We start from the raw sequence: 144,179 nt of genomic DNA, 5'->3' as shown, positions 1-144,179 counted from the left end.
GACAGGACATTTTTCAGTGAAGCAATCTAGTCTCCAATGGTAGCCTTGCATTGTAAAGATTTCTGGCCATCCTTCTGAAAAGTTTCATTGGCCATTTTGCTTTATGGTAGGAATTACTGTTACCTTCATAATTTCCTGTTCCTTTTACAGATATTTCTGATCACAACACATTTTTCCCAAAAACACAGTGAATAATGACTGCATTACAAAAAAACAACAACTTGCCAGATTAGGAGAAGCTCAGTAACAGAGTTACAGGTAGAAGAGAGACCAACCTCAGCATCATTGTCCAGTAGTTCACCCAAGATACAAACAATACTATGAATACAGATAGAAACCTTTTTTGTCGATAAACAAAGTAATAAGGGAAAATGTTGGAGAAAATGAACTTGGGTCTAAGATTTGGATGTTGACATTGTACCTGGCCTGTGTTTCCTGTATCCATGGAATGGTGAAGGAACAAGAAATTCTTACCAGTTCGTCCATAACTGAGAGGATTGCCATCTATGCCAAACTCTTATTGAACATTTTGATCTTAACACTCAGGAACATTATTTACAAGGACATGATCTTATAAATCTTTGTTTTGGATTATGTCAAGATCCCTTTTATACAGAAGACAAGGTTGATGCTTGTTCTGACATTTTACTTTTTTAGATTTATCTAGTGACCTTACATTATCTGAAAGGACAATACAAAATACCCTAGAAATTATAGATCTAACTTGATAATGCTGTGAGTTATTTCCTTTCTCCAGGGTATATATTACCCAGACAAAGCAGAGGCCAGCACAGGTCTCCATTTACTGCAGTTTTAGGCAACCTTTTTAAGAAGGGGTCATTTGAGCAGCATGGTGAGTTGGAATTCAATTTAAGGGCAAGATCATAGCTTAGATATGTTGATGAGATTTTGTCAGAGTTTCTTTGCTTTCTTGCACACTTCCAGCATCTCAGTATATGATGTTGGACATTAAATTTATTGACATGATCAGGTTTTGAAGAGAGGAGGGCAGTTCTGGTTATTCTAGCTGCTGTTACTCATTTTCATTTCTTTTGATTTTCAGTGACTTGGTCATGATCCTTTGGATTTTCTGGGTGCTTCCTTCAAGAACTTAAACAGAGCTCCAGTTGGACCCACCACATCTCCTTAAACAAATACTATTCATAATTCTTGCTAGTCTGAACAACTTGCTTCAAATGTGAAATTATTTTTTTAACATTAATTTACCATGCTAGCAGATGAAAGGTCCTCCGGTGAATCTCTTCCCACCATTCTAGATACCACTGAGGTATACACAAAGTCCCTCTCAGAGTTTACAGAAAACACATAAAGGAAAATAGCATCCTCTGAGGGGCTAACTTTCATATCATTTACCTCATCCAGCTAGTCATACAGGATTTCATTAAAGCCAGTAGCAGAGGGGTAGATTCCTCCATGAGGCAATTCAGAGAAAAGGCTAATTTAAGGTCTTTGAGCTAACCTCTTCTCTCAGTATCAAAGGACCAGAAATATGAGTCAACTATTTCTGTTACTCACACTTGGATTATATGAATAAAGCCTTGGGTATTTTACCACTGCATCGGTTTTCCCCTATTTTGTTTTGTTCTGTTTTTTTTTATTTGTTTTCTATTGACTTGAAATCAGATTCTTGAATTCTGATAGATCAATCAAAAATTTAAAATATATTCTTTACAAAATTCTGGTTAGGCTTTCTGGATGCTACACTAATAAAAGCGGAGAGGCATCCTGCTAGCATATTATGATTTTTTTCCTACTGATATTCTTTTCCTGTATCCAGACTATATGGACAGCTATGTGATATGGAGACATTAAAAGAGAACTGGAGGAGAAGTGATAACAAAAAAGTGTTGTGGTTATCCTAAAATCTTAGTATGTGTAGAAGTTAGAGGAATTGTACACTATTTAATTTTTCATATAATTTATTTCATAAATCTCCCATAATTTCAGGTATCATAAAAAAATGGAAGCAAGAGGAATATAAAAAATAGAAATTATATTATAGATGTACTATGTAGTTATCATAAGGCAATCATTTATCTTTCAATGCCAAAGTGAAGTTTTCAGTATAAATGAGCCTAGAACAACCTCATTTGCTAAAGATTTAGGGGAAAAAAGGAAAGCCAAAATACTATTTATCTTTTTTTAAAGGACTGTGCCTTTATAAGTTGATCAAAGTATAACTGCCTCAGCTGGATTGCTAAAAAGTACCTCCATCCTTACAGTATTGTTCCTTTGTTTGAGAAACAGCAGAGCTCCTTTTATATTTCTGAAACTTTTCACTCCATCTTCTTAGCAGGTTTTGCCATGTCAAGAGCTGCAAAGAGGGAACATATACACTTGCTCTGGAGAACATGAAAAAATCAAAACCAACCCTAGAAAAGGATAGAGAGGAATGAATAAAAAGCATTAAGCACAAAATCTTCTTAAACAAGTGGGTAAACAAGCTCAGGGAATTAGCAAGCTTGACAACAGTGTTTGTTGTGCTGCTAGAACTAACCTGTAATGAATAACAATTATTAGTACCACCGAAGTGGTTCAGTTTCACAGAAAATTTTTCCAGCCTCCTGTCATTAATCTTACCTGGGTTTTTTACTAGCTATGTCACTTGCAGCTTGGGTAGGTAAATTCTTTAATACACAATCTGTCCGGGCAGCTCAGCGCTTGTTTCCCACAGCAGAACACACGGACGTGCATGCCGTATCTTGTGTGAGTTTGTTTAGAGAGAAATAGGGAGAAACTGTGAGCTGCAATCGCCCTAGAATGCAACCTCAGATTTTATATACTCCAAGGAAAGAATTTTCTAGCCATCACACATGTAACAGGGCTGCTCTGTCCAACACTTTTGTAGAAATATGAATATTCTCAGGTGACAGTATAAAAATTTGCCTTGAAGCATTATACAACAGCAATAACTGTTTACAATCACATATTTTATTTCTGTGTACCAAAATAATTCTATAAAGCCCAGTGTATATTATTCTGAAATTATTTCCATACTTCCTTTCACAAATTTCATAACCACTAAATACCTAATAAGTCTAAGCAAATAGGGTCTTTTTGTCTCTGAGGTGAAAGAGTTCTTCTTTTCACTTTGCAGGGAGTACTCAGCAGCTCAAAGGAAAGAGACCATTTCTCCCTGCAACCTCAAAGGAGAAGAGCAACATTCCTGATCAGTAGTGGTAATTAGGAAGATAAATTATCAGTTTCCTAAGCCTCAAGAAGAACAGGGGTGAGCACAGGGAGGGGTTCCAGTGGTGAGAAGAGGCGAGGTGTACAGTGCCAGGGGCTGCCCACTCTATATTCCCTTCAAGCTCAGTGAATAGTCCTGGATCATCCCACTCTAAACATGAGCTGTTAAAATGCATCTAATTAATTGCATCTTTAAGTGGCACCGATTAAAAAGGGAGTGTGACAAGTCTGGGACTTGTAGCAATACAAACAGCCTTGAGATTCATATGTGGTAGAGTTCTTTGTCTTCATCTCCCTGCCTCAGTTACAGGCACTGAGGGTCCCTGTACCTGCCTGTGACATGCAGCTGTCCCCAGCATGAGTCTGCGTATGCACAGTGTGCTCAAAGGGGTTATATTTTCTCCATTCATCTCTTATAACCTTGTGGGAACAACTGCAAGAACTCTAACACATATAATATAATTACTCGGAAAAATATTGATCTGCTTTCGCTATTAAGTTTGGAGGACTGCTGAACATAAAAAATAGCTACAGGAAAAAGGAATATACTTACTGAGGTGAAATCTTTTTAAAAATAGCTTAAAATCAAAAGACTCTTGTCAGAAGTTATATTTTTCTATATGTAAGAAAGAAAAAAAGAAAAAAAAAAAGAGGTCCAAAATTATACATTTAAAGATAAGTCACAAAAGAAATTACCATTTTTTTAATTTAAAAAAAAATAATTTAAAAATATTAAGAAGCAGAAAATTTATTATTTGGGTACCTTGCATGGTAGAGGAATACAAGTTATATCTTCTCCCAATATTTGTAGTGAAATGAGAAACCTGACCAAGTATTTATGTATAAGTTACCAGAGAACACATTGATAAAGATTAGCAACACAATGATAAAATAAAAATCACTATGGACATTTTACTTTGCACATGGGAAAAAAAAAGACAGAATTTCTATGTTCCTTTGACATTTACTTTAGTTCAAGACTGGAACAATTGTGTTTTATTTGCACAAGCATAGGCAGAAAGCACGTTTTACACTTGCTTTTGCAAGTGTTCTCACTGTCATGTTGCAGGCTTCACAATGCTTATTCTTTCAGGTTCTCTGCACCCAGCCAAGCAGGAAACATAAATATCTCCTCTAAATTCACAACCTATTATCAACAAAAGAAATCATTTAGGACACCTGGTTTTAAAAGGCCGGTGCAAAATATTTTCCCTAGGATAAGATATGCTGGTGCTTACTAAAAAGTCCAGAGCAGCTCTGCCTGAAAGCTGCCCATACTCAGTGGTGGTGGCTAATTTTGTCACATGCATTATTCTCTGTGAGCTACTACCAACTTATTGGGTTATGTCAATAGCTATTAAATTCTGCCACCAAACAGATTTTAAACAGGGTTTTCCTAGAACCAGATCCATTTGCAATTGGATAGGGAAGAATACCTGATGGATAGAAGTACTGTAGTTGTCATGACCAGTTAAGGCAAGGGTCAAGATCCTGACAGTAACTGTTCCTCAGGGCAGATATTTATATCTATCATAATAAATAAGTTTAAATGTCTAAGGCAGCAAGGCTTCAGGTTGCCTTAAGAAGAATCAGGATCTCTGCCGAGGTAAACAGGTGTGCATCATATCATCAATGTGAAGCCCCCAGGGGCTTCAAGGTTTCACAGTGGTTTTTCAGAGCATCATTATTAGCAATAAAGTAACTTCAGCAGATCTCAAATAGGACTGAAATGTCATTGTTCTAACACTGTGCAAAATTTTTAAAAAGGCACACTACACCCAGAAGCTCTTATGCCATAAATTGGTTAGAAATACAAGGGAGAGGTAGGTGGCAGAATTCCAGACCCTTGTCTGAAAGTACTGCAGTTTTCAATTAAAAAAAAAAAAAAAACACAATAAAACAAAATTCACTTGGTTCAGTGCCTGAGATTGCACAATAATTTACAGTAACCTTTTTTATTGGGTTTTGTTAAACTTTTTTCTCAAGATCCTACTGTAGCAACAACAAAACCCTAACTCTTTCGTATGCACCGACCAAATAGCCTTGAATAATATTGCTTTAACAGAATGAACTGGATTTGTAAACATTTTTAAATTTGTTCAGCAACACTTCCATGGAGGGAAGAACCTTTTTGAATGCATCATACTAGAAAATTTTTTCACTTCTAATGAATAATTTTCACAAGCATACATGATTCATAGGCACTTCTGCCCTGACACAAGGCTGTTAAATGATGGCAAACATGGCAGGAGAAAAGGAGTAATTCATCCTCACACACTCTTTGATTCCAGGTGAACGTGTTGAAGGAAGAGCAGCGGACCTAAAGTCTGGCATGGATGACCAATGTCAGCCTACAGAGATTCTGAAAATATAAATATATGTCAGAAAGATCATTAAATAACATTCTATTGCATTTAGATAGCAGATTTGAACTTCAAAGAAGTGAATGATATAATCCAGGACTTTGGAATGCAGTTTCAAGTTAAAAAAAAAAAAAAAGAGAGAGAGAGAGAAATGGATGCAGATTGCTGTGCCATTCATGTTTTCAACAGCAATTGGTAAGAATCTTCATTTGATCACAATGGTCTATGGGTAAAAAAACACACAAACTTTGTTTGCCATGTACCAAAGAAGGTTAATGTGAGAGGTAAGACTTTCCTCCAGGTTAAAAAATGATGAATTGGTTCAGAGTATCTGGTGCTAACCAACATCTCATCCTACTGTGAATATCTCCACACTTGAACGTTCCCATTAAAAATTCTTTACAGAAGTGATTTCCCTGCAGTCCAGGGCACCTCACTAAGACTCCAGTTATGTTTCCTATTACAACACCAAACAAGGTTCCCTCCATGCAGTGGAGAGTGGCAAGTGCTCCTAGAGAACAATTATTTTCTTCTCACATAGACCAACTTGGGATACAAATCATCTTCTGCAGGCATTTCTCCCCACTGCTGTGGAGGCAGATTGGATGAGCTGAGACTAATAGCAGAATAGAATCATAGAAGGGTTTTTGTACTAGATCTAGTTCATTTTCCTGTTCATGAACAGGGATGTCATTCACCAGACCAGCATCCAGAATATAAGTGGACAAATATTAAATTATTACTTATCAAAAAACAGACACAAAAAAATGCAATCTCCCCATGATGTTTCTCTAGGACAGTGTAAAGCTCTAAATTGACTATTAAACATTTACCCTTTGTTTCACTTTGGCAAATAATTATGGTATCTATCCATCCATACACTTCATTATCAGCTTTTTCTAGGAGTGGGTGGCAACATGGAAATCATCTGATGTGCAGAGTAATCCAGGATGCACCCTATGTCTCATCAAAGAATGCTGCATGAAATTATAAATTATATCACAGTACACTGTGAAGGAGTCTATCTGTATTTCTAAATGATCTCCTAATTTTTAAGATCCTGATAAGAAGTAACAGATACTGAATAGATACATGCAACTTAAAAAAAAAACCCACCAAAAAAAGCTGAAAACAACAAAGTACAAAAAACAAAACATGAGGAAAATAACTGTAGCAGCACAACATTAAGAAAAATCAGAGGTATCACCTATAGAAGGGCTCCTCTGACAAATCCATTATTCTGAGTATTGTGCATAGGCATTGTCTTACATATTTTTGGTTCAGATAACAAAACTATAGAGCTGTGACATTCATGGAATAAAGCCCCTACCCTACTTTCTCTCCCTCCACCCAGCCAAGGCAGATGCATAAACAAATAAGCTGTGCACATTCAGAGAGTGCCACTGAAGATGGCAGTCAGTTTTCTTTTCAACCTGAGTTATGCAGTGATGAAAATAACTGAACAAGCTCAGAAAGCTGGAGATAAAATGCTCAAAAATAAAGATTCAGTTCACACAGAAAAGCTACAATACTTCCAGATTTGCCATTTCAAGAGGAGTAAGATTTCCTTTCTTGTTTTGCCACAGTAAGACATTAGTGACATTTAGAAAAAAAATGATCGTTCCTGAACAGGGCAGTTATGTTACAATAGAGTTTACAACATTGAGATTTATTTTGGCTTGAGGCAACGTAAAGATTAAAGAGATGGTGCCGCTAAGACTACAAAGGCTCATAAAACACTAAGCCATTATCTTGACCTTAATATAGAACTTAGGATTCAAGACATCAGTAGTCATAATAATCTTACACTCATTTAAAATTCAGCTACAGTTTGTCACAGTGCCCTTTTAGTTTTGATCTAACCTACCCTGAACTTAAGCTGCACAAAGTATTTATTATTTCTTTATTATCTGCAAAATTCACAAGGTCAAAGGTGGGAAGCACCAAGTCTCTGAAAAATCCAAGAAGCAACTCTAGTATTTTCCAGGCTGTCCTCTTGTGCTGGCTTTTTATTGTAGAAGGTCAATTTACAACATAATAGAAAACAGTATTACTGCAATTTCAGGCTTGCCATGCAGGAATATATTTGCAGTGTGTTGAAGACTGAGACAAATTTTTATACCACAACCTTGCAGTCATTAATAAAGAAGATTGTGGTCTCTGTTTGTCAATATATGTTGTTCTCACAAAATATCAAATCAGCTTTCCCTGGAAGATGGAAGGAGAAAAATGAGTTTGCCTGCAGATGATCTTGGCTTAAATTCTTTTAGAAAACATGCTAGAAAACTGAAACTTTTGCACCTTCTCTTTGAAGGTCACCCTCGGTCTGGCAATTTTTAAATTGCAATGATTTGAATGCTCCAGTCAGAACCTTCAATTCACCTGTATTCCCACAAAAGTGAGGATTGTTTTATGTGGGGAAAAACTGCACAAGCAAAAGATAGGCCAGTCCTCTGAAAGCAGCAAAAAATAAAAAGAAAAAATAAATAGAAAAATAAGTGTGCAAAGTTTCAGTAAGATAAATATAATCAACAAAAGCATGGAACAGAAAAACTTACTGGCCCTCAGGCAACAACTTTGTTGGATGAAAGGGACGGGGATACATCAACCTGGAAAACCTGAGGCATCAGGTCCAACAAAAACTTACTGTTTTTTATTTTCTTCTGGCAGGAAGTGGAAGCACTAGCACATAGCTGAAATGTAGACCAGAAGGGGCAAGGAAAAAGACTGGATAACAACCCTCCTATTATGAGATTTGGGTTTTAACCATCATTATAGGAATTTTAAAAGTAATAGGAATTTTAAAAGAGGGATTTTGCTTTTTCAAAAGAACATATGAAATTATGAAACAGAATCCCAGCCACCATTAAGAGATACCCACATTTCTACCTTTAAGCTAATACCCACAAAACAGGAATAGGAGAGTTTGTAATGCAGGTTTCCCAGAAGCATTGTGCTGAGAAAAAGGAGGCTCCTGAATACAGTAGCACCCAGCATCTGATCCCTCTGGCTAGGATTTCCTGATAACAGCATTAATTTTCTCTGACTTTCCTCCTCATTGGTAGCATTATATTGGTTTGTGTGGCCTCAGAGTGTGGTTCCTCTCACAAGTTCTATCTTTATAGCATAAGGCAGTGGATCTTCAACTTTCATGTAACTTCTTCATTCTAAACCAAACCTTATCAAAATATAAACAGCGTATGCCTGTGGGAGCCAGAGACCTCTCCACAGCCACAGCTTCCACATGTAGGAGCAACAAGTCTCCCATGGGAGGAAACAGCCCTGAGAAACTGATCTGGAACATTTTATTCAGCTTCAAAAGCAACCAGCAAGCTTTCAGATGTAGGAGGATACAGTTCAGCCGGTTTTTTCAATGGATATGAGTTACGACAAAAGGTGTTTCTTCAATCAAGTGGTCAAGTCCAATTCTACCTCTTTCTGGTTTTCCTTTTTTATTTATGGAAAATTTTATTCTGCTCACTCCCTCTCCTACTCTATTTGCTGCAGTGCATGCTTACACACAGGAGTGAAAAATGGAAGTAATCAAAGGGTCATCAAAGGCTCAAAAACCTTAAGCTGTTGTTTTTAAGTTTTATTTATGCTTATTAAACTTTCTCAACTCATTTCATTATTCTTGTGCTTACCCACCCTGCCAAACACCTCTTTGGTGAATAATGAAATAATTCAAATAACAGAAAAACAGATATTCGATCAAATTTGTCTTGGCAGGCAAGCAAAAGGGGGAAATAGCAAAAAGAGGGAAATACCAGTTAATTATGAATAAAAAGAAGATCGTTTATTGATAGTGACCAAAACACTTTCCTATGTAATGACTTCTATTTCCTTCTAGGTGTTCCAAGTCTTCAGAAAACTACATGATGTATATGTATCAGGACATAAAATCCTGTTCTCTCTGTGCCTTTGAGTACCTGTAAGTCACTACAATTGATCACATTTTAAAGTCTTTGTCTTTAAATGGCCTATAAAGAACAAAGATGAAAAGTGTCAAAACTGCCATCAGTTAATATTCTTCACAAAGGAACGGGGGAAGACTCACTATGTCTGGTTATGAAGCTTTTAATAAAAGATGAATAGATGAATTTCAGTATCTTTTCACAGGTTATTAGCAGACTGGTATCTTGGAAAACATTCATTCATAGTGGCTTCACTGTTTCATGCAAACAGAAGTTTTAATAAAAATTAGTCTGTCTGGTCTTCTCCAAACGCCTTGCCATACTTGTAGTACCTAATTTTCCACCTTCACATCACAGTGCTGTGTCTTTTTTCCTGGCAGAAAAATGTGTTGTCTTAATACAGAGAGTGACAACATGTTTGAAGAGCCAGATTTTGGTTACTAAGAGGAGAAAGTTATTTTGTAAATCCACTGACTCCTCTCAGTTGAGAGCTGTGTCTCTTGACCTAGGGTATGCCTCTGACCCTAGGCTGCGCCCTGTTAATTTTATTTAGTCTAATGAGATTGCACACACCATTTTCATTCCATGGCAGTTGGATAGAACATGGGAGGGAGCATCAGGCTGTACAGCTTCAGCCTGAGAACACCTGATTAGACGGGTTACTTTACCTCTACTCAGAAGTACCTGGAAAAAAGAGCCATCACAGCTCTGGATTTTCCATTTTATCCCCTGAGACCCTGTCAGACACAGGGGACAATACAGATGGTTTCAGAGAGCTACCCAGCCTCAGCCCCTTGCAGGGTAAATCCTTTGTACCCTGCTGAAGGGAGCAGTGTTGCTGGCATCCTTCACACTCATCTGGTAATTCTGCTGGTCTCTAATTAAGAGCTCTGTCACCATTTACACAAACCACTGTTACAAGCAAACTGAGTAATATGTTGGAGGGAGATGTACACTCCTGTTTGGGTAGATCAGAGTAACAGAATTGCAGAATGGGTCAGGTTGGGAGGGACCGCAGCGAGCCATCTGGTCCAACCTCCCTGCTCAGGCAGGATCATCTCAGGGCACAAGCTGAGCCAGTGGAATCTTTTTTAAAATCAGACCCTTTATTTGTCTGTCTCAGTAGTGAAGTTACTGTAGAGCCTGAGAGACAAAAACTATTCTTTCTGTTCTCAGCAGCACTTTAAGCCCTGATTTTTCTCAATGCCCAAGTATGAGACAACTTTTGAGTATCATGTCTTCATCTAAGAAAGTTGTCTTTTAGTACATTGTATTAGGACTGGGGGAGAAAACACCATGAAACATACACAATCATGTTGAATTGATTATACTATCATAAACTGAAAAATATATTTTTGTCATTTTCCTACATTTTACTGATATAAAGATTGGGCTTTGTCAATACACATATCTCTATTCTCCAGTCTTTTGACCACTATTAAAATTACCTATGCAAAAACTTTAAGTTTTCACACATTAGCACTTTCGAAACATTATAGTCATTTTATAGGTTGAAATTCAGGTAAACAGATTAACTCTGAATTTTGGAGCATCCCAGCTGCACAAGACAAACATGACTTTTGCTTCAGCTGAAACAGTGGAAAACTGCCTGTGGTTTAGATCACAAGCAAACCTTTACCATGCAGAGTTTATAACAAATGCAAGGGCTGGAGATTCAAGAAAGTGCAGCTTTTCACTTGCAGTTAAAGGAGAATGGGTTTTTGCCTCCAAATGGTAGAAAGAGAGGGAAGATGACATGAGCAGCAACCTTCAAGCCACCTGTGCATGGTTTGTCAGTCTAGGATTATTATCTTGAGTTCATTATCACAAGGAGCTGAGTGGGATTTTAATGATCTTGCAAAATCTCTTAATTCCATCGTGACCATAAATATGAATTTGGTCCTGGGGTCCTTGCATTTACACAATCAGGTTTATGTCTCTTCCACTCCTCCAAGCACTGACATCTGGGAAGCAAAAGAAAAAAAGCTATTTATTTTAGAACGAGTTCTTACCCAGAGTGTATCACAAAATTTATATTTTTCTGTTCAGAAATTCTCTATCTCAAGATAAACTTTGCCAGTACTTCAGAAATTATGATACAGCTGCTCTGTGGTTATGGTCACTGAGGGAACAGAATAAAGCAATGCAGTTGTGTGTCAGCTCTGAACTGGAACATGTTAAACAAAGAGTTTTGGACTTTGAAATAATCCCAGAAAAAAGTGCCACATGCCATAAGAATCGTTTTTTTAAAAAAAGTACAAAAAGTGAAGGCCGACCAAACTAATCATTGCCAAATTCTCTGAAAATTCAGTCATCTAAGATATTATTAAAAGTAAAAATGTTTGTGTGACAGAGAAGATAAATCTTGGTGGACATTCTTCCTAGAAAGGACCACAGGGTTTATGCTGACATAATGTTTGTCTTTCATCCCACAGTAATATCGAAAGTATCTTCAAGAACACTGCAATTGCACTCATTTGCTCACATTCAAGATTTCTAGAGAATCAGCTTTGGACTTTTAAGCTTTTTCCATTCTAATGAATGGGGTGCTCATTCACTACATTTCACCATTTTACAAAACTCCAGAACACCATAATTCCTCTGAAGCTACGGTGTGTAAATTTTATACAACTGTGTAAATACAAGGAAGGATTATTCTGGAAGCAATCAATTAATTCTTCAAGTGTTCTAACTTCTAACTACACATCACCAACAAGGAACTGGAGGTGATTCTTAAATATCCAGGGAAGTGAAGGAAAACATGACCTGAGACCAAGGCTGGAACACAGACCTCCACAGCTGTTAGTGTCATGATTTGAACCTAAATGAGTAAGCAGTGAAAGTCCCGATTATCCATACACCTTACACCTGATGTTAAGAGGCAATTTTAGCCAGGAAAATCATGCAGGGTTTTTGAAAATCTGCTCACTGTAAAAATTCATGATCATTTGGATTTCAGGCTCAATATTTTTGTGTATTAATATATCTCATAAATATTGAGACACTTCACAACTCTCTAATCAAACACATTGAGTCTGCAAGTCCCACAACAAGAGTCTCATGCCATTCTCAATATGCAAGATTTCTCAAGGAATATTAATTAAAATGTATTAATTATGTGTATAAATAACACAACAATAAATGTCATTCTAAACATACTAGAACTTTGCAGTCCAGTTATAAGAATTGCTGTAATTTTACACTAATAACCAGCTTTCAAGAAACATTATTCAAAATGAATTGCAGCTCCTCCAGCATAGTTGGCAAAGTGAGAAATCAGGCCAGTGAAGTCATTCCTGAAACAGACTGCCTGCCCTCTGACAGAGGCAATTTATTTAAATAGTGTATAGAGTAGTGATATGAAATTTTGTAGTCTGCATTTAGAAGATCTCATGAGTCTTTTGGTCAGATATCTGGGAAGTCTTTGGAACCTGGAGGCCCAGGTAATAAATTCTCACATGTAAGAAATTCCTGCAGATTCCGTTTCTTTACCTTCAAAATGATCACAGGGTCCTTGTCACTCACCTTAGATCTCTGAATCTGGTAACACCTGAACCTACCTCAGACCTTGCTTCTTCTACCTCAGCTGCAACATTCTTGCTGTTATCTTTACAGAGACACTTTTCTTGGCTTCACTGATCTCCTTCTGCTCTGCTTAGGGAGGTTTAAATCACACAGTGGCAGCTACTCTTCACATTACTTTTTATGGTTCAGTCACTGGTTCCACATCTAAATGTGCTGCCAGTGACAGACTACTTGGCATGAAATCCTCTCTCTGATGGCTTTCTTAGAATAAAAGTGACTTGGGGACCATCCAAATCAAGGTCTGGTATGGTAAGTTCCTTCACCCTTCAGCACATCCAGGGATTTAGGCAATAGCAGAGCTAAAAGTTCTTTCTGGCATGGGCACTTGATCAGCACAAGAAACACAAACATTCTTTGTTTGTTGCCCAGGTCATCAGGTTGGCACTTTTCATCATTCAGCTAGCAATGACAGCATGAGTCACTGGCATGATGTTTCCCACATTTGCTTTCACAATGTTACTACTTAACTGGACATTTCAAAAGCAAGACTATACCTTGGGAATTGCTGCTTGCCTAGCACAGCCTGATGGAAATCTACAAAGTAAGACATCCACACTTAGAGATTTCAGCTAACTGGATCATCTTAAAGGGGAGCCAGGAATACTTTGTGGCTCTGATGAATTGATACTTTAGGATCTTCTTCTTCTTTTAGGAGCCAAAACTTTTTGGAATTAGCCCTTGAAAGAATCAGTTCTGACAATATTCACCCCCCTTCAGCCTATTCACTCAGTTACCTAAATTAGGAACCAATGCTTACTCTTTCTTGTTCATTCTCTTGAGGAACAAAGTAAGAAAATATTAAGTAAGCATTACTCACAAAAATATGACACTACTGGAAATGGTCTGAGAGCAAGTGCTGTTGTATAAACACTACAGTCATTTTAATGTCCCCTAAACAATAGCTGACATGAACAATAAGAATAAATGTTCCTATTGATTTCCTATCTGGTATTATTTTTCACTCCCAAGGTATATTATTCAAAATATATCAGCACAGATACTCTGTGAAGAAAGAAGCAATGAATCACATCAAAAATATTAGTCACTAATGGGAAAAGGATTTAACCTTATGAAACATGTTATCATGTTTTTCTTCATTCATTGCTTCAATATTTATAACTCAGTTGTCTCCAAAAATCAACTCATATATTTATTATTGGCATATTTCATCAAATATTAAACATTTCTTAGGCAGTTTAGACATCCATAAGTCCCTGCTTGAAATGAGTTAAAAGTTCTATTCAGTAACATAGATGTCCTCCTATACAACAGAGAATAGTTTTTCCATAAGCACCCAACGAATAATTGGATGTGTTAAGCAAGCAGCACATGACCTGCCTTTGACATGCAACTCACTCTGTGTGCACTCAGTTCCTGCTGAAGCTTCTCTTTTTGCTGTCCCCTGCTGCCCAGAGTGAACAGCAGTGGAGTTCCATAAGGGCAGAGAGGAGCAATGAATTCCTGAGGGGCTGTGGTCAGCACAGAAGTGGGACAGGACTACTGTAGGTCCAGTGATGCCTGGCATCATCCTGAGTGACAAGAAAAAATTGAAAGGAGGCCAAAATATGGCAAAATTTTAACCAATCTGTCCACGGAGTGAAGAAATAAATGTTAAAATGCAATAATCAAAGGCAGGTGTCCAGAATTCTGTTCCAAGATCCATTTTTAAGGCTACCAAAACAAAGTGCTGGAGTATCACAGATGACATACAATGCATCAAAGATTTACCATCTTCCCCTCCATCCTGAAATACATCATGCAACTCAGGAGGTTTCCCATTTCCTCTGGGAGCATATTGGTTGCTTTCCAGATCTGTAAGATTTTATGCTCCAAAATGTGAACAGCTGCTGTTCAGCTACAGTAACCCAGCACTCCACTATTCCATCTGTGCCATCTTCCACTTCCTTGAGAATTACCTTAGTACCAAACTAAATGGTGCATCCTAACCCCATGGTTCCCTTGTGCCCTTGGACAAGACCAATACAACAGGCAAAGTAAGGAAATTAATGTTTCATGTTTGAATGCTTTCCTATAATTAAAATGATTTTTGTACTTGAGGTCTAACTGCTGGTCATGATTTCTGCTCTGGATCTGTAGAGAATAGAATCACAGAATGCCTTGGGTTGGCAGGGACCTTTGAAGGTTATCTAGTCCAACTCCCTGCAATGAGCAGGGACATTTTCAACTAGATCATGTTTCTCAAAGCCTCATCCAACCTGAGCTTAGATATTCCCAGGGATGGGGCATCTGCAGTTTCTCTGGGCAATCTGGACCAGAGTTCCACCATTCTCACTGTAAAAATTTCCTTTCTTCTATCTAATCTGAATCTATCCTCTTTTAGTATAAAATTATTTGTCCTATGACAAAAGGCCCTACTGAAAATATTGTCCTCATCTTTCTTTCTTTGTCCTTTTCTTTCTGTAGGCCTCCTTTTATGTACTGGAAGGTTCCTCTAAACTCTCCACTTGTGCCATCTCTTTTCCAGACTGAACAACCCCAACTCTCTAGGCCTGTCTTCATGGGAGAGGTGCTCCAGACCTCTGATCATCTTCATGTCCATCTTCTACTCCTCCATCAGGTAATATGTTGTTGCATCCTGTGTTGATGGCCCCAGACCCAGATGCAATACTCTACACTCCAGTTCTCAGTGCAGTGAAAGAAATGGCCTTTAGCTTTAGCCATCTAATAATTAAAAGTACCATTTAAAAATACTTGTATCACATCACAAAGAAATTTGGGATATTCTATTCACAAATATAATTTTACTTTACAACTAAAACCACTATGAAATAATAAAACTAATACATTTATTATCTGATTACAAGTTTTTTTTATTTATTAGTATAATTTTAATAAAACTTTAAACAACTGTAAAAATTAAGCCTGATTAAATTAGCATGTCTTTCTTGGTACTAACATGTAAATTCCTGATCTAGAGAGGACAAACCCTGAACTACTTTACCAACAAATCCACTCTTTTCTGCCAAGCCTTAACACCAAGGATGGGCAATTAGATTAGCTGAGACTTGTGAGCTGCCTTTAAGTCTGTCTCTACTCTAAATAGCCAGTGACTCACATCTGAGCCTCCTATTTTCTAAAACCTTGATTTACATTTGAATAAAGGCGTTATTTTTGTCTGCTTACTTTCTACTAGCAGTTAAACTAGTTAAGTTTAGTTAAACTGTTATCTCTTCCTAGCTGCCTGTTCTCTACCCTTAAACTGTAATTATTATCATAACTCTTTCCCCTCCCAGGTCACTCCAGCCCCTCAGCCATGCAGCAGAGATGAGCAGATTTCAGTCTGATTTCAGCATCCAGGACCCCAAGATCCCCAAATGATGCAGTAGGTATCAAGACAAGCAGGTCTCTCTCATTGCCTGATAACCATAACACTGACATGTGCTCCTCCTCCTCCCAGCATCCAGCCCCAGAACTGTATTTCTGAGCACCTGGATGGGGCTCTGGTTAAAGCAGTGAGCGTGCACTTGAAACTAACAAAGCTGTGAGAAAGCCTTTCATTTCTAGTATGCATATATATGACATTCCTCTGCACTTAATAATTTTTTTAAAGCCTGGTTTCTGACAGATGGAAGTCCTAAGCAGCTACATCATTCTTTTTTTACATGCAAAAATCCTCTGTGGAGATAGATGAAGATTCATTCCTACTCCTGAAAAAAAAAAAAAAAAAAAGGCTTCTAAATAAAGAGTGGGAATGCATTGCTTACATTCAACCTTTTCCAAGTTTAATTTGTCTACTCATTATTTTGAGGATTTTCTCAAGCTCTTGATAAAGATATAGCACTTTTGTTTCCTACCACTTCATTTCCAGGAAGTATTACATGACTAGTGTGCAATAAACTGCTTCATTTCATAAAGCTTGAATTCCCAAAATCACCCCGGTGATTTAAGGTGCCTTGACTTTATATTTCCAAAAGAGAACAGCTGCAGGTGATTGGGGCTCCTTAATCTTAACAGCACCCATCTGCCATTTTCTCGTGTGTAGCAGAAGCCTGTCCACATCTACTGCTCCCCTGGGTGCTCATCGCTTTGTACATCTCTCCCAGGCTCTAGGTCAGGTACAGAAAACAGAGGATCACATTTGTATGTTGCTTTGTAAATGTTGACTCGGACACTTGTTCAGACACAGGCAGTGGGATTCAAGGCAGGGTAAACAATACAATTGAAGGAGTCTTTGTTTAAATCCATAAGCCATGCAGTCCGCACTCAGTTGAACAAAGTTCAGCTGAGCTTGTGTGAACTCAGCATGTATTAAGGACCCGTGTTTAAAAATAGTTGCTACGAGTAAATGACAGTAGATATCAATTTTATCAAAAAAAATATGATAGTCTGCCTGGAGGTAAAGCTGAAATGTTAATGAGATTTTAAAAATGCCTGCTTAAGGGAGGTAAGCTATTCTTTCACTTATTAGAACTTCTTTTGGCTTGAGTAAGTTTAGCAATAAAATTTCCTTTCATTTTTACTATCTACTTCTCCATGAGCTATATTATCTGCTTTCAAGCTTCATTGTTAAACTTGCACTGAAAGCAATTTAAAAACTCCTAAATCTCAATTTTTCCAGGCATAGTTGCTATGGTTACATATATGCCAATATATACCTGGGTAAAAGGAGGAAAAACTTCTGACTGTTGTCCTTTTAAAAGGAGAGCATTATGTTCCACAGATAAAAGCCTGAGTGAAGATCATTTCACCTTCTCTGCTTCAAGTCAGTGGAAGCAGAGCTGAGCTTCATGCCACCTTCTCTCAGTCTGCCATGGAGCTCTGAAGCAGTGTGAAGATTGACTACCCTGCCTCCAAAAGCAGCACAGGTACTCCTGCATGAGCCAAACCTGGCAGAGACACACAATTCCTGCACTCACCAGCTATATGGGATGGATGCCAAGCCTCAGAGTGGAGCTCTGCTTCCTCACATGGAGAAGTTCAACCATCATTCCCCCTTCTGCTCCTTATCACACTTTGACTGCACGATCTTCTGCTCTAAGGCATATGCACTCTGTCTCATCTTCAGCTCTGCTTTATTCTGCAAATAAGAAGGGGCTACTTCCCCTCCTCACCTCACACTTCGTTACCTTTGCAATTGAGATTTGTCTTATGGTTATTGACTCAGATAGGCTTCAGTTTTCAGAAACATCCAAGCCATGTAAAGCAAGCTCTTAGTCAGCCCCAGGGTCACCAGTGAAGAGCCAGGACCAGTCAGGTAAATCATAATTTGGAGCAAGCAAGAAAAAAAATCTAAAAGGGATTTGGTGGCATGTTTTACTTTGCAGCTATTGTAATTTGGCCCCAGTAGACATCTCATTCGCTCCTCCATGGTGAAATGGGAAAGAGAACCAGAAGAGCAAAAGGTACAAAACTCATGGGCTGAGATAGTTTAATAAGGAAAATAAAGAAGAGAAAAAAATATATGATGGGTGAAAAACCCAGTTGCTTACCACCAGCCAAGTCCAGACAGTCCCTGGACTACAACATCCCTGAAAACCTCTCGTAGCAATTTTATTGCTGAACACAATGTTGTAAGTTGTAATAATGTAAGTTGCTGTAATGTAACATTCCTCTGATTGGTTGGGGTCAGCTGTCACTTGACCAGCACCTTGTGTACCCCCAGCCTTCTCTCTGGTGGGATGAGAAGCAGAAAACTATGTGCAATAGTGCACCTAATAATCCTTGTTATTAACACCATTTTCAGCACAAAACCACAGCACAGCCCCATAAGAGCTACTCTATCCCAGCCCAAACCAGAACAACAGCATTTTTGCCATTTCCACATTCTTGAATATCACAGTACTTCAAGTCAGTTATCATTATTTGAAGATTAATGTTTTTGTCAGTGTGGAGGAAAAGTAGTTACCTCTCAGTTTCATCTACACTGCAAGGTCAAATTCTGTAGCATTAGTACAAGGCACTGATCCTCACACAAAGAGCATAAGTGCGCGTGAACTGGTTTCAAATCTCCCAGAGTGAGAAGGTGATTCCTCCACTTGTCTTGCAAAATTATAGTACTTTTTTAATAAATGAGCAAAGTTCTTACCAAAGTACAAATCAATTATAAGTAGATTCTGACTTATGTGGTTTCAGAGAAAAACATTACAGCAATTTGTCCATCACAATTATTGAAGCTGCTCCCTATTGCATACACAGATGTAGCCCTGGACAAGCCTCAGTGAAGAGAGTTCCACAAATAAACTATTTCTCCCTGTAAGCCAGAAACCATGGCAAAGCATACAACAGAGCCTTATGCTGATTTGACCAGACTGAGCAAGAAAAATTGCTAGTTACTAAAAATCACGGTGACCATGTATATTATGAATATTAATGTGCTACCTCATTCTTACCATCAACTGGAGCCAAGCACTATGAGGAACCAAATTTTGAAAATCCCTCTCCCTTGGGAAATCTCCACTCTACTTGTGTTTATGCTCAATTGCAGTGTCATAAAAATTAGTATCAAGATTACACTGTATTAACACATTTGCACAAAGCCTGAACAACAAGATAGTCATTACTGATATTAAGCTGCTGATATTTAAGTAATTGCTTTTCTTTATCAGCCTTATTATCAAATGATCTTGTTACAGCTACAGAATTACCTATAATCACTTGCACAGAGAGAATTTTAAGCCTGATCAGAAAAGAATCATTAAACATTAATTAAAATACTGCATGTACACTCTGTATTTGGCTTGACAGTTTGCAGGAACAGCCTGTTAAACAATCCCTGCTAAGCACAGAGATAAAGCAAGGTGTGTCTGCACTGAGTACCCCACTGGGAGTTGGAAACATGACTTTAGTCCATTTATAAAGTTTTCTCATTAGGTTTCAATTCAGGAGCAATGCCACAATGGTATTTAAAGGCTATTCAATCACTCATGACAGAAAAGCTAGACTGACATCGCACAAATAGTGTTTGATTATTACCAATCTATCATGTCAGTTAGCAGGAGGAAAAGATACATTTCAATTGATTTCAAAAGACTGCTGTGACAAATGCGTTCTGGGAAGCTGGGCAGCAACAGATTTCAGGTCCTGATTAATCTGGTATACACAAAACTGTATACCCTGGTCTCTTTTAAGCACACAACACACCCTTCAACAGAAAATTCAAGCAGCTACATGACCAAACACTGGATTATTTTCTTTCCAGTCTTTTATTTGATTAGCTCAGCTCTCCAAGGGGTAGTGGTTAAAACACTCATGAAAAAATCTGGACCTCTACTTATTTTTTATGTTGTCACCACAAGTAAGAAGTATTTGAGAAAATGAACCAAAATATCTGGGGATTGTCTCAGTCAGATTACACAGGAGAGAGAAATGACATCAGCCAGCTCCAAACACAGTGGAAAGGGAATGTCACCCACCGACAATGCATGGCACAATCTGCTACCTCCAACTGTTCTGAGTGGTGCCGGGGTCTATGGAGGGAATTTTCCTTTAACAAGCAAGCCTGTTTGTAAAAGAAGTATCTCCACTGGGTTATTTTTTCCTTGCTATGGACCCTGGTAGTTATACCTGGTATGTAGTGTTTTCTACAAATACCTTGCAGGCTTTCTCACAGTTCTGTGCTCCCAGGTTTGTCAACTGACCTTCCAAACATGAAGAAAACTTCAAAAAGGGTATGTTCAAATTCCCTTTTCTCTCCCTTTGGGTAAGATAGGCATTTTTGCAAGTCTTCTCCACTAAGGATACCACAGAAACAAATATATATTTTTTTAAAGGTCTTTTAAAAATACATTCTTAGAGGTGGGGAAAATAGAGGACAAGGCAGAATTCCTTTTATGCCTATCTAGTTAGAACCACATAATTGGGGAATATTCCTGTATGTCATGGAAGACTAAGCAGAAGAGCTCATAAAAACCACAGGCTCTTCCATCATGATGCTTTCACATTAACTCTGATGGTCTGAGCAATCAACAGAAATAGAAGTGTTACCCCTTTGCTAATGTGGCTAATGATTAACTACAACTGTTTAGCACTGAGGAAAATATTCCAACAATTAATGGGGAAAGTGTGAATGGTGATTTGCTGTCTTCTTTGCCAGCTGAGGAACTTGAGAAAAGAATTAAGCCTAACAGTAATGTACGTGGGCTGATGTAGTGAAAAAACAGGAGAATTAATCCCGTGGCTCAAAGTCTTGCTCTCTGATGCACCAGTGCAGTCATAGGAAAACACCTTTTGCCTTCACGCTGGGAAAATAAACCTGAATAGGAACCAATGCAAGGCAGTCTTTCATTGGAACAGCTGTACATTGAGATTTTTTTGGCACTTCTACCACATTTTCTCCTTCTGATGACTGGCAAGAAGCTTAACACTGTTGGATGATTCCAACTAGATTGATCCACGACAAAGGCTTAGGAGACTCCCTGAACAGCAGATAGGACTTTTGAGTTCTCTCTTGTGAAGCTAAACCAAAAGCAGGCAACCAGCATCCTTCCATGTATGTCTACAGCTGCTGTTCTCTCACTGAGATCACAACTACATCTGAAAGTTTGCAAGTCTGATTTCAAAATTTTCTAAAGGCCACTTCCTCAGCACAGACATCTTTCTTTCATCAGCTGTAATGGCAACAACTTCCAAAAAAAAAAAAAAGAAATCACCAGTTTGCCTCACAGTTACATTGAGCCACAAGGTTTAACCATGATTAGCTAACAGGATTCTAAACACAGTTTCCCCTGGTGTAGTAAGGATATAAAATTCCAATCAGAAGCACAGCAGCCATTTATCCTTCAGAACAAAATTTTGCACTTCGATAAGCTTTTACTCATGTTTTCAAAGGCGCTGTTCATAAAGTGAGGGGTTGTTCAGTGAGAGTAAAGGAAGCAGAAATGAGATTGGTGATTGGCACTGTCCTTGTAGTCACATCAGCCCCAGAAAGGCATTTCTCTGCAGTCAGGTCCTACGGGGTGTTCTGAGCACATGTGAAAACAAAACTGCTGAACTAATTATTTCACACCTCTCATAAGAACAAAAAACAAATCTACTCTTGGGTCTGAAGTCTTGTGTGACAAGTTCCAGTCCATTTACTAAAAACCCTTGTCATGTGGAATTCATAACCACTGTGACAGCTTTAGCTAAAAACATGCCATTATAATCTGTCACACAACATAACTATTACCCAAAAATGATGTTCTGCATATTCACTTTGTGAAACACGGGTAAGAGGGAGGGAGCTGGAATAGGGCAGCATGACACCTGAAATGGGCTTCACTGTCTCAGACCATTTGTTGAAAAATGCACTTTGAAGTTAATCACATTACTTTCACCTCAATAACCGATGTAGACCCTGAATGTTTAATTATGCTACTGGTTTTATACCTAATCAATCTTTTTCATTAAAATCCAGTGAAGCAGACAACTGAGATAATTACTGAAGAATCATCTTAATTAAAAATTTTAGCTTCTAATTAAGAGTCATTGTTTACCTCATCAGAAAGCCATTAGGATTCAGGACAAGGTTGCCCTGTTCATTATGTTTTCACCTTTTTTTTTTTTCCAAAGCTTTAGGCAAAGAGAGTGATACAGGATTTTATGTTAAAAAAGGAATTATTACAGTTGTCCCATGAAAAGGGAGAATATGCACAAGCCAGGGTCACCATTTTTCAAAAGCCCCATAGCATATTTACATTCAAAATAATTGCAGAATATGTTTGCATATAATTTGACACTGCCTTGGTTCTTGAAGATAAAGAAATGTCTCTACTTTAAATGGACATGGCTGCCTAAATTATTTCTTTATGGTTTTCCAGCAACAGTGAAGATAAATTTGAAAGACCTCAATCATGTTATCCTGCAATCAGAAACTTCTTTATGCTTTTATCTGTTGTTTTCACAAGTGTCTGACATTGAAATCTGCTTCCAAATCAGAGAAGTCCAATCAGACACTTCAGCTGGGGATTCAGAACTGCCTAGCAGTTAAATGCCACCACTGAAGATGTGCAGCTTCAACACACTCACACTCACTGCAAGGCACCAGCACATACAGATGTGATGATGCTTCAGCTGACAGAATTAATCAGGGAAAAATATTATCCAGTCCTAACTGGATTCAGTTGTAGTTTTCCCCTCTCTCTCTCTCCCTCTCTCTCTCTCTCTATATATATATTCCAAGACAGAAGCTAAATACAAAGACATCTTCATATGTGAGATTTTTTCCACCTTCACCCCAGCAAGGAAATTTCTAAAAATCTTGATGATGTCATACTGAGAGTGAGTTCAGACAATTGAAATGCTAAACAGAACATCTAGAGCTGAAATGGTTGCTAACAAGTACTGACCATCTGCTGAAGACAAAGGAAACTATGATAGAAACAGCACTAAACCAAAACCAAACCTATTTTATAGAAACACCCTGTACCATGTGTTCATTTATTTACTCCTAGTGGCATTCAGCAGGATATGGTATAAGAAGAAATACATATCTCCAGTTATCAGTATTTCTCACACTTTGGAAAACTACAGACTCACACTTCTCACAAGGAATTGAGATAATAACATTAAAAGTAAGAAGAATTGCTTTTCATGCAAATTATTTGTAACTCTTAAAGTAAGTGAGGGCATAATGAATAGCTGCCAGGAAATCCATGTAAATCTCTCAGCTATCACTGGGGTTATTAAGTAACAATTGCCCCTATGATATTTGCCAATAATAGAAGGCAGCCAATTATGGTTCAGGAAAAAATATCAGATGATTGTTTTAAGGAGAGAGTGACACCAAGAAAACAGAAGACATTTAAGAGAAAACACACAGGAGGATAAATAGCAGCAGCTCCTGGCTGATTTCAAGCAAGAACTCAATTGTGCTAGCTAGTGCCAGCACTTCTTAATCTGACATACCTGCTCTAACCTTACAACAAAGTCTGATTGCAGGAGGCTGAAACAATTCTCACTCCACACAACAGGCAATTGGAGCCTGCACATCTGAGTGGTGGGCAACCAACAACACTACTGGCACACCAGGACAGAGACTTCAGGGGTCTGAAATGCCAGCAGGCAGATATTTTCCTTAGAAACACACAGAGGAGAGACAAGTCTATGGTTGCACCTGGGTGACCTCACTGAAGTTTCGGGTGACCTAATCTAAAATTTTGATCTTCATCATAATTGCCACATGCTGACTGTACAATTTCCAGGGCACTGATATTTCTAGGACACTACCACTGAACTCACCAAAATCTCCTGTCCAGTAATCTCAAGCCCTTTGGGGAAGACACATCCCATAAGAGTGTTCAGATATCAGAGATTAGGTTCAAAATATCATAGCCTCTGACTTGGATGAGTAAGCAGGGGAAGATCCACACCACAACCTAGCCATTAGGGAATTCAAATCAAACACAGCTTTCCACATTTCTGCTCCTAAGATGGGATCTCATCACTGGGATCTTGGATGTAGGGGAAGGAGAGCCAAGAGTGAGAACAGATAAGTCACTTTAAGAACCAGTCAAGACCCCTACCTGCTGAAACAGATAGTCATGACTTCTCATCCAAAGGGAGAAGATAATAATTTCTTTCCAGTCAAAGTTTGGGTGCTTGCCTAGCCTTGCTCAAGAACAGGAAGGTTCCCAGTGGAACCTGTGGGAGCTTAGACATCTCTTCACACAATTATTTTGATGCTCAGTTGTCAATAGTTCTGCCTCCCTGTACACCACAGGGGAGCCTATCTAGTCTGCTTTTAGTACAGAAACTTTCTAGTTACTCAGTTAACAGCACTAGTCCTTGTAAAGCTAAACCCTACTCACCATCACAGAATTGGCTGCAAGTCACTTTCAGTGGTCACTTTATATTGTGCCACTATAAAGCCTTTATTGTAGTCACTAATGGAAAACACATGCCAAACTAGTTACTTATCACAGCTGTAGGAAAGTGACATAAAGCAGTCACAGTGCCTTGCCATTGAACCCTTATTAAATTTCAGGCCACCATTTTAATTGGTGTAACTAAATTAATTTATCACTTAATTATGTGTCAATTTATGAAGAAAAGCGATTTTGTATCTGTTACTGATCAAGGTTGCAGTGCCTAGAAAGCCAGAGATTTAGACATAAAAGCTCCTGTCTTTGCAGTACCCACACACTGTAACAACTGCTTTGGAAAAGAAATTATCTGCTTACCCAAGGAACCAAATTTCAGAGGATCTGAAGTGCAAGAATAGCTAAGAGTGGTTGTAAGGAGTCATAAGGTAAATGTGAAGATTATCTAGGCTAGGGAAATATATTTACAGTTACAGTAGATGAGCAAACATTCTCCCTCTCAGTCTTTTGCTATCCCAGAAACCCAGAGACAAACAGCACAAAAAAAACCTTGCTCTTTTAAGCACTGAAAATCCTTGGGCATGCTTAGCTACAGTTCCTCATGTCCACCCAAGTAATCTAAACTCACAGAGAGATTTTATGAAGTCTGAACAACACTCAAAATTGTATCTGCATGAGGGAACTGAAAATGCCCATGTTTGCTCCTTTTTGGGGCTGATTTGCCTGGTTGATGGCATGCCCTTGTGCCTGGGACAGTGGTGGCAGCACCAACAGCACAAAGAGGCAGTTTTCCCTATAGGAACACAAGATCTGGCAGATTAAAAATGACAGAGAATTGCTAGCCAGCAGCAGGCTCTGCTGCTTAGTGAATAAAAAGTTAGTAGTAATAAAGAAATATCTCCTCAAAGGAAACCTAGTACAAGCCAATAAGCTCTCAAGACCAGCATAAGAGCAGTACTCAGGTCAGTTTGAGGAAGGTGAGGTAATGACTCTGACTACAAAAAAAAAGTGGGCTGTAGTTATCTTTCCTGTGGAAAGCTGATAGACTTTTCATTTAAGGGGCAGTATCTGATGGCAGCCTTGGGAGGGACAAAGTGCATCAAAACCAATCCATGCATGACCTCTCTTGCCTTCAAAGCAAGAAAGAGTGGCTACAAAGCCATGAAACAAGAGATAATGAGGAACTACAGCTAAGCAAGCATCTTAATGGGTGCAGGAAAGCTGCTACCAACCCATCAAAACTACAAGAAAGACATAAGCAAATTACATCCCAGAAAGAATGAAAAAGAAACAAGCTCTAGACTTGAGCACTGTATGAATGTGAATGGCAACAGCAGGACACAGGAGATATTGTTACACATAGGCTGGGAATACAGTGTTAGAGGGAAACTGTCTAGATTTCACTCAGATTAGCACAAAAGCAAAAATAGAAATTTAAAAAAACCCCAAACATTTAGCAGTGGGACTGAGAGTTGCAAAAATCAATAATCTTGGCAATACACAGTGAAAGCCGCAGAAGGACCAGTCCAAGGCAGAGGAAATTAAGAGATTTACTGACATCTTGGAGGGCATGGGACACTGGGAAAGACAATAAAGAACTCAAACTATCACTGAATACAGTGCTAGTGGTGCATGCAGAGCCATGCATGACAGGAGCATTATGGCCAAAGTGGGAGAGCAGCTCCAGCATGCAACATAATTAAGTGTAATTGGAAAGGTGGCAGATTTCCTCAGAATTGGTTAGCTTGACTGCCACAACTAATAAAAAAACAAGCACATGCTGGGCCAATCTGAAAGTGAAAAGGCCTTTGGGACCCACACACAGCTAAAAGAGGGAAAATTGTACCACAGCCACCCTCCCAGGTGTAACTTGAAGAATTCCACAAAGGCTGGGTTCAGTGCAGAGGAACAGGTACAGTCTGCTCTCATCTGCTGGGGGAAGCTGGGGGATCCCTACTTCCATTACTGCATCAGGAGGAAAGCATTTCTACACATTAGAAGCATTTTATATCTTAGAAAAGGGAATGAAATTAGAAGAGGGGAATTGATCTGATCTAATCCCCTGAGGAGAAGACACTCAAAGACTTAAAGCACCATCATCCCTGAAAGAACTGAACCACGCTGAGGCTGTGAGCTTTTTGTTAGTATTTACACAAAGATAAAGAGAGACATCAGTGTTTTCATGAGGTCTGAGGAATAGAAGAAAGCAACTGGTAGTGAAGGAGATGGACAGAAGCATCCAAAACACAAAGGACGACAATCCCACTCTAGTGACTCAAATTAGAAGTCAAAGAAATAGAAAATAATCCTGCAGCAGCTGTCCTGTCATGCAACAGGATGATGGCCTATAAAAGAGAAGGGACAGATGTTCACTCACACTTATGAGCTGCCAACAGAAATCAGGAAATGGGAATAGAAGCACAGTGTGTGTTTCTGACTTACCACCGATTTATTTTTAATACAGTCATCGAGGCCTGAATGTCAGGCCTCCATAATTGGAGTAAAAAAATACTTCAGGCTCTGAATGTGGGATATGAACAAGTCCAAAGTGGTTTAGATAAAAAAAACCCCAAAGGATTCTAGAGAATATTTCCTCCAGTCATTTGGAAGAAAGTCTGTGAGGGACACTAAGATGTGGCACTGTACAGAAGGCAAAGAAACACAGAAGAATTTTCCAGAAAGATGTCACAGGTAACATAAATTCTCCTAGACTGTTTTGTTTATGTAAAGTATCAGGGAAAAAAAAAAAAAAAACAGCAAGGAGGAAGCGCTGATAGTTCATGATGCACCTAATAGAAGCTTGGCAGCAATTGGTGTGTGATTTATATGAACATAGGCAGAAACACTGCCTGCTGATACTTGATTATTGCAGTCGTTTTGTCAAAGTAATTCAACTTAGAAACACATTACACAGCGCTGCAATGAGTCAGGCCACAGGAATATTCACCAAGCATAGTGTGTACAGCAAGCTAATTTGTAAGAGTAGCTTGCAATATATACCCAAGATATTCCAATAATTTGCAAAGGACAATATTTCATACTGACAACAAGCAGTTTGTATTACCTGCAGTGCAACAGAATGCCTGAAAACACACATTTCAGTAACTGAGTAGACATTACTCAAGGCAAATGAAAAAGGGTTGAAATCCATACTTCTGTTTAGTACAATAAGCAAACCGATTTCTGAAACTGTGAAGTAGTGATGCTAAAAGTGCAAGAACCACCCTATCTAAGAGAAAGTGTAAACCTGTAGGTGCAAATTGCTGGGTAAAACAGAGTGTGGTGGAGAAAAAGTAATGGAAATTTCACTGTGAAATGTCAGGCTGCTGAAACCACTGCAAGAAACTTCAATGTCATAATATCACATCCAGGCAAAAAGGTGCAGTAACAGGAGAGGAAGAGGTATTTCTTCTGTAATAGATATAGATAGAAATAGATATGTCTACTATAATATAGAAAACTACATCATCTGCAGTAAATAGCAGCACCCCCAGAAAGAATCTACCAAACCCATCAACCTGGCTGATCAGTGGGAAATTGTCACTCTTGCTAATGCACCTGCACAGTTTCCTCAGGTTATTTATTTTCCACCTGCAGCTGATGGGACTTCTGTTACCTGACCACATCTGCTTTGCAAAGCCTGTTAATATCCCCATAAAAATGCCACACTCTCACATACAATGATCACATTAATAGAAAATTAAATATAAAATAACACAGGAGTGAATAGTAATAGCATTAAGTAAATCAAGATTCAAGTATTCAGTAGTTAAGAGAATATCAAGATAATGTTAATTCCTGCATGCCTCATTCTGTCCCAGGAGATATAAGCACTACAAAAAAAATTAAAGTGTTTCTTTTATGCCATGCAAAAGTGGTAAAGCCAGGGCTGCTGAAGAAAGGGATTTGACCCAGAGGTGCTGTACAAACCACCCAGTTGTGAGACATGTTCCACTCTTCAAGGCTTATGGTTTGAATTTACCAAAGAAACAAAAACAGAAAGTTAAACAAAGGCAAAGTAATATTACTTTGGGTCATGCACCATGTCAGTATTAAAACTGGGACTTACACTAATCCTCCTGAACACCAGTTGAGAGTTTATTCCTCAAATGTTGCATTGTAAAAAATTGCAACCATTGCCCCACAGCTTGGACAAACCCCAGGATGACACGGAGCCATCAATGGGGTTTCAAGTTTGACTGCAGGAACACCAGAGTATTCATAGGCAATAAAATCCTCCTCCCAAGGTCACAAGTCTTGCAAACTTAGTGGAAAAGCAAACTAAACCTGCTGGGAATAAGCAGTCCTTGGGCTTATAGCTGTGTAACAGAATATTCAGGCATTATTCAAATTTTTTAAATGATGAGGACATAGTTTTTAATATCTAACTAATGCAAAGACTAGAGGATGATGCCTCTCCCTGGACAGTTATAAGCAATGACATATTTCCTATAATACCCTAACTGCAGACTGAATATGTAATAGATTAAAAGTACACTCAAAGAGATGATTAACACATGGTCCATTATGGGTTCCCTAAAGTAACATTTTCTGAAATATTAATATTTAATTACGGAGGTGGCAGAAGGCTGCAGGGTTTCCCCTTGTTTCTTTTCAATGTTCTCCTTATCTGTCTCTAAAATATTAGAGATAATGAGAAATCATGTACCTGTGTAAACTCTAATAGGAGTAATATGAAAAAGCAGAACAGAAAAAGAAAAAAATAGGCCTCAAGCTGTTCGTGGGGTCTCTGGTAATTGGAAGAGTCAATGGCTATATGATTCAAGAAAATACCTTCCCTGGAGAAGGAGACTGATTGTGCCACATTTATACAGCAGCTAACCAACACTAAGCAGGCTTTCCTTTGCATATTATTGGTGCCAGCCCAATGAGGCAGAAAATTGCATCGTGTCATTTAATTTCCCAATCTTTGTTTTCATTGTATTAATCTTTTGGCTTTACTTCACTTTATAATTTGAAGGCTCAGCAAGAAGCAAACCAAATGGAAATTCAGCTTACTTTCATGTCTAGCTGAATGTTCGTTGCAGTTTTGGAAAGTTTAATTCTGTGTAATCTCACCCATGAATAATAATCATCTGGTTTTGTATGCAGACATATTAGAGGTTATTAAAGACTGCCTTAATAATTCCTGGGATTGTGCCCAAAAGTCAGTCACCAAAACATGAATAACAAATAGGTCACAGGAAGAGAGCAGATAGGTTTTTAAAACAGAACCTTTTCCCCTTAGTGCTATAGAAGAAAGTAAAGTTGGCAAACTCCCTGAACTTGAGTAATAATTTTAAATGTTGCAGTTTTCAGGCTGAAAATTCTAGTGCTGAGGATGTTGAGAGAGAGTGCTTGTCTTAGAAAAAGCCCAGGACATAAATATGGAGGTTTTGGTTAGATAGAAGGAATAGAAGAAAAAAAAAAAAAACAACAGTCTTTCCCTGAACTTGAAGTTACTTGACTCACCAAGGACTGGGCTGTGCTGGGTTCCTCAGAGGGCAGGGCCCTGCTGAGATCTGCCCAGAAGCAGGAACAGATTAGCAGATCCATCTGCACCTCCATGCCAGGGCAAAGTTAGAAACAAATCCCAAATCCAGGACTTCAGTTTACTCTTATCCCATCCCAAAGCAGGCTGACTCCCTGTAAAAGGTCTGAAGGCTGACTCAATTGCTACTGAGTGCCTTAGCCACCATTACTCTGGTTGTCACTTATTGCACCGTGAAGAACACACACTGCAGATTTATACAACATGGTTAATACATATTTCATGCTGTGGTTATATGATTCCTAGTCCAGCCAAATAGGATTCATGAGCCATATCTGATGAATAAAGCTAAAGATGTCTTTTTCATGATTCTGTCACTGTTTTGTCAAAAAATGCGTATTTTTCTTTCAACTAGAATCCCTTGTAACCATGATGAAGGGTTTAAAGGTTCCTCTGCTCTGATCTTCAAGGACATGTCTTACCCATAAAAGTTATGGGGATTACCTGTTTTCTTCCAGTTGTAGGAAGTTTCCACACTTGCTTGCTCCTTAGTCACATTAAAAGAACATACAGAAAATAATGCCATCACTGTCACAAGAGCAAAACTGTGAAGAGCTAAATAAATGAAGCTTGTGTTAAAAAAAAAATCAAAACAAAACAGAAGAGGGTATCTTTAAATGTTCATGACCCAGGAGAAAAGGAAAGGTCACAATTAACTAGACCCTGCACTTCAGTGCAGCTCTCCACTTCTTAGTCAGAGACAGCAAACATTGGACCTGCTGTTGATTAAATGATGGTGAATGGAAGGCCCTGAGAGAAACCACCATCTGACTCATGAGAGCTGAGCCTCATTACAGAAATTGAGCAAAAGTATTTCCTCCCTCTCAGGGTGAGTAGCCCTACCCAGTCACTTTTCTCTGCTTGGCAAAATCAATGTGTCCTCATGAAACCCTTCAGAAAAGTGGATTGCAATTAAAAGTCTCCAATCTTGCTCTGCTGCTGTCCTTTGCTCAACTTGTGCCCCCTGAATGCACAAATCACGTAGGGGTGCACTTGCTTCCTGCCATCGTTAAACAGGTGTTGAAGGACTCAATTATCACGAGGAAATAGACAAGATGCTTTAAGGCCTCTTGTGAGATGGTCATCATTCAGAGAGAGTTTAAAATTAGATTCTTAATTTCAGATTTTGAAATGGAGTTTTGAAAAGCTTATGAAAACTTTGCTAGAGCCACCCATGCTCCAAATGCACCAGAAGCCACTGAACTGGAAGATAAAATATGTCAGGGAATTCTGCATCTATAACATTTTATCTATGCAATCAGATAGTCATAATGTTCCCTGTAGCTCCCAAATTTCACAGGAAAAGATGAGCAGCAACTCAAAGCTCCATTAGTCTTATTGAAATACTAGAAATACCATCCTCTTTCATCTGAATCAATCTAGCCTCAAGCAAACTCAGAGCATACAGGGCTGCTTCAGTTTGCACATTGAAATAATAATTCTTCATCCATTGCAGACTCCCTATGAGCTTATTTAATACAGACCAGTGGTACCCAAAATAGTTACACAGACCTCAAGACGCCCTGAAATCTTCATTGAGCTTGATCAGTGGAGTATTTGAATTTACGTCAAAGTTCATTAGGACAAAGAGTTGCATTTAGTTCCATATATCTAGAATAAAACAAGCTCTAGTAACAAAAAAAATTTAATTTTTTTTTTTTTACATTCAGACTTAAACTTCCAAGAAATCTGACTTGCTTCACCAGTTTGTAATTGAGGCAATCGGTGGACAATTAATAAATACTATGATATGGAATGGATCTAAAGGGTTTTCTTGCATAAAAGTTGATGTGTCTTAGAAAGTCAATTACCAGAATTTGTACAAACTGTCATGCAGTTTTCATTGCCAGGACCTAACATGAATATATTGCTGATATTTAATTGCTGAATTGAGAGAAGATGAAATATGTATCAAGATAATCAAATTATAAAAGACAGTTACAAATCCTGAAGCTGGTAATTTATGGAGTCCTTTCTACGCTTGATATCACTTTTTAGTGGACTTCATGAGTTCTGTAAGAATGTTTTTCTGTTTAACTTGTTTTTTTCAAACACTATTTTTCCTTCTTGTCATGGTTTGATGCATAAAGGATGAACCTCTTGCAAATCTTGGGTGCAGGAGGAGCACAGGCCTTGCAAGCAGTCAAGGAGAGAGGGCACAGGTCCAAGGCTGCAGCACAAGCATGTCTGAAAGATAAAAGGATGTGGCATAAGTCTGGGACAAAAAAGGCATTCTGCTCAGGCTCTAAGGAGAAAAGTCAAAAAAATGAAGTGCTAGCCTTCCTCAGAAGTCTTTCCCAAATTCTTCACTTGACAGTTAATTTATATCCTCATGAAGACCTGTAAGTGTGTAGACACATTCATCAATAAACTAAGCTAACACTGAATACACAACCATAACTGGAATAATAATGAAGTAAACATAATTATAACACTAAGAAGGTTGAGGAGTTTTTACAAAAAGAAGAAAAAGACTGTGCAAAATGTTAAATACACTAAATACATTCACAGACACTGATATGTTGCTCAGTAAATTACCCTCCATGAGAAAATGCACATAGTGGAAAGCTTAATAAGCAGATTTATTATAATTACAAAAAAAGAAAAATGGAAAATTCTTGGCAAAAAAATTCATAAGAAACATCATTAAAACTATAATTATGCAAGAGTTTTAATTTTTTATTACACCAATTATTCTTATTATCTAGATTGCGTTAAGTGTAAAATGAAAATAGACCTGGTCAGCTTAGACTAAGACAAAATTAGTAAAGACCTGTTTGAGAGCAGAATTAAAAGATGCCATCTTTTTCTTTCAAGACCAGTTCCATGAAACATTTGCAAATTGTTTGACAGTCATTTACATCCTAAAAAGTTATCAGATGTTCTTCTTAATGTGTCTAAGTCACAGAATGTTGCTAACAAACAATAACCCATACCACAGAAAAATGGGGGGGCTGGGGGAAAGGGAGAGGGTAGCAAAAAGAACCAAACAGAAACCCAAAATCAAACCAATCAGCCAATCAAACCAACCTAGCCAAGCTAGCCATAAACTACAAGGTACGAAAACAAGGAAAGACTGCAAGAATCACCAAATTTTATGCTCCCATAATAGCAGGATATTCATTAAGAGGTAAAATGCTATTCACTCTGAAAAACAAGCAAGCAACAAGGAAATATTCACACTGGCAGAGCAAGTACAAGAGAAGTGATGTTAGGAAACTATTTATATGCAAAATTAAGGTAGTATTTTTACATTATTTTAGTAGACAGTTTGAATTTGGTTTCTTCAACTCACTGACAGTATGCTTTAGCACAGGTCAACATTTACTTGTTTCTTGCCTATCCAAAGGTGAAGGTTCAAAGGAACTGATATTATAGAAACAATTCACACTTTCAGAAAGGGGCTTTCAAAATGTTTGCAATGGAAATTGCAGCATTGTTTCTGGAATTTGTATCTAATTGCTTTTCCAAATCAAAATTCTCAGACTTTCCACACCTATATTTGGGATGGACCATGATTTTCTTCAACAATTTAAAACAAAAGCAGAAAGACTATGAGAGTTTAATCTGGAGGAGGAGGGGGGTGAGGGAAGAAGGTGTATCTTCTGTGTGAGCCACAAGAAACAGACATTAGAGCTAACAGCAACAAAAATAATATTTTATGGTTTCCTATGTTTTCAGAACTTTGTATGGGGATATCAGGGACAGTAGGCTGCTGCATTTTAAATTTCCACAGACTGGAGAATATTTCTGTACTTTCCCATCACTATAGCCCTCTGCCTTAAATAGCATGGTAAAATATCTTCAAGTTTTAAAACATTGAAGAAACTTGGAGAACAGTTTTAGATTCCTAGATGTTATGCCCTAGAGACTGTTGCAGCCTTCTAGTGGCAATGGAAATGGTCTTTTGACTCCTCTGGACTTTCAATAAGACCTTAAAAGTACAGTTTCAGTTCTAACTAATTGGTTCAGATGAAAGGAAATGGTGATAACAATTGCCTGTAGCGCTGGACCCATATGTAGTTCCATGAGGTCCAGATATTGATGCAGAAACCCTGTGCCCCCTGTGGCCCTGGCCTCTGACACCACTTTTTAGAAAGACTGTCACATTCAACAGCTCTAAACAATAAGGAATTCCTGATGGCAGTGTGAGAAGAGATACTGAAGTTATGGCTACAGGCAAGCACTACTTTATGACTCCATAAATACCTGAATTCTGGTATCATGATTAACATCAACTCCTTTAGAAGGAGTCTGAGGCTGATACCTTTTCAGATATTTTGTCCTTACCTGTCTGTTATATCTTACAGGTGACTGCTGCTATATTTGCAGCCCTTCAGCCTCCCGTGGCCATCCTGGGACTTGCAGCTTCTTAGTTCTGCTCTATTTGGGAACAATGCATCTCTTTAAACACAAATAAGAGGCCAATGACAAGAGCAAACAGTAAAAGAGAAGTTCTGCTAATAAGCATTATAGTCTCCATTTCACACAAGGGAAAACTAGGGCAGAGAGATTTGTTTGAGAAGTCTATGCCAGGACTAAAAACTGGAACCAGACTCCATGTTTCAACAATAACCAGCCTGTCCTCAGGCAGCTGCTACCTGCATCCTGTGGGTGCCTTCAGCCACTAGAAACATTACCTCTGATACCAAGAACACCATCAGGAGCAGTGATGGCACTGTGTGAAAACCCCAGCATCATGAGGACAGATTTAATTTTGCTCATGTCCTGCCCTGTGGCAGTGTTGGAGTGTGGACACTGAGGCAATATGCTCGTCCCAACAATGGGGGGGACAATGACGTGCATGCTTTCAGAGAGACGAGTGTGTCAGTAGGAACAAGAGACAGCCCTGCCCTGCCAAGAACATGGAGAGCCATGTCCCCCAGACAGGAGGGAAAGGAGGAGTGAGGAGCTATAAGCTATAGCTGGAGCTATAAGGAGATTCATGGAAGAAGTGCAAGTGGAAAAAGTGTATCTTTCTCGGGAGAAAGAATCTGGTAGTTGGGAAATGGGAACCTGCCCACACTCAGCAGCTTATGCGAAGAATTTTGACAACCATTTGGAATAAACATTTTGAGTTTGCATTTAAAGTTAAATTGGGAGAGACAGCAAATAATAAGAAACAATGCAAAGAGATAAAGAAGGCCTTAGAGTAGATATTTTAAATACCAACACAGCTAATAAATGCAAATGAAGTTCAGTACTGATAAGCACAGAATTATGAGACTGAAAGCAAAGAATGAAAAGGAGAAACTATCTGCTTAGAGGCAATCAGCTGCACTGTAATGGCCAAGAATGAGATCTGGGGAATTATTGTGAAAGAAATCCCTAAAGCTTTCAGCCCAATGAGGAAATGATTGAAATAAACAAGATGATAGGCTTTATTAAACCACCAGAGTATAATATTCAGCTTCCACACCCTGCAAAGGGTAGGAGTGAAATTCACCAAAGCCAAGGGATTAAAACCAAAAAAGCAGCACTAACCTCATAGACTAAGATGGATTTTTGCCCTTGGCTTTTGTCTGAAGCCTGAATTTTCTCAATTGTTGTGCTCCTTTGTTACTATAATGTCCTATTTTATTATTCCTCTTCCTTTTATTATTTTTCAGCCTGTCAGATAAAACTTTATGAGAACTTACCCGGGAAAGGACAGCATCTCCTTCACAACCACTGTAATCTATTGTTCAAGTCAGGCAGATTTTTAAAGCATAAATCCAAATTATACATTGGATGGCTACCTGGGTTACCATATAACCTCAGAAAAATGTGCAGGAGCAAAATTAAAAGCAGTATTACTGCAGTATAGTAATGTTCAGAGAGGATGTCAGCAGAGCCTGGAATCCAGAAAGGAGGAAGCAGGTTGGACAGCAGGAGAGAGGAACTTGCACTAGCAAAGGTCTGGTGTGGACATAATACAAGAGTTAAAAGGAGAGGAAACCTATTACTCCAGTAATCACTCAAGTCAGCCCAGCCATCTCTCAGCACAGGACCTGCAGAACCTACTGGGTAGCTCCTGGCAGCTATTATCATCTTCTGGTATAATCTCCAATCCCATCCCTCAACCTCATTGCTGGCTCTAACACCACAGAACAGAAGAATGGACAGAGTGTGGCAGCCTGAAAAGGGTTTACTCAGACCTGCTAAAGGTTCAGCTCAGATCAAACACATAAACAATATTTTCTGAAGTTTTTTTCAAAACCTTAAAGAAAACGCTATTTTTAATAGGAAACTGTTAATATTTAATTTCCCAGGTTGTCATTTAACTCATGTAAACTTTTACTACCTATACAATCATTTAGCAAGAAATCTCATGGGTCCACTCAAAATAAGACCATTAGTTTTGCTGAGGCCTTTCTAGCCATGAGCAGGAGAGTGACTAAAGATTTCCAGCTCTTTTTTTATAGAGTTCCCTATCCTGCCTAAAGAATATTCAGCTTAAAAATATTTTGATTTTTTTTCCACAGGACTGGTTTCCAGTTAGTTGTTCTTAATCCTAGTTTTGGCAGCAGTAAACAACTGCAGTGAGTGTGGAGTCCCATCTTTGCCATTTTCTTTTTTGTATTTAGACTGTTTCTGCATGTTGTCAACATCACTTAACCTGTGCTTCAAGTGGCTGCTCTCCCCTCCTCATTTTTTCCTGACTTGAAATTTAATAGGATATTTTTTATCCCTGAAGTAAGACATTAAAAACTACATTGACTTGTACCTGAAAAAGAACAGATGCCTGCAGATACACTTCCATTCTGACAGTGAAATATTGTCTGATGACTTTTCTAAGGTGTTTTGCCTCTACCTTGCATAATTCCCACTGTGCTTCCAAAAATGCTGTAAAGACAGGCTCAGAAGCCTCAAAAACTTCAAGTGATTGGGTTTTTTTGGTTCGATTTGGGGTTTTTTTTCCAGCAGGCTCTTGTATGTAGTTCATCTACTCCTGAATTTTCCTACAGCTGAATCCAAGTTGACTGGCCTTCAGCAGTTCTTCCACCCATTTCATCCTTCATTAAAGAGAGTCTATCAGTGCTTCCCCCAGAACATCACCTCCACTCTCTTTTCCTACAGAAATAAGCTACTATGGCTCCAGGATCACTTGGGGCTCTAAACACCCTAGTCCTAAACTTCCTTCTGCCCAGCAGGAGCAGTGAATTTGAAACTTCAGGCAGATATTCCCCACCTTCTCACACTTAATTAGGATGTACTGAACCAGCAATAAAAATGAAAATGGAAGGGGTTTTACGGACTCTGTTCCAATGACATTTTTCTGGTCCATATTTTCCTGCTCTGTTGGGCAGAAAATCAAGCCTTTCCTTGGCCACCATCTCCCTTAGCAGGTATGGCTAAAGAATGATTTGTTTCTGGCCCTCGTGTCTTCTAATGGTCAGGTTGATTCTTTTCATGCAGAAGAGTAACGAGCAACTAAAATGACAGTGACACAGGTGCTGATGTGATCAGGTTTCAAACTGCTGAGCCACAGGTGCAGCTTCCTCATTTCCTGGTGATGTATTAAAAATGCCTTCTCTGGTCTATTCCTGCAGACAGCTGTTTTCAGATGGATTTCCTCATAATTGTACTTTCCAGGGCACATTGCTTCTCATTCTGTTCTAATCCTTCTATTTTGGTCAGCCCAGTGTATGAAAGCTTAAATTGAACACTTTCAGGCTGCCACAAAGGTTAAAAAACCTATTTACCACAAAATTAGACTCTGACTTGCAGGAGATGCCAAATTCCTCAGGATTCAACAGGACTCCAGTCTTTATTAGGACCTCTGAAAACATCCATGCTCCTAATCAAGACCTCTGAAGAGTGGGTCATTTTGTCTCAGCAAGGCTACTTTACATTCCTCTGCTGGCACAACAGAGCCCAAAACCTGGGGTAATTGCCACCTGGACATTTCTAGAGGGCACAAAATCTCCAAAACAACTCTAGCACTTTGCCTAGCTGCTCCCAACACAGTGGTACAGAGCTGCTTTCTTTATCCCTTTGACTCCTTGAGTATTTAGAGGCAGCTCCCAAAGGGCAGAGAAATGCCTTCACTGCCAAACCACCCAAACACCTCTAAAACGTGCCTGGCTCAGGGCCAGCTGTGGCTCAGAAGCCCCAAAGGGAGCTGATGTGACAGAGCAAAGTGGGCAGTGCTGGAGGAGTTAATATCTCATCTCCTGAGCATAGCTCTGCCTTCAGGTCAGTGACCTCGTGACTTTCTCACACCAAAAGAAAACTAATAAGAGAAGGACACAGAGAAACACAAGCATTTGAAAAGTACACTTTTAATAGCCTCTCCTGGGCAGAATCAACAGAACTCAGATGCAGAACTACATTTTGCCAAACTGCATGAAAGCATCATAAGATCTCATTTTATCTCTCTTCTCTAGATTTATTGCAGTGGTGCTCTCTCACACTTCCACTCCAAAAAACATTCCCATTATAAACCTCCTCCCTTTTTCAAAGAATTTAACTCATCTCTGTATATGCATAATGCTGTAGATTGGCATAGAAAGTCCTTAGTCCAGTTGTGGGGGTTTTTTAAGAGGTTAAAATGTGTTCTGCAGTTTTTGATTTACAGACACATAAAAACTCTAAAATTTGCACTTTTAAGAGCTGGGAAATGTACCTGAAAAACAGAAATGACTGAAGCCAGGGGGAAAATGAACTATTCCAGATTTTAATCCTAGAGTCATTTACTTGAAAGGCAAAATATGTTTTTCTCAGACCTCATCTTCTGGGCATCAACTTTTCAAATATAGCAAAGGTTCAATGTATTCCACTTGCAATAAAGTTGCTGTAGGGGAATATAGGAGGAATAGAGAATTTTGCCTGTGATATGTGGTTTTGTGTGATACGTGGATCGTGGAATTTTGGTATTTATAGTTATGACTCAAAGGGTTACAAGGCATGACCAGAGGAGCCAGTACCACGTCACCAGACACAGAGAGCAGTAAAATGACATGCTAGCAGAGGGTGCCCTGCATCCAAAAGGCAATAACTTCTGAGAAGTAAAGGATATGGTGGCTGATCCCTTAGAAATCCAGCTGCTAAAAATCTGTCCCCACATCCACATAAGGCAGCTTTCTGCATGTGTTCTGAGCCTAGTCTAGTGTTACAGGTAGCCGTAATAAAGTCAGCTCAATTTTGCTGAGAAGTAAAATCTGCCACACACCCGTACCCACGACACTCCAAAGGGGGCTGTAGGTGTCCCAAAGCAAAGAACAGCCCACCTCTGCTTTCCTGCTTTATTGCCTGAGCCCACACCCCTAACTGTTGAAACAAATGGGTACAAAATCTTAAAAACCTAGTTTGCACCAGCAAGGAACACAACTCTGCTGGCAAAGGACCTAATATATTCCTGCATTGGCTGTTGGAAAACATCTGGCATCATTTTAGAATCCATCTGATGCCTTGTGTATTCAGAAAGGGGAACCACTACCAGCAGCACCTTTCACAGCATCCTGCTGGTAAGCTGGGGTGGGTAGCACAGGAGATTTGCTGCTCAGATGTTCAAGGCCAGAGCAAACTGCTGGTCTCATTTACTTACCTGTTTAAGAGTGCTGCCTCACTCTTAAACAGGTAAGTAAATGAACTATTCTGCACAGCACATCTCATGCCTCAGCTGGGCAGAAGCAAGCAGAACCCAAACTCTGCAGTGAGCTGAGTACATGTTTTGCTTGCCAGTCAGTGTCATCACCCCACCACTGCCACAATCCAGGCTGGCTGCTGCTCTCCCTGGGCAATAGCCCATGTACTCCTTGCAGACATTAGGATACTGAGCCAGCAGTTCCCAAAGTTGTATTAGACCCTTGGTAGATAATTTTGTTAACATAATTAACTAGGGCTCGTGCTGCCTCATAACAGAGAGAGCCCCTTTGCATGTATGTATGTATTTGAAATTATGATACTTCCACATATTTGAAAGATATCCCAAGCACTGAGAGGAAAGGGGAAACTGAGGCTGTGTCACACCTGGTGTCACATCCTCTGAATTCCATTGTCTTTGCTCTTTTTCTCTCTCTTTTACCATAAAATATGCAGTGAAACTGTCTTTCAGCTATTTCAAGGGCCATGGCAAAAAATCGGTATTTTACCAGGGCTGTGTGCTGTAATACTGCATTGTAGACTTCACTTCACATGTTTGGAAGTGATCCAAACAAGAGAAGAACTACACACTTAAATTAAACAAGTTCAAAAGCTAGATCACTGGAGCAACCCAAAAGGTAGCAAACCATTTATAATTGTTTTTTTTACAAATTATAAAAATAGGGGAAAATTGACCATTCATTGTGTTTCTTTTAGACATATTGCCTGAAAAACCTGACATATTTTTAAATGATAGTAAGCTAATGTTTTAGATTTCCCTTGGCATTATTTTGCTATATAGTCTAGAAAATATTTAGCCTATTGAGGCCTAAAATGATTGAACAAGGAAGTGCAAAAATGGAAGTGACACAATTTTCCTTTCAAGGTGATTCATAAACATCTTGGTAACTGCTGATCCAGATATTTCATTATGAACTTCAGACAGTTGACTATTAAACTTCCCCAATTTGTTCTCTGATGAGTGAGGAAATAGGGAAAAAGATATTAACAAAGGTGCAGCTTTCTGATAATCCTTTAAACCAATAACGTACACTGCTTTTAAGAAATGAACTTCATTTGCTGTGATCTGGCTACATGTACATGTAAATGCTTTTTAGATGTACTAGTCTCACTACTTATCTCCTGCAGCTGCAAAGGTTTTGTTTTTCTCACTTGATGGTCAGTAAAATTATCCCCTACTATATGCCCTAATGTTAGGACATGAGATTGTATGTCACTTAAGACAATTCTAGAAGAAAAAGTCTCATTGCATTGGTTTTGCCTTGGTTTTGCAGTTTCAGTTTTCAAAGCTTAAAAATAAAATTATTTGAAAACAGAATAATTTAACACTAAGTCAGGAAATTCAGTATTGTGGGCTGTGCTTGTTCCACCACACAAGCTCAGTTGTGAGCAGGGACATTTCCTCCAGAGCAATGAATCCTGCAATAACACTCAAGCATAAAGCATTTATATTCCCTCATAAATTGTCACACTTCAAAACATTAAAAAAATGTTTCTGTCTACTCTTTAATCAAAATCAGTTCTATAAAAGCAGAATACAGGTTTAAAGAAGGCCCTAGATATACATTACCATGACACTGCAAAGCACAGTGTGTATGAGGTATGCTACGCTGTCATTGTTACTGAGCTGGAGAGAGCTGCAATGCAGTAAATGTTTGATAGGAAATGAGAGGCTAGGAAGGTTTACATTTCCTTTACATGTACCCAAAGCATTTCATATTTCAACGTACTTCTATAAACATGCCCTTGTTTCAGGCTTTTAGTTGAAAAAAAACAAGCGCAGTTTACTACTAAATGACTGCTATCTGCAAGTGGCAATTCCAGCTAGCAGCCTGTAATTTGTCAGGGACAGATAACAGAATGCTGTTATCCTGCACCTGGTTAATCCTGGCCCAGTTTATCTTGTGTGCGTGTCTGCACAGCCCAGCAACGTGAGCAGTAACAAATCTCATGGCAGATGCACACATCCTGTCACCTTGTTCATCACACTTCATTCTCCCTTTTTATAACCTCCATGTAAAGTGTTCTTCCAAGGTTTGCTAACCATAGAATGTACATTTCAAATCCAGGACAACTGGAACTTTATGAGAACCTCCACTCTCATTCAGCTGTTTTGAGAGAGGTAATGAGAGGGGAAGAGAGGTTTTTCTAAACAAATGAGTTTTCACATTGGAAATAGTCTATGTTCTAATGCACCATGGCAGAATATTAAAGTGTGCTGTGCAGGCTTTTAAAAGACAGAATATTACCATTTGTGGTTAGTCACCATCCACAGGCCATTATTTGAAGGAAAATATTATCCACTAATGGCAGCACATAGGAAATTGCTCCCTTGAGAGAAATGGTTTACAAGTAGGAAACAACTTTGGAATGGAGATTTGCTAATAGCTTTACCTTGTCTTCGCAATATTTTTTATTCTTCCTTGCCTTTACTGCAAAGATGACTCCTTAATAGAATAGAGCCTCTATCAGAGAATATTAGTTATTCATGTAGCTTCTGTGAGCTGTGGAAATAAATTATTGCAAGCTGAAAATGTTTCTCAAAGACCATAAAAAGCACCCCTTTTATGCTGCTCCATTAGCTACAATTATTTTATTTATCTCCAGCTTTATATTTCTCTGTTAGTATCTTGTTCACTTCTCCTGAGGACAAGATGTAATTTGTCATATCAAAATCACCCAGCCCAGTCTGAGGTTAAGTTTAACTAGAAAAGCAACTGGTAATTATGATCATCTTTAGTAAATATAAGCGAAGGCAAATACTACACACAATTGCATGGATCCAACATAAAACTTGGATGCTGCATCTTCCATTCCAACAGCTGACATTGTAAAATGCCTAAGTTTCACTGAGGCCATTTTTCCAAGTAAGATTTAACTGTGTAACTCTCTTACACACTACAGACTGTGCATTAATGCCTTTTTTCCGTATTGTCTTTCATCTGACAATATCAAGTGACTTTTCTGGTATTAAGGTATTAAAAAAAATGGTTAACATGCTATCAAATGAGGGGATTTTTTCTCTGATCTTAATCCCTTTGGGTTTCTGTTCCCCATATAGCTGGAATCCAGACATGGGGGATTTTTTAGAAGTCTGTGTAGAGGATTGTTCTCACAACTAGTTTTGAGCTGCTAGCAGACATAATGACCTTCATGGTGTGTTGATATTTACAGAGTGAATCCCTTTATGATTGCCACCCCTGGTACTTTTCCTCAGTAGTTCAGAGGGGCTGGAGAAAATTGGCAGACCAAAGTATGTGGTAGTTGGCTATATCTCAAGCCTCTGATTTCTCTCTTTCAGAGAGCAAGTGGTCAGCATAGGAAACAGAGGTCAAGGGAGACACCTGCTTACCCTGAGAGTCACGGCAGCTGATGTGGGAATCTGATCAAGCAGCAAGTTTTTTATATCTGTAGCTGCCCCAAGGAAAAAAGAAATATTGATATTCACCCTGTAAGATTAACAATATGCTTAATTGACATTCTAGTCTAAATAACCTCGTGGTTATTTAGGTCAGAATGTCAAACAGTTTGGACAGATACCTGTTGTCCTCAGGAGACTGAGTTGCCAGCTTACATTCCAGCTGAGTACTCTCTTGAGTATTCAGAGAAAAGTTTGCAGGTTCAAGCCATACAAACATCAGACCATGACAATCTTCATGCTTATATAAACTAGCACAAATTCTCCTAGCTCTCTTCAGATGTTAGCCAACAGCAGAAATTAAAACCAAGCTAACTCGCTGGATCATCCCTCCTGGTCAGGAGCACAGGCAGGCACAACCCTCCCCTCGCACTGCAAGCTCATATCTCCAGAAGGCAGCACCTTTACTCAGCTCAGGGCTCAACTCAAATGGATCTGTTCTTCAGGGGGAAGAACAAGCTAATTACCCACAAGTGACAGGAAGAGCAAGATCCTGAGCCCTTCCAATAAATTCTCTCCACCTAGTAAGAACAGGCTGTTAGCTGTCTGCATAAGTTATCCCTACAATCTGTAAAAGAAGTAGATTCTACCTGTCCAGCCTTCCCTCCAGAAATATTGTAGGAGTGGGACATAACTCAGCTGCTGCAGATTAAAAGCGTAATTCAGATGCCCAAGTGCTTTACAGGTGAATTAACTCTGTGTTTGAATTTTGTCTATTAAGCATTTCACTGAAAGGGAACGAGAAAGTTGCATAATTTATTATTTAATATTTTCAATAGACTGCACTATCATACTCAAAAGCAGTTTTCTTGAGATGCATATGTAGATGGGAGTTATAAAAAGCTAAACCAAAGCCAAAAGCCTATGCTAAAAAGTTTTATGGTGATGCAGATGCAGTGAGAAGATTGCTTTATAAACGTGTTTTCCATGCAGTAGCTCATTTAAAGACTGGAGGATTTTTACTTCATCATCACAAAAACACACAAGACAAATTCAGGTTTTTTAATGACTGTGGAAAACATGCTTCACTCTGGCTTCCAAATTTTGGTTCTACTCCTTCACAATATGACACCTGCCTATTTCCTAAGTAAAAGTTAATTTATTTCACATCCCTCACAAAACTTGAATCAAAATGACATATCCTTGTATGCTTTTCTTTGGAACATCATCGTTGCAAGCTACCTGTCACGTCAGTTCTCGTTATTTGTTAGCTAGATTGCTTAGTAGCATCACAGTGGATTCCACCAGTGGATGTGCAATTTTGAGGTGGTGTTTAAAAACACTAAAATCACAGGACCCAGATATCACCATAACTCAAAACAGGAGCAGCCTTTTGAAACGTTAGAGCTCGGGTATTACAGACCAGTGTTACAGCCCAGAAACATTTCCACCTGCTTTATGCAGTGGCTCAGGCATCATTCTCTGCTCAAGATGTGATTACTGTCTCTCAATCTCCCAAGCCCTTTAAGGAAGCAGAACCATTGTAGGTGCCAGTTCAATACAGCACACTACTAGAAAATCAAGCACACACGTGGCTTTACAAAGCCATGCAACAATAACAGCTAGGGGTTTTCTGTTATTTGACTCAATCATTCTTAACTACAAAACACTCTGTGATCTATAACCCAAAATACTGAGAAGGTCTCCTATTTCAGGGACAAAAGGCAGAAGCTGATATCATCAGGCCTGAATTATTAGATTGCTTCAACTGTTTCTTTGTCACCAGGCACGTAACTTTACACATCAGAACGCTGCCAGCAGGCTTGTTGGAGGACAACTTGCTCTGTGTCTAGATGCTACTGCAATGACACAGCACTGTTTGAGAGAGAAAGGAAACCAGCAATCCTAACCTCAAGGGCCCAGGTCTGCACAGGGGCACTAGAGGACTGGGAAGCAGCAGGGAACTAGAGACAAAATTCCGCAGACCGAAGTTCAATCAAGGGACACTGTAGGATACCAGCAGTTAGCGACAGAAGCAATCATCAGATGAGATAGGGAAAATGCACAGATAATTGATTGGAACAACATTTGGGCCCAGATAACCCTCCAGTTCTCTACTAATACTTATAGGAGATGTCAAAGGAGCAATTGAGCTACCAATAACGATTATTTCACTTTTCATCCCGTAAGATCTTTGGATGCTTTTCAGACTGCAGGATTGCTCATTCACTGACGAATTACAGCTGGCTACATCAGCCATTTTGCAGCACTATACAATAGCTATTATAAAGGAAATGAAGAATAAACTTCTTCTATTGATCTAGCAATAGGAATCTTCAATAGACAGAATGTAATTACCTGAGGTAGAGGATGGTTACAAAATGGCAGTAACCATGAGCATTAAAAGAGCAGGAACAAAGTTAGCCTTGAAGCAGCCAAGAAATCTCTGTAAGACATAGGACAGAGGGCCATGGAACAACAAGATTTAATATAGCATTGGGGACCAAGGGAAAAGGGAACCTCAGCACTGCCCAATTATCCCACTCTCCTTCCCCCCTAAATACAGCATCCTTTCCAGCCAAAACATCACTCCCTATGGTCTTGTCACAGGAGTAAACAGCGACTTTATATTCAAATATAATTAACTTGGCCTGAAAAAAAACAGAGTGAGAAAGTAAGATAAAGAAGAAACCTTTCCAAAGCAGTCTCCTTCACAATGCCTGTGGGGAATTAGGCTACTTACAGCCTTTTTGGGTGGCAGTCCTCCCTCCTTCTCAGGATCCAGCAGAAGCCCTGGCTTTGCTTACAGAACAACAATGCATCCCAGGAACCAACACACAATGCATCTCCTGCCACTGTGATTGCCATTTCAGAGCATGTGTTTTGCTCCAAGACAGAGGAACCAAAGTCCTAAAAACTCTCACTCTATAGCTCGAAGGTGACAAAAAGACCAAGCATTATATATGCAGGCATTTCCTGCTCAGATTCTGCAGTACAGCTTTGTTGTCTCTAATAGTCAGCTCTTGCAGAAGGCAGTTTCTCTCTTCTGGGACAAGGTTTTCATGTTTTCACACAAAATATGGCTGTTTCAGAGCACTATGGAGACGGGGAGCAGCAAATCTCACCCTCTATAGAAACATCATCATTTTCTGAAATCATATGTTAGTCATGCAAAATTACTATTTTCTGTGTCAAGGACTGCCTGATGCCTACAACAAAAGAGAAAAGCAAAGGTGGATTTTAAATTTGTCTATAAAACTAATGAGCTCAAAACTGTCTTCTTTGAGAGCAACCCCCTTCTTCTTAGCACCTCAGATCCTCCTATCCTTTCTGATGTCTTCCCAACCTGTCATCAAACTACCCTTAGGGTTGTTTTTCCAGTGATGTGTTGATTTCTTTTCATTAATTTAGAATTCAAAAACAAAGGACATGTGACTTGAATGAGTTGATTGGTTTGGTTTCATTTACTTTTAAGATTATCCAAAACATCTTCAGCTTTGTAAAAGTAAGGCACGTACCCGTTGACCCAGCAGCTATATATCTGCAGGAGAAACAAATACCAGCTGCTGGTAGTTGAGGCCACACTTTGATTTGACCCCTAGACATCTGAAGGCACCTTATTCATTTGAATTGCAAAATCCTGAGAAATGTCAAAAGAAATATGAAGTCATTACAAATGACAAAACCCAGAAAATGCACAAAAAACACTCCTTGTCAAGATGTAACTGTTTACACACCACTCAGGGGTAGACAGGGGAATGAATAGGAATGTGCATGCCATCTTCCACTCATAGAGCAGGGAGAGGCATGGTAGTCACTGGAGTTCTTTACAACTCCTAGCATTTATCTAACAAAATCCATCTGTATAGAAAAGTCCATTTTAAAGAGACTTGTTGAACTGCCTGCTGGCATTTTCTACAGTTTGCAGCATGTCAGATCAGCAGAGTCAATCTAAAAGAAAAAAAATGCTTTCATCTTCTATTTTTCAGGAAACTTGCTGCATCTCAGGTACGTTTAATCCATATTTGATAGACTTTGTAATATTCTGCAAACATTCCAGTAAACGTTAATTGTCGTGCTGTGGCATGATACATTTATAGAACCTGATGACTTCATTGATTTAAATGGCCCCTGGAAAAGATCCAGGCTTGCATCTTTGCCTGGTCTCATATTTGCCAAAACCCAATTTAAAAACCATTAAGTCCTGTGAGAAGGAGATTATCATTAAGAAATTATTTTAATTCAATACCATTTAAGCCTGGAGTAATAGCTAATAACAGCAGTGAATGCTTAAAAGAATGTCTATAGTGCTCTGAAGATAGAAAGTGTTCTTTAGTATTTATACCAAAGAAGAGAGCTGATTTTGAGTAAACACTATCTCTTTCGAGGGGAGGGAGAAGGAATAAAGCAGGCCATTATGTGTCAGTCTGTAAATAAATAGCTTTTGTGCTACGTGAAAAGGCTCAGGCACTAATAAGATTGACATCTGAACCAGAAGATTTCAAGTGCTTTGGTGCTATTAGGTACTAATCTATTTCTCTGAAAGCTTTTGTGAAAACGGCCATCTTCATCAGACAAGTAAAGTGGTAAAAATCATGGCTTAGAAAGGCAGCTTTTTGAGAACTTGCCAAATTACAGAAAAGGATACAATTATGGCTTTGTTTTAATTAACTTGGGTAAGCTACAAACTATTCTTGGGGGGTTTTCCTCATAATTATATAGAGAGCTACCATGCTTCAGTGACCAGAGGTGGATGAATCTCACAGGTGAACAATTCTCCCATCCAACAGTTAAAGCAGTTAATGTGTTGATTCATTTCCACCCTAGAGAGTGGAGTTTGTTGGGAGCTCAGAAGGGTAGAACAAAACAAGCCTTAGTTATATCACCAGTGTGAAGCTGCAGCATCTAAACCAAAAAGTTATTCTAGCACATATTAAGAAGGATTGAATTTGCTAAATAGCAAATGGGTTTTTCAAGAAAGCCTGAGACTGCTGCCTTAATGAAAAAAACATTCAGGATCCTTGGTTCAGTGCTCTGCCTTCCACACTGAGAACAAGACTGAGCATCAAGCCCAAAGTGTGCCCACCTGTATCCCTAAAGGGAAGGTGACCAGTTTTCATTTAGGATGAGGGGCAGATTTAGAGATGTTGGTGCTAAAATCTCACAGAACAAAAAGGGTGTAACCCATTAGCATCACCCCAAAAGCACTGAGCAGTTCTGCTGTGAACCCACTACTGTTGTGTGGTCTCTATTTGAGTCTCAAGTCTGTGATCAGCCTCAGTTGGACTCATGGTTGTCAAGTGATGCTCTAAAGCTGTCTGCCCTGAGGGTCACCTTCTTTGCTTTTGCTATGCTGCCTGCCTGTCAGGGCCAGAGACAAGTGGGTGTGAGGCTGAGACAGGGCCTGGATAACTCCTGACTCAATGTGCCCACACATTGTGAGGCAGTGAAAATTCTATACTGCTTTTCATGCCCTGAGTTGCTCTCTAGCAGCTATGTTAAAAAATACAGACTGAAGTTAGTTCTGATTAGTCTCAAATAGTTATCTTCCTCCAGGCTCAGCTGTGCCAGAGAAAAGGGGAGGAAAAGGGGAACCATCATATCTGCTGATCACCTTTCTCTCCCACTGGAGGCTACTGTCCCTGCCAGTCTGTAAGTAGAGAAACCTGTCCAAACACTCTCGTCATGTTCCAAGCCATGTGAATTAGCTCACAGGACACCAGACACAGTTTGTTCCTGGAGAAGCAAGAGCAAAAGCTTGCACACAATTCCTCATAGCCTGACCTACAAGGGAAGCAACCTCTTCTGAGAGCTCAGATGAAAGACATGCATAGCTTACACTGCTGGTTTCTTATGTCACAAACTTCTTATTTTCTTCATCAGACCCTCCACATCTCTACCACATGATGCCACAGAACTGTTTGTACAAACAGGTTACCTGCCTCAAGATAATTTGGTCAGCTGTCCTCAAGTCTCCCTATGTTTCAGGAGTGCAGGAAAAAAAAAAAGTTCAGTTTAAGAGGAAAAAGGGGAGCAGCAATGAGATGACACCTCTCTGTCAGAGTCTTCCTGAATCCAGCAGAACAGGCCAAGACAGAGCGACCTCAGGACTTCAGCAAATGGCTGCTTGTTGGATGCTGTTATGAAGCTCTCAGCCCTGCAGAGAAGCATCTCTTGGAAGAAGTGTGTGCCTCTTGGGAAGCAAATAAAGCAGGGAGATCCCTTTCAGGAACTGAGAGGGAAGGAGAGCCCTTGCTTTGTGCACAAGTGTGGATTGCATGAATCTGCTGCAGATTCTTCTCTTCACCCTGTGGGACCATGGCTGCCTGCGCTAAATGCTGTCTGAAGGCATGTTTGATTTCAGGTGTGTGCTTGCTCAGGGGAACTTTCAGCACATAAGTACTGTGAAAAATCCTCTTACCTCTGCTAATAGCAAGTACCTTTCTGCATCATGAAGTGAAATCAGGATAAGTGACATTGAAAGGCACAGAATATGATAGTTATGAATCAGCAGGAAGACAAACAGCAGTTCTGCAATTACCTATGGAACACCGAAAGATCTGTCAACAACTGGCCTCTTCAAGGTGTCATGCATGATATCTGGTTGTACCATTCACCACCAATAGCACTGAGGGGAGCCAGTTGTCAAGCACCATTTCTTTATTATTACCATCTGCCATAGATTCAAATGATCTTTGAGGACACTGGAGATGAATAAATAGAAATAATTGGTCTGTTCCATCGGTCTGCAAAGATTAACAATCATGTCCTTGGTGAAACCTTGCCATGTGAAGCTAAAATTCATTTAGCAGAAAGGAAGATGTCCAAGGGACTCTTCCAGATCCAATCTACAGATGCATCCTCTGGGTGTCAAAACACAAGTACAAGAGGACTTGTCCCATAAAAGTTGAGCCTATTTTAGCATATTTCAGTTAGATGTATGAAAGGAACTGAACTTGGCAGCATATTTAACAAAAAAGTTAGAAGAAAAACCAATAGAAAAGGCTCCAATCCTTCTTTTGATACCACCCTGCTGTGATGACCAACCACCTCAGAGGCCATTCCCACACCACTTTCATGAGCTGCAAAGTGAAGCTAAATTACATGCACAAGCTTCTTTAGGAAGTCTGCTGTAGGGGGGAAAAGAAAAAAAAAAAAGAAAAAAAAAAAAAAGAAATAAGAAAAGCCAACATGGTCATCCAAATCCCAGACTAGTCTCCCAAGCACTGGAGCATCTTTCCTCTGCCAACTATTTATCAGACCACTTCACAATTCATTGCCTTTCCAAATGGCTTTTCACTGAGGAACAGTGAGTTGCAAAAGGCTTTGTAGATTGAACTAGAAAGAAGGTGAACCAGGAATGATTTCACATACAGAAAGAAAAATGCTGTCTCGAAAGAGGTCAGAGAAACATATGCCCATCACTTCACTGATGTTGCAAAGTTGATATGCTGAACATTTAGCCTCAAACATGAACAGAGGAGCCTCCATTCTCACCTCTCTGCCCCTGCAGCCTATTATTTAGGTGCCATTTGGGAATTTTTCAGCTCTTTCATCTCTTATAGCAGTCTCTCAGAGCTCTTCTACAGTCCCAGGGCAGACTGAAATAAAAATAGAACTGTGCCAGATACAGATGTGACTTTTGATTAATTATCAGCATAATCCTTTATGTAGACACCAACAGCTTCATAATGGTATCACATACAAATATTATTTCTTTTAATCCCTATCCAATTAGACAACAAGCCTAGCTGACCCTGTAAGCAGTGTACAAAACCCCTATGACCAAGAGCCATTAAAAACATTTTTTATGTCAGAAAGGCAAGGGAAGAGTAGTGGCAAAGTCACAAGAAAGGGTATGGGAAAACAGCTTCTCAGATTCTGGAACTCCAATGCTGGATGGAGCAAAGTATCCAGAGCGTATCCAGAGATCCAAGGGTATCCCAGCCACATTCAGCTAAACATCATCTAGCAATGGGATCTTGTTGCATGTGGCTCAGGAGTCAAGGGCTGGCCACATGAAAATTGTGGCTTCCACTATCAAACACGCTCCTGGTGGTACTCACGTGTCTGTCCTGGATGCTAGGAGGGGACTTTGTGCCCCTGCTGTTAACCTGCTGGCAAGATTTCCCTTCACTTCTCTGACAAAATAAAAAACCTCAGAGTAAAACCTTCTCAAGGGATTTTGGACAAACAAAAGAAACCCCAGTAAAAGAAACAACAGAACTACTTGCACTTCAGTCACTCAGGACAATCACGCTCTTTCTGACAGAAACTCTCAGTGGCCCCCTGCTTGGCAAAACATTGAACCCCATGCCACATGTTCTAGGGGCTAGAGGGAGGAAGAAGGCAGATTTTAAACAAGTCCCATCGATAATGTCTTACTGGGTGAAGTGCAAGAGGCTCTTAGACCCAGGATCTTTCAACAAGACTTTCAGTTTTCTAATTCTGAAACCCTGCAGACTGGGTTTTCAGATTCATCGATTATTTTCCCCAGTCAGAACAGATAAAATATGAGGGGTAAATAGAGACCTGGACACTTCACCTGAATACCTGTTTTCAGACAGCATATCCAGTGGTGTTCAGAAGGCAATGCCACATGAAGTGCTCCCACACATTTTGCTTTAAATTCTCTATAGCCCACCAGCATTTTTCAAAATCTTGACAGTATGTCTGTAAAGAGATAGAAACCAAAAAAAAGCAGTCAGTTTAGGGTCTTGAAGTCTAGTTACTGCTGTGCTAGAGAAAGAATAACTGCAAGCAAGGGGTCTACTACCAGCAGAAGAAAAAGGAGGAATAACTACACAGGTGCTTTTTTCATCCAGTGTGTTCACCTCAACTTGCCTTGGGGAGGGAGAAAGAGAGGAAGGAAGGAAATACACCTGGCACAGTGCGTGAGCAACTGTTCAATCATTCTGAAAAGAAACTGCAGAGAAAAAAAGGTTTAAAGTTCTCCTAGTTTGGGGGAACTGTTACTGATCACTTTCACTGAGATGACAGGGGTTTGACATCTTCTCTTAAAAAAAGAGAATTAAGTTTAACATAACAAAGCATTTGGTTTCTAATTACTATCAGCAAGCCACGACACTCACCTGGATTGTGGTTCCGTTTTTTAAGACAGCATAACTACCTTTAAACCACACCAGGTTTAGAGAGGCACCAGGCATACCCTGTGTCTGTTGTGAAATTGTCTGAGAGGTGAAACAAGCAGAAACTTGGCTGCCAGCAAAATGCTGGGGTGGGGGGAACACTGTCACCCCCAGAGACAGGTCAGACTGACAGAAAAACATATAAGCATCTGGGAAAATAGCAAGTGTAGACAAGAGATTTAGTGTGAATAAACCTGGATGTTATATGCTGAAATGTTCTGTGCTGCTATAAAATATTTTTTAAAAAAACACAGAGATAAAAGACATCAACTTCTAAGTAAAGCACCTCTTGAAATAATCTATTAGAAACTGGGGAAGTATTCATAGTTCATTTCTTGGTAAGAATATCTATTTGGAATCTCTCACCCACTAAGTGACATCACAGTTTGATGTTGTTTACTTCTGATCAGCATTGTTAAAGAGAGTTTTGGGAATTGTGAATTTACCTGCACCATAATCCAGAGGTTTCCTTGCTTCAGTATTTTATGACTAGTTTGAGCAAATTTTTTTTAACAAAAACCAAATACGTTCATGTCGAGATATTAAACGCATACGCACACTCCCAAGGAATTTCAATCTTGTTTTTCACAAATGCATCTTGCATTTCTAATTTTTCTATTCCATGACAGTAACCAGATGAGCCTTTGCTTGTTCATTTGCATCTGATCCTGTCTCCCTTTCAAGAAGCTTAAAAACCTACTGCCAGTGAGGTGCTCTGTATTTAATGTTTGCCTGAAAGTTCCTACACATTTGGAGCTGTACAGATAATGCTCTTGATTTACACCATTAGCAATCAGCAGTGTTGGACAGCACTTTCTTTAGTCTCCACTCACCTGCTCCATCTGGATCTCCAAGCACTTCTGTGGTACAAGTACTTGCAATAATCATCTGCACCTCATTTGCATGGACAGTACATCTTGATGAGCAGCATGAAAGCATCATTGCTTCCTGTTGAGACCAGCAGGGCATGGAGTTCAGTGCCAAAGGGCAGTGGAAGATTTCCCATGCAAAGAACTGAGGTGAAGTGTGTTAAACCGAAATGAAGAGGGGGAAAAAAACCCAGGAAATCTGCACTTTTTCTGTTCCTGTTGCATGGTCTGCTTTTTCTTCCATCTTCTTTTAAGGCTATCAAAATGATGTAAAATTTGCAGTAAATTCTAGAAATGTAAAGAGGATCCCATGTGATGCCAAGCAGGGATTTGTCTGTGGGCCTGCCCTGTGTAAAACTAGGGTCTAGGAAAAAGCTCTGTGGGTAGGAAGGCATTTCAGTTAAAATGCAAAAGCCAGAAGTGCTCTTTTTCCAAATTAAACACCTCTGACTTTCTTCTGTTCAAAATGGATATATCTCATGCCAAGATCCTAACTTGTGAGAAAAGCAGTTGTTGAAACAATCTTCCCAAGCTGCTTCTCACGGGACAGGAGGGCTAGACTTTTCCTAGAGCACTTCCATCTGCTTTAAGACATTGCTGTTATCAAATCTTCCGTATGTCAGAACTACATAAGGAATTTATCAGCTCCTGCATGCCCATTCAATAATGGTCTGCTGGCCTACTGACAACAACCTTCCAATAAGGTCTTGCTGTGGCAGTCCTGACAGCTAGGGTTGCTTGTTTAACAGCATATTAACATGAAATATTATCTTTTTGAACTTTACAGAAACACTGCAGTGTCCTGGCACAAGCTCAGTGACACTGCCTGAATTTCCCTGAATTGCTCTGGGAAAAAAATATCCTTTATTAAATATTAATTCAAAATGGAATTAAGATGAAAAGCTTTGGCAGGACGCTGCTCTATGCTCTTTATCAGAAACCACTCATGATGAGCAGCCTACCAAGCACATGTCAAAATCAGGGTTCCCAGCAAGAACTGTAACATGTCACCTTCATCTCCACTCCCTGAAATCTATTTCAACCTGTATTTTCCTCTTTATTCTAGAATTTATTTACTCACTTCTTAAAGAACAGCTTTTAAAATATGGTTTCCAACTTGCTGAGTTGTAGGGGGTCATTCCCAGAGGTCCATCTTTGCATTCATAGTGCCATAAATAATGGCCTTCATCTACAGCATTATTATCTTTCTTGTTCCAGTATCTCTCAAAGTGACATTTTGTTTGGTGCTCCTGTGCCTGAGATGGATTAACAATACTCACAGGTACTAAACCACATTTGTTAGAGAAACATTCTCTGGGTTACTGACTTACACACTAACAGGGTTCTCTCCTACATCCCCTGCGAAGTTAAGAACTTATTACTTTGCAGGAGGTTTCACAGCAGAACAGTAGTTTCTCACAAACTTTTCCTTCCTCTTGGAGGCAAGCACCTGCATTAGCAAATTATACTTGCCTTTTACTGCTCATAGATTGAATTACATTTATCACTCCAGAAGCAGCAACAGCATGACTGCCCTTCCACATGTGAGACATGCAATTCATCGATTTCTGGAGCTGTAACCACAGCTTTACATTTATCATATGTCAGTTCTGGTTTACTTAGCAGTCCCCTGTGTGGGACAATGTAGTTTTAAATGTTGCTATTAAAGAGGGGGGGGAAAGAAACGTTTCGCATACAATGGTAGCATTCATCAACTGTTCTTTGCAGAGTGATGTAGCACTATTTATCAACTACCGGTTTCCAATTTCTCTAGCAATAACATTTTTACTCTTATAGATGGCTCAGAGATCTAAGAACAAAATGACAAAAAGAATAGTTGAAATACGACTCACATAAACCTGCTCCTTGTGCTGAACAACAGCCCCTCTTTTACAATACGAAGATGCAGGTTTTGATCCCTGAACTTTTGCCTGAAGGTATAACTGGCCTTCATGGCCCCTAAAAAATTAACTGGCCCACAAAATTAAAAGCTTCACTCCCAATTTTGAATATTTCCATTTGAGTGAATGACTCCATATTAAGGCATCATGTTTCAGGAGCCTCTGAATTCCTCAAGTACTGGACTTCATGGAGGCAGCCCTTGTTCTAGGGGACCTCACAAACAAATCCCTGCACCTGCCATTTGGTTTTCACATTGAATAAAAGTGAAAGTGAATGATAAAAATCTCATCCCTATCTCAACTGTTTAAGTCAGTATCTCAAAAGATGAGATACTTTTACCTAATTCTGAAGCCCTTCCACTTTTTTTTTTTTTACCAGCTTTTAAAATTTGTGCCTGTGAACAGCATGAGGTCTCTGATGACTGATTGGGTGTGCAAGGACAGTGTCTCTGCTCCCCAGTCACACAAACCTATTCTGCTGCCCAGGAAGTAAGCCAGGAGAAGGTGGTCTTTCTTTCATTTCCAGAGGCGTTGCAGGCCCCTTACAAAATCCCAGAAGGACAGTGGAAGACAAGCTGCAGAAATACACTTATAATCATCTGCAAAATATCCCCCAAGCAAAATTTCAACAACGTGGAGTTTGTCATATCTCTCTAGGCTTTGAGGAACAAAGTGTACCCCAGCAGGAGGAGCAGCAGCGTGATGGTTTTCCCTGCTGCCACACTGGGAGACGAGCAGGAGCCTGCCCACTACCACGAGAGAGGGAGAAATGTAGTCACCCACTCCCCCCTGCTCAAAAACCTTCTCTTAGTCTCTTGCACTGGAAGAGGCCTCTCTTGCCAGAGGAACAGCCTGTCTTAGGCTAGGAGGGACATGAAGAGAAGAGGGTGGTGACTGTCACCACACTGGACTATATTTTCAAATGGCTGAGAGGAAAAGCAAAATCCATTCTGTCCAGATGATGCAGCAACATGCCAGCATGATTGCAAGAACCAACAGACTTCAGCCTCTTATTGAAAACATATTCTCCAAGGTAAATGAAGAGAGAATGGCCTAAACAAAATTATGCTTTCTTGTGACTCTTAACCTTGAAGATTTTCTCGTTCTGTCAGAGGCGCTTTCATGCAGTTTATAATATGAATAGCAAAATCACAGACTTTAATCACAAGGCAAGTCCTGTTTGTTTCTTGTTTTCTGTCTTGAAAATTGCTTTCCTGGCTAATATCAAATATGTCAGAAATGAAACACTGTAAAAGAAAATCTCCCAAAAAAAGATTTGTTTCCACTACAGTACAAAAAAATATATTAACACAGAATAAATTATGTGGTGCTGTTAACTGTTTTTTTCTGTTCAAGAGTAAACTGGTTTTAGAAGAAACAGGGCATGGAAAAGGTAACTCCCAACAACTGTAATTTCCACCTCCTCCAGAGCTTGCTAGTATGAAAACAAAGCTAGGTTTGCCAGCATTTCTCCTTAAGAAAATGTCTTCATTTCCAGCAGTTAGGACAGCCACTTAGAAAGTGGGAGATCTGCATCTGAGATGTTACCATCAGAGAGGCAAACCAGAGACTTACGTCTCTTTCAAATCCCAGGTTTGCATGGAAAGGACCTCAAACAGTTTAACCTCCTTTTCCAAGGAGGTCACCTAGATCAGGTTGTTCGTAGCCATGTTCTAGCTCTGAATGTCTGCAAGAACAGACATACCAAAACCTCTCTGGCCAGGCTCTTGCAGTGTTTGGCCGCCCTCGTGGTGAAAAAAAAAATTCTAATATCTACTTGGAATTTCCCTTGTTGCAGCTAACCTCTGGTCTCTGCCATTCTTTCCCTCTGTACCTCACAGACAATATTAAAGCATAAACGTCCCCCATCACAATCCCTTCATCTGCTCACCACTGAACATGGCAGACTGGTCAGGAGCCATTTGTCCATGGTACATCCACTCTGGCTGCTCCCAGTCACCTTCCCATCCTTCACATGCCTGGACATGGCTTCCAGGAAAACAAGCTCCATAACCTTCCTGAGAACTGAGGTTAGGCTGATAGGTCAAAAGTTCCCCAGATTCTCCTCCTTGCCTTTCATTAAAATGGCATTAAAAAGACATTTGCCTTTGTCCTGTCCCCTGACAGTCATCACATTTCCAAGATGACAGAGAGGGATTTTGCAATTTTATCAGCCAATGCTTGGCACCCTTGGATGCAGCCCATGTGATTACACAGTCTGATATTTTCCCCATTGACTTCAGTTGTTGCTAACTCAGTCCAGCATCACTCTCCCAGCCTATCACTGGATGCAGAACCCTTCACTAGATCCAGTCATGCAGACTACCTCAGCACTTTTCTGCTATTCCAGTGACACAGGTCTGCAGCTGCATGTGGACTTCAAATTCCTCCTATTTTTTTTTTTTTTTCCCATGCTGTATATATATCTGCACAAACACTTGATTGAGAGTCTGGCTTTAAAGAAAAGGAGTAAAAAAATCCACCTTCCTTCATGCTTCTCATTGGAATTTCTGTTTATCTACATTCATATCAATGCTATCACAGTTCTTGGGTATTTTAAAATTGGAATAATAAGTTAAAAGCTTCCTGTATAAGGATTGCATAAATTCTATCAGACACTAGCTATAACTCCCATGTAGTTTGAAAACAAAAACAAACAAAAAAACACCTCAACACCAAACCCAGATAAATTGCAAATTGTGAAATAAAGTCCAAGGAGACTGTTATGGAACAGATAAGAAGAGATAGTTACAACTGGAAACTTGGAAACAGATATGCCTCCCCAATACCGAAGACTTTTCCACAATACTGAGCACAGAGTTTAAATTATTTAAAAGTCTTGAGAATTAATTAGAAACAAGATTTTGGCCATGGTGTCCAAGTGCTATGGACATGGAAAGCACACCTTACAGAAGGAATATTTAATTGAATGGTGAAGTTTCCAACATTAGTTGAAGCCAAGTAAATTTAAGTTATACATAAATGGTAAGATTTCAATACAGTGTGTCCACTAACACTTAGAACACATTTGTAAAGAAAAAGGCAGAGTCTCCAGATCTTCAGTTCTGTTTGCCAACAGTCTTTCTGGAAAATGTATTTTAACAGTTCAGAAACAGTTAACTCCTGAAAAGAAACACACATATATTGTGTCCTCCCATACAAAAAGTCAAAAGGGAACACAGGCATAGACTTCTACATTCAGATTGAAACCAGTATAAAGCAGGCAGCTTCTTGATTCTGCCTACAAGCAAAAAAATGGCTCAGTGGGCACCATAGCAAGTCAGAGGTGTCCCCAACAGCACACAGCCAGTGTTCTGCCAAGGCAATTTCTGCTGGAAAATATCCATTTTAATTTTACTCACATTGATAAATTCCAAGTTTTTGGCATACTGGTGTGAATACTCCAGTAACACAGTCGAGCAACAGCCTGTTTATATTCCTGTAGAATGACATTTATTGCAGCAATGAACTTTACAAACACTTTGGACCAGATGGTGACCGCTTTCCTTGATGGCACACAGGGGAAGGGAAGCCCCTCAAAACTGAGCAGAGGAAACCTCAGGAGTTCACAAGGTAACACCTCCACTGACTGTAACTTTCCCCAGGTAATAGGGTTTTTTGTCTCTTTTCCCTTTACATGGGGCAAACCTCGCTGTGTGTGAGCTTTGTGGCTGTGTGTGAGCTCATCAAGAGAAACAGATGTGGAAGCCCTGTCAAGATGGACATAGCTGTCACCTGCTCCTTGCAGCACTCAGAGACTGTGGCCTACTTCAACCAAGCTTATGAAGGTAGTTCAAGCCTTTGCTGAAATTGATCAAATAGTTTGGAGAAATCCTAAAGTGAAAACAAATGAGGACAATATTTTCTCAGGTACCTGTCCTTTATGGTTCAGGTTATGTCTTTGATCATTTGCTTATACTCAGCAATACTTTTTTAGCTCTCTTCTATTGCTAAGTCAGCCCCTTTTAACCAGCTTGCTGTCCTGATCCCCAGACTGCAGATTATGATACTGGCCTGGTACTTCACTGTGATGAGCAGAACTTCCTGCCCATGCTGCAGGCATGGGGCAAAGCCTGCTGCTCCTGCTTGGATGCAGAGAGGACTTCCCCTTCCCTCTCCCCTAAGTCTCACAAACAGGCTTCAAGCTGCTTGCACATAAATGCTGCTCTCCCACCCACACTTCAGTCTGCATACCACAAGTATACTCTTTCAGCTTTATGAAATGCAGATATTCACACCAGCAAAATGTACACACCTTACCAGCCTTGTTAATTCTTATCTGTACCAAAGAAACAGGACGCTGTTTGAGATACCCAGAAAAGGCACTTTCTAAGCATTTCTCATTGCATTAAAAATGCTACTCTTTGCATTTACCTCGGCAGTGCAGCATTTGAGAATGCACCTCCATATACTACCTTATTGTGGGCAACAAACACAAGCTTGGTGTAAAAATCATATCATTGTGACAATCATCCAATCTATATGTTAGAAGGAAAATTCTGCAGACTCATTTGCATAGCCAGCATGCCAAAAAAAAAATCTATTAGAAGAAAGAGCTTGAAAAATAAATCCCTGGATGCTACAAGTCTAGGATAAATAAAAAACTGAAAGTTACACAAAACCATGCAGACCTCATTTTGGACTAGCTGAACTTGCAAGAACAGCTGCTTCAGACATTTTGCTAAGAGAATTGAAAGGTACTGGAGGAAAAAGCATTTGTGTGCATACATGCATATCTTGTGCATACACACAGGCACATTATATTTATTTATGCACCTGACACAAATTCTCCTTTACTCCAAATAAAGCATACAGGATCTTAAGGACTACCAGTTAATTTGGTGTCAAAAGCTGCCAAATTACAGAAATGGATCGAGTGCCACAGACTTTTTTTTTTTCCTCATCAGGTGCTGATATAATTTACAGCAGAAGCAGAGCTGGAATGCCAGCCTGGACCAGAGGTCAGCTGCAGCCCTGGCACATCAGCTCCCAGTTCCCTCTGTTACTTGTGTACAGCCATATATCTACCAGACTGTCAGGCCCAACTTCTGAACACCTTCAGTGTGCTCCAAAAATAGACATTTCTTTATGTAGGATAGGAAATGAGGCTTCTTTAGCAAATAAAAAAATAATAATAAAAAAAATATTTACAAAGGCAGGGAAATAACCTTTCCAATTAAAACACTACTTAAGCTTTTTTTTTTGTCCTCAATATATCAATGAAATCAGAACATCACTGTAATTCTGTTTGATAATTTTAAGTTAATTTATTATAAATTATCCCCCTGAGCCAATAACTGACCTCCAAAGCACTCCATCTTCCTGTGGGATAATAAAGAATAGCATAAAACATGCTACTGTAAAATAAGCACGGCTGAAGTTTGTTCCTGTGTTGTCAGATAGACAAACCTATAGCAAGTACTCAGCAGTGATCAAATAAATATCCAGAGACCTTTTTCTAACAGACAACTCAGCAGCTTCAAACAGATTTCTTGAGCTAATTCACTTGTGGTATGGGCTGATAAAGCAGTGTTAATCTCTTGCTTTAAATCAAATATCTGTCATAAGGCTCTATTAATCTCTCCCAAGTTATGGAGTGTCTTAGCAGTAGGAAATTATACTTCTAAATTGAATTTTGTTCTCTTTCAATGTAGCAAAAAATATTTTTCATACTTCTAATAGGAACTGTAAAACCTATGATGCCAACAATATGTTGAATAAATAAAAACTGTAATTGAAAGCCACTTTCTTCCAAGCCCAAACATTGCAGCAAAATAACAGAAATTGGTTATCTACAAAGAAGAAATTAAACACAAGATTTTAAATGAAAGTGAAGCAGATGGTTAACGTTTTTATCTTTTTATAGAAGTTGGATTTTTTTCTAAAATCCTTTATAGTCAAACAATCTCCAGGCACTAATAAAACACTTATTGATCCTTAGTATATACACTTACTCTACAAGATGTCCTAACCTGCAGTTTCCATTATTTTTAACAGAAACAGATACCCTTTACCTTTTATAAGTCTGCAAAGTTAGTGCCCCCATGTTTCATAGGAGACAAATTTACAGTAAGTAAATATCTCTGCATTAAATTTACTATGCTTAAGTGAAAATTAATAACCATAGGTGACAAAATAACTTAATTTTATGGCCAGCAATTGAGCTGCAGGGTTGGTAGTGGTAGGAGGCACCAGAATGTAATTGCAGCATCAATACATTTTATGGCCTTTGCTTTCCAAGAAGACCCCCAGTGCCTCTGTTAGGCTTAGATAGACCTGTCCCCCTGGCTTATTTGAATCTTATCTACTGCTGATTGTTACCATCTCACCAAGTGCAACAAACAGCACTGGTCAGTGCTTAGATCAGAAATACTGCCTGCAGGGTCTCACAGCCGTAAATGCACAGAGCTCTTACACATCAACATATTAGGATTTGCATTAGGCAGTGTGTTCAAGCCCACAGGGCCAGGGCATCACCACTCAATTGATATCAGCTTTGCAGTCAAACCAAAGTCCAGGTAGCACAAGGAATCACCTTGACTTATCGGGTTTGAGGTAAGATGAATTCAATTTCACTTAGATGAAAGTTACATTAAAAAAAATAAACACGAGAACACCTAACCATGCTTGCTATGGATTTATTCTCTCTCTGTAGTAATTAGATTTTTCTCACAAAAATGCACGTCAGAACACTTACCACAAAGCTATTTCTTTGGGAGAGGCTGTGGGGTGGGAAGGATAGTGCTACCTTTTAAGCTCAGCCAGAACACATGGTGTAAGGATTGAATACCACCAAGAGCACAGCAAGATTGGAGCAAGAATTATTTTAAGTGACTGTTGCCTCAAGTTTAATTTTAGCTGACCTTCATTAACTGTTTAGAGTTGACTTGTATTAAACTTTCCTGTTTTCAGTCCTATGATAAGGGTCTCAGAGTCTCCTCCAACATCACCAAGATCCTCCTCACTGCATTTTCTAATATGTGCCAACATTTAAAGCATCTGTCCTAATAGTCAGAGCTGCCAATACAAACTGGAAATAGCTGTGAAAGCTAAAGGAAAATTTATTGTTAACATTTTTCAAGCCTGGCACAGGCATGTGCTTGGTGTATGTGCAGGGAGAGCAGACTCATCCACACACAAAACAAGCAATAGGAGCCAGCTGAGGGGACTATGGTGGAGCCCCCTCCACCATCTCAGACTGTTGGTTCTTCTGGTGGCATCAGCTAAGTAAGATTTGATGCAGAGCAAAAAATACAGCTGATGTGTTTCCACAAAACAAAACTCTTTCTTTTTGATCTACTTTCTTTTCAGCAAATAGAAGGATAATTCTCCCTGTCAACAGAAAAACAGAGAAAGATGAGAGAGGGAGGAGGAGAGAGAGAAAAGAAGCAACAGAGAGAAAAGGGCAGCTGCAGCCACCAAGGCTGGAGAGAAAGGGGAAGCACACCCCAGAGCTGGAAAGCCTCAGGTGAACATTGAAGTTACCCTCCTGCATTTTCTGCAAACAATCAGAAATGAAAGGAGCCTGTTCTTGTCAATGCATCCAAAGGAGCCTGGACAGTTTTTATAGTCCCTTTGTTTGCCCATCAGGCTTCTCCCTCAAGACATTAATTTTATCCTCTTTTAAGTAAAGCTGTTTTACTGACACATTTGAGTGATGATTGCAGCCCCAGCTCTGAAACAAAGAGATGATGTATTCAGCAGCCTGTGCACACACCATTTCTGTGGAAACTTCTTCCCCAGTTTGCCCTAGGTACCCTGCGATATGTAGCAGAAGAAATGTCTTATCAAGACAATGATGTTTTCTCTGGAGACTGCTGATCAGAGTATTTTCCTACCACAACTGAGATCCAGCAATAAAGAGGAAATATGGTCTTAAGCAGAAACATATGCTCTTTCAAAATTCATAATTTTAAGAACTTCTCAAGACCACGTATGAAAATATGTAGCGTACAGCAGATGTTAACTTTCATATTTCAAGGTGGTCTTACACATGGAGAAAGAAAATCTAAAGAGAGTAAACTGCTCCTTAAAGGTAAGTGTCCTCATTTGTATTACCTGAATTCAGTAAAGATTTAGATAAATCACTGCTCAGAGCATAAATTTAGCAGTTTGGCATAAAAAGAAATCAAAAATGGGAGGAAATGATGAGGCACATTATTAAAAGGTCAAATTCACACCTCCCAAAAACAGCAGTCTATGAAAAAAAGGCTAACATACAAACACTGAATTCAACAGAGGAAAGAGGAATTGTACTAATTAACTCTGTATTAAATACTATTCATTAGAAGCATGTTGTATGATCCTCCCATTCCAACAACTTTTACCAATTTACAAGCAAGAGACCATTTTCTTGAACAAGACATTGATAAAAATTGTGGTTTTGCCCAAAAGTTAAAAGCCCTTGGAATCTCAGCAAAGTTTTCTGAATAAAGTCCTTCCCTTACCCATCAATTTCCATGAGTCTGCTGAACAGGAAATCCCACATGTAGTTTGGCCTTTGGCAGCTAGAAGACCTGGTATCCTACAAAGATTGAAATCAGATAAAAATGTCAAAATAATTAAGTTCCTTTACTTAAGCAGGTTCAGACATTCTGAACTAGCACAGCTTTATGGTCCACATCAGAGTAAATAGCTGTCCCAAGGCAGCAAAATCAATGGAAATATTTTAGATACTTGGCACTCCTCTTTTGAGGGATGGTAGGGGTTCATGCTTGGCATAAATCACCACATAACTATGTGTCACCTTCAAAATTAGAGGCCTTCAGACCCTGCAGATTCTTTGCTGGTTTACTGCTTTCTATCCTGCCTTCCATCCTGCTCAGAAGCCTTCCTGATGCTGTGATGCTTTGTCTGAAGGGGAGGGTAGTTGCATGAAATTGAAAGATCTAATATTCCACAGTCACAGGAAAAATAAGGTATGTTTTAAAAAAGCAGCATCTCTGTAGAGCTGGAGGATAGTAATCTGGATGAAGAGACCAGTACATTTCTGGAAAAATCAACTCTCCACTCTTGTTACACAAATTGTTGTTTTTCTTTAAGTGCCACCCACTTCAAACACAGACCTAAAGTCTTTTCATGTACATAACTCCTCATCTTGCAAAGATACAAGTGCACTGGGCTTTATTTTATTAAACTAAAAATCATATTCATTGCAAATACATATTGAAGGTCCAGATTAGATTTAGAGTCCCTACACAACAGAAAAAAATGCAGACTCTAAGTACAGATTGCACTAGTGAGAGCTTGTGAGTACAGAAAAAAGGTAGGATCAACACAAGATGAACTTTTGGGATGGGTTCAACTTTAGATGGTTAGTCTTGGGACAGAAGTTGCCAGGTAATGTTGAATGGATATAGAAACAGACCCAAATAAGAGGAGCATTACACTCACCATCAAGGCTTCTGCAAATTAAATTCACTTCTGCTTTAAGGAGAAAGTAAGATTTACCATAAGATAACCTCCTACTGCTTAAAAGCAACTTTTCAGCTTTGTCACAAACTGGAAAGCAGCGCTTAGATCCTTATTTATCTGAAATTGAAGGAATTAGCATTGAACCATGGGATTTCCCACCTTATCAGAAACACCTCTCCATTCAGACCATCAGTGTCTGGGTGTAAAAGCCTTCAGCATCAAGGCTATGAAGGCTCCTGACAAGATGGTGCTTCTAGGGCAAGTTAGAGCACCTGAGTCACCCTTGTATGGAGCATCCCCACCAGTTCATTGGTTATCAGACATGACTGCTTTCCAGACAGACCACAGGAATGAATATATTCCCCCACAGTTTACTAAGCATACAGTCATGGTGACAGGGGAGGACAAGCCACTGAAGCAGAAGCAAGCCTTGGAGGGAGTTTGGTTGATCCCAAGCCCTTCTGTTAGCATTTTCAAAATTTGTGACTGGTGAGCACCAAACAGCATTTTCAAGACACCGAGGTTTCCTAAGCACAAGTTTATGACAGCCATCTGCTCCAGTTTGCTCCAGCTGCCAGAAGGGCTCAGCAGGATGGGTGAGACGGAAGAGCAAGTACACTCCTGAGACCCCACTCAAGGACTGTCCCCAAGGAACACAACTAAACCCTGGGTAAAAACACAGGCACTATGTCTGGATACTTCCACATATCCCTGCCATCCTCATCCGCTCTGCGTGGCGTCACAGACACACAGAGGCTGTCTCCTTCCCTCAGAAGTTCACAGTCTAGCTGCAACAGCACAGCCTGCGTACAGAGACACGAAGGGATTCACCGAGGTTACAAAGGGGGTCAGTGGCAGACGCAGACATCAAACATGAGCCGCAGCAGCCTCCCTGTCATCTGCCTGTCCATTGAACTTTGCTGTCTGTTAACTACAAAGATACATGACAAAGCAAAAGCCCCTGGTGAACTCACATCAAACCAGTCAAGACTGAGTAACAGAGAAGCTTGGTACTGGAAACAAGACAGAGAGACAAGCAGAAACAAAACCTACAGGCCAGCAGAGCAAGACACGGTCAAAGGTATTTTTTTCTTTTTTCTCTAAAAGACAGTAAGAAAAACCTTCTCTTCAGGCATTTACACACACACACAAAGCCCACATTGCTATGAGATGTAATTACACACTGCTGGACTTTTAGACAGTTTAAACCAAAGTATTAATGCACCCTTATAAAAGGCATAGCTTTACATTAAAGTTTATCACAGTTGTTCACTCATGCATTTCTATTATTTCAGTCCATTCCTCTGGTAGCGTAACCAGTGAACACACAGGAAATTGTTACACAATACACAGAAACTCTAACGGATAGCAAAGACTGAAAGTACATTTGCCTGGACTAAGACAGTTCTTAAATTGCCACAATCCAGACAATAAAGATGGAGATTCTAAATACGCTAAAATAAAAACACTTCCACAAAGAACCACAACCTAAACAAAGACACACAAAGACTATTTCCAAAACAAACACACAACATAAATAAGGTGCATTTTAAAATTATACCAAGGTGCTAAGGACCAAAAACACAGATATGACTATCAACCCCCATGTGTCCTGCCCATGGAGTTTACATTTAGAATTTTCCTAAACTGAAGATACATTTTAGCAACTGTTCATGCCACTGTGATTAATGGAGAGCATCTCACCCACACAGAAGGAATCCCCTTTTCACATATAATTTGAAGTGGTTCCCTTTCAGCAGAAACTTAACTTGCTTTAACAAACATTGCCAAAAAATGTACCTTAAGGCATGGCATGCGGGGGATATACCAAAATGACAAGTCAGCAGTAGGCTCATTCTGAGGTAGCATCAAACAAAGAAAATCCACCATGCTCCAGGAACCCTCCTGGCTGAGCCCAACCAGTCCTCCCAGTCCCAGTGGCAGCAGACTGCAGCCTTCAGACCAGGCAGGGAAGAAAAAAGGATCATATCTCTAGGAGGCCCAGGCACTTTTCCCATCTGCCAGCTGAATGACATATCTGTTCTCAAAACACCCTGTTATTCCACATTTATACTCAGGACACGACTCACCTCTTTTCTGAAGATGCTCTTCACCTTCAGAAGTGTGCCTCTACCATTTATTTCCGCTTTTTTCTTGCTTATGGTCCCACACTTAAGAGCATCACTAATACGTCCAACAAATCAAGGGTAAAGCACAGCAGTTGTCTCCAGGCCACCTCTCCAGACCCAATCTAATACAAAATTTAGATTCCCCATGGTACAATAGCATCTTTTAGCTGACATACACCAAAAAGCCATGCTGTTGTAACATTCACAGGCATCCAAATACCAATCAATAGCTGCATCACTTTGTAGCAATAAAGACAGCAATTAGAAGAATTAATCTAAAATACTGCTTATACATTGACCTAAATACATCAGAATAAACTTACCAGCACAGAAAAGCTGTCTATTAGATACCTGTGAAATCTTTGCTCTATGCATGCTAACTAGTACCATTCTTCAAGGTATTCAGTTTTCTTTCCAATCCATGTCATTTGTAGACCAAAAGTGTTTTTATATACTGGACAGCACTAGGGTTCGGTTTCCTTTTACCAGGGGTTATAAATTTGACTAGACAACAACAATTGCTTTTTAATCTAAGCAAACTGGTATGTCAGAGGCAATCAGTATGGCAAAGCTATCCCAGGAGTATCCTAATAATCCCAATGAATCACTTGGCATTGTATGAAACTGAATAGTTGAACTCTTGGCACAGAATGTCACAAGCACTTAATGCAGCAAGTATACGCAGCTGCAAACAGAGAGCTCAGGGACACTTCCTTCACAGTGTTTGTACTCCTGTTCAACTTCTGCTCTTTTGGCATTAAATAGTTTCCAGTCATAGTAGTGTATTTTATTTTTTTAAAACAATTTTTAAAACAACTTAAAACAAAAAAAAAAAAAAAAATTAAAAATTTTAAAACAATGTTTTAAAACAATTTTTTTCTAAAACAATTGGAAAAGCCTGACACAAATTTAGGGATGTTATTTGCTATTCCTACCAATACATTACAATCAGAGAAAAAGATCAGGAAAAATCTGAGAGGGCTCTGATATAATAGAAAATTTATCAATATAAAGTTGCTAATAAAAAAAGGAGACCAAAGTGTTTCCAATGAGAGACTTTTTGACACACAAATGATTGACAGACAAATGACATGGATTTCAGAGAAAATATTTCAGTGGCCCACAGCAGCCCTTCTTAGTGGTGTTTTGAGCCTAATCTGTAGCACTTCAAACATATTAAGTGAGCATTTAAAAAATAATGTTCTCCAACTAAATTATATGCCATTTATGGAAAGGCATGCAATAATGCCATTTTTAAACCCAAACTAAAGGTGTAGTCTATCTCAATTCCATTTTTATTAATATATTCTATTAGTTTGAATTACATGCAGGTTTTTAAAACTGAAACTAGAAATACTGCTTTACACACATAATTAGAAATCTTTCAATCTACCTAACTGCACAGAGCTATTTTCAAATTAAACTAGCCAGTAATTAACCTAAGTCAGTAACCTCACGCTAGGTTTCCTTATGTGGTGCGATTCCTGCTGCCTCTAAACAACAGCTAGCCCCACAGAAGTACATTAACTCTGTTAGTATCCCTAGAGTGCAAAAATGTTGTTGAATTGACATGTGTGTCTATAAAACATGTATCACAGTCTCTTGTCTATCTATCTTATCTCTTGTGTGTATGATTATCTATAGTAAGTCTGGATAAAAACAGATGTTCTGACTTGAAAAGCACTTATCTTTATAACTCAAGAATCCCTGAGGAGGTTTAATCTAGTTGATTTAAAGCTTTGGTTCTTAGCATCAGTTTAGTAGCTTGCTGATTTTACTTCTTAGCCAGACAAATGCTCTTCTATGGACATGCTAAAAATTCTCCATAATAACAGCTGCATAAATTACTGACTTGCCCATAATTTCTAAAGCACTGTTTATCCTAATATTTTTTTCTATTGTGCATGCGAAACTCTCCAAGTATCTGGAAAATTCAGGCCAACCACCATCTTTCTCTCACTCCATTTTCCATCTTACTTGACTATGGAACATACAGTAGAAGTCATTAAGCTGCATTTCACTGTTTATGGTTTTAATGGTTTTGCAACATTAGATGCACAACACATTTTCAACCATCAAAAACTAGGCTTTGCTATCTAACATTTCATAAAGATAATAAAAGCTAATGAGCACTCATGATCTATGATCTGGCAAGACATCTGTTCTGTTCTTTCCAAAATAAAACATTCACCCTGCCTTGTTCTGGCACAGTGGGAGAGATCAGATATAAACCAATTAACCATTCTAAACTATAAGCTATATTAAGTTATAGTTTCTCTACAGGCTTTTCATACCCTGTTGCTAATAGGGCACAGGTGTCCTAAAATCAGTCTTTCAATGAAGTAATTAAATCCTCCTAACTTCAAATGGTCAGCTGCAGTCAACAGCATTGTTCAGCCCCAGCAGGAAAAAACCCTGTTCAAAACAAGCAATAACAAGGTTGATGTTATACCAAGAGTCCAGTATCAACTACTCTCCTCCCATTATCTACATATTTACATCATGCTTTCTTGTGACAAAAGGATTTTAGAGGAATTTCATTCTGATCTGTTAGGGGGGTAAGTAGTGCAAACATTATAAGAAACCCTAAAAGATATATCATAGGGGACATGACTAAGGTGGGGCAGAGGAAACAAGAATAACCTGCTTTACCACTGTGAGGCTGTAACAGGGAGATCTGTCATAGGAAACTGTTGAGAACATTAAAACTCTACTCTCCTTTACATTTCAAAACCAGCTGCCAAGCATGTTAGGTGAACTGCTTGAGACCAAATTCATCTTGTTATCACCCACAGTATAATACACAAGTGGAAAAAAATATTTCTTTTTTGTCTTCATTCAGCCTTGCAGTACAACTTCTTTTGAACACTGCAGCAGTGTGCAATGTTTTGGCTTCCTGGAAACTGCTGTATGTTACTTACTGTAAATAAAACATATGAAAGGGAAAAAAATCACAGATTGCATAGCAGTTAATGAACATTATTTACAGTAAAACCTTAGATAAAGACAAAAATCCCAGTTTACATAAAGAAAACAAATACCCAATGCCTGACAAATACCTTTTAATGCTCGAAACAATGTCCTCCTATCCATCTACCTTGCAGAAGCACATAATATAATAAGCAATAGAACCAGGGAACCAAGCACTGCCCAGCTGTGCAAGAAAGCAAAGTACTTTTATTAAACTTAAGTTTCAAATATTCAAGTAGCCTAAGCTTCCTCAAGTATGCCAAAGAACAGCACCTTGCCACTAACTGAAGCAACAGCCAAGCAGCTTTCCCTGGATTGTTCTGCACAAAGAGTCTGCTCTTTCCACTAACTAAAACTAGTATTCTCCTCATGTTGCAACCACAGACTCTGCCTCAGAATTTAAACCAACATTTATACACATGTATAACGTGCACAAAGAAACAAAAAGGAAATTAAGCTAGTAAATTCATATATAAAGCTTAGTCCAGAGGAACATTATCATGGCAAGATGGTCCATGGATTTCTTTCTCACTCCCCCAGAGAGCTTATGTATGCTTTAGATAAATAAAATCTGAAAAAAACCCAGCACTAAATAAGCAGCCTAAATCAGCTGGTGAATTTAGGCTCCACATGTATTAGCATTTAGTGTAGGAAAACATTAAGAGATTAGGAGGAAACAGCTTCTGCTATGAACCTGAACCTTAAAATTTGTGAGTTTTGGTGGGTTTGCTATGACCAAATTAATTTGTGAACTCTTCAGATCCATAATATTCTTCTGTGATATTTTTCATATCATTTAAGCCTTGCAGACATAAATTTGATGCTCCTCCGTTAGCATTTAGTACATTTTTGGATAAATTTTTCCTGTCTAGTTTAATCTGGACAGAATCCAATTTGCATTCCCCAAGCCAAAAGCATGACAAGCAGGGATGACCAGATTAATTTACAAAGAAAGAAAAACATCCACAACTGAAAAAACATACCAACAACAAAAAAAAAAACATTCCTAGACTGAATCAAAACAATAATGTAGGCCTACCCCAGAGTCCCTAAAAAAAAGTTATGTAACAGTATCACCAACCCCAACATGTGCAGCTATTTATCAAATGTGCTGAGCTCTTGCTGTGTATTTTTGCATATAAGTGTAACATATTCTAATTCTATATAAATTTTGACATGATATTCTAACTATCATCATTTTGTCAGTTAACCTCATAAGCTCAATTTACTTCCTTGTGCATTTTTTTTATGTCTATCCATACACTTTGACAGTGACTCCTCAAATACTGATTCCATGACAATTGAAATTATAAAAAGATTAATAAAATTAAGATAGAAAAAAGAATAACCTGCCCACAGAGACACACACAAACTTGTCACATTCCAATTCTGGTTAAAATATTAAAATTTAATTAATACCTTTTGAACATACAATTATATGAAGGAAAGAGTAAAGGCATTCAAACAATGGATATAGATCTTAAACAATATTTACAAATTCTAAACTGCAAGTTGACTATAAAGTCACAAATACTTTAAATATTTAGTAGAATATAGTGTAAATTCTAATATAAACTAGATAAACTCAATCTGTTAGGTTTATCCCATGATAACAGTCTAATCTTTACATATTATATACATCAGAATACTAAAAAGTTATAAAATTTTCTTCCTGTTACTCTGCAAAGAAATGGAAAATACATCAGCTCTGTCTTACTGTACAATATTCCAATTGAAATTTCTGTAGTGGTCTGCAAAAATAAATGGCACTTTCACATGCAACAAGGCATAAAGTACAACTCTTTCCATTTGCAGTATTCCATCTGAGTGCAAAGTAAACTGCAATGCAAATGTCATTCAACCACGTAGCTGGAAATCAAATGTAAACTGTGTGAAGATTCTCACAAACTTTCTCAGATTGAAGTAATAATGAAAAGCATGTAAACTGATTTCCATACAGACCTGTAATTTTAAAAAATGAAAATACAGCATACTGAGAAGTTTGTTATGATGGTATCAAAGCTACCTTGACAACACAATAATGGAAAGTAAGCTGATGATGCTGTGCCAGTTCAGAAGCCCAGCCATGCCAATGGGCTGCAGCATCTAAGATCCTTTTCTATTGACAGGTCCCAAAATTACTTCTGCCACTCAAAATTGCACATTTGCACATTAACAGTCAGATGGGTTTTCTAGACTTCTTTATGCCATTGTGTAACCATAGCTTCCACAGTGCAAGGCCACAAGAAGCCTGTCTTTCAGGATTTCTTTACTTGGGTATTCAGGTAACTTGAGCATGTTGATACTGGAAAGAAAAAAAAAAAAAAAAGACACCACAGTTCAGCAAAAAACTCAACAGTAAAGATTTCTGATTAAAACCCCTGAAGAGATCACATGTATGGAAGAAAATAAGCCTATGCAGACTTACAGTACCAATGAGCATCTGAATGTATTATAGGAAATTAAGTTGTTTTTTCACTTCAGTAAGTTGTAATATAGTAATTTAACTTTAATATTCATTTATTAATTTCACTACCTTTAATTAGACAAATTTGAGTTGCAAACAATGAGCAAACATAACATCATTTGGGATAAAACTCACCACTTTCATGTTGGAGAGTAAATACTACAGAAACTGTTTAAAATTTTTTTGACCTTCTAATATTCTAAAGAACTGTACTTTGGACTGTGACTGACATGAAAAAGCCCTGGTTTTAAGATATTCTAATGAGAATAGTTAACATACCATGTGCTTGATGTTGGTAGAAGATTTGCAGTATATGGTACAGCAGCAATAGTAAAATTTTGCAATCCACTGCCACCCATTATATGGGCAAAGCCACCATGAGGCACCCTGGAACTGAGAAAATGTACAGATATAAGAGCAGTGCAATAATGTTTTAAGGCAAAAAAATATAATCTTTACATTGAAAATATCTCTTATTTAAGATTATTTGACAGTTACTAATACTTTTGCTAAACTTTCCTTTTTCTTACTGATATCAAAATTCTCATTGTTTAAAAACTTTTAAATTAAAAGACTGAATAACACATTAGTCCACTTATAATAGGCATCATATTGTTTGACATTTAGGATAATTCTGCCTCATTTCTATAACCAGTTTTTGTAGCAGAATATTCATAGAATTAGAATATTCTGAGTTGTAAAGGGCCCACAAGGATTGAAATCCAGCTCCTAACTCTGCAGGGATCACACCCTGTGCCTGAGATTTCTGTCCAAGCCCTTCTTGAACTCTGTCAGGCTGGTGCTGTGACCACTTCCTTGGGGAGCCTGGTCCAGCACCCAACCACCTTTAGGGGGAAGAGCTTTTCCCTAACATCCAACCTAAACCTCCCTGACACAGCTTCACATCATTTCCTTGGGTCCTGTCTCTGGTCACCAGAGAAGAGATCAGTGCCTGCTCTTCCACTTCCCCTCCTGAGAAGCTGTAGACTGCAATGAGGCCTCCAAGGTCCCCCCTCAGTCTCCTCTTCTCCAGGCTGAACAGACCAAGTGTACTCAGCCACTCATACAGCTTCCCCTCAAGGCCCTTCACCACCTTCATGGCCCCTTTGGATGCTTTCTAACAGATATATATCCTTCTCATATTATGGCATTATCTCAGTTAGGACAAACATGTCTATTTATGTTTGAAGTTTAAGCTACATCACAAAACAGCTTGTTCTCTGATTACTGTCTGTGGGACAAATGACTAAAGTGTCCTTGACATGTCTCTTCATTGACTACTTCAGACCAAATATTTCAAGTAACTAATAAAACCATTACATCAGTCACACTATAGCCCAGTGACAAGCTAGGGCAAAACTAGAACAAGCTAAAAAAACCCACTAGCATCTTCAGGAATGCAATCTCACTTAATCATATTACTCTTTTTTATTCCTTTTACCAACATATTTTTCAATGATTACTCCAGGTGTAAATGGGCATTTTACCCATTAGCCCATTGTTCAGATGCCCTCTCTGCCATTCTAAGCTAACAAATAGAAAAAAAATCAGATATTCACATGTTTTCATAATATCAACTTAAGCTGATATACACTACAAGATAACATCTTGCTATCACAGCCCGTACATGCAAAAGGACCTCAACCCCTCCCAAAATCCACTATAATGAAAGGACAAAGAAGTTGAATGCATTAGGAACAATGCCACCAGTAGGGAAAGGGTGATTATCCTTTCTCTGTACTTGGGGGGGAAATATTCAGCTCCAAGCTCCCCACTATAAGAGTGACAAGCACATAATGCAGCAAGGCGAGTGAAGGGCCACAAAAATTGTGGCTGGGAGCACCTGACACAAGACAAAAGCAAGCTGAGACTGTTCAGCCTGGAGAAGTGAAAGCTCAGAGTAATCTGATCAATGTGTACAAATACTGAAGGAAAGGATAAATGAGATGATGCAGTGATCCCCACAGTTACAGTACAGGAGGCAATGGGCACAAACTGAAGTCTAGGAAATTTCCATTTACACTAAAGGAACACTTTTATACTGTGAGGTGGTCAAACACCAGTATAAATTGCCCAGAGATGTTGAAAGGACAGCATTCCAGGAGACTCAAGACCTGTCTGGACAAGATCTTGAGCATTCAGCTGTAGCCACTCCTGCTCTGAATACCATGTTGGACTAGACAATGAGATACATCAGTTGGTTAGAGCATGGTACTAATAATGTATGCCCTGTATAAACCATTCACTTAAGAGTTGGACCTGATGATCCTAGTGAATCCCTTTCAAATCAGAATATTCTGTGAAAGTCTTAATCTCCAGAGGTCCCTTTCAATCTCAGCTATTCTGTGATTTTGTAGCTAGCAAAGAGAGCATCTGATAAAACAAAATATACCTTCCAAAAATATGTAACAGCTGTAAGAATTCTGGATTACAGCTACCTATACTAAAAACAGTGCTCCTATATTCACCAAATCAAGTGACTGTAAAAGCCAGAAGCAAGTGTAGAAGAGAAGAAGTAATGTTTCCACTCACAGTAAAACTGCCCAGCAAAAATGCAGAAGTGTAATGGTTGCCACTGCTGAATGTGAAGTATCTGGGACACAACTCACAGTAATATACCTTTTAGAAGTAGCTGTAGTATCCAACACATAAATGTGTATTACCTAGCTTAACAACAGCAATACTGAGCATAGTTCCAACACTGCTACACAAAATAACCACTAAGGAGAGGAGTGCTGATTATTTGCAGCATATTATTTTTGACACAAATGGAATTGTGCTTACAGCAACAATTCAGGACGGGGTAAAGATGGTACATCAGTACCCTTACACCATGGTTTTGGCTCACATTCTAATATAGTCTTGCCTCCCCTGCAATGACTTTTTTTTCTCCCCTCTGAAAAATATCCCACATTCAAATCAGCAATAAAAGAGACCTAACTGCTGAAAATTTCTTTCATTCCACTATTATCTAAAAGTTTTTTTCAATGTAACTTATAATAATACTTCCCATATAACAGGTCAAAATAGTAAAGCACAGTCAAAAGACTGAGCATTCAAAAGGAAGAGATTGCTGCCAACTTGTGCCTCCAAGAATGAGCCTTCTCTCCAAGCAAAACACTGCCAATATAGTAGAGAAAACCTTCCAAATAGATGCAAAAAATATCACAATAGCTGTGAGCAAGAACAACAATACAGTTTCATCGTTTTGGAAATTTCTACGTTTACATCTGAATCATGACTTTTCTATCTGTTTTTCCACTGACAAGTTTTGCATGAATTTCCTTGGAATAAAAACACCGTAGAAGAGATTTTAAGCTTTTTTTCCTTATGGTTTTTTATTCTTATGTGACAGTAGACACATATATCTTTCATATTTAACAAGTACGCTGATTTTTCCTTAAAGAGCATAAGCATATTGCTTATTACTCAACAAAAACTACACTCCCCAAAGAAGTTCTATATAATCTTTGCAGCTGTAGAATACAAATAAAGTAGAATTTATCATTTAGATTCTATCAAGCTGTCAACATCTCCTTCCAACTGCTCACTACAAACTCCATCAGAAGTTGCCAGTGAAGAATTAACAATAAATTAGCCAAATACTATTATAAATACCAAACAGATCAAGAGGGGGAAAATAAGAAAAGCTTGTAGAATTGGCACTATCATCTCAAGCAGCTGTTAGCTAAGAAAGAATAAATGGCATCATAAGTGAACTTTCCAATCCCAAATATGAGCCACAGGAACATTCAGGCTTTTTCTGGAGTGTGTTAAGACCTCCAAATATGTACAAGCTTTGCTCTTGACAGTTGCTTTACTATTGAAAATGTCTCAAAATTGGTATTAATGACAAATGCAAAGTTATCTCCACTAAAATTGCCAAAGCAAGACTTCATAAGGGAAAAAGAGAAAGAGATGTAAAAATGGGGGAAGAAGAAAAAAGGGAAAGTTTAAGAAATACGTAGGGAGGTCAGAGAAACACAGAAGACAATCATAAATCTGTTTTGCTTAATTCACCAGATTCATTTCATAGTCTCTGATTGGAAAGAAGAGTTCCACTTCACACATAGACAAAAAATTAAATGAATGTACAAAATTAGATTACGAGATTAAATTACAAGATTAAAGGGAAATGGAGAAAAAAAAGACCTGTGAATGTAACCTGCCAACCAGCACCCATAGAAACAAATCCTTCACTAAGGCCTTAAAAACACCATAGTTTGAAAATCAGGTATACTTTTAATGTAAAATTTTACTTAAAGATACCAGCCCAACTACCGTACTAGGCTCACAGAAAAGTCATTGTCTAAATCTTCCATCTAAAAGAAAGTAGGACTGTCTGGGGACTTATGTGCAAAAGTGCCAGTTGTATATCACTATTAGAGGTAACTTTAAAAAGTTAAATATTTATGGAAAAATATATTGCATTTCAAACACTAAAGGAAAAACAAAGGGTTCCTCCTAGCTGATACAGAAAAAAAAAAAAATCCTAAGCAGATTGTTTTTAAATTCCAGACAAGAATTCTTAAAGCCACACCAAAATTTCTTTTCTACTGACAAGAGAATGGGTAAGAACAAGACAGTAGGTGATTTGTGACCAAAATGAATGATGCTGACGCACATATTTATCAGACAGTGTAACTGTTTGCTTGATAGAAAGCGTCCCTTAGAAGAAGTATATTACCCTAAATGCCCTAAAAATACTGAATGCCACTTCAGTATCATTTAGAATGCTATAAGAAGCATTTGAAACATAACCTTACATTTTAAAGATCCTTATTTGCTCTCTAGATTTAGAAATGGAGCAGTCCACTAAAAATGAAAGACAGGCAGTTGGCATGCCATACATATGCAACTTCAGGAATCATTTCTTCAGAGAACAAAAAGATCAGTGTGCATACAACTAGCTTCTTAAATCATCCATGATCCCTAAAACCAAGGAAATTCATAATAAATTAAGTGAAACTAATAGAATTTGGAGAGAGGGCGATTTGATGATACATCCGTGACTGTGAAATTCCTTAATATAAAAGGTACTTTTGATGATCTTAATTTGTATTTTATCATTGCTTAACCACAAAAACTTACACACAAAAGGTCAACTACTCTACTAATCCCAGAAAATTAAGGGAATATCAAACTAAGAAGATGATGTGATCTCTGCCTGCTATCAGAAAAAGACTGGATTGCACAACTCAGGTGTCACACTTATGTCTATGGATCCACTTTGCAAAATGTTTGTACCCAAAAGATCATCAACTCACCCAGCTCATAGGGGCCTTTATTGCTAAAACATTCCCTCACTGCCCCCAAACCATAAGGGAAATGAAAGTGGCTTTCCCTAGAGAACAAATAGAATTTAGGACAGAAAACCTTTATAAAGCAGACTGCCTTCTATAAGCTTACATCTTTACTTATCTTGACACACTGCATTAATCTTAAATTCAACTCAGTTTGAGGAGAAGGCTATTCTGTGTACACCGACTGAAGTGATACCTACTTATCTCATATATTACAGCCTCAGCTGATTACTGGAAAAGCCAAGAGTTATATAAATATGCAACAGGAACAAGAATATAAAGCTCAGTTAAATTCACTACAGCCTTGTCAGAACAGCCTGGACAGCAACAAAGGCCTCTTGCGAAGTGGTCAAGCACAATAAATATGTAATCAATCATTTTGCAGGCAACAGAGAGAGCAAAAGTACTAACAGACACTTCATCTGCTTTGATCAACTTACAGGACAACCAGCATGCAAAACAGTTTCTAGATGATCTTTTATGGTCTCTCAAGTTGATCTTTTATGGTCTCACAAGTCTCTTGTCTTATTTCAGAGTATCTAGACAATGCATTTGTTCTCACAGAAGAGTCTCTCACCTGCCAGTAACAAACTGCAATAGTAACACTCTCTCTTCCTGAGTTAGCTCTTCCACCACGTCCCAGAACCACTAAATGACAAAGAAATTACTTTGTATTTTCCATTAAATATTTGTAGTACTTGAAAATACACTGATAAAACAATAAATGGAATATATGTGTTTTCTACTTAAATTATGGAAATTTTTTGTACCAAATTCATACATAATTAAATTACTTAATGTAGAAATACCATAGAAAAAAACCTTCACAAATTTCAGCCAAAATAAGCTTCCATAAACACACAGATGTTGACAACAACAAAACCGTATTTTTTGGATTAAATAGTCTACATTATTAAAAAAATAACAAAAAAGAAAACAAACAAATAAATAATTTTACCTGAATAACTTGGTCTCCTCTCTCATAGCCACTGGTGTATTCTGTATTTTTCAACCAGTCATTCACATCAATTTCTGGCATACCAGACAACAAAAGCTCCTTCAGGAAAAGCACATAGACTGTGATTAGTCCTCCTGACTAGCCACTTATTTCAAGAGTTTATGCTATTTAAAGAAGTAATGTTTTAAGAAGTAGAAAGCCTACAGTGCTTTTTTAAATTATTGCAATCTTATGAAACCCATGACTAAATTTTAATACATGAAGATTCTTGAATTCAGGTAACTTCACATGATCTGTTTAATTTAAGTATGCCCTAGAAAGAGAAAAAAATATTGCCAAAGAACCTGAAAGAAAAAGAACTCTGAGTCTTGCCATGACTTCAGAGAAAATCTGAGATGTGTTGGTTACAGAAGATCAAACCACCAACAAAATTTTACTGGAATTTGACTCTGTGACTCAGAAAAAGTAGAGACAATAGACGGCATCTTCTTATTCTTAAAGGATTTCTGTCCTCCTCAAGGAAAACATGCAAAGACTTAAAGGCCACGACATGCTGATTCCATACTGAAACTACAAATTAAGGCATTTATTACTGCCATGTGAAGTTTCAGGAAGATGGTAATCCTGAGTAATTAGCAAAAGCAGGAATACACATAATGAGATCCCCATTGATAGATGCCCAGGAAGCAAAGCCAATGTGAAAGCTACAAAATCTTTATTTTGTGATTACTGAGCTTTACTTCTACATCATTTACACTGCTGATGAAGTATGCTGAGCAAAGTGTTTACAAGTACATAGGCATTTCTGCTTACCAGTTCATATTCATCAAAAAGTTGGATCAAAGATGGTGGAATGAACATATGGAAGCCTTGTAAAAAGGCATTTATCTGAGGCTGAATGGCTCTTGTCATTCTGAGTTCTGTCACAAGCTGGACATACTCAGCCTGCAACATAGAGAACAGTATTAAGACATACCCCAGCAGAACCACACAGCGCTCAAACAAACTCACAAACACAAATGCAGTCCTCAGTGCATTATAAATCTCTTCCACTCTAAGATGGTAAGAGTCCCTTTGCATTTTTACATGGAAGCAACCCAAAATAAGCCCCTTTTGGTCTTCTACCTTCATTTCTAAGACAATCCCAAAACAGAAGTGTTTGAATTGTTACATAAACCAGTCAAAAAACAGGGACTTGGACTAAAATAAAGGAAGTAAATAAAACTTGTCATGCCCACATCTAGTACAACCTCCATTAAGCTCAACTAAGGCCATATACACACCACTGTTTTTAAGCAAAAATACTCTATTTAAGCAAACCAACATTACTCAGGAAAAAGGGCTGAGTTCTGAAGGAATATTTGTGAGCCAGAAAGCTTCCTTGCTTTCCCCCTGTCTCTGGAAGCCTAAAATAATACATAATAAAGCCTGCAGAGGTGAATAGTTTTAATAAGAATTTCAGTATTTTTAAGAAAGTCTTGAAAAATCTACTTAGTTTTTAAAAAATAAAAACACCAGAAAACTATTTCCACCATAGCCAGGGAATAGACTATAACATGCCTTAGAGATCTGGGGGCTCCCTTCCCTTTAAAAGATGTCAGCCAGAAAAGAAATCCACCAGAATTTTGCTTTTGTTGAGAACACAAAAGCCTAGGTGGTGTTAATGGAAGAAGGCTTTTAGAAGAAGACAAGTGCCTTAGAAGGGAAAAGTGCCTACATTAAAATTCTATAAACGTTTCATCTACCCTGACCAAGTTTAATAAAGTTTATTTACTCAAGAAAATAGTTTTCTACTTGAAAACAAAATTTATTCCTAGATTATTTAAGGTACTCTGTTTAAAGAAATGCTTTGACTTTGTAATCATGATTTTTTAATACGAAAATCATGAAATGTATCTCCCAATTAAACCATCTCAACTATCAGCTTCCTTTAAGAAAACAATCTTATGAAATACTACTTTAATTTTGAAATACTGCAACCTAAACTTTTAGGTTCTGAACCTGCACAAAAGCAACCAAGCATTTTTCCTTTCCTCCCTTTCAGAAAAAGAGAACGAAGTATGAAACATATCAAAATGTGTATTTTTTAAAGGCAGCTCCTTACAGATGTACAGAGGGGTTGTTTGCTTTGCAGTTGAAAAATACTTTTAAAAGCATTATCACCATTTCACTGGACTGAGAGAGCAATTAATTTGTGAAGTGCTCTGAAGAAGAGGAACATGACCTAATAATATCTTCAGCTGCAGTACAGCTCCCAAAAATCTAGTTTCAAGTCTAGAAGTCTCCCCAGGTTGCCTCTACTATCAGTGGAGCTGAAGACACCTCCCTTGTCAGAGGGCTGAGGGGCAGCCAAAGGAGATTAACTGCACTAGATAAAAGTCAGTCAGTGAACACAGAAGAAACCAGAAATTTCTGCAATACTGGGATTCAAAATACTGTTAACACTTGTCTTCAATGATCAGAAATGCACATTTTACATCTCTTAAACTGTTCTTATGTAAATTAGGCTACCCAGAAAAACAGGGTTGTGGAAAGTAAAATTCACAGCCTTATTTTGAAAAATCCATTTTTTAAAAAAAATTACTTATTTTATGCAGGATAAAAAAATACTACATTGAACACTTTAATTATGAGAGAAAGCAGTTGCTGTACTTTAGGTGTAAAAATAAATGCTTAAAATAGCCTGGAACAGCCGAGCATCCTGGCTATCAGCACTGGCACATGATGAAAGACCTGTAGCACAGAATTTACATAATACATGTCAGTAAACAACTTGGTCAATTTGTTTTGCTTTCTGTGCACTTCATTTACATTTTATTCCCCTCTGAAGCCTTAGGAGCACATTACAGAACAGGAATACCTACATCATTTCAGATCTACATATGCATTCCTACATAAAGTTATGATCCAGCCTCCTTTAAGGAAGGGAGACGTGATTAAAAACACATTAGATGGGCATCACAAATATAATGACAAAATCTTGTTTGGGTGAGGGGTTGTTCTGTATTTTACTTTGAGGTAAATAAAGCACAGATCATGCTTCCTTGATTTCACAATCCCATATACTGTGAGACAAGGATCAATGGTTATGATGATTTTCAGATTCAGAGAGCAGCTCCATTTTAAAGCTGCCCGGAAATAAAAATACCTACTGTTTTAGTGCCAAACAGAATGGCCAGCTCACAGACAGGTTCTGGGAAGATACAGAAAGCCCCAGGATTGTGGAAATCTGCACCATTCTTTAACATAACATATAATCAAACTTTGACTAGGCCTAATTTCATTTTTTTTCCTAAAAAGTAGAAAGCTGAAAAACGATACACAGCAAAGAGCAAATTCAGGACAAAGCCTGACTTTTCCCTTTGAAGTCTCTCCATTAACATGACAAAAGGCATTTGTACCAAGTTATAACCGTATTTCAGCTGGGCTACATGGACACAGCAATTGTAAGACACGAATATTTGCATCATCTAAATGCCCCACAATCATTCCCCTATTACACACTTGACATAAAAAAAGAAAATTACCCCATTCAAAGAAAATAACATTTTACAAATAGCTCTTACTACTAGTGCATTTAGTCTGTTTCAGTTTTCAATGAAAGAAAGGGACTGTTTGGGTGGTTTCTGTGCAGGGAGGAGCAAGGGTGGGTTTTATTTTGATTTTGGCACAGGGGATTTTTTTGTGTATGTGCTTGTTGCTCAGGTTTTTCAAGGGATAAAGATTAATTCCGAATTTAATTTTAACAGGTAATCTGCTAGTGTGCATACACAGCAAATACTTGCAGAAGCTGAATTTTCTTCTCCTAGAGACATAATAAATACAATGAGTTTTAAACAGTGATCCTTATTCCTTGGGTAAAGGCAGAAAAAAAAACCAACCTTTTCTCTCTTGCAGGAGAAAAAGGTATTTTTTTTATTAGGTAGACACATTCCTATTTAAATTGATAGAAAAGCTAAGCTAAAACATACTGCAAAACTATGTCACATTAAACAAACTGGGAAAAAAAAAAAACTAACACTAAAATACAGATCTCCAATTTTCAGCAACTTGGCCAATTTTGCCAGTGAACAAAACAGTGCCATCCTACAGATGTTTTTTTTACTTCACATTTTGCAACTTCAAATTCAAAAAATGCATTCATATTAGTAGTTTCAAAGCTACCACCAGAGCCAACTCTTTCTTAGCACCTTTCAAATAAAAGCTACACAAACTCTAGTCCCCTCCTGCCATGCTGACAATGGCTTGATGAGATGGAATGGAGGCATCTCAGCTACACATTTTCAATCACCCTTTCTAGACTGTGTCCCAGCTCTGAAGTTAAGAGAGCAAATTAAGCTGGTAACAGGTAGTACCCCAATGTGGGCAAACTTCTAGTTTTATGCTAATTTAAAAACAGGTTTTAAATAGTTGTTATGAAACTACAATTTATGTTAAATACATCTGTTACGCATACTGAGAAGCTAAATATATACTAGTGTAAGTATGTAATAGTATATATACTATTCCCTACTAGAATATACTGACCAGATGCACTAATCTACATCCTTGCCTTCTCCAGTAGATAATAAAAAAACTAAGCATCCACTATCTTTGCAATTACACTTGTTTTATCATCTGTATTCTTCCACAAATGACTGTATTGCAGGAATAAGTGCAGAATTAGGCTAATAATATGTATTCCTGCTATTGGAATGGCACTGTGCCTTAATGAAAATGAGGATTAAGGCTACAAGAATCCAGTACCAATGGCTCCAACACAAACTGCAATGTCCTTGCAACAAAGGCTGACACCAAGTGGCTGCTCTCCAGTGCAGCAGCTGCTGACACCACTGCTGAAGCCAAATGCTTACTGAGCACAGAGAACAGGCTCAGCCAGCCCAACACAAATGGAAATCAGAACACAAAGCAGACATCAGGACCAAGGGTCAATGTTCCAAAAAAACTGCAGGTCTACCCGTGACACTCCTGCAGTGTAAACTCAGAACTGTTTAGTCAGTAACTGCAGGATTCAATTAGACTTGTGTTTATCATAATTTCTAGACAATTTTCAAAATCTGGCTGTGTTTTCCCACATTTCTTTTCTTTTTTTTTTTTTTTTTTCAATTAATGCTGCAGAGGAATCGGGGGCTTTTCAACCTGCTAAAGTAAATTCAAAAAGCAGGTTATTTCCATACACACCAAGTGCCTTGCAAATGGTTGAAAAAGCTTCCTGCAGACTTTTATTCTGTCCATTACCTGCACGTTAATTTGAGCAATCCAGTGCTATAGACTGGCCTAGCAGGCAGCACACATTGAAACATTACCTATAATTTTATGTTTAGCAACTGCTACTGTTCTACATTCTTGGTGTATATATGCAAGACATAACTTTAGGAGTATTTGTAACTTTTAAAATAAATCCTTCATTTAAATTGATCCTATTTCCCTTCCACAGTTCTGGCAGAAAGAAGAACCTCTAATCAGAACTCTTTTAAAGATTTCAAGTAGTACTGTTTCTGTAACATGCTAACCTAGAAAAAGGGGAATGAGTGTTGGCAACTTGAATTTTTTTTATGTTTTCTTCAAAACGGGTATACCATTCATCCTTCCAGTTAGTCAGAAAGTCAGTCCAATGGCTTTTCCTATACTATCATCTTGTGAATAGACCTGTACACTCACCTTGTTTTCCTGTGTAACAAGTATACCTGCACCCCCTGGCTTCAATGGCACTTCTTCCATTGCTCCAAAGACATCGGTCTCAACAGAGAAGGTCAGCTCTAAACCCAGATCACTGATATCGTTATCTAAAATCCACTGCAAGTTCTTTGCATACTCTGGATCAATAGATGCTACATCCTGATAATTTACAGGTATGCCTAGGAAAAAAAATCAAAGAAAGAGACAAAACTGCTCAAATAAACGGGATAAAGGAAAAAGGGTTTTGACTTAATATGTGGTAGAAGACTGCCCTCTAGAGCGAAACCAGAATAATGCAGTAATAGGAAAAGGGAAAAAGGGATGCACTGTTGTGAATTACAGCAGAACTGTGCAGCAGTATTTTTAAAATACTACAGAATCAAGTTTCCTCTATATGTTTTTCCTCCTAGTGAAGAAAATGACATAACTCTCAGGCAAAACCAATTTGCATAATTTTAGATCACTAAAAGATTTCAGTAAAAGCATCTACTTATTCTGAACACAAAATGTTAAATGTTTCCTACAAAGTCTTAAAGTTTTCAACCTACGTTTTAGAAACACAAGTACCATATTTTCTATAACAGCACCTTTTCACCCAGAGCATTACTTGGGGGGGGGAAGACAATTTTAAACAATCTTTCTGTACTTAGAAAACTCTCATTACCCTTCAGTGTTCTTTTTAATCATATTTGAAATGAGATTTATTACACAGTTTAGACCTATTATTATAGGAATTTTACATTTCCAATTAAACTTGCAAGTCATTTAGAAGCATTAAAAGGAGATTTTCTAGAAATCTGATTTTTATCCAGGTACAGATACATGTAAATGCCTATTTTCAAACCCCTTCACAGGCATGGCACTCAAGCACATTTGAGCAAATGGGCCTGGAACAAACTGACCCTAGTTTACAAGAGAGCTACCCCTCTTCACAAGAAAGCAGACCTTGAATATTTTAAGTCTGGCATGATAGGTACTTCAACTCTACCAACACAGACATGATATCTGAGTAAAGGGGCAGGGGGTGAGGGTAGCAGTAGGTTTAGAGAACAGCGAGCTATTTGGAAATACTGTCCTTGCTTCACCATCTTCCCTGCATTGTGCAGTGTCATAAGGATGCCCATTAGTAGAAGCCTTAGCACACTATGGACTGTGGATGCAGTACCCCACAGAAACACAAAATTCAAAGGTTAGCAGCCACTGCAAAACATCCAAGTGTAAAAAGTACTATAGTATTTCCCAGGAAGAGCTGACAAGTGCTGAAAGGGTGTGTGTATATAGCTCTAAGGCATTGTTTTTTAAATAAAATCAAGCAACACTCCAGTTTAAGATAGGGATAGATAACTTACTAATTAAATATCACTGTCATGTCGCTCAAAACAAAAAAAAATCTAACAGCTGTCTAGTAGCGTCCAAAGGACCTTCACTTTTGCCAACTAGCAAGCATATGTGCATTTGACACACGAAACGTGGAAATAATGATGTGGGGAAAGACTGAAAAGTAGGAATCAGAGACTCCTCCTTCAGAGAAGAAACTCAACAAGTGTTATGATGAGAGTACAATTATAGCCAGCATGTTGTGAGACCAAAGCACTAAGCTCAGTCATTGGGTTGTCAGATATTTTACCAATGAATGGACTCAAGCAGGCAGTTATAAAAAAATTCCATCAGATTTATCATGACAAAATTTGAATCCCACAAAATACTATCTATCTTTCTCTTGTATGCCCTTGAGACCCCTGTAGTTTGAAAAGGAAGAGAAATCTAGCATAGCATAATTGTGAGAAGCAAGTATTTCTGTGCAACACAGAACTTCAAAGAGATACTACAGGTAAGCTCTGAGACAAGCTCATTAATTATTCAAGGTTTTAAGGCCTCCAGTTCAAAATACACCAACCCAGAAATTAATTTTCACTTTTGTTTATGCCATTTCAAGGACTACTTTCTATTTGAGAGTGGAATGTAAGAGTAGATAGAACAGTTAAGAATTTATCTGCTGTCTTTATAAGCTGGAGATGGAAGTTTCCTTTTACAAACAGGAAAGTAACCTTATCTGTAAAGAAATACAAAGTAACTGGAAAACAGCACTAGAGAAATCATCCACTCCTCCCCCATTTAAGCAGAAGGCTGATAGATAAGAAGTATGAGAAAAATAAACCTACGAGGTCTTACTAATTTCTGCCTGTATTTCTCCCTGTGCCACATCTGGAATAGAATGCAGCCTTAATAAACATGCTGACCTATGGAACAATGTTTGGTTTCACAGAACACACAGGCACACAAAAAAAAAAACATGCACACTACATACCTAATACCTTATAAAGCACATTAGTTATGTGTTAGCTGAGTCATCATGGAAGTTAATGATCTTTCCTCACTCAGATATTGTTGCAGGAGGCTCTCAACTCACCACAGTGGAAAAAGGTGTGCACCCACCCAAGACTCAAAGAAATGTATGAACATTTATTTGTTCATACAGGTTTCAGCTTCCAATCAAGGCACTTCCACATCATGTCTGTTGACTAAAAGGAGGAGTTTCTGAAAGAGATTCACAGTGTTCCTCAGATACAGAAGGGCTTAGCACACAACCGGTGGTTTCAGTGCCATCAGCAGATGCATATACTTTCCCTAGAGAAAACAAGGATCTCAGTGCAAGGGGAGAAACCAAAGGAGTGAAAACAGACTCCAAGAGATTTCAAACTCCTTTACTTAAGGCTTAACAAGGAGCTGAAGGGAATTTCTATGTCAGTAACCAGATAACTTGTATTTGGCATGAACAAGAGCTAGCAAAAATAAAACAAATCCACTCAAGAGCACCCACTGCTGCGCAACTGATTCCTTAAACAAGAAGATAGGAGATGTGCAAAGCTGATGGAAAAGGCCTTGGCAAGGTTTAAATAAATCACAGTGACTGAGGCAGAAAAAGCAACTACTTTGAGAAGCAGAGGTGTAATTTTTCCAGTTCTTTGTCTCTGATTAAGTAATAAGAAGTGGTAAAGCTCTTGACCTTAAACAAGCTGAATGTGTATAAACCTCTATAAAGTTCTAGGATACCTGTAAAACAGAATGTTGGAATGATAAGACCTTATTAAGACCAGTTAGACCTTATTAACAGAGACTAATGACTGCTGCTTGGTTTGCAATCGTTATTCTAGCAAAGTGAAAAAAAAAAAAAATTGATCATCTTGTCAATTCAGAAACCAATAAATCAAGCATATCATCACTAACAGTCATTTCCAAAAGAGGTCAGGACAAGATCAACATTTCACTATTCTCAAGGTAACATGGAACAGCAGAAAAATAAGATTTTCTTTTTTGTGAATACATCACAAGGAGATTAGCCCATGTTATTCATAGCAATGAAAGCAGCATGGCCAGCAGATCAAAGGCAATGATTCTCTCCCTCTACCTCACACTCAAGACACCCCATCTGGAGCACTGCATCCAGCTCTGAGGCCCCAATATAAGGACACAGACCTGTTGGAGCAAGTCCAGAAGAGGTTTCAATGATGATCAGATGGCTGAAGCACCTCTCCTGTGAAAACTGAAGGCTGGACTTGTTTCAGCCTGGAGAAGGGAAAGCTCCAGAGAGACCTTCAAGCAGCCTTCCAGTACCAGAAGGCATCCTACAAAAGAGCTGGAGAGGGACTTTTGACACAGGCAAGTAGTGACAGGACAAAGGGGAATGGTTTAAATCTGAAAGAAAACTGAAAGACAGTAAGTTTAGATTAGATATTAGGAAGGATTTCTTTACTGTGGGGGTGATGAGGCAATGGAACAGGTCGCCCAGTCCTTCCATCCCTGCAAGTGTTCCAAGATGAAGCTGTACAGGGCTTTGAGCAACCTGGTCTAGAGGAAGGTGTCTCTGCGCAAGGTATCTAAGGTACCTTCAAACCCAAATCATTCATGATTCATCTACTCACTCCAAATGTCAGAGGCCAAAGCTCAAGTCAGCACCAAACTGTGCCATGCAATGATATGTCTGCTTTAGAACCACCCTCCTGTGTGAAGATCAATGGCTAAGGGTGCCTGATGAAGCACTGCCAACATTGTGCTGCTGCAGACTGGCTGTGCTCCACTGGCTCTTGCCCAGCATAGTCACTCTCCTGCCACAGAAAGTAGTATTGAGGGAGAGAAGTAAAATATGCTCCACTATGCTTCCTGAAGAAGATCTCGACAAAGAAAACTGAGCCTGCACCTTCAATGAACAGCAAGTGTTCTCTGAACACTTTCAGGGAAGATAAACAGTAAACTCAACTGAAATTAACAGTTAATCTGTCCTGGACTCAGCAAGTATGACAGGAAGACTGTAGGTAAACGATTACAGAAAACCATTAAGATATCTTATACTTCCAAAGAAGTTTAGTGATCAAACACAAAGGAAATTCTGCATGCAACAGCAAATGAATTTATGTACTTGAAGGCGTAACAAGAATGCAAAAGGAATCATCTTCTTTCAAGAGAAGTGTTTAAATGACAATGCAGAAGAGGGGCATCTCGTTCAGCAACCAAGATTCACAAAGGTTCTTAAAGAGCAGAGAAGAGCCCTAGACCACAGCTACTACCAGCAAACAGAAGTTATCCTCTACTAAAAAGGCTACTTTTCTATAAAAATATCTGTCCAAGAATGCTACAGTAAAAGCACATGAACTAACTTCTCTCATTAAGGAGACAGGATGAACCTAAAACACTACTTTGGAAAGTAAGTAGTATTTGTTGGAGTCAGTAGACAGGTTTTCAACAGCGGGGTTTCAATTTTTTAAAAACCGCTGCACAAGTGAAGAACTTCAGACATGATCAAGAATGTCTAATAGATTTTTGCCAGAGTTCACAAGCATTCTCAACTTTAAGCTAACTAGGGAACAATTATTTTCATTTCTCAAGAATGACACTACTCAGAAGAGCAAATAAACTTCACAACTGTGATGCAAAGAATTGTTGTGAATCCGAGGTACGTGAAAGACTAGCAAGATATTAATTTGCACGGCTTTTTCACTTTTAACATACACATACACAAGAGTAAAAAAGGGAAAGGTTTACTACTCAGACAACTGTTATGACTAATAAGCAGGATTCTAATAAAACCATACCAAGAATATGTTTGTAGAATGACCTTGTGAAGTAGATGTTCACCAGCTGCCTGTGATTGAGAGCCAGCCCCAAGATCTGGCCTGCGAAACGAAAGTAGTTCAAATGATCCGGATTTACAGAAGAGTTGCTGTTCGGCTGGAAAGTTGTTCCTATAAAACAAAAACATTATCACATTCCATTATTTTCTTTATTTTAAATTAAGCTTTTATCTATCAAACACACTAAGCAACTGAAAACATTGCAAGAGTTTTATCTTGGGATTTTGAAAGTCTGTTTGAGGTATTTTGTTTACAGAAAAAAGGTGTCAGAAAGAAATGTCTTAGAATGTAATGACATCTTATTACAATGATACTGCTAATCCACTCTCCAAGGCACTGTTCTGAAATAATTATCATCAGCAAAAGGGTAATTACCAACTGCTAAATTTGGTCCTCCATTTTACTATATTGCTACATATATATATGTTTTACTCACTCTAATGGGCTTTGGTTCTATCAACTTGTGAACATGCTCAAAGGAAGGAGGAGAATATATCTACTTTCTTTCACCTGTCTCCAGCCAGACGTAGGCAGGAGACAGTCCATTCCTAGTCTCCTTGGAGAAGACTACTTTGAACAGGCAGAACCTCTCCTTTTAGCTTTCATGAAATAATCTGTGCCTCTACACAGATTTTTTTGTATTATAAAAATGCTTTTATAAAAAATGACACACTAAACCTAGGAAAAAGAAAAAAATAAAAAAAAAAAGGCAGAGACATACCATCAGCTGACTGGGTAAATAAGGCATAATCTGGGTTAACTATTTCACTGGATAAGATATCAAACCATTCACGCACCACACCCTGTCCCTGCACGTCAAAAGAATAAAAGGTATTAGTACACAAAACTTTCACTCAATAGTTATGCTGAGTAACCACATATTTATTTTAAAGTAATTTTAAAGTAGGCTTTAGTTCAAAATCACACTTGTGAATGAGAATTAATATTTCCATATGAAAATGCCATAAAACAAACCATGCACTTTTACCCACCATGCCTTCTTCTCCGTGAAATCTCACAGCGATCCCCTGCTTTAATTTTGCACAGTTTGCTTTAGACACAACTTCACAGCTACTCCTAAAAATAGAATCTAAACACAAAATACAAATTATTTTTTTAATCTTCATTCATTATCTTTCAAAGACACACTAATTCCATTTAGAACACAATACCTCTGTGAACCAGAAGTATGTCATTTTCACTGACAGGCCTGTGCACCATGTCTGAATCTGGCTGCCCGGTGTGCAGATGTTCATAGAACCACTCACAGCGATCTTTAAATGGCTACAAAACAAGGTGCAAACCATATCATACACATGCATTCCTCTGAAAAATTCCTCTCCCATAAGCAAATTGTTATGCATAATTCTGAATTGATTTTTGAGATGTGCAGAGTTACCCCAACATGCTATACAGTATTTTAGGAAGAAGAAAGGACTAGACATGAGCTTGAGTGGTTGCTGAAGTTGAGTCTGCAGAAAGACTGGACCAACAGCTGTCCAGAAATAGCTATTGAAGTTTTCCACGGAAGAGAAAAACAGCACAAAACTTTTTACAGGTTAGGGGAGAGCATGAACAAACTTAGATAAGAAATAAGTCACTGGTTTCTGTAAAACTACTGATAACCACAGAAGCACAAGTAATATGAACCAGCCCTGTTTGCATTAAGGGTCACTGGCAATATAGAACAGCCCAAAGGAATGAGAAACCTTATAAAGCAATTCCTAGGTTAGAAAGTTCTAACTTATTTGACTCAGTATTTATATAGACATTTTGCAGCTCTTTCAAGACAGATATGACACAAGTATGGCCATTCTCATCCCCTGCAGTTCACAGCACGTACATGAGTTGACCTAACAAACAGCTCTCGGGGTCTCCTCATTATTCATTCATATGCAGTAAATTTCACAAACACACATCATAATGAAAGAATGAATAAACAGTACACCAACACCATGTCCCAGAAATGAAACTGGACTAATAAAAGCATTTTATCTTTAAAAATAAAAGCACAGTATGGTTCACAACTAAGGAAATAAAGCTGTTGGAACAGACAAGATGACAACATGATGTTCCACTAAAGGAGTTGGTACTATTTATGACCAAATCAAGTAATAGTGATGTATTTATCCTCTGGTGTGTCTCAAAATATAAGTCATTTAGGGGGAGGTAAATAATTTTAAAGCTCAATCTATTAGATGTGCACAAACAGATTTAGAAACAGAAATTTCATTCTTTAACTAAAAGTTGGACTTGTAAGACACATCCAACACTGGTTATCCCAAATAGACTCACTCATGTATTTTAGAGAATTATGAATACAGAAATCTGGCTGCTATGTCTGTTAAATATGGTATTTCCACATTATATATTCAGAAGCACTAGAAGCCATGTTTAGTTCTTTCATCCTCCCAAAATGGAATTTCTTCAAGTATTATTTTTTTAAAAAAACATCCTTTGTATAATCACAGAAGTCGTAACTAAGCAGCTCCTGACATTTACCTGAGCTTTTATGATGTGCATAAATCTGGACATTAGTTCGGGACACTCCAGAAGAAAATGAAAGTGATCAAAAATTATTTTGGGATTTCTGAAAGAAAAACAAGTTAGAAGCCTGTTAGAGATTGAATAATAATGTTTTGTGATGCAAAAAGTCTACATAAAGAAGCAATGCAATTAATCTTAGACAAGTTTCAAGGTTATATTTTATCACTTTTTCCTAATTCTTTTTCCAAACAACTTATACTACCTCATCTGTTAAACGTGGGAGGATTAGAAGCAGCTCGCCACACAGAAGGAAGGTTATAAACCTGTCAGTCCCAGAGAAATGCTGGAAACAGCCAACTGTACAAAGATGGTTTATACTCCTTTAAGTCGTCACACATTTGAGGAAGAATGAAAATTTTCATCTACCTTAAAAGGGAAGGCCTTATTTGGAACAAATATAAGGAAAGAATCCATTCATCAAATTATTCCGTTGCTCTGTGAAATAGATTTCGTTCAGGAATCTTACAAATAGATCACTTAAATATGCAGAAGAGTTAATTTAAGTCTGAGCTCTGAATCATTAATCTACACTCCCTTAAGTTCAGCAAGACCATTAAACTGCATATTGTTCATATATCACAGCAACAATCTAAAAATAAAACTCAGTAAGAAGAAAAAAATTAATTATTGCCAGGGAGGAACAGAGGGAAGGATTACAAGGCCCGTATTTATTGAAGCTTACCGGTTAACAAAACACTTAAGGACATCATCATGTTTACAAACAAATTCTATAAAACGAGGTGACGTCATCCTGTTCAAAAATCATAAGATGTTTTTGGTTAGTGCAACTGAAACTAATTTGAATTACAGAAATTGTTGGGGATTTTTTTAAATAAATACTACACAAATAAAAAACTGACACTGTTTAGCTAAATTAAACTAAATATTCAACAGCATTAAGATCTCATATTGAACTAAATGTTACTGATCTGTTACTGAACTAACAGAAAAGGCAAAAATGTCAATAATCAGTCATCTTCCAGAACATGCACAGAAAATGGATGCCCTAGACAAATATTACTGGCCAATTTGAAAGCTTTTATCCAACTCAATTTGGCAGAGAAAGAAAAGCACTTATGGTGATTAGGAATAACCAAAAGTTGTCATGTAGTGGGGCCCTTGCTTCTAGATTCCTCAGGAAGCTTGTAATGCCATCATACTTGCCTAATCTTCTACTCATGAGGGCCAAAGTCACAAATATAAACCATAACAATCTTGGACAGACCAGGACCTCAGTTACAAGTGGTCACAGTTTTTTCCTTTTTTAAACCAGACCTCAATGAAATTAGGCTTACCTAAATTGAACTGCATGTTCCACACAAAACTACATGTCTGTCAGCCTGGGACAGGATTCCAAGTGAGCATTACTTGGAGACTGAACTCTCCTTGTTATATATAATATAGTCAAATAAGTTTTGCCCCAGCCATCATCCACAAAGATAACTCACTGTTTTTTTCTTCTGAGCTTATAGCTCTTCTTGCTGGATAATCACATTAAATTCAAGGTTAATTTTACATTAAGAACCAACAGCAAATACAGCTAAGTTTCATATACTACTTATGAGTATACTACATGATTACCAAGAGCCATTACACATTCAATACAAAATGTGCCCCAGTGCAGCTACATTCATGGGCAGCAGCACTATGGAAAACTTGCAGTGCTGTTTGGTGTCTTTAGAACCATTAAAAAAAAACAACATTCAAATAATTGAACTAGTAAAACATTAAACAGCACAGCCTTGATTGTCACTAATACAATGTGGTCAGTATCAACACTCTTCCAAGAAAGTATGTATTATTTTAAAATGGAAATAGTTTGGGTAAGAAAAATGAATCATCTCCTTACCCCTGAGGCATCTGACAGGAACAGCACATATAGAAGGCTTGAATGACAGCACTTAGCCTGTTTGCTGTCATGGAGATAACATCCTGACAATCAGCACAAGCTTCCTGCTTCCCAGCAACATCATATGTTTTTAACTCAACTCCATCAGTGGACAGCTCTTTTCTTCCCTCAGTCCCTGCAGTGGCAAAAGAAGGTGCAGGAGTAGCATCTTGGTGATCTGGTCCTTTTTGCTTCAATAAAATAGAAGTAATGTTGGCAGAGTCCCTTTTGTTTTTCATCAGCTCTGTGGCTATCAGAACAAGCCATTCATCCAGAGAATGCCAGAGCAGTTCCAGCGGCTGCAATAAACACATGAAAAAACAGACAAAAAAGAACATGTTGACATTAGACAATATTAATGATGTGATAATCCTCTTAAGGCAAATAAATATCATGCACATTTTAAAGCTTTAAATGATCCTTTAGAGGTCATGTTAAAGATAAGAGGCAAATACTCATAAAAAATTCTGCACTTGTAGCCAAACAGCACAAAGAGAAAATTTCATATAGAAGGAAAATCAAGCAGCAGATGGAAGAAAGGTAAACTCATTTAGAAAGAACTACAGAAGAACTATAGAACTGAAATATATGATGAAGTTTGGCTTCACACAGCACATTACTGCCTAACCACTGCAGCCAAGCAGGGAAACAGAAACACACAGGTTGAGTTTCTAGAGTAAGACAGTGCCAATTCTTTTTGAAGAACCTGGTCAAAGGAGTTTCCTTTACTAAGAAGATGCAGGAAATCCCAGATAACACCACTGAGATTCAGGTTCATGCACATGTCTAGTAAGAATGTGCTTTATGCATAATGTGAGCTAAAACCCAATATAATTGAAATCCAGTACAATTCCCTCATTACACACCTACTGTGAGCTGCAGGCCTACTACACCGAAGAAAAAGAGATAAGGCCTGTGCCCTTCTCATGAGCATAACAAAATCCACAAGGGCTAACTGGCCTGTCCCTACAGTCTAGTGAGCACAGGGATATGATTCCTACAGGGAGGTCATCAACTCAAGTACTTCACAGCATTACAAAAGTAGGAGTGAACTTCTTAATGGAGTCCTTTTTCCATGTATTACTGTTGCATCAACATTTTTCACCAGTGAAAACATTCAAAGACTTAGCAAACACTGAAAGTTATATTCTCAGGTTGCTTTTGAAAATAAAGAGCTGCTCACAGCATCTGTACACTATCTAGAGCACTGTCAGCACCTCATAGCTGTAACACTCTCAATACACAGTAAATTACTTCTCCTAAGAGCTGTGTATTAAAAGATTCTGCTGAAATTCACCATTTAAAAATTTACCACTACACTTCCATTTTTCCCCAGTAGGAGTGTGGGGGAAAGCCACCCTTATCTCTAATACTTGTAGGCTTTGCTCAATACTTTGTTATCACTTAATGCTTATTAATAATCACGTAATGCTTATGTTCCTAGTGACTATGTACTTCTCTAGATGGTGACCTGAATACCTCCAGCACAAGCAGCATTTTCTACATAACTGTCTGCCATACAGGATCAAGTTATCCTCCTTCCAAGACCTATCTGGCAGACCTTTACCACAAAATACAAAGTAAAAAAACTTTCTGATGGAAAATAGGATTAATTGAACACACTGAAGAATTGAAATGCATCTGTACTCTTAATCTGTAACTCAGGAAAAACTAGTTATTTATTAGAACACTAAAATCTAGTTTTTTTCTCTCATACTTTTCAGTGTTTAGCTTGCCAGACACCATATTACCCTGTGGTTTGTCTTTGATTTCCCACAGATTTAGCACACCTTTCAGAACTTTTCCACTCCGTTTGTTTTTCCCAAGCTAGTTCTTCACAGCTTCTGATTAGAAACTCATTCAGAAGTCTAGTCAAGCACAGCAGCTATAACATTTCATTTTCTTTCTTTCCAGTCCAATTCCAGGATGTACAACAACTAAATATTGCCCATCACCTCAATATCCACAACTGTCAGCATTTTATGTTGGCTTCCATGACCAGACCTTTTTAAGTGGCATACAGACATATTCAATCAAACCACTAGCGATGTTTTCTTCAAAGTACTAGTCAGTCAATTCTTACCATGAACCCCATATTAAACAAAGACCTCCACTCAAACTTCAGATGTCCTATTTCACAGTGCAGAGAAGTTTCTCTAGATGATACAGCCAAGTCTGATGGAGTACCAAGTTTTTATAGCTGCACACCTTACCTCCCAAACACAAGAATTTACCTATGCAAACAATGCCTTCCTCTTTACTCATCTAGAAAGCAAGACCAGTAACCAAATCCATATTCAAACTGCAACACTGAAGCAAAATCTTTTGCCAGATGTCAGAGAGCTTTTTAAGACATAGGGTGCAGGAGGTCGCTAATCCATGAAGTGACTTTGTCACAGCAGAGAAGTTACCTCAATTCTAGAAAAAAACAGTATCTGAAACAAGATAAAAACATTAAGCACTTCCCAACCTTATTCAATTACAGAGAAATTTTGCAGCAGGTTTCCTTAACATGTGATAACACTGAACAGAAATTGGAAGAGCATTACATGGAAAGGTAATGAGCGTAAACCTGGTCAAAATTACTACTCAAAGTTTCTCACTGGTAAGAACTCACTTGAGTTAGCAGCTTGTTTCAAGCTTGGGAGACAAAATTCAATGACTTTTTTTGTATCTTACAGGATCAATACAAGAATGTGTTATCATTAGCTGGTGCTTCCACTTTAAAGCACCTGGATAAGCCTGAATCACATACAGGGATTTCCTAAATATTTAAAGCCTAAAATATAAAGCACAGATAGCCCTGTGATTCTCTTGACCTTGTCAAGCAGTAACATTCTTCAGTAGGCTCAGATCAAGAATACTCACATTTTTAATCCCTTCCCAGCAACATTACAGTGACAACTCATCAAAAGATGTTCAATGAGTACAATGATACAGAGAAATTTAATGAAGCATTATGAAAAGTCAGGTCTTTTTTATCTCCTCCCAAAAGGTGAAAAAGACTATCGTAAGTACATTTACAAAGAAAGGATAAAAAAAGCAGAAAGAAAGGTAGGACGAAGAGAAAACTGGAAGTCACCCAATTCACTCAGCACTACATCTAATCTCCCACTACCCAGTCTACCATAAACTCAGGGAAGAACAGACTAAACCAACCACAACTGGAGATTAAATAACACTGCCAGACTGCATGCCCATTCCCAAACAACAATAAGTTCTCATCAGCAGTTTTATATTTCTGATTTTGAAATTTAAATTAAACTTTAAAATACCGTGGACACAAGAGTGGCCCTACTGCAGGGTTACCTCACTCAAAACTTCTAAATAAATTACAATAATTGCAATAGTAATTTTTAAATTGTCTTTAATTTTTTGTTTTGTTACATAATGCAACAGTAGTATACATTTTGCTTATTTATTAAAAACATACATATTGTCTTCACTCAAGGAAGAATTACTGCTATTTTCTGGAACAACTGTACCAGTTGTTTAATATAAGTCTACTGCACAAGACTTAAATGCAGAGTAAATTGAGAAACAATTCTTTCATCATAAAAAGTCATCTGAGCACACAGATAAGGGATTCTACTGATATACCACTTCCTCTGCAAATTGCAATTGAATATTTTTGTTTATTTTATACTGAGTTCTGAAATTATGTGGAGTTGAAAAGCCGGAAACCTTCATTTTTTTCCTTTTTGGGCTTGGTAGTGGAATATCTCACTGGAGATAGCTCTCATATGAAGTGTTTTTAACATCTGCTTGTTATTTAATCTGGTATACTTGGAGCAATTTTCATTAAAACTGTTAGAAAGTACCGCCTTTAATAAAATAATTCTTGTGGTTTGGGTAGAGCTTTGTTTTTTAAAAACAGAATTTTAGTTAAACCCACATTATTGCCCTATTTTGATGAACAATTCCAAAGGACAATTATTACATTGCACCATGTACAATGCTTTACATTTTGCACACAGTATTGTTCAGACTCAAGTACTAGTTTATATTCATTATATAAATCAATTTGTTCTTAAAACTATTGTGATACCAGAAGAACAAATACTTATGCTTACATGTTTTTGGGGTTTTTTAAACGGCCTAATTATTTTCTTATTTTCAAGAGAAGAAATTTAAATAAAAACTGAGATACTTCCCTAAATAAACTGGAATTAAGAGTATCATCTTCCATGATCTTACCAATACAGCTCTGTCTTAAAAGCCCTTAGAAGTATCCTGATGAACATATACCATCAAATAATTGCAGTAATTTCAAAATACTGTTTTTGCATCACAGTGGAAGAAATGCCAAGGTAAAGAAAAATCCTCAAGTAATTACTGGCATCTAAATTTCTTGATATGAGCTGTGCTGTGTAAGAATATGGAGTAAGATGGAGAAGAAAAAATACCCTGCAGTTCTTTTTTATTAAGTGCTCTGAAAAGTATGGCAGTTGTATATCCAATGAAGACTGTGGCACACAGGCAACTGGGGCTTCTTTACAAAAAGGTTATCTATGACTTTCTACAGAGGGATTCCTTAACAAACAAACATAGAAACACCAAACACCTTCAGGAACTAAATCTCTAAATGACAATCATCTTAAGCATGTGTTTGAAAGCAGATATAAATCAATAACCTTGCAACTGTAGAAGTGAGCTGATATGTTTCAAAGCACATAATAAGAAATCCCAGAACAACTTGGGAAAAGATTTCATGATCACAGTGAGAACAACAAACAGATCAAAAATTCAATTGTTTTCATTTATCTTGCGCAGCTGGATAAAGCTTATTGATCAGCACTCCATCTGTGTATCTCCAACTACCATTTTGAAATTACATTAATATAATCTATTACATTAATACCACCATATTTTGAGATTACTATGCTCTTAACAGAAATAAAAACAAAATTTACCAAAGTCACCTGAGTAACTAAACCTTCAACACCTAATAAACAATCTATTAAATAAGAAATAAACAGAAATCATAACATGAGATGTGCATCAGTGACTAAATGAACTAATTCAGTGGGGAAAAAAAATAAAGGAGGAGAGAGGTAGGTTTAACTTAAAAAGGGATAGGGACATCAACCAAACTTACTTCCTGTTCATGAGATGTCTGATTAATGAATGCATGCTTTGTGAAATTCATCTCTTTAACGTCTATCTTCCTAACAACATCATATACTTTTCTGACCTTGAACACCTGACTTCTTGGAGTTTTATTTCCATTGTAGCCCATGTCATTTCCATTACTGGGAGAGGATGGGCCAATGCGAAACACATGGCAAAATATCCTCACGATCCTTAAGAGACTCTTCATTTGAGCTTCATAATTACTTGACAAGCTGGGGGAAAAAAATGGAATGTTTAAGTTTCTTTTCCTAGATGAAGCAATTTAGTATAATAAGGAGTAAGCAATCTAATGGTAGGGTGTGATAAACATGCTGAAAACAAACCCTAATCTTCAAACCCTAGTAAATTTTCACTTTCATTTCCTGCACCAGCCCCAGAAGTCAAATAAGCATTATGATTTCACTAACACGTAATTTTAACTAGAATTAAGAACAGCAAATCCCAGATCTTTAAAAATACTTCCTTTTTTTTCTTTTTTTTTTTTTAATGCACTTCTTATGAACCCCTAGGAGGAAATTCAACTTCCTACAGAAAGAATCTCAGTGCATGAAGCAAACTGGGATATCCAGATGAAAATGTTTTTCAACCCAAAAAAAGAGAGCATCCAACAGTAAAAGCCTACTGACTGATCAGATACGCTGCCACAGCCCATGCTCACCAGCTATTATTCAAGATGCTCATTAACTACCTCAACCAGACAAGGGATCAGGATGGTAAGGATGCCACTATTTCCACTGAAGAAAAACATAATCTAAAAGATACTAAACAAAACCACCACTATGTAATTTATTTTCCAACAAATATACTAAAAGTTTTATGTCTCCTTAACTGAACTGGCAAACATTGAACTCTGTACCAAAAACAGTGCAAAATATGAGATATTCACAACTTTCTGCACAAGCAGAACATTCTCCACCAAACTCAACTTGCTTTTCTTTCTTAAACCCCAAGTAGTAAGAATTCCTCTGTCTTGAATTCATAACAAACTGCAAGAAATTAATTCTTTTTCTATCAAAACCTACCAACTTATAAATATTATAAAAGTGAGCCCATATTCAATTCTGTCCTTGAAGTACTTGGAACTTAAAAGCATGCTTCCCAGCCAGAAGACTGGTAAACACCAGAAAAATGACATCTTTGCTGTAAATGTCTGTTGCAATTAATAATCTGTTAATTCACAAACCTGAAACACAGGCAGTTGTAACAGCTAGCATAGCTTTAATTATGATCTCATTCATCCTAACACTAATAATCATCAGCAAAAGACCTATTTGTTTTCAGCACTATATTTTAATGACTGTGAGTTAAGTTTAAAAAGCAATGTACCTAGAATTTTACCAAACTACCATACAAAGTATGACTTTCTTGTGCCAATTTACACTTTAACCAGGTAGGTTTCCAGTAAATCAATATAACAAAGGAACAGAGAGAATAAACAGTGCTACAGTAGGAATATTAAGTTTTTAACCAGACAAAGAAAATCCCCTGAGTGGCAGTCAGCAATTGTGTTACCAGAGGCTCTCATCACAGCTAAAAATCAGCATTTGTAAAAATCTTTGCATATATACCAAAAGAAGCTATGAATTCAAGAAGCTAACTCAGGAAGTTAACTATTGAAAAAAAAAAAAATAAAAAGATAAACTATTAACATTTTGACTGAAGTTTATCATGTCTCAGCAGCAGTGTTCCTGGTGAAATTTATCATTATTCTGGTCCTTATGCTTATCCTGGTCTCTAGGATAAGGACTCACATATATAGAAAAACCTTAGAGGGTTTTTAATAGTTTACTGAAACTTCTACTGGCATGTTTGCAAACATTCAGCTATGCCTAACTTGCACCAGCAAGACTAAATCATGTTACACTTCAATTATTTTCTTGGGAAAAGGGACTACATGGTGAAGCTAATTCTACATGAAATAGGGTTCTTGCTCATACTCAAGACAGAAGTCTTCAGGCAGAAGCTTAGTGGCCCTCCTGAATACTTGCTAGAAGCATTACAAGAAAAAATTTTAGATACTTTTGAACTAAACAACAGACAAACCCAAAAGCAACAGGCTGTGGGTTAGTACCCAGGAAACTAATAGAGATGATAGTTCAGCCATGCAAGAATATCATTATTGGAGGTTTTCATGTACGAAGTACATTTTACACACTTTTGTTGGAAGAAGGAGAAAGAAGAAAGAAGCCCAAGTTCAGGGTATTCACCAAATGCTACCTTAATCCTCACTCTGTTTATAAGAAAGCAACTGAGAAATATTTCTTGAAGTAGAAATTGACTGCTTCTGCCAGGAAACCAAGCTGAAGAGAGAGACAGTTTTTGCAAAACCGTGTCTGTGAAAGTGTCTTGGAATTGTTTTCTTTTGCAATCACATTTCTGTTGTGACATATTACAGAATACCAAAGAGAAGCTCGCCAGTAAGAGTCCACAGGACATTCCAAGTACTGGCATCTCTAGAAATGAGTCCTCAGGCAATGCAATGCAACCCTTCGATCTTCCCTTCAGCTTCCACTAGCCCACCCATACACAGCAGTGTAGGAGCACAAGGTGGCTCAAACTCAGAGACAGTAGAGGCACAGAGCCACTTTTTCTATATACACACTGAGGGAGTGCTGCTCAAATCAGAAGAGCAGTAATAGTAACAAATCCTTTTAATTTACCTCTGAAGACACTGAAACAGAAACAAATATTACCTCATATGATGTAATCCACCTACCACAACTTGCAATAATGTCCCTATACAGAGCAAGTTTGAAACCCTTTCCTGCACTATGGTTTTTTACACTTTATAACAATTTATTTGTGGGAAGTTTACTGCCTCTAAGCAAGTCTGGAGACAAAAGCAATGTGTTACAAGTTAAGCTGATACACACTGAAGCTCAGCAACAGCAGAATTCTTCAATAAATTATCTTTGCAACAACAAAATTTCATTAATGTCTACACACTTTAACCCCAAAGTTTAAAGGGATTCAGACCTTCACATTAATTCATCAAAGTGAACACCCACCAGAATATGATTTGTTACTGGTGTAATGGATTTCCTACCATCATCCAGGAGTTCTGACCTGCTACCTGCAAGCTCCATTTGAATGTAACATGACTAATGGGGAAGGAAATAAAGCCATCTAGGAATAAGAATATACTATTTATTTTCTATCTTACTGATGGGCTCCTCAGATGCCAGCTCAAGTTAAAAAGAAGCTTCTCAAGTCATAATCCTCTACAACCAATGTTGACAGGTTTCTCTGATTACAGACCACTCTCAAATCTTTCTTTGCCAAAATGCCATCCAAAACATAAAGGTTGCACCAAAACCTGTTAGCAGTTGAAAACAGTAAAATGTTCCAACAAATTGCAGACAAAGTGTTTTGCACAACTTCAGACAGATGCCACAAAAACTAGGAAAGCATACCAAGTAAATATGTTCGCCTATGCCATGCATTTCCCCAAGTTACTGCTGCTTGTGCTGCTGACACAGCACACTGGTAAATGAAATTTTTATCTCATATATATTAGTAGCCATGTAAGGCAACCAGAGCCAGCAAACATGATACAGGTGTCTGAAGTAAGAAAACTCTCCTCAAGCATACTATGGAAGCATGTAGAAAAGTAAAAATGTGTAAGAAAAAGTGAGAAGGGTGAAGACAAAAACACATTTGACAGTTGTCTAAAAAGCTTCCCTTCCTAGAGCTGACATAGCCAAATTAACCAAACAAAAAATACACTTCTCTGCAACTCAAGCTTCTAAATACCAGCAGCTATACAAAGACACTAACTTTCTCTCTTGAAGTCTTTGTGAAAACAGTGATCTAAACAGCCATTATCATGTAAATCATATTTCAGATCCATCTACTCCAGCATGTGCTGAGCATCAGATAATAGTTTTAATAGTCCAAACTAAGTGGCTAACTTAATAGTTATTATTATATATTAACTGCCAGTGTAGTTTATCAACTTGTGATGATCACACTTACCTGAGCAATTTATGACCATTTGTTGTAGCAACTTCAGCAAGACTTGTCAAGATTTTAAGATACTGGCTTTCGCTCTGCTGAGACAAGTGCTCCAGAACTTGCCGCAACTGAAGGATTAAAACAAAAGCGTCAAGTGTCAAGGAATACCAGATCAACAATAATTTATCAGTTATGTAGAACACTTTCACCCAAGCAATAATATCTAACAATAATAATGCACATCTATACTGTACAACTTCTAATCTAACCTCAGTTAATGTTTTGTAATCATTTACAAAGATTACTGCAAAAGTATACATTCTAGTCTCAATCCATGTACCGCAGGGTATTTAACACTACAGAATGTTACAAACAGTGAATGCTTATCCCTTAATTTATAATTAATAACAACTTACACATTTAAAATATGAATCCTGACTTGTAACACATACCCAGTTTCCTTATGTTGTCACTTCCAGAAAATATGAACTGGTCATTACCCAAGACTAAGAAGAAAAGCTCAGACATGGCCATAGAAAATAATTTTCAATATATGTTTACATTTCGACAATGAAACAGAACTCTACCACTCATTGACTAATATATTTTGCATACACTCTCGTTAAGATCTTGTTTTTGCACACAGCTCCATCATTACTCAGACAGATGAAAAATTTTTATCACTTATTTTCTTCACTTCTACAATATGCAAAAGGTCTTTTTGTTCCATTGTTTTAGTTCTTTCTCTTTTAATTTAAATCCCCTATAGCATTTCCCCTTGCACCTAACATACACTTTGAGAATTCTCACCTGAGTCACACTGTAAAACTCAACCCTGCCTCTGAAATTTAAACACTGACTTGGGAATCCTCAGTGTTGTAGTAGAAGTAATGGAGCCATAGAGAAAATGAAAATGTCAAAAATCTAGCAAACTAAACTAAGTAAATTGGCAGCCAACACCTTACTAAATCTTATTTTTTTACCGTCTGTAAGGTTGTTTGCAGTCATTTTAAAACATAGAATGTATTAAAAACCCACAGCAATCTAGATTTACAAGGGGGAAAAGGCATCCCATGTTTCTTTTCCCTTACACAATCAAGGAACCAAACTTTCTTCCTTGATTTTTCATTACTTTAGATTGCACTACCCCACAACAACCCAAGAAGCAAGATATAAGAGAACCATTAAAAAAGAAACAGTTGTTTCTTCTACAGAAATAATAATCAAATGAAATTGTGGCTGCAATCTTTTACAGTCTAATTGTACAAGGCAACCTCATACAGATGAGTGCTCATACCAGAAACTTTTAAGCTAATCCAGGATGATTCACCCTCAAGACACATCCTAGAATGGATGTCTGCAGATAATGACTAAATGAAAGAAAATAGGCCCTGAAACACAAAGTAATTGTATATATAGGTTGCTCTAGGAATGCTCTACCACCACCTTTGTATTGAAACCTGCAATGTCTGCTCTTTATCTAGATCACTTAGCCAAATGTGCAAAATTAGAACACTAAATGAAAACAGATCCTACATTTAATTCCAAGTTCTTGTTTTTAAAATTATGTGAAGCTACATTTTCCATGAGTAAAGAAAGATACCCAGTGGTCAACTACTAGTAGTACTGATTGCCACTCATATTAAGCACTCAGTTCTCCACAGAGAGATCTCTCCACACAGAGACCCCTGGCTATAAAACACAGAACCCCCTGTATTACCATGTTTTCCCGGAGCTCTTCATTCTGTGTCATTTGGATTATTGTCTGGAAAAGCCGAGGATGGTACTGTATTAAAACTTCACAAGTCTCTCCATAACCACCCTAAGAAAACATTTTAATTAAAAGAAACATCAGAATTGAGAGTTAAACTATTATGGGCAATAACATCTATTAAGGATTACAGTATTTTTTTAATGATGGAGAAATCCTGTTCTAAAATGAATTGAAATTCAAAAACGTAGCAAAGTTAGGTATCCCAAAATGTTCAGGAGAAGACAGAATCAAACTTTTTTCAGTATACTGGTTCACATATATCCACTCCCATTTTTCTGGTTTTTGAAACATTTTCCTACTTACCAAACTAAAGGTACAGTTGAACAGCATTTCAGCCATCAATTACCAGAGATTAAAAATAGTGCAATATTTCATTTCTCTTCCTCTTGCTGACATCTACTTAATTACACTCAGAATCTAAACCTTCAAAAATTAAAAAATTTTCTAAAGGTTCATAGGACACATATCTGACTTGTTACAAGAAGAAACAGGATAAACCCATGAAAGGGTTATTTAACTTTAAAATCATTACAGAGGTATGATTCCACTTGTGGCTTAGACTAACTTCACACACTTCTGAGAAAAAATGTTTTCTGTAAAGAACAGAACTTGATTTTGTGGTTTATTTCTATCAAACCTTATTTAACACAGCTGCATTTTTAAGCAGACACCTAACACCTGAATATGCATCAACTTCTACTCTGAGAAGATGACCATATAATGTATTAACTGCTGCAACTCCAGGGACTCCTCTTTGAATGACATCTGACATTACCTCAGTAAAAACCATACATTAAAAAGATTAATTTAATTGTTTCTGGTACCAAGAAATTAAGTATTAAAAATAAACCCACCCAGAATCTGTAAGAATTAATGAAAGTCAAATCTTCAAGATTAAGGTAATGCTGGCAAGAAGCACATTAATCTATAATTTCAGTCTTAAAAACATGTATCGACTTTGAAAAACAAACCTGCAAGCATAGAAAAAAACCCTCAATGTAAAAAGAAAGAAAACATGTTGTTTTCTTTTCAATCTTACTTGGCATCATGAACTTGTATACTGCATGATCTCAAACACAGTAAGATCATCACTACAAAACAAACACCAGGTGTCACTACTCACATCTAAAAAAGTTAACAGAAGTTTTATGTGTAAAGAGGTGCCCTAGGAATTGCAAAACGGGAGACTGAAGCAGAAACTCAAAACATTAATTAAAAAAAATAATAACTGTACCATTAAGCACACACTGGCCTAGAATCACAGAATCATTTAGGTAGGAAAATACCATTAAGACCATCAAGTCCAAACATCAGCCTAGCACCACCCCTATGTACACCACTACACCACATCCTCAAGTGCCATATCCACAATCTGAACACATTCAGCGATGGAGACTCCACCACTTCCCTGGGAAGTCTTCTCCTATGCTTTATAGCCTTTCCATGAAGAAATTATTTATTCCTAATGTTTAATCTGAGCCTCTTCTGCCATATACTATCTTATAGGTCTTGTGGCTGTTCAGACTCCATGTGGCTTTATGTAACAGTAAGTCATTCTGAAATAACAAGGAAAAAAAATCTAACTCTTGAGTTTCACAATCAAGTCAGCAGTGGGAGAGTATAGTGATCTGGCACTTCTAGTGACCAGAGCTGAGGACTTAGCTTGTTTCTTATATCCAAAAAGAAATACTGTAAGTAACCTAACTGGATCAAGGTCTTCCACAGATAGTCTATGAAATAAAGCTTTCAGAGTAAAACATTCCAAAAACATCCTACAGGTACTGGAGACAGCACTCTTGCACATACAACTATTTCAAGTGCAAGTCTTAGGCACATGCAGGCACCTCAGAAATTAAATAATTTGAGGCTGAAATAATCTGAAAATACAGAAAAAAAAATTGAAAGTTTCAACTTTATCCTGACAAGCTAATAACCTGTACAAAGGTAGTGTGACACCCACTCACTCCAGTGATTTGGCTTTTACAGCTTTCAGTTCAGTTTTCTAGTCTGATTACTAGCAAAGGTTAAAAAGCTTCCATACAATCGTGTTATTTACACACTGACTTTCAACTGATCTGACAGAAAGAAGTGTAAGTGTTCAAATATCAAAAAAGTCATTTTAGCAAGCAGTACAAGCAGTACTTGATATTAAACAAGACAGACTGTTTTGCAGTTGAAAATGCTGTGTTAGTTGAAAATATGGAAGAATTTTGTTCCTCATCCGGATATATAAATATCTTCAAAAAGTAAGAGTCATCATCATGTAAGTTTTGTTTGTTTTTAATAGCAACATCTCCTCAAGAGAAAAGAAGATCTATTATTCAAGGTTAAAAAAAAAAATCACTCCTTTCTGCATGCCTTTACCTCTTGTTAACAGGTAAGTGCTTAAATTGTCTACTACCATTACACCAAGCATTCCCAAACTTTCTAGTCAAATGGAGCTCTGGAAACTCCTTCTCATGAGGTCAATTCTTGCATCTGACTTATGCAAAGGGTAGAAATTATGAACCTGCCTGTAGGATCAATTTAATGATAAAAAATCATGTTTTGCCAAAGGACTACAATCTTTCAGGGGCCATAAGAATAAGAAAAGGTAAAAATGATCAGATGACAGAGTAGTAAATCACAGAAATTCACAGAAAAAGTGTTGCTAACTTAATACCTGTACACAGAGATCCAGTGGAGTAACACCATTCTTGTCGGGTAAATACTTGGCTCCTCTCATCAAAAGAATTTGTGCAGTGTCTCTCTGACCATGGCTATTCAGAAGAAGAGAAGAAAGATATTTAATACAGCATTTATGGTCTATTATGAGTCAAATGTTTTTATTGCATCTAACAAATAAAACCAACATAAGTTAGAAAAAAATAGTTACAGCAAAAGAGCAGTGCAGAATTCAAGCCATTTATGAAGTCAGAGTCACCCTCATCATTCAGACATGATTCATCTTAGTCTTGCCTCAAATATTTATGAGCTACATTTCCTGCAAAAAGAGAGCTCTTTCTCAATTTACGTCCTAATTTACTTCACAGAGGAAGCTCTCTTTGCCAAGCTCTTTACTCACTTCTACCATATTTGGGGAAAAACAAACTAATTGTGCTTTAACCATCAATAAAATATTAGCCAGATATTTTTATTGATTTTTTTTTTTGCACAAGAGATAAATGCATCACTCAAATGGCTCTAATTTCTATATATAAATGTCTTGCATAGCCTCTAGAAGTGATGGCTTTTACTTTTGCATTCAGAGACTATTTCACAGTCTATTCACTAAGCTGCTTACAGGTTGTATAGGACCCTTAGTTCCCTTGAGTTTAACATTTCCCAACATGCCACCATTGCCTAGAAAACTATTTATACTTCTCAACACTTACCCAAACCCTTTCTTTTGAAAAAAATGAGAAACTGAGTACCAGTGATCAGAGATTTACCTCATTAAAAACACATGGAAAAATTACTTGAATATTGCCTTCACCAGCATTAAGTGTAATACTGCCAAACCTAACAGAGAAGCATCTAAAGAGTGAAATGAAAAACTAATAAAAAAGACATAACAATTAAAGTTACACAGTTACAGATACAAGTTTTTCAGTGAAGTTTTATTTCTCAAGCTAGTTTGCAGTACACCTTTTACATCAATACATATAAGTACTTGGCATCCTGGAATATTTAAGAGGCTGCCTGCATCCTCAGCCTGATAGGTGCAGCCTATCAGTTCAGAAAGGGCACAGCTAAAGTGACAACTAACAGCTGAGGGGCAAGAGGTAGCTTCACTGATCTCTCAAGAGCTTCCAGATGAGTTCTCCCCAGTCCTGACCTTCCAGCCCAGGAAGCCAACAGGTACCAGACTTTGTCTTGATGCAAGCAAACATTAAGGGTCAGAAAGGAGCTAAGACTAATGGCCTACTTGCAGCATTTTCACTGTAATTCTCTAGACTAAGTGCACAACCCAATACATTGACAAAACAGGTATTTCAGACACAGATTTTGAATACCGATACCTTTCTGCAGCTATCACCTGCCACTGTACTACATCCTGCCCTCCCTGTAGGCCACCAGGGACCTACAACCTTTCTTTTCAGGTTTGCTGTAGTACATGCTCTGGTCATTCTATCCTGCCAGCTGCTCCAGTTGACAATTTCTAAAGAATATGACTCCTGTACTTGCCACATTCCCTTCTTATGAAAAACCTCCAAGCCAAGACAAGCTGCTTACTTCTTTAAAGTGAATACAAACACCAGTCCCTAAATCAAGGACCAAGGCTATCAGCTATTTTTTCTCCACTTCCCTTCTTCTCATCTGCCACAAGTCAACATACACTATCTCCAGAGACCACGGCTCCCAGAACAAAACTCTTAGCAGGTCAGAAGGTCAGTCCATTTCTCCTTTTGCTTATAGGAACAGTTAATCTTATGTGAACTATTTAACCTGTAACCAAAGCACAAGGATTGCAAAAATTGTAAATGTTCTAACAAATCACAGAAATGTTCTAATTAAACCAAAATATCATTTATCATATGTTGATATGATATATGATTAATATTTTATATTGATATAATATTTGATTAATATTTTATATTATTAATTTCTAAATATAACTAAACTTTGAATAAAACAGAACTGATCAAAGCAACAATGTAATTTTAATTCAACACTGTAACTTTAACACATACATGCACATTTCATGTATACTGTAATACCATACTGTACTTTGAGGAACAGCCAAACTTGCCTTATAGAAGGCTCTATAGTCAGTGTACTCAAAATAATCTAAGTTGGTAGAATTAATTTTTTCAGAAAAGGGTTCAGCAATCATCAATTTATGATTCATGCTAGAACATGCACAGGTATGTGTTTAACATGTCTATTAGAAAGAGGTACATAAGCCTGCAGTACTAACCTAAGTATTTAGATAAGACGCCAAACTACACTCAAAAATGAGACAAGATTAAATACCAGTCAGCTTTTATATTTCCTCTACTTTGTAATTTCTAATCAGCTATTGCAAAAGGGGAAAAAATATTTCACTTCTAGGCCAGTATTCAAAAGTTAAGTTTATAACCTGCAAGCAAAATAAAGCGGAGTTGCCCCGGAAACGTTCGGCCTGTTTATATCTGCACCGCTGTCCAGCAAACATTGCACCGTCTACAAGAGAACAAAACAGAAGTTTTAGAGAAAGAGCAGTGAAAAACCCTATTGGCTTGCAACTATTCAATGCATGTCTAAAATATGAAAATGCTGAGCAGACTGTCAAGCTTTTGTTACACGTCAGTCACATAAATTCGCAACATTTATAGGTAACAGTTTTTCAGGATTTGGCCTTCCAAAATCAGCACCGACAAGGACAACAGAAAGAATCTGGGTAGAATTTATTCTTTTTAGCAGTAAATAATTCTGGTGGCAATCTGTATAACTATAGGGCTCTAATGCAGTTCAAGTAAAGCATCCAGACTTACACTCTGAATAAAAATAGTGAGCCCTAATGCAAGGCCAGGCATAAAAATTATTCACACAGATCAATAACAGAAGAGTTTATTTGAACTTCTTTACTTTCAGAGTAAAAATTGTAACTGATCCAACTCTGTTTTCATTTTTTACTCACAGTGAATTAATATTTCAGATTTCAAAATCATGTAATAGCTTGCACAATTATGAATTAAACATATTCTGAAAAATAAGGAAAAACATTTTCAAACACTTAACATTACATAAAAATTTGATGTTAACAAGCCAATAATAGCACTACAGAAGAGCTGAACAGTATACAGTAAGTCACCTGAATGTCCATAAGCACTGACATCAATCACCTTCACAAGAATAAGTAACTTGTTCCCATGGAAGTATATGCAGTCGATACTAAGACACAACAGCTCTCTTCACACCTGTAACCATTATCATGTGCATTTCCACTCTGAAGTTTGTAAGAAAACCACAACAACTTTGAGGCACTACCAAGTTCTTCACAAATCAATTGTGTTCATACAATTTAGAAACTCACTGTCTTGTGTCCATTTTGACAAGCTACATGAAGGGCTGTCTGTCCCATGGCATCTTCAACATCTACATTACTGACATGCTGAACAAGATCATGAAGCAATTCTGTTCGTCCATTGACAGCCAACCAATGAATCTAAGTACAAAATGATGACACACATTTCTTTTAGCAATTTTTAGCAATGTCACACATTTCTTATTTAGCAATGACATATATAACCCATAAAAATGATTTTTAACCTGGCTGTATTATTGTCAACATTTTCACAAAGACAAGCTTTGCATAATATTAAGAGAAGCTTTGAACAATACAATCATATGCTTAGGTATTTTGATCACATCTTTTTGAATCTTGATGGCACTGGAGATACAGCAGTTTTGTTTTACATGTCAGATGGCAAAAGCTTAAAAACCAAGAATCTCCAAATTCTTCATTCATTTTAAGAACATCATGACAATTAATAGCACTTACTGCAGTCAAGCCTTCATTATTACAAATGTTGACATCTGCACTGTACTCCAGCAGCTTGCTCATACATTTTTTCTGGCTATAAGCAAAAGAATACATTAAAATTCAATCAGGGAAAATCACTTACCAAGACTAAATATCTTCTTAGAGCTCCACTCACGCTAATTTATCATTGTTCTAAGCATAGCAGGTGGTTCCAGTTTATAAGGAGTACATTAACAAGCATGTGAAAGAAAGAAGTGATCTTCACAGAGACTCAAGACAGTGCAAGGGTAGCAAACAACGATACAGGGCTACAATTATAGCTGTTTTTCTGCAAAGTGCAGAAGCACTTAACCATAACTCTTATAGTTTCAGCACTGCATGAACTTGAATGACAAAAAAGCCAGACTTCAGCTAACAGAAATCCATCAAGTTCAGTGTCACCTGTATGTGTCAGTGAAGATGTTCACTAAATCATTACTTAATGAGACAGTCATTGTAAAACTATGCAAATCTTTGGTAAGATTAGTACTTTAAGACAAGTACTATCTTAATAAAAGTAGAGGTAATTTTTTCATGTTTTGTTTGGTTTTTTTTAACATTTTTAATGCTCTAAGTGCTTTACCTTTACAAATTTATTTTGCTTTTCCTTTTTATTTGTAAAATAAAAAATTTCACACATTTCTTATATCTCATTTCCACATGTCCCCTGTGCACATTTCTGCATTTCATCATACACCACTTGGCTGCTTCTTTCCTCTCCTACAAATACCCAGAAGCCACTAAACACTATCACCTCCTCATGTGAAGTACCAGCTGTGATACAATTAGTTACTGGACCACATACATGTTCTAAAAAGAAAAAGACAACATTACCTTTACAGCTGCATGTTTTCACATACCACAGTTCAAGAAGGAGGATCTTAAAAAGGTACTTGCTTACTGGTTTGGCTTTTTCTCTATCCCTCTCCTAACACTGTGCAGGCCAACTTTGTATTCCTTTTCTTGCAAGGAAAATTTTCTTAAAGACACTATTTTAGAAAAATCAGAAGTCTCTGACCCCATCCCCCACCCTCACCAAGCCCTCTAAAACCTTTTCTTACTAAAAAGAAAGCTAAATCCACCTTCCAGCTAACTGGAAGGTGAATGTACCCCTTGTTCAATTACTGTTGTAAGAATCATTATGCCCCTGATAAACAGAAAACATTAAAATGACTGGCACTAGAATTGGTATTTTAGACATGACTTACTATTTATAAAAAATTATTCTATGAATACTCAAATTAAGGATTTTAACCTCCATGTTCTCTATTTTCAAAAGTGAAAACCAAAGGCGTTTCTATGAACTATGCAAAAATATTACAGAACATGCTGGCTCAAGTACGTTACGCACAAAATTTTTTAAGAGTTTAAGCATTTTAAAAACTTACCCATTTCTTGCTGCTAAATGGAGAGGAGTACATCCTGAGATGTCCTGATAGTTTGGATTTGCTCCTTTTTTTAGTAATAGAACAAGGCATTCAACTGATCCACAGCTAACAAGAAAATAAGAAAGGGCAAAACTATAACAAGGATATTTACAAATTTGTATTGGCATAAAGACAACAACAATATTATGTACAGATCACACTCACTGGAACATCTTTACATAAAACTGTTCTACACCCTCAGCTCAGTTTACACAAAGCTAAAGAAAAGTCACTTAATGCAGTGAGAAGTAACCAAATATAACTTGTAGCAACGAATAGATGCCAGGCTTCTCTGTGATTTTAATGACTTTAAAACACAGCAGTGAGTCTTTAAGACTGGTAATTCTTTAAATTATAAACTGTTTCAGAAGTTCCTCTCACCTCCCTCATCCTTAATCTATTAACATGACTAAATTTTCCATTAAATATTTTGGAGTTGGTTATGCTTCAGTGTCTGGACATTACATTTAGAAGTTTGAATATCAGGAAAATTCTAAAACTCATATAAATATTTTTTTGCTATTAATTTTGAACCTGTAATAAACAGCTGAAACCTTTTATTTTACATAATACAGCAGCTCTTCAGGATAACCAATATCACTAAAAAGACAGAAACTCTGCATTACATGTTTATCTTGCTCCTGAACTCTTCAAGAGGAAGAACTGATTGAAAAGATAGACAGTATTTCTGTATTTGTTGCAACCAAATACTTCTTTACAAATCTTCCCAATGTCAGAACAGCTATCACAACCCAAAGAAATTGAAGAATAACAGTACAATATGTTGCAAAACCAGCAGCTTGATGACCCTTTTGTGACCCAATAAGTCAAGATAAAAGACAATCCAGAAACTAAGTGTAACACAACTACTTGTATCTTTAGAATCAGTAAGTACAGTGTATTTTCAAATATAATTCTAATGCATATGCTAAAAATTTGCTTGCATTTTTTTAAGTACTTCCTTAAGTAAATTTTATATAAGCAATATGAAATTCTGATATGAAATAGTTGGGAAACAGCTATTTCTAGAAGTCTGTTTAAGAAGCTGGAGTTTCCACATTTACTGAGACCAAATACTGCTATACATATGCAATACTACTACTATTTATTATTCTTTTGCCTTTTTTTTAACATTTCACATTTAAGAACTTACAAGACATTTAAAAGGGGAGCAAAATACAGAGCATTCATTCATCAGTTTAGAGTTTAGATTCCTGAAAGGTCATGTCAAAAAACTATCTGGTACCTTTCTATTTATATGATGTTAACCTGTCTGTTTCTTGGCAGAGTTACATATAAAATAGAGTTATTCCCATTGAAGAGCTAAACTAAGTAATAAAAAATGTAGGTCAAAATTTGCACTTAAGCCCTCTATCCAGGATACAAAACTTAATAGAAGTGAGTGCCCAAGTTATATTCCCTTCAGTTACGGTCACATGAAGTACTTTGGAACAGCTGATTCCCAACAAACATCCAAATGCTTCCCACTGTTTTAGAACATCTCAAAAACAACCAGCACTTCCAAGTGAGAGTTCTCTACCTCTACAAAGGCAAGAGTAACCCATCTATACAGGATGCACATCATGGCTACATTTTTTTAAAGACCTGAGATTTCACAGAAAGGTAAAAAAGTATCTAGCCAGACTTCCTTCACTGGAATTTGGAAAGCCATTTGAAATCATGTGTAAAATAGGTCCTCTTTATGAGGCAGATACATCACTAGGAAGAACAAACAAGATACAAAAAGTGTGAAAACAAAATGTTAACTGACACTACAGAGTTTTCCAGCTTACATTGGTGCCTTAGATTTGTGGCAATATTTTCATTGTTAACTTGTGGACTGGACTCAATTAAGTCTTACTTTGCTGCAATATGAAGCAAACTTCTCTTCACACGTCCAAAGGCATAATTCACATCAAATTTTGAATTTGACAGCAGCTCTGAGACAGACCTTCAAACAGAAAAATAATTTTTTCATTTTAAAAATAGCTCACAGTATCAAAGGAAAGTTTATACTGTAAGTTGTACACAAGTACTCTATTTCTTACTTAATCGCTATTTCTTTTCCCTCCAACTAATTACTTATCAAACTACTTTTAAGCATTTGCTGATTAACAATATATTTCCACTTCTTACTGTGCATAAAAAAAGAACTGTGACACTGGAAAACTGTTTCAAATGTAAACTAGTAAGAATTAGACCAAACAACCAAATCACTCCTTTACACATATGAAAAATAAGCATGTCAACAGCTTTGGTTTAAACAAAACATAAATGCCCATTTTCCTCCTTATCACAATCACCCCAACCACATATCCAACAGTTTTCCCAAACACTGGCAAAGTTCAGAGGGAAGACTGGTATGTGAAATCATAACAATGAAGTAGAAGGATACAAGATCAGGATAAAAAATTAAAATAGGACCTTTCAACTTCCAGTAATGGGCTGATCATGAAATTCAAAACCCTTGCATGCAATCTCAAAATATTACATAGCAGAACAGACATTTATCCTGGCTGGAAAAAGAAGCTTACTGTTTCAGTAAGAGTTACTGCCTGCTTCCCTACAAAAATCATGTGAAGGAAGCATCACTTAGCTGGCATTATATAGCTTCCAGGTTTCAAGCACTTTGAGGACAACTCAGTAAGAGAAACACCTGGTCATCTGAGAAATTCCAGATGACGAAATGAGACTAAGAGCTTCTATGTAACCCATAAATACACACTCAGAGCTAAGACACAGTTACAAAACAACACTTTCGTTCATATCCTGTAACAAATTTTTCTATGTGCTTCAACAGAACAAATCCCAGTTCTGTCTATGGCATAAATGTACATACATGTAAAAGTATGCTGGGATGCACACAGTCAGTGACTAAGTTCAAATCAGAACATAACTCAGCAATTCAGCAGCAGGACTTCTGAGAGTGCTTTAGCAGCTATGACTTAAGCAAACATACTGGTTTTCAGACCATAAGAAAAAAAGAAGAAAAAAAGGTAAACTTGAAGAAGCACTCACCTGTGCTGATCAGCCATAACCATCGGCATCAGCGTATAGACAGCAGTTTCATTATCTGGGAAGAAATGAAATTACTCTGTTACCATAAATGTATCTTTTACATAAGATAAATGTATCAAGCAACACTTATTTACCTTTTCAAGCGTCCCCTGTTCAATAGATCATTCTTTTTACACAGATTCTACATACACGAAGTTTCATTATAAAGAAAAAGCCATCATACTTAGATAAAAGATAGAATTAACAGAATTGCAATACATGAAAATTCAATATGGCTTTTTTTCTTTTACAAAGTAAGAATTACAGAATTTTCAATGGAGCATCAATTTCTTTGAATTGACAATTCTGTTAATTCAATCAAAGCTTTCAAAAAATATGCATTAAAAAAACCCAAACAAAACAAAACCAATGAACTATTTAATTTTAAAAAGAAGAAAGTTTCCTGTCTTCCAAGGTGACTTCCACAGTCCTGAGACCATGAATTTTTAGTAGTGATTCTTTAAATCACTTCATAACCATTCCATTTTGTCTCTATACTTGAGTACCTGAGTGCAGTAAGTTTCATTTTAATTTTTAATCTCTAATCAGTTTCATATTTCACACTTGAAGGCAACCAAAAAAGGCCAGAACACAAAGATCCACGTCAGTGGTAGGAATACACTGACATTCAGCCAGTCTCTGTAATCACTACTACTGCAAATGCCAGCGCACTGCATGGGTGTGATGAGCCTGTTCAGTCACTTACAGACTTGCTGAAGTAAAATACTATTTTTAAAATAGTCATATTAATATTTGTCATTTGACAAAAATTAAAATCTATTAATATATAATAATTATAAATAATATTAATGTGCAATATTTATTTTTTTTATTACAGATAATTATTATCATTTTCCCCTTCAACAAGCTACCCATTTTTGAGAGTACAATCTCCACAGATTGTTCATGTAGACACCAACTTATGACAGGACGGGCTATGCTTTCTGAGAACCCAGGTATATGGTTTCAGGGTATGGAAATACAGGACTGTTCTCACAAAATTCTTATTTTCAAAATTTTCCTCATCGCCTTCATTGATCCTAAGTTACAAAGCAATCAGAATAGGAAGAATTAAAACAGTCCCAAACAAGCATAGTATCTCATGTCTTTTACATACCATGCCTCTACACAATCACTACTTCCACTAGGTAGGTAAGGTAATATTTACTGAATATTAAATAAAGATTCTCCAGAATTACGAAGTGGAATCCAATAAAGTGTTATACTGCAACTATGCTATTTGTTGTTATTACTGTTCTACAGTGCTCCAAGATTATTGCCTCTATCAGCTATTTGAAGTTGTGTGTCCCTAGATAACAAAAGAAAGAAGCAACACTAATCTATTATCTTTGAACACTGAACAAAGATAAGTCAAATTCAAATCACATTTCATCAGCTATAAAAATTTTAAAACAAACTTTTAAAAAATCAACATTGCTTATAGCAAACACATGGTGCAAGACACAAGCCTCTCAAAACACCAAATGATGACTAAACATTGCAGAGAGTCACCAACCATCATCAAGTTCAAGTTTGAACTCTCTACAAGTTGTTCCTTATGGCAGAGTTCTGTGGGCATCAGATAACTCTATCTCCAACACATCCCTAGAATTTGACTCCTGGGGGAAGAACAAGCTGGAAGGGAGGGGACAGAGAGAAAAAGAGTCCTAAAATAAAATTAAATAATGCTAAATAAATTTCAATTGTGAAAAATATTTGAGCAATTTTTTTAAAATCTATCCATGATTAGCTCCCAGTATACACAAACTAAAAAAAAAAAAAAAATCTTGAACTTTTGGCAGGAAGATAAAGCTTTCCAAATAAAACAAAAACCTGAACTTAAAACCATCAACTAAATTTAAACATGACATCCTTATATATTTCCACAATCAAGCCCTATACAAGACATGCAAAAAAAGGTGGAAAAACTTTTAAATAAACTTTTAAACACCTAACTGAAATGCTTAATATTTATTCCAATTAAATTTAACTACATTGCAAGTATAGTGATCTAGAAAAAGACAGCGGTTAAATACAAGCGTAGCTGGGCCATAACATGCATTTTATGGCACGGTTACAAAACTAAGCCTTTTGCTATTCTATTAACAGAAATTGCACTGTGGACCACATACAGATTTTCCCAGTTTTTCTGTACAGAAGTAACTAAAAGGGTGTGGGACTAAGGAGCTTCTATGCCTGTCTTTGGTGATTATTTTCTCTAGTCACAAAAAAACATCCAGTTGACATGAACTACATCTCAGCAGATAGAGAAAAAGCATTATACACCCTATAGACTTACCAAACTTATTTGCTAGTTAACTTGCTTGCATTTCAAATCTTGTGTATAAAGACAAAAAAAAAGGCACATCAAACACAGTGTCAGAGCTTTGGGCTGCAAGACCTAGTTTTTAAGCACTGAGCCTTACTAGTAGCATTAAGAATTTGTGTCAAACTCTCAAGTGTCCAGAAAACAACTGCTGAAGGATACTTTGAGGGAGTGATAAAAAAAAAGTTCTACTTTCAAGCTCAGGGTACTCACTGGCACTGGACTCGGGCTTTAAAAACTTTAAAGACTTGCTTTAAAAACTTTAAAGACTTGCTTTAAAAACTTTAAAGACTTGCTTTAAAAACTTTAAAGACTTGCTTTAAAAAAAAAAACATTTGAAATTCATCATCTAGAATCCTGCCCTAGCAAGATACACTTGTGACTTTATTTCCTCAGAGATAATGTAGTAAAGCTGGCAGAGATCACAATATTAAAGAAGTGTCAGCACTGGCCACATAATACTCTAACAGCTATGGCACATGCATTGGAAGTTCAATACCTGGATTTATTGCTTTCTTCAGCATAAGTAAATTCAAACATACATCTCCATTTCCTGTGAGAAAACTATGACTCTCACTTTCAGGATGGAGGGGTAAACTATGTATCTTTCAAATTAAATGTCAAATTAAAGTTATTCAAATGCAACAGGAGAGTCAGGGCAGGGGAATCATAATTTAAGAGACCAGACACAGCACACAAGAAGCCACCAAACTACGTATTATCCTAGACCAGTGTGGAATATTCCAAGCTGATCCTGTCAGTACATGTTTGGAACAACATACTACAAGCCAAACCTGATTCTCAAGAAGAGTTTGGGCAGACCTGCATGAACCTAAGGAACACCAAGGTCAAGAAAGAAGATACCTAACGAGCTAAGACAGACCTAAAGATGGATGGCCATTGAACAGAGATCTTCTTGGAATGCAATTTGAGACTTCAGTGTGTTAAGCCCACTTATCTCCTTATATCAGTCCCACCAATTTGTTTCAGGCAATTCCTAGGGAAAGCATAGAATTTTGTTCCTTCTGCACTACAAGGGGATAGAAGAACTTGTTCCAAAAGTCTCTGGGTTTGAACTTGCACTACTGGGTGACAGAAGTACATGTTCCAAAGATCTCAGAGCTTGAACTTGCACTGCCATTCCATAGACACACTCTGAAGTGTAAGATAAAAATGCCCAAGATGTGAAGAAAACAGACAAAATTCAGAATCAATTTACCTACTTTAGTACTGGAGTAAATTTAAAGCAGCTCCAACTGACACAGGTTGAGCAAAGCATTATTCATACTGGCATCTTCAATTAGTTAAACTGGTGCAATTCCATTATTTCTGTAAGTCTAAGGTTAAGTTAGTAGTATTACGACAATTTTCACTGCTGCCATTCATTCAAAGGCTTACAAGCAGCAGCAAAATCTGCCTGAAACTTGCCTGTCAAGTGAAATTTATGAGAAACTGCACTGGAAGACACTGGAATTGTGATAGGTGACAGGAAGTGAAGGGTGTAGCAGCAAAGTTCAGGACACCAGGAAGTCCAAACTGAGAAACCAGAATATTACTCCCTCTCCTCCACCACTGGAGATGAAAGCTGGCAGGCAGGGAGCCAAAGACTCATAAATAAAAGAAACACTGAAGAAAGCACAGTGACAGCACATGACTCACAAGAACAGAAATTTTGTATATCCGAGTTTTACAGTCAGTTCTCACAAAAACTGGACCTGTCTGGAACACCAAACCACTCGCCATTAGAGCCTGAAGCTCTGCCTTCAAATCCATCCTGATATGGGGGACTAGCTTCTATGTGAAGTGGTTTAGAGCCAAAAAAAATTAGGCTGTGACAGGTAACAGTGACTTAAAATACCTTTTCAAACAAAATTCAGCACCACTAAAAAACAAACAAATTAAAGAAAAAAAAACTAAAAACCCACAAAGACTTGTCATCACTACTCCGTCAACCGAGGAAGGATTTAAAAGCGAATACAGGCAGTGCCCGGCACCCCGGCCACCCACCCGCCCGGGCTCAGGGCCGGCAGCAGCCGGCAGGGATCCCCCGCGCCCCGTGTCGGAGGCGGCGAGGCAGCGGGGGAAGGAAGGGGACGCCGCTGTTGCCGTCAACACGACAAATAAACAGAGCCTGCCAGCGGCGGAGAGAGGAACCCGTTTCCATTCTCCCCAGCCGCTTCAACTCATCCCCGCCGGCCCGGGCGCGGAGGCCGCCGGGACCGACCGCTACGGCAGGGCCCCGCTCCTACCGTCCGGCAGCTCCACGGTGCGGGCGCGGCGCAGGGACCTCGTCAGCCGGTTGAGCTGCTCCATGGCTCTCTCCATCCTCGGAGCGCCCAGCCCGGAGCCACGGACACCGCCGCTACCGCCTGCCTTCAGCCCATCGCGGCGCTGGCGGCGCCGAGGCCGCCCAGGCCGCCACCACCCCGGGAGGCTGCGCGCATGCGCGGGGCGGAGCTGGGGGCGGTGGCGGTCTCCCTCAGTTTGCTTTTTTTCCGAAGGAAGGAAAAGGGTAGTGGGGATAAATTTTCAAAGCTCGTAGAAAATGGGTTTTTAAACGTCTGCTTGTTACAAACAAAAATAAAAATTTTGATTTGCCTTTTGAAGCCGCCCCTGCCAGGTGGTCCTGCCCGTGCGGGCTCCTTTCCCCGGAGCCACGGAAGAGAATGGGGCTGCAAACGCACCTGAGCGGGACAGAATCACAGAATCGATCAGGTTGGAAAAGACCTCTGAAATCATCTAGTCCAACCTATGACTGAATACCACGATGTCAACTAGACCATGGCACAAAGTGCCACACCCAGTCTTTTCTTAAACAGCTCCAGGGATGGTGATTCCCTCACCTCCTTGGGCAGCCCATTCCAATGCCTCATCATCCTTTTTGTGAAGAGCTTCTTCCTAATGTCCAGCCTAAACCTCCTTTGGTACAGCTTAACACTACGTCCTCTTGTCCTGTCACTGGTTCCCTGGGAGAAGAGACCAGCCCTATTTGGCTACCATCTCCTTTCAGGTGGTTGTAGAGTGATAAAGTCACCCCTGAGCCTCCTTTTCTCCAGGCTAAACACCCCCAGCTCCCTCAGCCTCTCCTCGCAGGACTCGTGCTCCAGACCCTTCACCAGCCTCATTGCCCTTCTAGTGCCAGCACAAAAACTACAGACACTTGGAACTTTGCAAGGAAACAACTACGAGCATGAGTCTGTCAATTAATTTCTTCCTTTGGCACCATAATACGTGTTGTCAAGCGTGCAGGAGCGTTCAGTATTGGGTATTTTGTCTTTAATGATGCTTCAGGTGTTGATGCAATCTTGGCAAACCAAGGGAGTATGGGCTACATGACAATGCTGTAAAGCATGAATTAAAAAAATTATGTGAAAACTGAATGTAAAGAAATCATACCCCAACAAGATTTTATTTGTGATCAACTTCCAAATGCAAGGAAGTATATGGGACTCCATGGGTATCCATTGTGATCTGGTTCTTTGTAATGTTCTCATTGTTTCATTCTGTAAAATGCTCCAATGACTCTGACTTAGAAAAATGAAGAAAAGCTATCTAAGATTTGAAAAAGGTCGAGAAAGGACTACCAGGACAATCAAGAATCATAGAACTGTGGGATAGTTTAAGTTTGAATAGACTGTTAAAGGTCACCCATGCCAACCTCTCTGCAATGAACAGGGACATCTTCAACTAGATCAGGTTGCTCAAAGCACTGTCCAACCTGACCTTGCATGTCTGCAGGTCTGGGGCATTCACCTCTCTGGGCAATCTGTTCCAGCATTTCACTACTCCCATTGTAAAAATCTTTTTTCTTACATCTAATCTAAATCAACCCTCTTTCAGTTTAAAACCATGACCCCTTGTTCTATTGCAAAAGGCCCTGTGAATTGGCTTCCATGTAAGTGAGAACTGACTTGGAACTCTGCTATCTGGAAAAGAAACACTGTACAGGACAAAGTAGAAGTGGAAAAATAATGAATGTCATGAAGATACGATCGAGGGCGGGGGGGAATAATTAAATTATTACCAATCAGATCAGAATAGGTTAATAAGAAACAAAAATGAAATCTTAAAAATACCCCTTCCCCCCACAACTCCCTTCTTCCTCAACTTCATGACTAAATTCTCTACTTTCTCCCCACCAGCAGCATAGGAGGATAGGAAATAAGGGCTGTGGTAAGTTCATCACATACTCTCTATGCCCTTCCTTCTTCCACAGAGGGAGGACATCTCATACTCTTCCTCTGTTCCAGTGAAGAGTCACTCCCACAGAAGTCAATCCTCCACAATCTTCTCCAACATATATCCCTTCCACAGGCTGCAGTTCTTCATGAACTGCTCCAGCATGAGTCCCTTCCATGGAGTGCAGGCCTTCAGGAACCAGCTGCTCCAGTGTGGGTCCCCACGGGGTCACAATTCCTGCCAGCAAATCTGCTGCGGCACAGGCTCCTCTCTGCACAGGGTCTTAGAGAGCTATTTACTTTTATTCCAAGTTTCTAGGGGCTGAGGTTAGCGTTTATTCCAATTTCTAAGTGTTCTCACTAGTGTAGAGGATTAATTAAGTGACCACTTGAGGTCCCTTTCCTTTTCTGTGAGAATGATTCCAGATGCACCTAATGTTAGAACTACAATATGTGTGAACAACTGTTCATAGAAATCAAAGAAGAGAAAAGTGAGGAAACTGGAGAATGTATGTTTTTTTCTAAATTAATATCTTTTGAAACCTTCTGTAAGTACAGTAATATTCCTTTGGTGCAACACTGCCACAAGACATATTTGGTGGCATCTTTTAAAAGTACCAAAATAATGGGATAAAACAAGAACATTAGGAGTATGCAATCAGTCATATAATGTTCTAATTTTGTATGTATTTCGCTTTAATTCAGTGCTAAACACAAAATATATTCAGGATGCATCCTTAAAATTTAAAGGATTGATACAACAGTATAAAATCCTAAGTAAATTTTGTTTTAAATGTAGAGTGTTTCACTGTGATCTGCAATCAGCAGGTAGGAAATGCTAGGATGGTGAAGAGATAATACAAGTTCTTACTCTTACTTAGTCAGCCTTGCTAGATCTCATTGTGGTTTAAATTCTTCTTAGTTCTTCTTGGGACAGAGAGTGGATAAAATCTTGGTGGTTATTATCTTCCATACTGTCACAAACTGCTCAGGAAAGAAGGGAATGAGCATACATACTAACTGACTCATTTCCATAGCAATAAAGTACACAGTCTCCAACCCTAAACACAAGGTCTTCCTTGACCTAAATACAGGTTCTTCTACTCTCTGTCTCCTGGGGTCTTTGTTGTGGTTTAGCCACAGCTAGCAACTCAGACCCTCCCTGCCGCTCATTTACTCCCTGCAGGTGGGATGAGGAAGAGAATCAGAAGGGTAAAAGTGAGAAAACACATGGGTTGAGACAAAGACAATTTAGAAGGTAAAACAAAATCTGCACACACAAGCAAAGCAAAACAAGGAATTCGTTCACCATTTCCCATGGGCAGGCAAGTGTTGAGCCATGCCAAGGAAAGCAGGGCTCCACCAAGCATCGTGGTGACATGGGAAGACAAACACCATCACTCTGAACATCCCTGTTTTCTTTCCCTCCATTTTTGATCCTGTTTCGGGTTTCTTGCCAAGCACATTCTACTTGTCAAGACATTCCCAAACAGATAGGACATATGGATGGGCATTTGCAGCTTTCTAGCTGTATGCTTTCCACTACAGCCTGAAGTTTACAATGTTCAATAACTGCTTTAATTGACGACTGTATAAAACTTCAAGGAAGGAAAAGCCAGTGGAGGTCAGAAAGCAATCCAGGTAGGGGTGATACGATCTCAATGGTCAGTGTCAATGGTCACAACACACCCTCTCTTTCAGTGGTTGATTTAATTCCAGACCCACCCAGATGGTTTGAGGGCTGCAGATATGGCTAACATTTCTCATTTTAGTAGACTGCTTTGTATTAGACTTCACCATTCCAAAAAAGTCTCAGCTTGAATCTATGAGCTTTTACTGTGTTCTAGGAAATTTCTATTTAACAGTGTGCTTTTCCAGTGGTATTGCAGCTGTCTATGCCTATATTGACTGCTGTGGAGAATTAGGCATTTTTGCATGGTAATTATTTCTGTCTAGTTTAGAAATGGGTATTGCACTAGAATTTGATACCTTCAGAGGTGTTTATAAGACACCTGTAGTAAGACTAAGTCTTAAATTGAGACCTTTTAAGTAAATAAAATTAGCTGAAAATAGTAAAATTAGCTTAATTTGTTTACACTATGGCATAGCCATAGTTCCAAATTGTATTATTTTTATTGATGTCAAGGAAAAAATTGACATCTCAAGGAAAGATTAAGGTTCCCAACTTACCACCTAAGCTTTAAGTCATTTGGTCACTGAATGTAGTCAGCAGAGTTCCCTTCAGTAATGAGATAAGGGGACCTCAATATATCTGTCCCTTGCACTTACATATCTGAAGATGTCATGTTCAACTGCCTACAAGGAATTGGTCAAACTTGTCTTTCACAGTGAATTAAATCAAACCAGTTATCAGCCCTATGAAAGAAACACTGTCCTTGACTCGTACAGGAATGCTCATTGCTGTGAGCAGTATCAGGAGGATGAGAGGTAGACTGTTTCTTTTCAAAAAAGATAATACCATCCTTAACAGTCAAAACTCTGGTGCTTGTGGAATTTATTTTTTTACAAGAAAAGTTTTCTTCAGAGACAAAAATTATTTTGTTTTCAGGATTGGGAGGAATGCAGATTGTTGTCAGAAAAGGAATGCAGTGCTATGTAAAACTAAAAACATTCAGCTCTTTCATTCTGTTATTTCCTCTGTACATTCTTCACAAAGACATACAAAATTAGAAGAACTTTAAGCTAGTTAGCCTACAGCATAGAAGTGAGGGATTGATATTGGTTTTTCCATGTTTAAATGCCAAGAGAAATTTGTGGCATAAAGACTTAGTAAACTTTGTATCTCAGGTTTTTTCACACCTTTTCTGTCATTGGATTCCTAGTTATTAATGAAGAGCCTTCTCTGGACAGTGCTGAGCTCAAGCATCCAGTCCTAAACTGGACCTTTGGTCATCACCAAACGCCAGAATATAGGAACAAATTCAATATGTGGGAAAGTGCATTTCATCTATAGTTTGCTGTCTCCTTTAACCAAAAAAATAAAAGGGTTTCTGGTCAAATTCAGTTCAACATGCCCTATTAATTTACAGGATAATTATGAGACAAGACTACTTACAAAAAATATAAATCTCTGCAGAAAGGAAAAATATAGATTAGATAAAAGAGCATAATTTTTTATTTTGCCTGCAAAGAACTATAGAATCATTGAGTCCAACCATTAACCCAGCACTGCCATGTCCAGCATTAAACCATATCCCTAAGTACCAGTACTGCCCAACTTTTAGATACCTCCAGGGATGGTGACTCAACCACTTCCTTGGGCAGCATATTCCAGTGACTGACAACCCTTTTGGTGAAGAAATTTCTCCTAACATCCCATCCAAACCTCCTCTGATTCATCTTGAATCTGTTTGCTCTTATCCTATCTCTTATTATTTGGGAGGTGAGACCAGCCCCTGCTCGACCAAATCCTTTCAGGTAGTTGCACAGAGCAATAAGGTCCCCTGAAGCCTCCTTTTCCCCAGGCTAAACAACCCAGGTCCTTAAGCCATTCCTTATAAAACTGTACTCCAGACCCTTAACCCACTTTGTTGCCACTCTCTGGACTTGTTCCAGCACCTGAATTTCTTTCTTGTCGTCAGGGGCCCAAAACTGAACACAGGATTCAAGGTGCAGCCTCACCATTGCTGAGTACAAGAGTATGATCATTGCCCTGGTCCTGCTAGCCACACTTTCTGATACAAATCAAGATAGCATGGTAGTCCATGTTTCATCAAGGAATTAACTAAAAATCTGAAAAGAGTATGATGATTTTATGGGCTACTCCAGATAGACAGGCATGACCATAAGTTCTTCCCACTGCAATTCCACTTGCCTTGGTTCCATTCCCTAGCAGTGAACTCTAAATGCAATCTGAGCTCTTCCTGGAAGCAGTTCTGCCAGCAGAGATTTTCTCCTCCACTGCATTGCAGTATTAGGAGCCAGCACATCTTTGGAGTGTGGCTTGGAGCCATTTTTCCCAACAGCCATGTACTTCTTGTGGGCTGACTCAGCTTCTTCTGGACATGCCAGCAGACTAAGACTGAAAACTGTCAGCATGTACTGTGCTGGGACTTGCCTGCAATGAAGATGAAGCTATATAACAGAACCTTTCCAGAATTGTAATAGAGTAGTAGAGATAGAGATCAACTTAATTCACAGATACCTTCAACTACCTTCAACTACCTTCCTCCTCCCCATGTTACCATCAAAAAACATAAGATATTCACAGGCAACATATGCATGGTGCTTTCCTTCTGCTCTTGGGGGAGGCTTGTCTTTATAGAATCAAATTATATTTTGGATTAGATGAAACCATAAAGGTCATCTAGCTCCAACACCCTGCCATGGGCAGGGACACCTTCCACTAGACCAAGGTTCTTTGAGCCCCATCCAGCCTGCTCTTGAACACCTCCAGGGATGGGACATTCACAACACCTCTGGGCAGCCTGTTCCAGTGCCTACCACCCTCACAGTAAAGACTTTTTTCCTATATCTATTCTAAACCTGCCCTCTTTCAGCTTGAGGCCGTTCTCCCTTGCCCTATCACAACACGCCCTCGTGAGAAGTCCCTCTCCAGCCTTCTTGCAAGCACCCTTTACGTGCTGCAAGGCCACAGAAGATCTCCCTTGAGCCTTCTCTTCTCCAGGACAAACAGCCCCAACTCTCTCAGCCTATTTTTGTAGGACAGGTGTTCCAGACCCATGATCCATTCAGTTATCCCATAAATGATCCATTCTTATTGCTGGATGTATACTCTTTAGGACTGAGGAAATTGGATCAAGGCACTGCAGTCAGAGAACTGTGCATAATCCCAATGAAAACAGTAATAGAGGATCTATATGTATCTCTGAGAATTCCAGTGCTGACACAGCTGCATGTCTGTCCTATACACTAATTCATGCTGCTGTGTTTTAGTATATCTGGACATGTAAAATGCTACCACAGTGAAACTTCTAGCAAAAATTTTCATCATTGGATAGATAAGGTTTATACATGTATACATGAATCCTTGTTTTTTCTGAGATTTTTGGATTCCAAAATTTACGTTTCACCTTGTTATCATTAGTATTGAGGGTAAGAAAATGTAGCTTTAAACTGTTTCACTTTTATGTGTTAATTGTAATGGAAATCAATTTTTAATTTGCATATCTATCTTAAAAACAATCAATGAAACCCCACTTTTTTGGTCAATGGGGTTAAAAGTCAATAATAGTAATATGGATTATCACTACACTTATTTCTGCTGTCAAAAAAAAATGTGAACTTGGCTGATTATAGATTTGATTTCTAATCCTCATTTTTTATGCTATAGATGCCAGAGCAATATTAATAGAGGCTAAATTATTTATTAATATTTAAAATTATATTTTTATATTTTATTATTATCACAACAATAATAAATTATAATAATGATTATAAAAAACTCACAAAATAAGATCTATTATTTCTATGCCTTCTCTTATTTTTGAATAATATGGTCCTATGTAAAAAGATGCTGACTTTTAATCACCTAATGGGATTTCTTGTAGTAATTTTAATATATTATTTTAATGGACAAACTTAGTTCCCTAGATCACATTGAAAACTATGTTCTAGAAAAGTACAAACTATGTATCCCTTGACTGCATTTCTTTTCATTTTAGGATGAAGACATTTAATCAAGGAAGGAAAATTTCTCAGAGAGGACCCTGAAAGTACCACAGTTGTTTTGATTCTGCCAACTGACAGGTCAGCAGCTATGGCTCAGGACATCACAAAAACTCCCCCCACTTTTTCCAGTTGTATTTTCTCTGCCTTGTTGAACTATCTTGCCTTTTATTTCTTTGCTGCTTTGCTATGTGAACTATACTAAATCCTGGTTTCTCTTTCTGAGATTATGGCACTGCTGGAAAAGAGGAGTAGTTGTTTTTTTTAAAATAAGTTTTAAAATGTTATTGTCTATTTTTATGACCCACATGATTTACACTGACTGTCAAAATTTCTAAACCAAAGGACCATCAATTACAGCTTGTGCAGCATTCATTTCTATTCTCTGTGGAGCAGTTAGTGCTACTTGACGCCTACCTACATTTCCTTTAAGCTGGATTGCTGAAATTTCTCAAAAATAATATGTCCAGGCTTGAAGATATATTTTTAAACTTTCTCTTCATCTAATTCACCCAGGCTCCTGGTCTGAAGCAGGTCCTACCAGTTCTATTTCTGCTATATTTGTGCTACATTTCCCTTACATTAATTTTTCAAAAGGAAGCTTTAATGTGCCTCAAAACAAATCCAGAGTGCTCAAGGATAAGAGTGAAGATACTTTGAACTATTTTCATAATGTCATAGCCCTTAAGTTTGCATTGTCTTTACTGGAGCTTGAAAAGCTTATGATTATGTCTCATATTTAAAAATATCATCACTCTTCTTTTAGTAAAATCCATTTTCTGCACAAAGCGTTTTTAAGAAAAAAAAAAACCAAAGAGCAAGTAAAATATAAACAAAAGGGGTTTTTTTTCTGCTAATCATTATGCTTCTCTCAGTATTAGTCTAGGTGGAATCAGGGAAGAGCCAAGTATTTATACACCTGCTTGGCCAAGAAGAAATCAATAACTATTCTGTTCTTGTCTCTCTAACGCTGGTGATGTTGCTCTTCCAAGATTATTTCTGGCTGTCATGTTTTTCCTACCACTTCTCTGGTTAGTTGTGTTTGCACCTTTATTCTGTGCAGCAGGAGCTCTCTACAGATTTTAGGGAAGTTTTTTCTCTAGATAATGATGGCCATTTCTTTATATTCTCTCATGTTTCTAGAACAAGCATGTTTACAATTCTGCAACAATAAACATGACTTAAGGTCCTGTAACTCATCATCACTACACTCAAGCAGAGATCAGAAAAAGGAAACCTGCAGGGTGAAAAATGCTGAAATACTTTGTTACAACCTAAACAACAACCTAAAAATGTTGAACCAACAGTGGAACCATTATTTTGTTCCATTTGCTGCAAATTTTGAGTTGATGATATACTGAGGTTTTCACTAGCTCTCCCTGTTTCAGGTCCTTGTTAACTCTGTAAAAATTGCATTCAGGCTGACACTATTTGCTGTCATTCTAGAGCTGATTCTGTTTTGAAGGACAAGCAAAATCTATTAATTTGGTCCTAATCAACTCATTTTCATCTTGGGAGTACATTGAAACTCAGCTATTTTTAGTTGTTGGGAGACAAGGAAGCATTCTGTCAGTCAGAAAAGTTCAAAGGAAGGCAATCTCCTTTCTTTTCTCAAGCAAATAAATAAATTAATTAGTTACATACACAGTTACATACATTTTTTCACTTGATAAAATAACTGGAGATATTTGTTACTTGCTACTGATGCTATACTGGTGGACCACCCTTGATATCCCAGGCTTCATGTAAAACATTCCTGCAGACACTGTTGATGCCTATGAACAAGCTAATCAAGTACCAATAGAAGATTGCAGAGTTTCAAATAAACATCCCAATTACTTTGTAGCTTTGTATCAACACATTACCAGTTGCAAACATCTGTCTAAAAAAGAAACTTCCACCTTAAAATTTAGAAGAATGTGAATTTAGAGCCTCTTAACGCAATCCTTGAGATTAAAAAATAATGTGGAAATTTCTATAGTCTTTGGACTGGCAAAAATAGTATTCTCTGAAATGGATCCTATTTTGCAGAAATAGGAGGTGCATCGTTTTACCCTCACAGCACACTAAAATACATGATGAAACCTTGGGGAGCACAGCTGAGTCCCAGTAACTGTCTTGATTCAATGCATGCAAAAGGCAGAGCTCACTATACACATTCTAGACATGGTAACTTTTAGCTCACAAATGACAACATCATTAAAGAGAATTTCAAACCAGAGGAGACTCCCTTGTTACTCTAGCCAACACCTTGAAGTTTGCTTGGTGTTCCAGGATAAGATTACTAACAGTTTTAAAACTATTCAAGATGATAAATATTTTCATGTAAACAGAGACACAATTAAAGAGGCTGTTATTGCAGTGGTAAGAATGCTTTTGTGCATTAACAATTCAACACCATAAAGCTCTGCGGGGCAAATAAAAAAGAGAATTAAATTTTTATACAGCATTAATTCTTTTCGCAGCTCCCTGGTGGGGTTGCTGAATAATTTTCAGAATCGTGTGTCTAATACATCCTCAGTAACACAGAGAGGATTTACAACAGCTGGTTAAACCAAGGGATAAATTCGATCTTTCCTAAGAAGTTCGGACAGAAGGCGTCATATGAAAAACAACCACAAGATGTCAGTCTTAATGAATTACAGTAAATTATTCTGATTGGCTCCTTTCTGATAACTAACTAGGCAGGGGAAAACTATTGATCATGTTGAAATATTTGCGGGGAAAGTGATCTAGGAATAATATTGCTAGTCCTAAACATATTAATGAAAATGAACGATCAGATCCCAATATAGCCCCTGTGCATATTTGTTTCTAGAAGATTTAACTCTTCTGCTAGAGACTCACTGGAAGGACATAGCAGGGATTTGTCCCTCCCCACTTGTCCTTTTCCACACATTTTCTCCATCAGAGATGGAATTTAAGGCTCTATAGACTTTGGGCTTTTTTTCTGTAAAGCTATTTTTATTTTTCTAATAGTCTTAACCATATTCTAATACCACAGGTCTGAATATTTGTAAGATAATAAGTCCACTTTCCATTTCCAGTCCAGGTTTAGAGACATCCAAGTGACAGGTATTGATCATTGTTCCTGGAATACTTTACAATCTCTTCCCTCATAGTTCATCATTTGAGCCCTGACAAAGGAGCTGTGCTCTACATCACTTTTTTTGAGGGACTCTCTATTTACCTCTTGCTACTCACACCAACACTGGTCTTGCATTTGCTACCTGTTTGCTCACCCGGTTTCCCATTAGCTACTACCAGCAGTCACAACCTCCTGTTCTTGTTTCTGCTGGTTGTTCATATTGTGCTGCTTTGCTCTGCTCTGATCTCCAGCAAAACTGCTGTTTGCTTCTCTGCCTCTGCTCAACCCTTTATTTCTGCAGTCCACGGAATCTTTCAGTTGTGCTTAAAAAGTTTAAGTGATATCCAGGATCTGTAAAGAGACCTTGTGAAAAAAAGGCAATATTCCAGTAGGATCTTTCCCAGATTCTGAAAAAATAGACAAAACAGCAAAATATGCTTTGACCCAGATTTGCTTTCGCTTCCTTTACTATGAGATCCAGTGACAAGCTACAGCATTTGCTTCCTCAGCAATCACAAATAGGTTACCCATAACACAATTAAACCCCCTTTACAAATCATCTTGTAGCTGAAATATCCCAAGGTGCCACAACACTTACCAGGAAATCAAACTCTGAATCTTTGGTTCCTTCACTGGCTCACTGCAGACAGGCCATCTTATGGGATCCTCACAGAGGCTGTCAGCCTCCCCTGCACCTCACACCTCCAGCCTTACAAACCACTTAACTGAAGCTGACCGACTCCTGGCATTCAGCTATTAACTGAAAGCAATTTTACTAAAGTTACTTTATTAAAATTTAATTCACCTTTTGTATCTTCAGGTTTCATAATGCACTGTTCGATGGTCACAAGCGTCCCTGGGGGCATTTTCTTTGATTTCCAATGAGAGCAGGCATCCTAATATGCAGATTTAAGGTGCTGTGGGGTTTGGCTCTGGTTTTCTCTGTAGTAAGAAAATGACAAAGAGCAGAGACACCACTCTGCAACTGCCTAATACTAATCCCAAAACAGGACACACAAAATGCACTCATACACAGGACAGGGCAGGAAAGGAGATGATGGAGCCTCCAGTAGTCTGAACCTGCATTCCGTGGCTGAAAGGCTCCTGCCATCTGGGGCAAGCATGGCTGCAAACCATAGGTTATTGATGACTCGGGTTCTGCTGAGATCTGTTCTGAGATTTTTAAAATGAATGGGCTGTAGTAGGATGTTTCAAAATTTAGGAGGGAAAATGTTTTGGGATGTTAAAGCTTTTTCCTTATGCATAATTTATTATAACAGTATCCTTTGCTTATAATAATCCTTCTCAAACATTACAAGTAAGAAGGTAAAGGATGAAAACCTGTTTTTTTTCTTGTTTCTCTCAACTTCTGTCTTGTAATTTTCCTGGAATCTTGTTTGGTTTTTGGTACATAATCAGATCATTAGTGTGTACTTTCTGTTCTGGAAAGCAACTAGACATATTGGCCACTAACACAGTCACAAGGGATTCAGAATCATACTCAGGAGATAACTTACATTGATTTAGTGCTCATCAATTATTTTATAATGAGTACCACTGGAGCGATGCAAAATGTCAACATGACAATGAAATTCCAGAACTTATCTAAAAATATATCTGACACAGATAATTTCTGCAGAAAGTCCAATGCTTCCAACAGAAAAAAAAATCAATTTTCAGATCAGTAAGATAACAATATTTATATTTTTTCAACACCTATAAACACAATCTACTAGAATTTTCCATTTAAAGATCTTGTTCAAGTCACAAGACTAAGTAGTGTAGCACCCCAGCTCTTACACTAGAAGCTCATGGAGCACTTGGTTTCATAGGTATCCTTACACTAGTCAGTACAACCCAAGCTCAAGTTTCATTGAAGACAGCTAATAGAGTTACTGTATTCCATTAAAAGAGAGTTTTCTTTCCTTGCCTGATGCTTAATCGCTTCTTAAATGTTATTCTCTTGTTCTCAGTATGTGCTTTTCTAGTTTTACAATTTTAGGACAAAGTTATTGTGCTGGTTCCAACTGGGGCAGAGTTAATTTTTTTCACTGTTGCTCTTATGGGGCTGTGTTTTGGATTTGTGCTAAACACAGAACAATACAGAAATGTTCCTGTAATTGCTGAGCAGGGCTTGCCCAGAGCCAAGACATTTTCTGCTTTCCATACTGCCACGCTAGAAAAGAAGTTGGGGATGCATGAGAGACTGGGAGGAGACACAGCCAGGACAGGTGACCCAAAAGCAGACCATACTGACATCGTGCTTAGTATATAAAGTGGAAGGAAGAAGGAGGAAGGGAAAATTTGAAGTGATGGCATTTGTCTTCCCAAGTCACTGTTAGGTGAGATGGGGCCCTGTTCTTCTGGAAATGGCTGAACATACTTGCCCATGGGAAGCAGTAAATTAGTTCTTTGTTTTTCTTTGCTTGTGTGCTTGCCTTTTGCTTTCCCTATTAAATTATCTTTATCTCAACCCATGAGTTCTCTGGCTTTCACCCTTCAAATTCTCTCCCTGATCTCTCTGGTGGGGGAGTGAGCAAGTGCCCGTGTGGGGCTTGATTGCTGGCTGGGGTTAAACCATGTCTGTCATGCCAAAACATTTTGGCACCCAATGCGGGGTTCAAAGAGTTTGAGATAATGATAGATTTGATTGGGATGTGTCAGACTGAATTTACATCTGATAGCGCTGTTTAGCTAGTAATGGGCAGTCTCCTTTGCTTCCATGGGGCTTGTCTGCTTGACTGTATTGTGTTCATTATTGGCTGCTTTTCTCTTGTGCTGCTGCTGTACTGCTTATCACCTCACTCTGTTGTGCCTGGGAACATTCTGATAACAGCCATGGCGATGCGCCTGGGCTGGCGGGTAGCCAGGCATTGCTGCTGTGTTCTGTGCTGCTGTACTGGGCAGGCTAGAACTCCAGTGTGAACTTGAGTTGAAGGGTCTGTGATGGGTGAGTGAGTCCGCAAGAGAGCAGGGATACACAAGTAGTCCATGGAGGACCCCATGCTGGAACAGGTGGATGCCTGTAGGAGGATGTGACGTGACCCCGTGAGAAGCCCATGCTGTAGCAGGTTTGCTGGTGGGACTTGTGACCCCACCAAGGACCAGGGGTTGAGATTGTAATGTGATGTGCCTTTAAACTATTGTAAACTATGATTTGAGCTGTGTGTTTCAGGAATTACTGTAACTGGAACCACCCAACCTAAGCCTTACAAGGGAAGAAGGAGGAGAAGCCTTACGAGGAGAAGCCTTACAAGAGGCAGTTGCAGTGCAGCAGTGACCTGACCTGAGTTGGCTTTGGTGCCCACTAACTCCCCACATACGCAACCTCTCCTGTCCTGAGTGACCATAACAGATGGAGCCCAAAGTCATGGACTACATAAATTTAACAGATGTTTTGTGGACATTATGTGGACAGGGGTGGTCCATAGGCTAAGGGAACAATGTCTTTGTGTTATATCAAAGACTCGGAAGGGAAGTGGTGGTTAATGAGGTTGTATTGAACAGTGTGGGACCTGAGCATGATGTAAATGGGATGGAATATGCTGGTTTCAGCATCAGTAGAGTTAAATTTCTTCATAGTGGCTGGTATGGGGCTGTGTTTTGGATTTCTGCTGAACACAGGTTTATAATACAGATGTTTCTGTTATTGCTGGGCATGGTTTGAACAGAACCAAGGCCTTTTCTGCTTTTCATGATGCCACACTGGAAAGGAAGTTGTGGGGTGTATTGAAGACTGGGAGCAGACACAGCCAGGACAGGTGACCATAGCTGACCAAAGGGATATTCCAGGCCCTATGACATCATGATCAATACATAAAGTGTAAGGAAGAAAGGGGAACTGGGGGAGGACGTTTGGCATGGTGGCATTTTTATCTTCGTAAGTCACCGTTACACGTGATGGGGCCCTGCTCTTCTGGAAATCTGCCTGCCCATGAGTAGCAATTAATTAGTTCCTTGCTTTTCTTTGTATGCTTGGCTTTTGCTTTCCCTATTAAACTGTCTTCATCTCAACCCACGAGTTCTCTGGCTTTCACCCTTCCAATTCTCTCCCCAGTCACACAGGTGGGGGAGTGAGCAAGCGGCAGCGTGAGGCTTGATTGCTGACTGGGGTTACACCACGACAGTCATAGATTGATGTTTCTTTCAACATCAGTTTTAACCATTGACAGTGATGATGATAGATGATATATACCTTTCCCCATGGAAAGACACAAATTCACAATGCATTTCCTGCCCTGCATTCCTAAGATTGCCCATCACATCCCTTATCATCTATGCTGCCACTTTTATTTTAAAAACTTGCCCACCCATAACCACTACCGTCATCCACCTACTCTGCATCAGCTTCAACTATCTCTTGGGACCTCCCAAACACACATATGCACAAAACAAACCAACGCAGACCTGATGAGTATTACCAATCTTCTGTCTCATTTTTCTCCTTGCAGTAGAGCATTTTCCAGAGGGCAGGATGGGGCTAGGGAGCGTGCCTGAAGAGCCAGAAAAGCAAATGGGAATGTTGTGTACCTTAAGAAAAGGTGTCTTTTTAAAATCTTGTGGCAAGGGTACGGAAGGATAGGATTGAGAGTGTTATCCTGGGTTTAGCTTCCAAAAAAAAATATTAAAAAGATGATTTTCCAGATTTCTTTTTTGTGTGTGTGTGTTTTCCTGTACTCCATGAAACTCGTATTTGGATTTTGAAATGTTCATACTTCTCAGCATCTTTGTCGCTCATCTTTTTTCCTCCTGAATTTGGACATATGCAAGGCTCCTGTGCAACAAGGGACCTGCTGAGGGGCAAAACTATAGCTGAGGAGTCTGTTTTACAGCATGTACCTCTGGGTGCTCCTGAACCTTGTGGCCTCCCTTGTCCTCCCTGCTGCATGGAACTGACCACTTGGGTTTGCAGCTGCACCTGGCCTGAGGGATTCTGGATCCAGAAAAAAGATGCAGTTTAGTTTGGGAATATATCTTGTAGGTAGCCCTTTGTTTGGTACCATGGCTTGGGAACATGGGCCAGGAGATAGTTCAACAAACGTCAGTTCTGAAGGATGATTTGACATATGAACATTTGGGAGAGAAATGTGCATATGTCAAATATGCACATTTCCTGCTCTGTTACTTTCAAAACACCTGACAAACTCTGAGCACACTAGAACACAAGTATATAGTGATAATAAATAACAACACTATTGCTTTTTCTTATTATAGTATTTTTTTCTTTCTTATAATATTTATTATTTTTCACAAAGTTTGTCATTGGTTTGTGCCTGTTGCCAAAGAATTCAGCTCTATAATTGAGAGCAATTTTGTAAGTGAAGAGTTAATAATCTAAAGCAAATATACAGTTGGGAAAAATAACTGCACAGAATACCCAGCCTTGTCACACTTGCTTATATCATCATCTGCATAATTTCCTTGGAGCAAGAAGGGGGTGTGAAGCCTGGGAAGAAAGGAAAGGATATGCAGGACAAGAAGCAGAATGGTTTACATCACTCTGAGCTATTATCTTAGGCTGTTACTCACTTCCCTCCCTGAGCTCTTTGGGGCCACCCCAAAGAAATCAGTGAGATGAATTGTCTATTTTGTATGCTTTGGACAAACCATCCATAATTATAGCTCAGCTTTTCTGAAGACAATGTATGAATAAAAATATTAACTTATGGAAAATGAAGCCATGATAAAAACAGCTATTACAAAGTGTTAGAAAACATAGCCATATGTGGCACGCAGCCACTGACTGTTGGGTGAAGTTTACTCGTACGTTGGTTCTTTGTAACTTGAGTTACAGAAGGGAGGGAAAGTGACACCCTCCAGCACTCTGATGCCTGTAACATGCCTGGGGTGCCAGAGAGGGCAACTGTCAGCACAGAGCAAAGGCACCATACTCATGGTGTTGGTGGCCATGTGGGACAAACAGACAGAAATGCACAAGCAACAGTAGCAGCAGAAGGCTGCAGGGAGATAGATACTACAGAGGAGTTTCATTTATTGCCAGCATCTCCCAGGGGCTGGAATGAGTTTCCCATGAACAAGACTCAACTAGCAGAGCCCCATGTTCAGGCTGCCCATCCTGGATTAATTGTAGGGCTGCATGGAGCACCAAGATGATGCGCTGTGGAGCTCATCCAGGTATACAAAGCAGAAACCTAGAGTTTTAAAACTTTTGTGTTTATATGCAAGGATGTTTAGGCCATGAGGTCAAGAGACTTCTGAGCTGTCACATAAAAGTTGTTAAGACAGCCTAGCACCCACAGACTGTGCTTGGCTTCTATCTCCCTTGGCAAGTTTCACAGCTGACACAACTTAAATTAGGGTGTTCTAGAATAAGACATGCCAGATCTCACATTAACGATATACTCTATTACCTACACATAAAAATATAGAATATGACAGACCACTGGGATGTTTCCAGTTCTTGCAATGACCTAGTTTCTGACTCTTCACAAAAGCAGACAATAGCTATTTTAACCTGAAACTTTGATTTTTGTACTGCATCTAAATAATTAATCAAGGAACAAAATCATTATCTAAACATATTAATCTACAAAATTACACTCAGCTATATATACATATACAAGAGAAATATTATATTTTTGTCTCTGTCTTTTAAAAAAATACCATCAAAAAGACTGGAACAGGGGTTGAATAACATTTTCGGCCAGTTTTCTATATATAGATAGGGCATCAGATTCTCTGTGAATGTGAGAATCAAAATCCAACCATAAAGGAATTAATATTGATCTACTTACATACTAATTATACCCTTATGTGATATTTAAATAAAGTTTTGGGGAGTTATCTATCCCCATGCAAGGCCTGATTTATATATGTGTATGTAATTTAAAAATTATTTAACCTGTTATTAAGCAAATCAGTTTCTGGATATGCTAACTCTGCAGAACTTGTGTGCTCCAAAGGTTTAATGTCCGTATCTAATCCTGATTATTCCTAATCTTAAATAAGAGAAAATCCTCTACTCCCCTCTGCAACACCTGATCTCGATTCCTGGATTATGTTATAAATACTTAATTGCTTATTAACATGAATCATCTCCTTTTTTAAATGCATATTTTACATAAGTAGGACCTCAGCACTGCTCATTCTTAAGCATCACTCTCTTACGCTGTTATGTCTCTTAAGTATTCTAGGTATAGTGTAGAAGAAAAGAGCTGGACTCATCTAATTTTTGACTGCTTTTCTTCTGCTCCAAATACAGCACAAATGCACGGGGAAGCAACGTCAGAGATTTGAGAGGACTTGCACCCACTCAGCACGTACACCACAGTGCTGATCCTATTCACCTCGTGCTTCTCTCTCTACAAGTGAACCTGTGCCTAGGACTGTTGTTGGTCATTGGAACTGAAGTGTCTGTTCTGCTAAATTGTTAAAGGAGTCCCTGGAAAAGTCTCGCCCAGGCATACCTCTCCCAAGCAATTCCTAGTCATAGCTAAGGAGCTGTCCAAGGCCAGGAACCATTTCCAATAGGGCATGCATATGACCACTCTCATTTAGAAACAAGGGCCATTACTGGCTGTTGTGTCAGTTCACTAGTTTGTTAATTAATTGACTCATAAGCCAATTCCTTCATGGATTAAATGTGAGTTCATTTTATTTTGAAGAGCTGGTGATGGCTCCTAGCAGATGTTCCATGCTAGGTATGGTAGCAGGAATGCCAAGCCTCCCACAGGATGTTATCTCCATGCAGGCATCATCTCTTTCATGGTATTCACACGGAAGAATGATCCATCTTTCTTGGTAAATCAATGGAGGAGAAAGAACAAATAGAAAATGCCATTGCACCACTGAACACTGTAGGCAGTTCTTTCTCCTCACCCAGCCCAGAAAAAGTGAAAAAGTATGTCAGAGAAAGTCAAAGTTACGAAACTACTCCTGAGGAGTTTCTAAACATCCAAAGACCGAGCTGGGAGTGAAGAAGATTGTATAATTGATATCTGCAAAGTCAGGGATAGCACAGAAAAGGTGCACACCAAGTGATTAGGAGCATCAGTGAAATTTCCAAGCAGCATTTTCAATATGAACAAAAGGAAGGATTACTACAGACAGCATAAAGGAAATCAGAATCAGAGACACAGCACACTGTAGTATCCCAAAGTATAAATGAGTTAGAAGAGCAGCTAAACAAGTTCCTAGGAAAAAAAGTTCACCAAAGGCTGTTAAACACCAAGTCCTGGATACAACTTTGTCTCTAAAATGCCAGTAGACTGGGAGTGTCACTGTATGCTTTACATTTGCTTTAGCAAACCACATTGATCATTGCTTGAGACTGGGATGCTGGGCTTTGCATTCAAATTACTAAAAATCTTTCTTATTTTTGTCCAGTCTATAATATAATCATCCTAGTAAATTAGTGTTCATTAACTAGAGTTTAAGCATTAATGAAAACCCAAACTGGTCTTATCTAAAAAAACACTTTGGTTTGTACCTTTGACCTATTTAAAGTGAAATAACTTTGAGGAAGAATGATAACCACTGCTCAGATACTGGCCTGCCAGGTATCCAAGATGTGCAATTGAACATGTGCTTAGGGATAGTTTTAAAAGAGCAACGTTTCCATACCTGTTGTTAAACGGATATAATATCATTACTGTAGCTCAGAGCCGGATTAACTTTAGATATACAAAAATAGCTTCAGCAGCTATGCAAGGTGAGTTTTGACTCTGGAGGTTAGTGTCTCACAGGAAGAAGAGGTATGCTAATAAATTCTCTACTCACGACCATGTCTCAGAAATTAATGAAGTCAGGCCAACTAAGCTCATGATTCTCTTCAGCAGCAACACTGAAAAAGGTTGACATTATGTAGCTCTGGACCAAATTTCTGCTAAATGAGACCCTTAATAAGTGAATTATGGAAAAATGGGCATCAATATAGCAAGTTTTAGCTACATGAAGTCACACAAATTTTACTTAATATCCTGACAGATCTTTAAGCTGAGCTGTGAGGAAATAAAATTGCCCTGTTTTGTTCCATCTGTTCATCATCTTCTTTTTTCTGCATATTTTTCCTTCCCTCCTTCAAACTCTGGCAAAGTAGATATGTTTTTGGGCCTGACCAAAAAAAACACTACACAATGAATAGCTATACATGAGAAAGGTGTGATTTTAGCTTCTTAACCTCCTAAGAATATGGCAAATGAGCTTGTGCAGATCTGTATTTTTTACATATTTTTGTAGGATATAAGTTTAAATTAATATTGCTGTCAGCATAACCATAGACTTAGTTAAAGGTCTACACCAGCTCTTGGCCAGCTAGGATTTATGGCTTCAACTTTCTTTTGAAAAAATAAGTGGAATTACTGATCCCTCACCCCACAGTGGGGCATCTGGGTATACTGCATTTCAATGTATACTAGCAAAAGATACCTTGATGGAAAAAGTAATCTTGTTAAAGGGAAAAAGAGCATCTCAAGTATACTCCTATGAAATTTTGATTTCCAAATATCACATTAAACCTGTCCTTAGAAGGCTGGAAGCTAGTCCTGCAGTTTATTCCATCCTTGAGCTCATTTATATATTTATATCTTAAATAATCATATTAGAAATGTATGTGTGTGCCAAATTATGTGTGTGCTGGTGCTGAGGACAATGCAATTTACCATCAGCGAGGTGGGAATGCTGGCTGATTCAGAGATCAGTGAAAAACAGTGCAACAAGTATTCACTGAGAGGAAAACTAACAGAGATCCAAAAAGGCAGCAAGATGAGCACTGTCTTGCAAATGTGCAGACTTCTGAGCATATTGCCTTGACATCCTAAAACCTTGAATTTTCTATTTCTTTGCGTCTCCCTTGAGCACATGCTGTTTCCTCCTCCATAAATCAGTAGCCATCACTACAGGCTTGTGATGAACTCAACAGCACAGCTGAATCCTCCCAATCATACAGTCAGGAAACAGCTGTCTTTTGATAGTTTTTCATGTTCTTTTTGTACCTCAAAGACCAAGGTAAGAAGCTTTCCAAGTGGTGCCTTGTAGATATATGAGTTTATTGGAGGGGGATTGAGGTGAGACACAATTCAGCTGAGGAGGAAAACACACCCTATTCTTGGTATATAAGATGTGTTTTTCATCATTTCCCTACGTAAGTCCAGCTAATTGATAGGTTTAAGTACAGAGATAATAACACAGGTCAATTTATTTTTTTTGTCTGATCTTTTTAAACTTGCTTTTCATCCAGTTCCATTAACAAAAGTTTAATTTACCTACTGCACAAGCCTAGTTTCTGATGCAATGCAGGGAAAGATGCAAGCAAAAAAATTAGAATTTCTGATGGTGTGAATTTGAAAGTGACATTCCACACCAAATGAAAAAAAATTAATAAATTTCACCAAATCTCCAACCTTCTCTTCTAAAGTTAAAAAAAAAAATAGGGGAGGGGGTTTTTTTTGTTTTTTATGCTTTTTATGGAGGGCAGCTGATGACCAGTTTCAAGAGTATGCAAAAATGTGCTATAGAAAGGACAAGAAAGCAAATTCACAGTTAGGAAACATTGTGTATCACCAATTCGTTTCCTGTTGACATTTTCACAATTTGGTAGTTGTAAAACCTAATTCTTGTAGCATTTTATGGATAGGTGAAACAGTTATTAGGCAACAGCAGGGCCAAAAAATTCCTTAACACCCCTTTTGAAGAAAAAAGAATTGAAGTTCACTTTGATCAGTGTAATAAATGGAATGTGGTCTTTAGAGAGAAGGGCTGATGGCATTTTATACTCCCGATCATCCTCTTTTCTGGAAGCCTGCTCTATCTCTGTCTTTCTTTGACAGCAAAAGTGGAGTCCCCAGCCCTTCCTTAGTTCAGCCAGAGTGCTGAGTTGTCCAAGGGTTGAGCTCTAGTGGTACTCTAAAGGTCAGGACATAATCAGCAATGAAGGTCACATTTGCCACATGAAGTCAGCAGAACTTTGCTCCATGAAAGTTTGCCTCTAACTACTTTGTTGTCTTTCATACACACAGTAAAGATGTATGTCCCAAGTTTCATTTACTTCATGCTTTATTATGATTTTGTTTGAGATTCCAAAAGGTCTGAAGAATTGGTCTGCTGCTAGATCTCTCCTGCTTAGATAAATTTTTTTTGGACGGAATTAATTTATTAGTAGCCTCTATGTAGTTTGCATATTGCATAGTGGCCTGACGGTTTTTCAAAGAACAGACTTATTTGCTTATTACCAGTGAAAGCTGGTAGGAGTGTCCAAGTTCATTTAAAACAAAATATAAGTAGGAAAGGGATAAAAGAGTATTTAATTTCTTCAAAGTATATTGAAGGATGGCTCGTCCCTTGCCTTGCTGTGTCCTGAGGCAGACATATTGGAATGTGGAGAGAATAGCAGCATTGTTCAATGGAGTCTCTCAAGAGAAGGGACAATGAGCTTTATACAAAATTTGGATGATGTCAGGGGTGCCTTGGAATGGGGGAGCAAAGAGAAACTAAAGAACAGCTTCATTTACAGGAATTTTATTTGCTACCAGTCTACTTTCTTCTGTGTCAACAGGGATTCAGCAGGAGCATTCATGCAGGAGACAGCAGGTGACAGGACAGCCAGCTCTGGGAGGGGGCAATGCTGCCACATCTCTGACTGACATTCCACATACCGCTTCCCTGAACTCAATTTGTGGTGATGAAGTCATTTGTTAGCAAGATGTCAGTTCCTGTCTCCCATCAGTCTATTTGTTAAAATCATTAAAACGAAACCAAACCACAACTTTGTGATTCTTCCTGTGCTGTTCTTTGCACTTATTAAAAGCTCTCAACTGCCAGGGTATTTCATTATCCTTTTTCTAGTAGGTTCTTTATATTTTTTCCATAATGCCTGCAGAAAATATGACAACAGTTAGATTATTGGTATGCTGTAGCTACTGTTAAGTCATTGACCTCTGATACTTTATCAATCTTCATTCTTATTTTGAATTTCAAGCTCTTTACTGAAGACTTTTTTCCTCTATATTTATAATTTCCTCTATATTTATAATCCTTAAAAAATACATGTCAGGTAAGGAAAAATGCTAGAAAGAAGAATTCACCCCACATGATCTAATTCACCTATTCTCTGCTTGCTTCACTCACTTTTTAAATTCTAGGTCCCTTTCAATAAACAAAAGTTGTATACTTGCAGGGCTACAGGTCAGCTTTCACAGACAGAATCTAGAGGGTGAGTCAGTGCACGATGATGCAGGTTCAGTTGAAATTCCCGTCTGTTTTTAACAGTCTCTTTTTTTTCTGACCGTAGAGATAATGAAGGGGTAAATACCTTATCTCCTCCTTTCCTCATTCTTACTATTTACCCCCTCAAAGTTGCTGACTGATTATTTAAACAAAAATAAAAATAATAGAAAAAAAAAGAACCTTTTTTATTTCAGACTTCCAGCTGTGTTAGCATATCAGTTTATTTACATGTTCCCAGGTCTGGATAAGCACAATAGGATGGTTCTACAGAGCTGAACGAGCTGTCTTCTCTTATTAAGTGTCAGTTCGTAGTTGAATGGCACAGGGATTTTCAAGGAGAATTAGTTATCCAAACCCAGAAAAGGCTATAATGAAGGCTATAAGGAAGTGTTCTGAATCTATATGTATACTTATATCTATATCTGTATCCATAATAAAGAGTTACAGAAAACTCCGTGTTGCAGTTTGATTTCCATTTAACTCTCCTCTGAGGGTTCCACTATTAACTTTTAAGTAACATATGTAACACGTCGCTAAACTGAAGTGCATGAACCCCATGGCATACTGAAGGAAACAATTGTCTAGGCTTTCTGACTCTTCCTCAGACTGGTAGTTATTTTTTTTTTAGAAAGGCAGCGAGAGCTGTGGTTAATAAATTTTGTGGAAAATTCTTTTCTCTACAGTCTTTAATTAAGAGATATTTTCATTCTTGTGCTGTAAAAAGGGAAAGTGAGAGAATCTTATTCCCATCAGAGAAAGAATTTTTAGCAAGCAGATTAGATTTCCCAAATTCCTTTGTACAATTTAGTCTTAATTTCAGTATCCTTAGAGTGAGGTTAAGATATTTTTAAGTACCAAAAATAACTCAGTGGAAGTATGCTAAGTGACAAGTAGCACTGATACATTGTGTAACATGTACAATTAGGAGAGCACTGATTTTACCTGATTATAATCTTCAACCAGAAACCAATAAATAGAAAAAATCTTTGAAGCCATCAAAAGATTTTTCAGTCATTCAAAGACTCTTGAATTATTGTCATGAAACACTCCAAATGAGCACTTATTTGAGATGAACTTAGGGTAATGAATGTACTTAATTTTAGTAAGAATTATTTATAACTAAGTATATATAATTAGTATTTTAGTAGTATTATATTATACCTAATCTATAACTTTGGAATACCTTCCTTTT

At 38.2% G+C, this 144,179-nt stretch overlaps 1 protein-coding gene and 1 long non-coding RNA gene across 6 annotated transcripts; one reads left to right on the top strand and one right to left on the bottom strand.

Annotated features, from left to right (window-relative positions):
* Positions 1 to 71,147: 71,147 nt before the first annotated feature.
* HACE1 (HECT domain and ankyrin repeat containing E3 ubiquitin protein ligase 1) lies at positions 71,148 to 120,324 on the bottom strand. 5 transcript variants are annotated; one of them, XM_015622408.1, is made up of 24 exons: positions 120,139 to 120,322; positions 115,525 to 115,579; positions 114,368 to 114,457; positions 112,468 to 112,572; positions 111,059 to 111,134; positions 110,591 to 110,722; positions 109,655 to 109,737; positions 107,255 to 107,351; positions 104,539 to 104,640; positions 102,840 to 102,946; positions 98,830 to 99,076; positions 93,693 to 94,030; positions 92,526 to 92,594; positions 91,799 to 91,886; positions 90,469 to 90,580; positions 90,289 to 90,386; positions 90,018 to 90,105; positions 89,258 to 89,407; positions 84,150 to 84,346; positions 79,302 to 79,433; positions 78,489 to 78,587; positions 78,108 to 78,178; positions 72,507 to 72,620; positions 71,148 to 72,065 (listed from the first exon to the last, which is right to left on the bottom strand). In XM_015622408.1, the coding sequence occupies exons 1-24, from the start codon at positions 120,212 to 120,214 to the stop codon at positions 71,963 to 71,965; spliced, it is 2,829 nt and encodes a 942-aa protein (XP_015477894.1). In that variant the 5' UTR covers positions 120,215 to 120,322; the 3' UTR covers positions 71,148 to 71,962. The 5 variants fall into 5 exon arrangements, with proteins under 5 accessions (XP_015477894.1, XP_015477892.1, XP_033368747.1 ...); XM_015622406.2 differs by having other exon boundaries at positions 98,926 to 99,076; XM_033512856.1 differs by lacking the exon at positions 78,108 to 78,178 and having other exon boundaries at positions 120,139 to 120,324.
* A 13,383-nt stretch (positions 120,325 to 133,707) lies between these two features.
* LOC107201358 lies at positions 133,708 to 135,449 on the top strand. Its single transcript, XR_001520136.2, has 2 exons — positions 133,708 to 133,875; positions 133,980 to 135,449. It is a non-coding gene; the product is annotated as an uncharacterized LOC107201358 (long non-coding RNA).
* The last annotated feature ends 8,730 nt before the right edge of the window (positions 135,450 to 144,179 follow it).

The sequence above is a fragment of the Parus major genome, chromosome 3 (genome assembly GCF_001522545.3).
Source record: "Parus major isolate Abel chromosome 3, Parus_major1.1, whole genome shotgun sequence".
Taxonomy (NCBI): Eukaryota; Metazoa; Chordata; class Aves; order Passeriformes; family Paridae; genus Parus; species Parus major.
The sequence above is the reverse complement of the archived record's forward strand: the minus strand, read 5'-3'. Positions and strand labels throughout refer to the sequence as shown.

Excerpts from the sequence above, each read along its gene's own strand:
- HACE1 (XM_015622408.1), bottom strand. The coding sequence starts at position 120,214 with ATGGAGAGAGCCATGGAGCAGCTCAACCGGCTGACGAGGTCCCTGCGC. Across the intron at positions 94,031-98,829 it reads AGACATCTCATGAACAGGAA|CCGCTGGAACTGCTCTGGCA; the intron begins GTAAGTTTGGTT and ends TGTTTATTGCAG. Across the intron at positions 92,595-93,692 it reads TCCTGTCAGATGCCTCAGGG|GATGACGTCACCTCGTTTTA; the intron begins GTAAGGAGATGA and ends ATTTTTGAACAG.